The 143,416-nt window shown below is 43.2% G+C and overlaps 2 protein-coding genes across 8 annotated transcripts; both read left to right on the plus strand.

Moving 5' to 3' along the window:
• Positions 1-22,571: 22,571 nt before the first annotated feature.
• On the plus strand, positions 22,572-48,194 carry LOC105019408 (kinesin-1 heavy chain). Its single transcript, XM_010885570.4, has 25 exons — positions 22,572-23,127; positions 30,406-30,493; positions 31,192-31,265; positions 31,388-31,492; positions 31,687-31,735; positions 32,114-32,169; positions 32,463-32,550; positions 33,187-33,311; positions 34,588-34,692; positions 36,648-36,793; positions 37,295-37,443; positions 38,354-38,544; positions 39,113-39,181; positions 39,568-39,774; positions 40,154-40,297; positions 40,497-40,685; positions 40,914-41,031; positions 41,615-41,670; positions 41,914-42,023; positions 42,187-42,288; positions 42,459-42,591; positions 43,400-43,504; positions 45,082-45,298; positions 45,466-45,595; positions 46,024-48,194. The coding sequence occupies exons 1-24, from the start codon at positions 23,002-23,004 to the stop codon at positions 45,582-45,584; spliced, it is 2,871 nt and encodes a 956-aa protein (XP_010883872.1). The 5' UTR covers positions 22,572-23,001; the 3' UTR covers positions 45,585-45,595; positions 46,024-48,194.
• Positions 48,195-50,753: 2,559 nt separating this feature from the next.
• Positions 50,754-102,592, plus strand: arhgap12b (Rho GTPase activating protein 12b). 7 transcript variants are annotated; one of them, XM_010885572.5, is made up of 19 exons: positions 50,754-51,024; positions 54,645-55,466; positions 88,462-88,734; positions 90,592-90,735; positions 91,006-91,086; positions 91,894-92,019; positions 93,073-93,141; positions 93,602-93,679; positions 94,401-94,462; positions 94,744-94,825; positions 95,410-95,538; positions 96,721-96,924; positions 97,170-97,272; positions 97,352-97,471; positions 98,381-98,479; positions 98,560-98,637; positions 98,776-98,910; positions 99,130-99,235; positions 100,413-102,592. In XM_010885572.5, exons 2-19 carry the CDS (start codon positions 54,726-54,728, stop codon positions 100,585-100,587), a joined length of 2,805 nt encoding a protein of 934 aa, XP_010883874.2. In that variant the 5' UTR covers positions 50,754-51,024; positions 54,645-54,725; the 3' UTR covers positions 100,588-102,592. The 7 variants fall into 7 exon arrangements, with proteins under 7 accessions (XP_010883874.2, XP_010883876.2, XP_010883875.2 ...); XM_010885574.4 differs by lacking the exon at positions 95,410-95,538 and having other exon boundaries at positions 50,755-51,024; XM_010885573.4 differs by lacking the exon at positions 93,073-93,141 and having other exon boundaries at positions 50,755-51,024.
• Positions 102,593-143,416: the final 40,824 nt, after the last annotated feature.

Consider the following 143,416-nt stretch of genomic DNA (forward strand, 5'->3'; position numbering starts at 1 on the left):
TTGTTTCTGACAAAGTGGCCTTGACAAATTGTGCTCTAGTGTAGTGACTCCTTGTGGTAGGTTGGGAGCGGAATAATGGTTGTTGACGAGTGAACGCAGTCTCCTCCTTCCTTCACATGTAATCATGGTTGTTGACCGGTGAATGTGGCCTCCTCCTTCCTGCTAACTGGACAAACAATCAGTGTAGTAAGAAGCAGAATGGCTTGGCAAGCTGTGCTTTGTTGTTTCAAATTTTTTATATTTCAAATTGACTCTACCAAGTCTTTCAGCAGTAGTATAAACTGAATAAAAATTGTATAACTTAATAATACAGTTTCCGGAATGCATTATAAAATGCTCCCCGGAGTGGAACTTTACTGTGTCATCTTTCATTACAAAAATACAAATGTAATATTGTTGGACATCTTTGAGTTATCATAAAGCTAATATTTGAAGGTATAAGGTATCTGCATTCTTCAGTAGGAGTTGGCTGATGCTTTTAGTAGAATATTATTTAAAGGAATAGAACCTGTATGTTATCTATTTCTTTGAATTCTGCTTCTCTTACAGCCAATCTGAATTGGAATTTCAATTAACACGTTGAATTTAATGACAGTTATTTACCCACACCAATCGTATCTATCACATCACTTCACACAGAAGTCCTAAAACATTATACACTACTCTGTTAATAACGCCTTTAATGGAAAAAGGCACTTCAGAATGAGTAGCAGAGTTAGTAGCTTCTGAATTCAGGTAGGGGTTGTGCCTCAAATTGCAGCCTATTCCCTATGTACGGCCTTTCTAATCACCAGAGCCTTCAGGACTCATGTAGAGAATAGCATGCCATTGGAGACGGACAGGTTTTCACATTCACACTACGTGTTCGTCCTGCTTTAAATGAGCTTGTTTATTGATAAAACATTACATTCACTAAAGTGAGAGGGAAGGAAATCCATCTTGGTCCTGATTGCTTTGCCTGGTACAATGCATAAATGTATAGCAAGCTGAGTGTTGTGTGAGAGGAATCCCAATGAGATGATTGTAGAGGACCGAATTCACATCCCTCAAATTCCAAATTACACACCTTTTATAATGTTGTATTTATTATATTCTATGTATCTTTCAAATTGTAACTGGACATTTTAAGGACCAATTTTCCTTCTGGGATTAATGACAATTATGTATTGCTATGATTATTTATCTACAAATCATTTAAAATAATTTGATTTGTTTTTGCCCAAAGAAAGACAAACGTTGCGAACATAAACAGTAACGGAAAATGTTTCTCCTTCCACTCTATGGTCAAACTGGTGTTTGAGCAGGCTACATTGGGTGTGTAGACCAGTGAAGTAGTGCTATGACCTTTCCATCTGCCCCGGGGGACAGGAAGAGGAGGGTCTTTTCCTGACAAAAGACTTGAAAAAAATGTCAGCCGCCAGACTTCTGTTGCTAGGCAGCGAGGCCTCACAGTGACAGCATGTCAACAATAAAAGACAAATGATTTAGAAAATGGACACAATAGAATAAGCGATGTATAGTCTTGTATGTGCGATTGCGTTACTTAGCATGTATTCAAAATAGCACCCTATTATGGTGCCTTATTCTTTCCCGGAGCCATACAAGCTCTAGGCAGGAATAGTGCATTACACAAGGAATAGGGTGTTATTTGGGAAGTAAACTTGATCCATCGTTGCTATAGACATCATCTCACGACAGCAGCCAATTGTCACATTGTCAAGGCACAGCCTTTAGTCTGTCTGTGACTCATCCATCCTGCAGTCGAAGCAATGTGATGGTGAGGATCAAAGACTAGGGACGCCATCCAAACGGCACCCTATACCCCATATAGTGCTGTATTATTTTGCCAGGACCCCTAAGATATGGGTGCCATTTTGGATGCAAACACTGGGCTAATTCGCATTGAAAAATGGAAAAGATAACACCTCCATAATCACACATTCAATTAGAAATGTGTTACTGTCATCATTGCAGGATTGTATTTAGCCTCTCTTGTGTGGCTAACACGGGTAGTGGTTCGTGAATAATTACATTCAAGAGTTATTATCTTTGCACTTATAAGTGCCATCCCAAATGGGAGTTTGATTGCTCTTTAATAGACTTGTTCTTGCCCCCTTCAGAACACGTTGCTCTTGACAATATTTTCATGATGATGTTGTCACCTTGACAATGATGTCATGCCCGCGGGGTTCCAAAAGGTTGATGAGGTAACGGTCAGGTGATGAGCAACTATGCCTATGCGTCCCTAATGGCATTCTGTCTCCTCAATAGTGTACTACATGTGAACAGGGCTCTTATGAAGAAATAGTACACAATGTAGTCTACATTTGGAAACTGGATTCCATTTGGGACGCAACCAGGGTCTGATCTGACTCGGTGGAGTCATGAATTGCCTGTGACAGAAAGACACTTTGAAGATGGTAAGAATATACGCATTACACAAATAGGTTGTATATTTTGTTCCGTAAACTAAGTTCTACAAGAGCATGCCCTCAGACAGCTGAAGCAGGAGAGCGGGAGAGTGAGAAAAAAGACGGAGAGATAGAGTTGGCAGGCAGGGAGGCAGGGATTCATACACACCTGTTTCCTAGTGATGGTTGGAGTGAGACACTGAGGGAGGGATGCAAGTGGAGAGACTGAGAGGACCCACAACAGAGTCACTGTTACTCTGCACCTGTCTCCTTCCCTCCTCCCTGCCCTTCCCTTCAATGCCCACAAAAGAGGGCCCCTCTCAGAACAGGCTTCAGTGGCTTTAATATGGCTTCAATGTCCTCTCCCTCTTTCTAACTCCTCTCTCGCTCTCTCCCTCTGCTGCATTTGATGCTCTGCTTCAGACAAAGAGCTTTTTACTGTTGAGTTTAAAGCCAAAAGCATCTCTCTATCTGCCAGGTAGGCTACTTCCTCCCACCAGTGGTTTTTGAGGTTGTCTGTCTCTTCCTTCACAAAATGGCACCTGCATATGGTCATTATCTAGCATCTCTAGGAACCCAACCAGCTCAACTGGTCTACTGGACCTGATATCTACTTCCCTTTCCCTTAAAAAGACAACAGCACTTTGAGAGAGACACAGTTGTGGAGGGATGTTATTTCTAGGAAATCCACTTTAAATTCTGTTCTTGGGAAATCAATGACGGCTAAAAGAAAAGACAGGACATTTTCAGAAAGCAATTTTCTACAAGGACTTATGTTATCCCCGTCAATGGTCAATCGATGGTACCTCATCTTGAAATACCGCGTGCAGTTTGAACATAATAATTATCATGATTGCGTTGGTTCATCTCTTGCCTTTACTTCTCTCTTTTTTTTTTCTATTTGCCTGCATGGACTAGTGTGGTGGAAGTGCTCTTGTCATAACAAGACAAAGATTTAATTAGAAAGAAGCCACATGATCCATCACTGTAAGAGACAGAAGAATGGTGGGATACCTGTCAAGGGAAATAATCTAAACTCCCCCAAACATGGTGTCAGCCACCATTTATGATTATATTGGCCACAATACAGCCTTGTTCAAATATAGTATTTGTAATTTCATTGCACATACTTTTTTTTGCCTTTACCATACATGCTAGTTGTATTGTAATTGTCAATCTCTGGTCCTTCTCTAGGACCTTTTGCTGCAGGATTGTGCTAACTGGCCATTCCATAGGTCCGTAACATCCACCAATGTTGAGCCAAGATATGTCGCCCCTTCCGCTGCTTTTTGGAGGTGTCACCTGGAACCTGGTCAGCATAAATAACAGAATCTGGTTGAACCTTTCAGTGGTCCCATTTTCCATAGGATGGTAGCTGTTGAGCAACATCCTATTATCATCGTTTTGGCTCCTTCATAATTACAAAGTATGAGCCCAGGTCCATTTGCTATTGGATAAGGGACTGTTCTTTTCTAGGATCATGGCTGCCATACCTGTTGTGATGATGTTTCTACTGATCCCCAACAGTCTTCGTGTGCTCCTAACACACTCTGCCTCCTAACACGCTCTGCTATTTAAAGACTTACTCATAAATACTTATTCTGCTGACCACAACAATGTGAACGGTTGGGACATGTTTACTGTTTACTGTTTTCTTGTGCCTCAGGTCAAGTTCAAATGACCTGGCCTCTGCTGGAAGGATCAGAAATAGGTCAGAAGTGGAGCCAGCTGTTTGTCTCTTTGGTATTCTGTACCATAAAACGATCTGATTCGCTATTCAGCACACTACTTTTGACCTATAACACCAAGTAGGGTATAGTTTGGAAGCTGTTACATGGTTCTGTGAAGGAGGTTGATCGTGGCACCTGGCACCATGCAGGGAAGAGAGAACCATTAGCACACATATATCCGGAGCTACACTGGCCATCAGGTCTCTAGTCCTCCAAAGGTCATAGAAACGTGGACATGCATACATTTTTTAGGTTACATTGTTGCATTGTCGCTTGTACCAATAGATGTTTTACAAGATATAATCAACCTTAAAGGATTGTGAAAATCGGTGTTCACTTTTCCACTGAACTGAAAGCAGTTTGATACTGTTGCCAGTAAGCAATGAATAGCTTTAAATGAATAGGCAGCTTATGTAAAAAAATACGAATGCCGCCGGTCTGAGAGATTTACCCAGAATCACTTCTGTGACACAAAGGGCGTGTGTGTGTGTGTTCGTGTTCGTGTTTATGTGTGTGTTACAGCCCCACAATTTGGAACAGGAGCTGAGGATTGTTTATGCCCCTTGTAGCCTACAGCTGTGTTACAAAACCATTGTGCACTTTACGCACCAATCCTTCTATTACGTTACTTCCCTAGATTCCATTCAGTAGCCTCTTGCTTCCAGGCCTACATCATGACAAACCGCCATAAGAAATAAAGGTGTAACAAAACCATTTGACAGTTCTATTAGCTGTTTATTCTTGATTCGTGTTAGGGGGCGTACACTTGTGTGTTCTAATTCACGATTGCCTGTCTGTTTCACCACTGTTTGATGGCATGATTGTTTGTGTACACATCCAAATGTGTGTATGTTATGCAAATGGGCACATACAAACAAGCTGTCTGTGTGCATCTAATGATCACTGTGCTGTGTGCGGTTAATGATGTGTGACTAGGATTGCCTACAGTCCTGGGGGAGAATCCCTCCTCTGACACACACACACACGCGCGCACCCACACAACACGTACCGCCAGCTGGTGCATCTCACACTCACCTAATCCCTCCTCAATGTGTCCCCACTCCAAATCGCATTTAGCTGACTTCCTATCCATTATGTTTGGTGGGCTGCTAACTCAACTCTTTATTCTCCCACTACGCTACTCTGTTCATTGACTATTTGCTCTTTGCTGTGTAGCCTTTGCGTTGATCTCAGAGGGCGCGCTGTTCCCCAAATAGTGCACTATCTTTGGTATGGGTCCTTATGAGAAGTAGTTCACTACAGGGAATGCGGTGCCCTTTGGGACACTGCCATTGTTTAAGCAGGCTGTTTGACACACGTTAATTGAGCTGATTCAGTTCCCTGGTCAAATGTGATCCCCTGATGTCAACAAACCGCTGATGCCCGACCACAAGGGCAGTAGTCCAACATAGGTAATAGTCTACCATGTCCCATATTAAAGGTTTTCATGGGAAGCTTTAGTGGGCCCCATTGCAATTATTATTCCACGCAATTATTTGGGGTGTTGGTAGCGCTTTGAGTGAGGGTGGGCTACCTGAAACCAGACTGGCCTTCTGGTACCAAACAACATAGGGATGTTAGAGGCGGGATGACTGGTTGGAAGGTCTAGTTATGTTTAGTTTAGGTGTTTGGCGCCCCCTAGGAGGAAGTTAAACTTCTCTATTCAGCCAGGTTTTTGAAACAAGTTATTGATGAAGGTATTAAATGTCTGTTTAATAAATAACGTGCACTTTTTTAAGCATTTATGGAAAACAACTATCTCCACTGCCTTCACAGTGCTTGTTTAATCCATTTTTACCACTGAGTAAGATGTGTTTTAATTGTTTTAACAATGCCCTAAGAAACCACTTAGTACTAATCTGGAGCTACCTTATGCTAAGGGTGCTAAAGTAGACTTGGGGACCAACGTTGATCAGTCTCTGGCTGTTGACCAACATTTGGAAGTTCAGTCTCTAGACCTGGGGTGGCAATAAATTGACCAGTGGTGACTCCGACAGCCTTTTACCAGATTAAACCTGGTTATCCAGTTTAGAACAAGAGACTGACACATTCTCAACATGGTTCTTTATTAAAACCCCTTAACGACATAACCTCATAACAAAAAGGTAAATAACTGAATGCTTGAAGAGGTTACACTTCGGTTCTTAGTTGCAGCCAAAGTAGATATGAGGATAGACTACATGCATAGCAGTAAGTTTATGCATGGGTTGAGTCCCATTCCAACCTTCACAGTCCCATTCATTGTACAGTCTCATTTTGCATAGACACTCAATAACAATAACAAATACTGAGATGATTTCTGGATTAGCCATCCTGATATTGAGTGTTCATCAGATAGTGTTTGTTGACTGAAATGTTAACTTCATTGGTGACACCTCAATGTGGGAAATATTTTGTGAACTAATCCGAGAGGCTCTCTTCCAGAATATGTAGAAAGATTGGTTTGTGCGTCTTGAGTCGTGTGTCCCATATTACATTGGCACTGTTATCATAATATTCACATCAAAGCTTGTTTAGAAACGAGTGGAGTTATATTTAACCAGTCTTCTGGATCAAAGTGGGTTACTCCTTTTGTGTGCCGCAGCTTTTGGGATTATGTGTGAATAGATAACAAGGAAATCTGAAATGGAGAATAACCACTTTTATTTTTTTTAAGTTTCCCTTTTCAAAATAAGTATTGTGCGATAGTGGTGTGAATTTTAAACTTATATTGTGTTTTTGCATCAGAACAAGAAAACGAACCAATGTAATTCGGCGCATGTGTCTCTTTTTGTCACTGTAAAGAATGATTTGTTACTTTTTCACTAAGAACTTAAAGCCATAGGGCACTGTGGTGGGGAGCATGTAGCTGGGGAGGGAGACGAAACGGGCACTGTGGTGGGGAGCATGTAGCTGGGGAGGGAGACGAACGGGCACTGTGGTGGGGAGCATGTAGCTGGGGAGGGAGACGAAACGGGCACTGTGGTGGGGAGCATGTAGCTTGGGAGGGAGACGAAACGGGCACTGTGAAGAAAGTGGTAATAGCGGACACGACAAATCCCATTTTATTCCGGTCTAAATCAGTGGGAGTTTTTCATTGGTACAATGTACAGTATGCCTTCCTTTCCGGTTGCCTAAGAACAAATTCTTACGACCTTCAAATTACCTCTTGAATCAATGTGACGTAACAGTTTGTGTGGAGTGGGGGTGGCGGGGGTAGTTAATCCATACCGTCTTCATCGGTCTCTTTCTTTCTCGCTCTCTATATATATTTAGCTGTAAGTATATGTGCTATATATATATTTTTGCTCTAACTTTCCCATCATTCACAGGAGCCGTTTGAACTCTGGCCTGTGGCCCCAGATGACCCTTAATTGGTGCTTGTCTCTTTGTGTCTTATTCATCACTCTGAGAGGGAATGTATGTGTGGTTGAGTGTAATATAAATGCTCATTAGCGGATCCAGTCTCAACATCACCCTAGGTGCGGCCGCTCTGTGTGTCTGTGGCTCAGAGACAGTGATTAAGGAAAGAGAAGAGGCCCCGGTGGGATAGTTTGCTATGTGCTGGGCCAGAAGCCATACCACACATAAATACATCACAAATGCGTAAATACACACACACAGAACATCCTCTTTATCTTCATCAAAAAGCACACCTAGGGTCCCACTTTTGTCATTGCATTACTTCGTCCCTACTCCAGTCATAAATGACGGTGACAGTGTGGCATAAACATCTCTCAGTAAATTGGCTGGTAATTACTGTACTAGCCAATTTTCCCAGGCAGAGAGATGGTTTACAGATGGATTCAGATGGCCCCAATCAAAATATATAGGCATATAAAACACAAAAACAAACAAACAATAGAAGTCATTTTCTCAGAACCTGATTTCAATGTCTAAAAATGTTGTATAATACATATTGTATTATATTATGCCTTGGTATTGCTGATAATATTGTCAGTAGACCAGAGCCTTAATAAGTCCAGTGTAAGACAATCTTTCTTTTTCAAAACCTCAATGAACTTTCTGATTGCCTGCTAGTAGCTAATATAGTACTAGGCAGATTTAGACATGAACACAATGTATGGGTCAGGGCCATGCTGTTACAGTGTTACAGTAAGAGTTACGCTGGATTTAAAGATTTTCCTTTGTAGTGTAGTATTCTGTTCCAGAATCTTGAAGCTATAGCTCTATCTGCCATCTAGTGGCCAGAAGCATTAACTGTGCAAATGAAGAGTGAATTACAAAAATGAATTACTTTTTCTGACACAATAAAAAAAATGATATATTGTTGGTTATGCTTAATACTCTGTGTTTTTTTTCAGGCTTCTTCAATCAACAGTTTATAAAAACAATTTTTTTTCATGTTCATATAAAGTGATTAGTTTCAGAATGAGCAACTGATCAGGTTTCTATCATTTGAGACGTGAGAAGATTGCAATGTGTTTTTTAGTATTCCGATAGACATCACTCTCAGACAGTCACAGTGGGGTAGATTCGCTTCTGTCGGTCTTGCTGCAGTTTGTCTGTCTGTGTCATGATGCCCTTTGCAGGTCAAGTAATTAACCTACAACATAATGAAGCAACAGTGGCATTTCAAGAACACAGCCAGCGTTACCATAGTAACTTTATATGAATTCAATGGCTGCTGACGCTGTATGTGGTGTCCACATATTAAAATTTTCTGTGCGTGTGGGCGGTGGCTTGTCCTTTGTTAGTGTACCAAACTAAAAATACCTGCATCAAAATGATGGGCATGCACAATGCTTTAACCTTGTAGATGACTTTGGTGGTAAGTGTTTTGATTAAAGATGTGCTCTCCTCCATGAACACATTGTACATATTGCCATACATGTCTTTTGCCTCAAATAAAACTCAATCCCACCTCATGAATTTAATTTGTCTTAAAACACTAGGAATAATGTAACTTTTTTTGCACACAGCCAGAACACTATTACTTGTCTTTAAGAAGAGATTTAGCCTTTTTTTTCTTTCTTTCTACAGTAAAAACCCAGGTTGCAACCATTGTTACAAATAACGTGTTAATTTCCCAAGAGCTCCTGAGAAGAATAGAGAACACTTGGGGGTGGTGGTCTCATTATAGTGACACCATTGTGGGACACCTGCCTCCTCACCTTTGTCAGTGAATGGTACATTTCCCTTGTGGGTAATGCTATCTGACCTGCTCACTGCTCTACAACTCTAAAGGGGCTGACAAAGAGGCCTAACAACATTCTCTATAGTGCAATACTTTTAACCTAGAATAATGTGCAGTTCTGGGTTGCAGACCAAGTTTCTGTTGTCTGTATAGACCCACAACATGTTAACATTTGGTGGGCTTGCTGAATCAGAGTGAAACATGGAATAGACCAAGACCAAATATCGCAAATGTTTAGAAAATACAGTGTAGCCTATTCTGTGAAACTGTAAAACCAGAATGACTCACTACTTACACAGCTACTCCTCGTTGCCCTTTAAAACATTTAAATACCATCGTTTATGCTATGGATAGCTCATTTAAATAACATGACTAACTGTCTACCATACCGATGAGGGGTGAATGACGTGAACAGGTTTAGGGAAATTAATTTGAAGTCAACCTTCACTTGTGTAATTACTACACAAATGTGTGATACGTGAACGTAAGCTATTGTTTATGTTGATAGAATAGACGTCACATTGAAATGCAGAATACAAACTTCTTCAATCGAAAAATAAAATGTACGTGTTCAACACGTGAATCGATCCATTATAGTAGTAGAATGCAGCAGGGGTTTAAAGTTGAGAAGTTATGCAGTCATAACTCTAGCCCGTGCAGGGGCTTGATTGCATTTTTAAATCGCGGCACAAACTGCAAGCTTTCATCACAGCAGCGCTAAAATCTGACGACCCTACCCTCGTTACAAATACACGTTTTAAAAAAAGATTTATGGTGGGAATAATTTACTTTAGTTTTTGAATGGGAGTCATTTTAAGTAACGAATAATAACTAATACGCAATAAACAGTAGTTTGCTTTTATGTCTAATATAGCCTACTTTTGTGTGGTGTATGAAAAAGAGGGGTGCTGATTCTCAGGCAATTGATGAACTGCAGCGCTATCCAAGGTGCTGAATCTCCGCTAAAGCCAAGCTTGTCTTTTGTACTGGAAACCGCCTGTAGTTTCCTCTCACAAAATCTCCACAATAAGGCGGATAAAAGCGATAACCTCCGAAAGGATAAGAAGCTGCACCTTTCAGTCAAAGGTAAAGGGATGTAAATTAATGTAAATAACTTAAACGAATGTAAATTTCACTGCAGTTTATAAGTTCATAGGCCTAGTAGCATGCTATTACAGTGAGGCCCAATATAATTAGGTAACATCAAGGAAATTGTATGTTGAGAAAACCTCCATCTACATTTTGTCATAATGTGAGATTTTGTTCATTGTTTTTTAAATAACTTTAAGAACATTGTATTGTATTTATTTGAAACACTGCATACTCAATACTAAAATGGCTGTGTAGCATGACAGCATGTTGCACAGATTGACTATATGAATGACAATGCAGTGCGTTTTTGTATAAAGGCAGTGTAATGACCAAGTGTCTGTGTGCAGCCAGTGTAATGATAGTGTGTGTTTACGTACTGCCAGTGTAATACCAGTGTGTGTTTCTGTACTGCCATTGTAATGACAGTGTGTATTTGAGAAGCCAGTGTAATGACAGTGTGTGTTTGTGTGTGGGCAGTGTACTGACTGTGTGTTTGTGTTAGTTATCATTATCATTTTAGTTTGCATAATTAAGACCAGTGGGACTGTAACACTAATTGGCTGCTGCAGAGGCTTCCCATAATTAAGAGTCTGTTCTGTTGGGAGATGGACTGGAAGGCATTCTCTCATATAGACAGGCAGAATATGTGTGTGAGGGTGGGTTTTGTTGCAAGATGGTCTAAACCATGTTTGGGTACCTTAAAAGAAAATTCTCAAGCTGAGTTGAGTCTGTTTTTAGCTACTGTTCTAGATTAATGCGAAATCCATTGATTTTGTTACAAGATAAAAACACAACAGACTATCCCAAGATCCAAAATACAGAATGAAAAACAATAACAAGACTACAAGCTGTAGGGAGTGTTAAAATATCATAGTCTCTAGGCAATAAACAGCTGAAAGTCTACTTCCATAAAAACAAGACGTTAAGTGGTTTGAAATCAAGCTCCAGGTTTGAAATAATATTAATTGTGATTTAGATTTAGAACTAAAATGTGTTGCTGTGTTCTTAGACTTGTCAGGCCTTTGGATACTGTGGGCCATACTGTACTAGTAAAGAAACGTAAAGGCATCTGGTTAGGTGGTCCTGCTCTGCAGTGGCTGGTGAACTACCTTACAAATCGTATCCAGTGTGTTAAAGCAGATGGCTGTCCGTCAGATGCCTTAGAGATGGAGGCAAGTGTTCCATAACGTTTGATTTGTCGTTCATTACGGCCCATTGCCAAATTGTAACCCATTACTTTCAAGGATTTGGATTTATTTATGTGTTAATTTCCTCTGCACGGGACTATTGAAACTCTTTGTATATGGGAGTCTGTCAGTCTTCTTTGTCTCGCTTTCAGCTTGTACAAAATGCAGCTGCTGGACTTTTAACTAGTACAAAAAGGAAAGAGAGCGTCAATCCTGTATTGGCTTCTCTCCACTGGCTACCTGTTAAACATAGGACTGATTTTAAGGTTCCTTTATTTATTTATAATGTGCTACATGGATCAGCACCATTCTATATTTCTGACCTCCTTATCCACCACTCCTCCTCAAGGACCCTTCAACCAGTTGCTTTTGTGTGCTCCTTGGTCCCGATTAAAGTTTAAAGGAGACCATGCCAATTTCTGTTGCTGCTCTAAAGTTGTGGAATAGCCTACCTTTAGTTATGAGGTCTTCCACTAGTTGCAACATTTTAAATATCCCACCTTAAGACCTGTCTTTTTCCTTTAACATTTGAGTCTGCAAATGGGTCGGGAGTTGTGTTTATGTCTGTCATGTCTTATGAAAATATGTATAGTTAGCTATATGTTTTATGTATGGTTTTCCTTTTGCTGTCCGAGACACTTGATTGAACAGCGCTTTGGTTGACACTTGTTGTATTTGAATGTGCTTTATACATACATTTGAAATGTAATTATTTACATCAATGTAGACTAGCATTTTGATTATATTGTTCTTTAGTAGAGTGGCTGCAATTTGTTAAGTTGTTGCCATCTTGGAAGGAAATTCCATAGAGTTCAAACTTAAACATATCCGGGAGTTTAGGTGGAGTTTAGGTGGAGTTTAGGTGAAACTTTTTCCAATCGTGTTGAGAAGTCACATGAAGACGCATCACTGTGAGCTCGAGTGCTGTTGGCTGGTTATCACTGACTTTGCGTCGTCTTAAACACTGATATATTCGTCCATTTTGGGAAAGTTGCCACTTTATCTCTGTCATTTTATAATAAGATTAAAAACTAAACACCAGTTGCAATCACACTCCAGCTTGTTATTATTGGTTCCTAAAATGAGAACAAAAATATGTTACTTAGCCTATCGTCTTGGAATTCACTCTAGTGTAGTTTGAAACCTCTCCTTCTGTCATCTTGGTTGGGACAGATCTGTCTTGGAAAAGAGATTTATCTCAATGAGACAACCGTTTTTTTATTTATTTAAATAAAGTTTAAATAAATAAAAAAAGGTAAGTTTAAAAATGTAGTTTTCGTTAACTCTTTTCAAATAACTCAAATTGTCTCTACAAAATAAGCAGACAAAGTATTTTAAGCAAACTTTTTTTAATTAATCAGATGTTTTGGTTTTATTCAACTGCTAGCCAGAGAAATATGTATATGAATACACATTTTTTTTTTTAACAGCTTTTCTAGATGCAATGGTGCCTTGTTTAAATAAAGTGCTAGGGAGCCTATCTGTTAGGCCACTCCTGTGCCTAAGTGAAGGACTCATCCTTACCACAAGGAGGCAATGTTTGATATGTTGATGAGGAAAGAATGAATTAACATTTTTATGTAGAACAAGTCCTTACATTGGAGGAACACTTATTTCATCCTTCAACAGTGGAGAACAAAAACATCTGCCATGTGATGGTTCCAGTTTATACCCAATCCAAGAACAGACACCTGACAAACCCTTCTCCTTCCTAAAGTGTTACAGACCTTATCCAATGTGAAATCTCTCATTCTAATGTAGAGCTAAAGACAAGACATGATATTAATCCCAAATGGCAATTTATTCCCTATATAGAGCACTACTTTTGCCCATATGTCATTGGGCTCTGGTCAAAGAGTGCTGGTCAAGAGTAATGCACTATATTTGGAATCGGGGGCCATTTGGGACAAGCCCTCTACATGAACCATCTGTTCTGTTGGGCCATTGTCCAAAAGCCTTTTCAACATTGGCCCAGCCTGGCTGGCTGGCACACACACCGCACATGTCAGATGAGAGGGATGCTAATCTAGTCTCCAGATAACAACTGGCACAATGGAACTTTCCTTGGACACTCTTTTGCTTCCTAAACAGTAACATGCACCTGGGGAAGGTTGTCTTTAGGCACCCTAACAATTTAGAAAGTTTACTGCGCAAACATGGGAGTTTACATCAATCAATCAATCAAATGTATTTATAAAGCCCTTTTTACATCAGCAATTGTCACAAAGTGCTTTTACAAAATATCCAGCCTTAAACCCCAAGAAGCAAACAACAGTAGTTTTGAATTTCAGTGGCTAGAAAAAACTCCCTAAGAAGGCCGAAATATTGTAAGAAACCTAGAGAGGACCCAGGCTCAGAGAGGTGACCAGTCCTCTTCTGGCTGTGCCGGGTGAGATATTAAGAGTTCAAATTGTAATAATTAATAAATGCATGTGGGATAAGTCCAGAGTCTATTTAAACTTAGTCCAGGTCGGAAGGTATAGTCCAAGGTTATTATAGTTTAGCATTTTTTATTCGTTTTTATTTTTATTTCGTTTTGACTTTTTGTTTTCAAATTCAGTTTAGTTCTAATTCGTTTTTAAAGTGGGTTTGCTTGTTTAGTTTTAGTTTAGTTTTTATTAGTTAGTGTTAGTTTTAGTCTTTTTTTGTAATATGGGCTATTTGTCAGGGGCAAGATTCAAAAAGGTCAGAAAAAGTATTGTGTAATAATAACAAACATCATACAATTTATTATATTAAATATGGTTCACGCCTTCACAAAATATACACATTTAACACCCTAGAGGCCTACCAAATTTACACCCCATGGAAATTCCTTTAACGTTAACGTTACCTCTTACAAAATTCCCACGCCGTACCAAAAATCTAACGTTACACATCTTCTAAACAGAATTCACACTACAAATACCACAGCTGTACAATTTTCACACCCTATTCTAAATTTATACAATAACCTTCTGCCTACTCATCTGGATTGAAGCAGCAAACATTCAGTGTAAAAGTAAAAATGACATAACATTATTTAATATTTTAATCACAGCTTATAGTGTTTTGACATCAACAACCCAAGCGCATTTTACCTCAAACTTGCGACTAGTTAACTTTCTAAAGAAGGCGCAATCGCTTCTCGGATAGACATTAACACACTGACAAAATTATATTCAGAATTTAAAATATTTTTATACCACTTTTTAATGTGTGATTGTGTAAAGGTTCACCAGATACCAACCTTTCGCGAACTTGCTTCAACGTCAAACACTCGTTCTCATGGAGACGCGGTGTGCACGGAGGGGAGGGGTGTGTGTGTGCGTGTGTGTGTGTGTGTGTATGTATGTGTGTGTGTGCATAGGCGCCGATACCGTGGGTGCACCGGGGCTCGAGCACCCACGGAAAATAGCGAGCACCCACGGAAAATAGCGAGCACCCACGAAAATACCGAGCACGAGCACCCACGTGTGCCAGACCGCCAGTCCGTCAGTAGGCTACATTCATTTAAAATTAAACTTGCCGTTGGTTATATGTAAAGCGTCTTTCACACTGTGATTGGTTATGTCGATGTTAGTGACAGCGACATAACCAGTCGCCTGCTCCGGGTGCTCCCTATCCACCAATCACAGCGTTTCTCAGATGAAAAAATGCCACTATCAAAAACTCGTAGCAGAAATTAGGGAGAAACTCCCAGAAACTATATATGTCATTTTTTTAATCGATATTTAGATAATAGCGCAAAACATTAATTTCCCACGAACTGATCGCGGTTAGGCCTACGTGTCAGTTAAACTTTTCATCTCCAATCCTGTATTTGTGATAAGTGGTACATTTTGAAAGATCTACTTTACGGCTTTATTAATAAGTAAATGAATAGGTGTGCGTAGTGCGTTTATATATGTATATATGGCGTGCGCCTATGAGCACCCACGGAGGAAAACATAAATCGGCGCCTATGTGTGTGTGTGTGTGTGTGTGAGTGACAGAGAGACGGAGGGAGAGCAGGGAAAGGAAACACAGCTGAGCGAATACTCTGCGTGTTTTAAATAGCGTTAAAAAAGGAAAGACATTGACAAAGACGAAAACTAAGAACATTTACTCTATAATTTTATTTTATTTTTGTCAACCACAAATTACAGTTTTTGGTTAGTTATCGTTTTTTTGTAATGCCTTGTTTTTATTTTTATTTCAGTTAATGACAATGTTTTTTCCCACCTAGTTTTCGTTTTTTCGTTCGTTTTCGTTAACGATTATAACCTTGGTATAGTCTTGATCTGCAATACAACCAGGAGGACTTTGGACAGGGACAGCAACGGGTCTTTCAAGTCAGGTGTTCCTCAGGTGTGGGCCAGGACCTCATGTCCACCTAAGTTTAAAACAGCAGGAGACAGGGAAAATTTAGAAAATGCATTCCTTATATCTACAAGGATAGATAGTGGAGAAGGAGAACTGACCCTACTCCCCCAGCACAATAATATAGCAGCGTAAGTCCTTGGGGCTGAGACAGGGGGGTCCGGTGACACAGTGGCCCTAACAGGCAGGAAATCAATCCACCCACATTGCCACGCATCAACCAAAGGGACACCCACCAACCGCAAACACCCTGAATGAGGGCCGAGGATTGCTAGCAGAGTACAGCCCAATTGCACAAGTGCGCAACAGAGAGACAACAACAAGCCAGTGACTCAGCCCCGAATGGCACTGGAGGGAGGGCATCCCAGTGGCGACGAGAGCCCACCTGGCAAGACAGCAAGAGTGGACAGTAACAAGACTGTCTGGTCACCTTCACGCCTCTGGGCCAGACTACACTTAATCATAGACCATGCTGTACAGATGAGTCTTTAGTAGACACTTGAAAGTTTGCAATGAGTTTGCATTTCTAACCTTAATTGGCAAGTCATTCCACAGTAGTGGAACTCTATGAGAGAAGGCCCTGCCTCCATCTGTTTGTTTAGAAATTCTAGGTACAATTAAAAGGCCTGCATCTTGCGATCTAAGGTTACATGTAGGTATGTATGGCTGGATCATTTCAACGAGGTAAGTAGGAGTAAGTCCATGTATTGATTTATAAGTTAACAATTAAACCTTAAAATAAGCCCTAACCCTAACAGGCAGACAGTGTAAAGAGGCTAGTACTGGAGTAATGTGTTCAATTTTTTTTGTTCTAGTTAGGATTCTAGCAGCCATGTGCAGCACTAATTGAAGTTTATTTATTGATTTGTCAGGGTAACCAGAAAGAAGAGCATTGCAGTAATCTAATCTAGAAGTAACAAAAGCAGTTTTTGATAGAAAGTTTCAGATTTTTGCAATGTTTTGAAGATGAAAATAAGCAAGTCTTGAGACATATTTTATATTTAAAATAAAAAGAGAGGTCAGGGTCATCAAAGGAGAGGTCAGGGTCAAGGGTAACACCGATGTTTCTTACAGTTTTTTGGGATACGACCATGCAGCCGTTGAGGTTCACAGTTAGATCTGCCAACAGATCCTAAAATGAGCATTTCTGTTTTTCTTGAGTTTAAAAGCAAGACGTTCTCTGTCATCCACTTCCTAATATCTGAAACACATGCTTCCAAAGTAGGGGCTTCTCCATGCTTCATTGAAATATATAACTGTATGTTATCAAAGTTTAGATCCTCGATTTGATCGTTAGCGGATTTGAGCGAGATTGTTGAGCGAGATTGTAAGAATATCAAGAAATCTATTTGTGGTCCGAGAATTTAGAGTACAGCTTTTGAAACTCATTGTTTACGGAGTCAATCATGGCTTCAAAGGCTTTTTGAAGAGGGTCATTGGACTTTTCCATATGGATATTGAAAAAGGTGAATACTATTTGTCATGACTACAAGGTTAGACAAGAATTCTGGTAATTTACTAAGGAACATTGTGTATGGCCCAGGGGCCTGTAAATAGTAGCTATGTAAAATGATTTATCAGCCTGGTTAACTTTCATGAGTAAAACTTCAAAAGAATTAAAACCAGTGATATGTTTGAGAGTAAATTTATATTTACTGTCATAAATATTAGCAACACCCCCTCCTTTTCGGGATGCACGAGGGATATGATCACTAGTATAACCTGGAGGAGAGTCCTCATTTAGGGCAGTGAATTCATCAGGCTTTAGCCACGTTTTACACAAGCCAATAAAATCTAGTTTATGCAACTACCTTTGGAGCAAGGGATCTAACATTTAGGAGTCCCATTTTGAGATGCGAGGTGATAGTTATTTTTATTTGTGACCGAGGTGGAGGAAGGTTGTTAGCACAACCTTAACTTTTCTCAGCCTGGAACGAGTCACAGTGGCAAAAGGTAAAACTGTAGTAACTACTCTGGCTATGCTATCGACAGACTCCACTATGCTAGCAGGCTGGCTAACAGCCTGCAGCCTGACCTGCACCCTATCTCATGGTGAGGCTATAGGAGTGAAACTCCTGTCAATGTTCCTAGATAAAAGAAAAGCACCACTCTAGCTAGGATGTAGTCTGTCGCTCTTCAGTAGATCAGGCCTGGCCATATTTCTGGGAGAGTCCCAAAAAAAGAGCCAGTTATCTACAAACTACCTCCTGCGACGGGCAGAACTCCGTTTTCAGCCAGCGATTGAGTTGCGCAAGTCTGCTGTAGAGCTCGTCATTACCCTTAGCTGGGAGGGGGCCAGAGATAATTACTCGATGGCGACACATCTTTCTAGCTATAGTTCATATGCTATGTTCTGCTTCGTAACCTCTGACTGTTTCATCCTAATGTCGTTGGTGCCAACGTGAATAACAATATCCCTGTACTCTCTATACTTGCCATTTTAGACTTCGCTAGCACCAGCCCCAGATTTGCAGCTATGTCGGTGGCTCTGCAAACCATTCTATTACAGTGTACGATTGCCGGCTGATTCTTTAGTCTAATACTGCGGGTAATGGAATCGCTGAGGACTAAAGTTTTCAATGTTTCAGGGTCACCGGTAGAAAATGCCTGTCGATCATTCCCCTCCAAAGACTTCTCGGGCCTTGACTCCGACTCCAGTGGGGAAAACCTGTTGAAAATCTCATTCGGCTCTAGCAGCGACTCAGATTTAACTGGTCGACGACATTTCTTCCCAGTAACCAAAAGAGTTCTTGTCCGGCTGCAGGAGCTGTGCCGGGGGGCTAACAACACAGTTGTTTCTTCCTGGTGGCACAGACGCATTTTTTTTCCAATTCTACACTAACATAATCCTTGTCTGACATTTGCATCTGAAGCCTCTAACTCTGCTATCTTTACCTGAAGTTCTCCTCCGTGTTGTAGCTACAACAATTACAGTGATAAGGTATAGTAATGGTACTAAGCTTCGGGTGTTCAGGGGTGAGTACTTCCGTTTATTATGTCCAAATAGAGTCCCGGTGTAGAAAAGTTGTGTAAAAGGTCAACAGATAAAAATGCATGGCTTGATGTATAGAATTTATTTTTGGCATTCTTCCATAACTTTCAAAGAGAAGGTGAAATGCCAGGTTTGAGTGTAAGCTGTCTGACAAAATATTCAAACTATTCACAGTATTCAAAACAAAACGTGAATTCATACTTTTACATTAACATGTGTAGCTACTAGACAAATATAACAACTGAGTGTCACTTCATGGTCAAAATCGCATCAGACACAGTGGGGAGAACAAGTATTTGATACACTGCCGATTTTGCAGGTTTTCCTACTTACAAAGCACGTAGAGGTCTGTCATTTCTATCATAGGTACACTTCAGTTGTGAGAGACGGAATCTAAAACAAAAATCCAGAGAATCACATGATGATTTTTACATAATTAATTTGAATTTTATTGCATAACATAAGTATTTGATCACCTACCAACCAGTAAGAATTCCGGCTCTCACAGACCTGTTAGTTTTTCTTTAAGAAGCATTCCTGTTCTCCACTCATTAACTGTATTAACTGCACCTATTTGAACTCGTTACCTGTATAAAAGACACCTGTCCACACACTCAATCAAACAGAGTCCAACCTCTCACCAGAGACCAGAGACCAGAGACCAGAGACCAGAGACCAGGGACCAGGGACCAGGGACCAGGGACCAGGGACCAGGGACCAGGGACCAGGGACCAGGGACCAGGGACCAGGGACCAGGGACCAGTGTAAGGATATCAGGGATAAAATAGTAGACCTGCACAAGGCTGGGATGGGCTACAGGACAATAGGCAAGAAGCATGGTGAGAAGGCAACAACTGTTGGCGCAATTATTAGAAAATGGAAGAAGTTCAAGATGACGGTCAATCTCACCTCGTGGGGGATCAATGATAATGAGGAAGGTGAGGGATCAGCCCAGAACTAAACGGCAGGACCTGGTCAATGACCTAAAGAGAGCTGGGACCACAGTCTCAAAGAAAACCATTAGTAACATACTACGCCATCACGGATTAAAATCCTGCAGCGTACGCAAGATCCCTCTGCTCAAGCCAGCGCATGTCCAGGCCCGTCTGAAGTTTGCCAATGACCATCTGGATGATCCAGAGGAGGAATGGGAGAAGGTCATGTGGTCTAAACTCCACTAGCCGTTTTTGGAGGAAGAAGGTTGAGTAAAACCCCAAGAACACCATCCCAACCGTGAAGCATGGAGGTGGAAACATCATTCTTTGGCGATGCTTTTCTGCAAAGTGGACAGGACGACTGCACCGTATTGAGGGGAGGATTGATGGGGCCATGTATCGCAAGATCTTGGCCAACAACCTCCTTCCCTCAGTAAGAGCATTGAAGATGGGTCATGGCTGGGTCTTCCAGCATGACAACGACCCGAAACACACAGCCAGGGTAATTAAGGAGTGGCTCTGTAAGAAGCATCTCAAGGTCCTGGAGTTGCCTAGCCAGTCTCCAGACCTGAACCCAATAGAAAATCTTTGGAGGGAGTTGAAAGTCTGTATTGCCCACCAACAGCCCCGAAACCTGAAGGATCTGGAGATGGTCTGTATGGAGGAGTGGGCCAAAATCCCTGCTGCAGTGTGCGCAAACCTGGTCAAGAACTACAGGAAACGTATGATCTCTGTAATTGCAAACAAAGGTTTCTGTACCAAATATTAAGTTCTGCTTTTCTGATGTATCAAATACTTATGTCATGCAATAAAATGCTAATTAATTACTTCATACAATGTGATTTTCTGGATTTTTGTTTTAGATTCCGTCACTCACAGTTGAAGAGTACCTATGATAAAAAATTATAGACTTCTACATGCTTTGTAAGTGGGAAACACTGCCGATTTTGCAGGTTATCAAATACTTGTTCTCCCCACTGTAGCAATATCTGTATTTGGATAGAAATGGAGGTGCACTTGGACCTTCAACCACTGTCATTCCTGCTTGTGATGATGAGGAATCCCTGCTTTGCCCCTTCCAATCATTTTGGTGATTGTACAAATTGTGTGTTGTAAAATAAATAAGCAGTACATTCAAGCATTGCACAGTATATAATGAAATAAATAATACCAGTTGCCTATAATAACAGGTTTCAAACAGTCCAAGGCAATATATGTTATGTGATAGCGTTGGATCAGTTAGTGTCACAATTCTAGCTCCATTGCTTTTTAGCAGTGGATCTCTCTAATATACAGATGTCACTTAGCATTAACACAATCAAACTTTACACTACGCAGTATTTGATTAAAACAAACTTTTAAGAATAATTTTCTTACCAGCTGCTGAAGCTGAAAAAATTATTTACTCTTCTTAAAAAGACACATTAACATTGGGATTGTATCCAATGTTTTGACAATATTGATAAAGCTTTCAGAAGAGAAAAGTGATGGTTTGTTGGTCTTTTCTGGCTGAAAGGGGCTTCTGCATTTGGTTTTGTACAAACCTAAATTCTATATGATTTAATGCCTGTTTTCATTGAAGTGTGTTTAATAAAAAATATTTAAATCCACGTCTTTAACTCTGCTATAACTGTCCAGTACTGGTGGTGAGACAAAATGGTTGGGAATGGATTTCTGCATTGTTATTAGGTATTCATCAGCAAGATCATGAAAAAGAGGGACTTGCAGCAGCAGCAATAGCCTTTACAAACACTGGGCAAACAACCACCAGTGTATCCATACTTGGTGCTTTGGTTCATTGATTTCTCATGTCTGTGGTTGTTTCACTGATTTCTGATTCAATTATGGATGCATCCCAAATGGCACCTTATATGGTTCCAATTTTTTTGTGACTTGCACAAATGTTAAAAGTAGTTCACTATATAGGAAAAAGGGTGCAATTTAGGACAGAGACACAGACTGTCTTCAGAAGCGTCTGTTGCCACACATGCTTCCTATTCCTTGTTTCAATTTCCAGTTGGTTGCCATGGACTACAGCAGGAGCAGCAGGGACACAATGTGGGGCCCTGAGATAAGGTGCCTGTACCTCATTCACACCCTGCCCCTCTCCGACAACAGGAGCCCAACCAGAGGCAGTTAGCATGGTGCCACACAAATACACACACACACACACACACTGAGTTAATAGAATGGTTGTCATAAAATGGCTTGCTCTGTTAAGTGCTTTGTCAATGCCCACATCAATATTTATGAAATCTCTGAAAAATGGGGTGATGTCACAGGTTTTAGAGGTTTAATTAAAAATAATATTTGCACACCAAATAGGTAAAATAGCTTACTCTGATTTTATATCCTTCCTCTGTGGATTGCAGTTTGGCTCAGATGTTTGGCCACCTAAAGAACATGGAACTGTCTCCTATATGATAACATCTTAGGACAATGTTGTCAGATTTGAGTAGATTTCATGCAAATAAAATACTACTGGTTGGTAGGTGATTTGTTATAGTTCTTGACAAAATCCACATTAGTCATGTAAATGAATGCATTTTGTTGTAAGTTTGATTGTTTTTTAACTCCATTTGGCACTCAACCGGATCTTAACTAAACCTCCCTGGATTGTAGTTCTGTATCTTGTGCTTATTTCACGTTCCCTTGCTCACACGTTGCATGCATCAACCAATTGTTGCCGTCCACGTCATCGACTGGTTCATCTCCTGACATACTGTTGTGTTATAAGATAGGGTTGGCTGGCGCTTAAAATAAAAGAGAATTTTAAAATACCTATCCGGGCGATTTACGATCTTCCAGACGTCAGAAACGACTAAGCAAAGGAACGTGCCTTTAAACTGCAGATGTGACGTCAGACAGAGGGGTCCCTCCCGAGTCTGGACTCTCTGAGCTGCAAGTCCAGTACCGTACAGCTGGGGCGTCAACGTGACTTTCATCATTTGAATGAATGTTTTTTTTAAATGTATTTTTTATTTCTGATGAATAGTCGACGTTCTAAGGAAGGAAGAGACTGACCAAACTCAATCAGCATTCAGGGGTGCGGCCTCTGTGCCTCCTTCAGAGGGCGATTGGGTGCTCCTCCTGTGTTAACTTAGCACAGCAAGCTAACTAGCTAGCTAGCTAAGTTACTCTTGACTGTTGTCTCCATCCAGCAAGCTGCGGCGAAGATGGCGGACCCGGCGGAATGCACCATCAAAGTGATGTGCCGTTTTAGGCCGTTGAATAATTCAGAAGTGGCAAGAGGAGATAAATATATACCGAAGTTTACAGGGGAGGATCAAGTGTCTATCTCGGTAAGTTAGTGATCAAACACGGCAAGCCGTTGGCCTACAAAAGAGCCCCCTATGTAATGCTAGCTAGGCTAGCTAAGCTTAGTATTAACCCTAGTGCCAACTACCATGTAAAGCCACACTAACCAAGGACACTTTCTTGCACTCACTCTAATACTGCTATTCTAAAAACTTAGTCAGGCGTATTTATACTACTGATAAACTGTCATATTCAAATCCAATAATCCCCAACATTTGACTACACAATAACACCTATCCACTACAGTTTATATCGGAGGCTAATTTGAACCATTACTGTGTTTACAGTACAGTATTACTATGCCAAGATACCCGGCCTAGCTTACGTACAGTGGTACTCTTATTAATTGACATGGGCACAAAGGGTTGGTGGCAGAGGCTTTTGCACCCTATTTAGTATGTTCACCCCTTGTTCCGGAGAAGCTGTCTAACTGAGAATTTATATTTTACCAGCTTTGATCACTGTTTTGACTAGCAGTGTAGTAGTATTACTGTAGATAACTAGCTAGCTAGCTACATAGCTAGGAATAGCCACGTCGCATTCACCATCCTCACTCATTGACAGTTTTAACGATTTGGGCGTTAGTTTACTACGGTATTAATTGGGGAACTGTTTGCTCTCTGTGACAAACAGTGCCTGGATGCAAGTTATTTGTCGTATGTATGTGGTCATTCACGTTAACACGAATGGCTTTGTTCTATAAAAATTCATAATTGGGGTGTAAAATGAGCCAGTCAGGTTGTCACCAAGGCTGCAACAACTAATCGAAAAACAAATCGATACTGTCAATAATAGAAAAGTTGGCACTGCAGAGACGTTAGAACGAAAAAAATAACATTGCAAGATGGAGGTGAGCACCGCAGCATCCTAGTCGAAAAAAAGTCTGATTTTCATATTGCTCCGTATTATGCTGGCATCATGAGGTAAGTCTCGTGTTGAAATGAGTAATTTTCTCAAATGCACCTATGTTTACGTCACGGACGCGGTTCCTCTTGTAAAGCGGGTGGGCTACTTCTGCGCGTGGTGTTTGTTTACTGACGAGCTGCGCATTCTCCTATCTAAACTGAAAACGTTCTTTGAAGAACTTATAGGGGTTCCTCAACATTTTCATTGTGAAGAACTCCTATAAATCTTTCAATGAACCCCTTTTAAAATGTAAAAAACGTTTGCAAATGTTTAACAGTTCTTCAATAATTCCCCAATTCTCTGTGGATGCAGATTTCCCTAGACACTAGCAGCAGTCTTGTCAGCTGTACCATTTAAAAAGCCAAGGGTGTGGTATCTTGCCATGCTGACAGGATAAATGAGCATGTTTGTTATTTCCTGGTTATAGGGAAAACATTTAGCCCCAAGCATAACATATGATTCACATTGCATTTTTTGTTTCATCTTCAGTCATTTATCTGGCATTATCTAAACTAGGAAAATACTTTTTTTCCTGGCGTCTCATAACCTGCTTAACAGTGGAACACCTCATGATTGCCTTTGAATCTGCATGCCGTGTCCTACATTGTTTTATCAACAGCTGTGTACTTCATGGTGAGTCCTATGGCATTCCTATGAGACAGACCGAGAGACGGACTAATGTAGTCATTGACACATTCTCTTTTCTAGTCTTGCTGGGAACAGATGGCTGTATGAGGGGTGTGGTATTTTTATGGGGGAGGGATATCATATTTTGAGTATGCAGTGAGGACTGGACAAAACTTTTGTCCAGAGAGGCAGAGGATACAACATGCTCTGACCTTTTTTGCGTCTGGTGGTATGAATCCAGACATTTTTGCACATGTCACAAACAAGGGGTCTGATTAGGCAAGCTCTTTTGGCCACATGTCAATCAAATGCAAGACTCAGACATGCAGTCTATGTGTCAGTTTGTTCATTTTCACCTTGTCAAAGTCAGGTTACTGGTTTTCAGAGAGTATTAGTTTTTTAGAGAGTATTTTCCTAGGAGTATTGCGATGACAAAATGACACCTTGCTGTAACATATTACCGTTTGCTGTTTTTGTGAGGATAACATTGTTTGCATCAATCCGCTAGTTAGCAAGTATCAACATTGGCCTCTAAACTCAGATGTACATTTCCTGTGTGACCAGAAAACACCTTTCCCTAATTTGGCTTGGCAAAAAAATTCTAAAGTAAAATACAGTTAATGCTTGCTGTTTATTTTTTCCAACCCATTTTGTACTTAGTTTTTCCTCTCATCCCAATTTTGTGATGTCTGATTCACAATTATGGTCTTGTGGCAACAACTCCACGGCTTGTGTGGGAGACCGAAAAATCTAAATACATTTAGTTGAGGGCACCTCAGGCCACGATTTTCAGATTCTTATCATGCTTCTCATTCGACCAGGACCTTTTCATTTGTGGGTAGGGAACTTTTGACCCTTTTGACCTTATCAGTTTGGTTTTTAGGAGGAGATGAGAGGATGTGACACATTTAAGGAAATATAATGGAGATTCTCAGAAGGACAGAGGAAAGAAGCATTTGATAGGTGTTAATGTTTGGATTGTCCCTAAGTAAGAGACCAACTGGTCCAAACAAATCAGGTTTCCCTAATACCCATGGCCTGTTCAGAAGAAAAAACCTGTAGCTTTCTGAGCAGGTTTGTTGGGTGGGTGAGAGATTTGCTAAGGCTGGGCAATATAGCTGTTAAAGGCCTATCTAGATATTTGTCAAGCTTTCACCCATTCATGAAATTGCAATAAAAAATAGCCTATAATTTTGTATAAGCCTTTATTCTATATATATATATATATATTTTTTTTTTTTACAGTTGTCGTTATATTTACACATAACTACTTCAGTGTCAGTTATTTTATTTTGATTAAACTCTTTGAAGCATGGGCAGATTTTTGCAGTGAGGTAATCCACTTTAAGAACATGCTTAATTAACCATATCATTCTAACTTCTGTGAAAATGATTGAAATCAAATAAATAATTAAATCCAGAGTTTGATTATTTGTTGCATGTTAAACAAATGATGTGAAAACGGAAATCATATTCAAACAAAGAATTCAATTACTAAAGATCAATGCCTGTCCAGGGCTTGTAATAACATGCTATTACAGCGTTCATATTTCATCACCACTGTCAATCGAGGACGGTCACTATATTATCATTTGGATTTCATTACTGTCACCTGTGATTTATAAAGACATAAAGAAGACTATGTTCATACAGCAATCAGTAAGCCTAATTCTTGCTGTATGCTAGAGCTCTAAGTGCCCCATGGTCGTTTGTTGAGAATGCAGGTAATGGGTCGTCTTCTCTGTGTAGGGCCTTGTGGTCGTTTTGTTTGGCCATTCTCATCCCAGGTCGCGATGCAGTCACTCAGGACTCTTATCAACGGTTCGGCCGTAGGGTTTGGAGAGGGTAGCGTGTAAGACCTATCTGATCATCTAACCGAATAGAGCCACTCTTGCACCCACTTGAAAATATTGACAGTGTTGAAAGTCCATGACAAATCCTCTGCTGTTTAAAAGCGGAGAAACTGAAAACCGCTGACTGTCTCCTGTTTTTCTGTTGATGTGGATCAGGGCGTGTTCCCTTCCTCGCTTCCTAAAGTCAACAGTCCTCTCCTTTGTTTTGCTGACGTCGCTGTCTGGGCACCACGATGCCCGTTTTGCTTTAACTCCTCCTCCTCGACTGAGTCATCGTTGTTGGTCATCTGGCCTACAACCGTGGTGTTGTTGGCAAACTTGACTATGGAGTTGGTGTTGTGGCAAGCCATACGTTTCTGGATGAACAGAGACTAAAGCTGTGTGCTGAGGACACGCTCCTTGGGGCTCAAGTACCCAAACGGCGTGAGGTCTGCCCACTGAAAGTCCAGTATCCAATTGCTCTACGTACCTTTTCACAGCACTGAAGGTTTTAATTCATTTCATTAAATATATTAAATGATCTATACCCCACCATTTGCATTTTAATGCATTGAAATGGTACATGTTTAACTTTCTCACCGCTCAAAATACTTGCCCACTTCAAGAAATGTTCACTGGTACCTAGTTATAGAAATCTTGCACGTTAAAAAGTAAAAGAATTTCGTAAGATATTTTTAATTAGCTCATTTGTGTGTTATTTATTATACTTTCACATGGTTTTGAATTCTAAGCATCTGCTTACCATTTCTTCGTGTGCTTTGTCCTGTCCCTCTCCTGTCCCTCTCGATTTAGATGTAATCCTCACATTGGTTTTTGTCTGCTTTCTCTCTCGGTTTGGTCATTGCATTTTAGTTGCCTTAGTTGTGTGCTTTTATGACGGATAGGGCACAGACCTCCTTGGTCAGCGATGTTTGATATGTGACCGATTTGTAACAAGGAAAATGTTTTTTATAAAACAAACAATAAAACCCAATAGTTCTGGAGGTGGTCAGCTTAGTTATAATAAAGTCTAATGCTGTATACATGCTGTAATCTAAACACACTGTCTAAGTTGTTCTTTGTCATTTCTGCAGAGTGTTTTGGTGTTATTATCATGATGAAATAAGTTCAGTTGTCCTCCTAAACCTTTGTTTGTATGTCCAGCTACTGCTGCAAAAGTTGCCCATGGCAACCTAAAACCCAAATATGGCGTCTCGTATCGGTGCATGGTTTTGTAGACTGACCTTGATGTGCACAGAGGTTGAGTGTGTGTGTGTAGCTTGCTTATTACCTGCAATTCAAGCTGTTACTAACAGTCTGTGTTGGGCAGTTTTACAACCGTACTCCTCTGCACTGGGGTTAACAGACTGCCCTTCAGAGATGCTGGTCCACAGAGACCAATAGGCCAGTTTGTCTTCCATTGTCACACTGACAGTGTGGGATGGTAATCAGTGATACAGCCCACAGTCTAAGGTGTTGCCTGGCTGCAGGTTTCTGAACAGAGATAATGGCTCAAAACTGCACTGTATTTCTTACATAGTGCCCTTGTTTTGGCTAGAGCCGGGCAAGTAGTGCAATTTGGGACGCAGACATAGAAGCCTGAGTCAGTTTGATGAATAAGTCGTTTCCTCCATGAAAATGAGCCTGGCATTTGGTTTTGCGCAGCTATGCTGTAGCTCCTCGGTGTAACTGCTGGGCGTTTTGTTCCACCGCTTTGTTCTGTGGAATGACACGGTTTACTGCTAGCCCATTGTGTTCCGTTCAATGTAAATGTGATTCCCAAACGGCATAGTGATCGTTCAGTACGAGACCCATCCGTGTTGGTGTCAAGGCAGCTGAAGGATAGATGAGCGCGTCAGTTTTGGAAGTGATCAGTTATGCGCACAGAGGCACTGCAGTGCAAAACGAGGCCCGCGTCCAGTTTATCCACCCTTCTCCTTAGATTGAGGTATTCACAGCCTATTGCCAGGAGCCAGGAAGCAGGGTAAATTATTTAGATCTCTGCTCCAACACCATCACTCATAGACGGAGAGATACGTATGAATGTCGGGAACACGCCACCGTCTTTGCACCAATGAATAACCCTTCATGCAGTCGTACAGCCTGTGAACCCCAAAAGGACAGCTTCCGTAGGCTTTCATTTTATATATCTATGGAATATACCTAGGCTCTGTATTCTGGTTCTGCACTTTAGGTTCTGTATGCTGGTTTTGTTTTGTCTATACCATAAGGTATCATTTGGCCCCAGACAATGTTAATTGAAATGTATTTTTTTAAAGTAGGCCCAACTCAATAAAAACCTTGTCAAAAATGTTTAGACCTGGCCCATGGAGTGGTAAAGGTAAACATTATGCCCTGGTAACAACACACTAAGCTCTACCTGATGTAAGCTGGACTGATTGATATTGGCTGCTGCTGTCAAATGAATAGCCTGAAGTGCCCTGCTGATTTGTGGCCACTCGGTAAGTAAGGCCTTTACTTGATCCAGAGAGGTTCCTGTCTCTGGCCATTATACGTCATACAGAGAAGGCCAGGGCTAATATCCCAAATGGCATTGTCAGTATAAAAAAAATAGTACACTTCATTAGAGATGGCTTTTGGTCCGTAGCCTAAAGTCCATTAGTGGACATCAGCCTAATTATGAATTGCTTTGTTGGTATTGTTTGTATTGAGTGGATCTGAGGCTGTGTACCTTAGTTCTTCTTTCGAATGGTAAATGGCTCCTCTGTTTTTTATGTTTATTTAATTTGATCATTACACAATGGCCAAGTCTTTTAATCCAGGTCACGTGTATACTATATTGACCTGGCTATACAATATGCATATTCTATGAATTGCGTTTGCGTACTTCCTTGAAAATGACACCATCCCCGGTATTTAGACAAGGGCCTGTTTTGTAACACTGGGATTGTTTTGCTGAGTCTGGTATTCCAGCATTGACTGTGCCTAAGGTATTATGACCTTAGATAATACCAAGGTGTTTTTGAGTACTGTGTTCAACCCAGTGTCCACAAACGGTCTTTGTTGAAGTTTGTGGGACTTACAAAACACAGATCAGCAGCTGTCCAGGGAAGATTCTACATCCGAATCACATCCATAACCTATGGCTAGAGCTGACAACAGTAGTTTGTGGTGGACTGAAGAGTTGTAGAGCAGCAAGCAATGAGCTAAAAGCATTTTTTGGCAGATACCCTGACAAAAGGCTGTGAAACCAAACTGTCTTGGTGGCCATAATTTTCTTTGATTTTCAAACTGAAGAAATTGTCCACCCATTTCTACACTGGGCCCTGTTAATTCACGCTGACATTATGAATCCCAGGAGCATTAACATTAGCTAAGTGGCGTGTAACATTATATTTCGTTCACCCAGCTCTGGGGTGCTCCGTTGATATGTCATACAACCCCGCACTATTTAAACAAACGTGAAACCAAAGCACTTGCTCTTGTTGCCCATGTCACCATCCCGGCTTCGTAATGTCAGCTTGCAGAAACATCCGAGCCTAAAACCATTGAAAGCCCAGTTCTGGTGAAGCTCCTGTCAGTGATGTGGTCTGGTGTCCTTCTCTCCCACTTCCTGGAGCAATGCTGCTGTCCAGAATACGCTGGGGGGATTTGCTAAAATTGTTGTATTCCGTGTGACTGAACTCATTAGTCAGGCCAATATCATGGTGGTTGCTAATTGAGGCAACAAATAAGAATTTTGAACAATATTTTTTTTTCTTCGTGTCACCTCAGTGACTTGTCATCTCCGGCTCTGTAGTGGTAAACTCAGTACATTACATTGGAACCGGTATATGTTTGGATTTTCTTACTGTTATTCTTGCTATGTTTGTTAGAGGGTTGACATAATAGGAAGTGTTTGTTGATATTTACAGTATTTTCCCTCCTGTCCTGCAGGGTAAACCGTTCATGTTTGACCGGGTTTTTGGGTCCAATACGACACAGGAGCAGATGTACAAAGCCTCTGCTCAAATGATTGTTAAAGGTAAGGAATGATGGGTGGATACAGTGAGTCAAGGTGTCTTACCTGCTATGCTCTTCTGCCAATGAAAACCTTAAATCACTCCGATGAAATTTCCCTAGTGGTTCTAAACCAAATAACGCCAAATAAATTCCTGCGTATCAAGCGCAGCACCTCGGCCTCCATATTTACAGCCCGAACGTTCTCATTAATTCAGAGAAATTTTAGTGCTCCAGAGTTTAAATAAATCGCCATAGGAATGATGATCTTGATATCATTATACCAGGTAGACATACATTGTTACTTTTTAATAAATATTTAATTGAAGATTTTTGGGAAAGCTTTTTTGCCTTCATGGTTGGTATTAACAAGCACTCATATAGGTACATTCCCGCATTGCTTCAAGTTGAATGGTGTTACAAAACAAACCAGTCTCTGTTGTCATTTAGGACTGTTTAGTGCTGTCACTATATACTACATAAAATATATCACAATAGTTCATATTTTCATGTTTATGCCATGCGCTTAAGTCCTTAAGTACATTTCAGTAATTTCAGTAAATCATCAGAATTCTGATATTCGGACATTGAAACTATGCAGAATGTCGTCTTATTGTGCATGGCCATCTAATGGAGGAAGAAAATAAATGCATTTAGGAGGTTGTAGTTTATATGCATAGTCATGGCTTAATAAGTTATCCATTTATTGTCATCTACACACAGATGTACTTGAAGGCTACAATGGGACTATATTTGCCTTTGGGCAGACATCATCTGGAAAAACGCACACTATGGAGGTGAGAAAGATACCGGCTATTTAATGAGTTTGGTGCAATGCTTTCAACCTGCGGCTGGGCTCCGTCCCTTGTCATTCACCCCAACGCTGCTTTCAACGGCGACCTGTATCTGTCCTCTTTAGGGCAGCCTCCATGACCCGGATAATATGGGAATCATCCCCAGAATAGTCCAGGACATCTTCAACTACATCTACTCCATGGACGAGAACCTGGAGTTCCATATTAAGGTTTGGACCAGTTAAACCACACATCTGGCCTAAAGTGATTCTGTTGCCAAATAAAAATGGTTTCTATACTCATGAAGGAGGACATTGTCTGTCTGGCCTTCACCGAGGCTACCTAGCCAGCTATTCCACATCAGCTAACTAATCTTAACTGAAAAGCGGCAGAAATGTTTTAATCAGAGGCATCTTTGTTGCAGGTTTCTTATTTTGAGATTTACCTGGACAGGATCAAGGATCTATTGGATGGTACGTGCTGAAAACTGCAGCACATCAGGCCTCCCCGGTTATTGCATATGACATAGTTCCCAAATGACATCCTGTCCTTTATAGTCCTCTACCTTTGACCAGGTCCGTTAGGATCCACTGTAGGGAAAAGTGTGCTATTTGGGATGCTGAACTAGTATTTTGAGCCATTATTCCACTTCAACATATACTCAAACTGAATCATTACTGTTTAGATAGGGAATGTGTTACCTCCATCATTTACATGAACAGTACAATTTTAATAGCTGATTTGTGGTACTTGCTTGGGGACATTTCCCAGTTACTGTGGTGATTTAACATCAGTAGATCATGTAATAACTACAGCAACATCTGTTTTCTTGCTTTATTCCTCTCTCTCAGTAACCAAGAACAACCTGTCTGTACATGAAGATAAAAACCGGGTTCCCTATGTCAAGGTAAGGCCTGTGGTTATTGACGGTAAAGAGACCCAAACGCGCCTTGAACTGTCCCATGGATCCACGATCGTTTGGATGAGCGGTTAGACGGCGACAATAATGGATTGCCCGTTAGATCGATCGGAAAACGTTTAACTTGTATTATGAGAATGGTCCTCTTACTGGTTGAATTTCCTGATTATCCCACAGACCTTGACGTCTGTTCTGTGTTTATAAGGGGTTGTTTGTCTGTCTGTGAGTGCCGAGCTCTGTCCAATGAAACAGTGGTTGCTTGGTTCTCTGTGTTTCCTCAGGGGTGTACCGAACGCTTTGTGTGCAGCCCTGAGGAGGTCATGGATACTATTGACGAGGGCAAAGCCAACCGACACGTGGCCGTCACAAGTGAGTCAGTCCCACGCTCCCAATTTAGTCCCTCCAGCTTCTCATGGGGTTCATCATCCTCCCACAACCTGGTCCCCCCCGGATCCGCCAAGGCCCTCTCACACACCCGACTCGGGCTTCCTGAGTCCCGTCCTATGTCCTTTGAAGTGCACTACTACTGACCTGGCTCCATGGGGTATATATAGGCAAGATGGGCCATATGGGTCTGGTCAGAAGTACTGATAGCCTCAAAGTGCGGTTGAAATGAACAGTGGTTCTTTCCTACGATTGTGGATCTAACATTGTTGCGTTAAAGCTGCAAAATATTATCACCCCAGACTCTGTTTCCTTCAGGACACTTTGGTATCGAGGGAATAAGACGAGGCAGTGTATTGGACTGGGTCATATCTGTGAAATCAGTCTAAACCTCATTGGTCCAATTAAGAAAATAAACAGTACTTGTTGATGATAAAAAAAAAATCCCATTTAAAGGGCACAATTATGCTTTTTTTGGGAATCTCTAATGCCGTTTTGGGACATGATTCCCCAGACATTACCCATTGTAGAACCATTGTGCGATGGCTTGGGAAACACGTCACAAGTTCTTCTCTGTCTATTCCACTTCTCACATACTGTTAACTTGTTGGTCTTTTCCAGACATGAACGAGCACAGTTCGAGAAGTCACAGTATCTTCCAGATCAATGTAAAACAGGAGAACACAGCGACCGAGCAGAAACTCAGTGGGAAGCTCTACCTCGTCGATCTGGCCGGTAGCGAGAAAGTATGTCTCAGTCATCCATTTCTCATCTTCCTCCATGTCAGCACTTTCGGCAGCTTTTTTGCATGGGTTTTGCAAGTGTGTTACATGAACTCCTTCCAGCCAGTGTATACAGTAATCCTATGTATGACAGAGAGAGAGTTCTACTGCACATTTCTGGAAAAAGGAAGAACGTCGAGACACGTCTCTCTGCCTCTGTCTAGCCTTCCTGCTTCTTGCTTATCTCCGTGTTGGTGCTCAAATCATTGTACTTCAATGTATATTAGCGGGCAGTTATTAATTTGGACATTTGGTCACAATTAAATAGGTAACCTACCTCACTACAGAGAGAGACTTGTCTTGTGCAGAGGGTGTACTTCTAACTGCCTGTGGCTATAGTAACAGGAGATAGAGGTCAGGCTTCAGGGACGTCCTCACTCGGACAAGGCTACTTACTTTTACCACCTTCTTCAATGGCCTTGAGTCTTATGCTGATCTGTGTTTAAGCTTTACAGCTCCTATTGTTACTACAACAACACCAGTAATCCGTTGATTAGTAATCTGATAATCCACAGGATGCCTCGAAACTGAAGCCATTAACTTGCTTTGTCTTCCTTTTTAATAATCCTGTTTTCTTATATCTTGTTTTCAGTGTATGTTTTGATCTCATGGATAGCCTTTGCTGAGACTTTAGTACTCTTTTCTAGCGTTGTCTGCCTTAGGCAGATATGGGCTGTTTACAATATTGCAACCTGACGTTTTCCCCTTAGCCTTTTTTTTTGTGCACTACAAAATAACAAAAATATTTGCCAGATTTTGTGCACTGAATCAGCAAATTCAGTAAAATGTGATTTGGGACACATTTTGTTTAGCTTAGTGTTTTTTGATTATGTACAGTGATCATGTGATGCAATCTTGTCATAAGGGCTTGTGGGTTAGATTTTGATATTTTAATCTTATCATATGGGCTTGTGGGTTAGATTTTGATCTTTTAATCTTGTCATATGGGCTTGTGGGTTAGATTTGGATCTTTTAATCTTGTCATATGTGCTTGTGGGTTAGATTTGGATCTTTTATTCTTGTCATATGGGCTTGTGGGTTTGATATGGATCTTTTAATCTTGTCATAAGGGCTTGTGGGTTAGATATGGATCTTTTAATCTTGTCATAAGGGCTTGTGGGTTAGGTTTGGATCTTTTATTTTTGTCATATGGGCTTGTGGGTTAGGTTTGGATCTTTTATTCTTGTCATATGGGCTTGTGGCTTAGATTTTGATCTTTTAAAATTGTGTCTCTATCTAGGTGGGTAAAACTGGAGCGGAGGGTGCAGTGCTGGAAGAAGCTAAAAACATCAACAAGTCCCTGTCTGCTTTGGGCAATGTAATCTCTGCTCTAGCTGAAGGCTCGGTGAGAAAACGGAAGACTCCACCCTTTTTCCTCATGGCTGAGAACAATATCTGCATCCCAAACCTATTCTAAGTGCACTTCTTAACTCAAAGCTAGTGCACTATATAGTGCCATTTGGAACATACAGTGGGGGGAACAAGTATTTGATACACTGCCGAATTTGCAGGTTTTCCCACTTACAAAGCATGTAGAGGTCTGTAATTTTTAACATAGGTACTCTTCAACTGTGAGTGACGGAATCTAAAAATCTAGAAAATCACATTGTATGATTTTTAAGTAATTAATTAGCATTTTATTGCATGACATAAGTATTTGATACATCAGAAAAGCAGAACTTAATATTTGGTACAGAAACCTTTGTTTGCAATTACAGAGATCAAACGTTTCCTGTAGTTCTTGACCAGGTTTGAACACTGCAGCAGGGATTTTGGCCCTGGCTGTGTGTTTCGGGTCGTTGTCATGCTGGAAGACCCTGCGACGACCCATCTTCAATGCTCTTACTAAGGTTGTTGGCCAAGATCTTGCGATACATGGCCCCATCCATCCTCCCCTCAATACGGTGCTGTCGTCCTGTCCCCTTTGCAGAAAAGCATCCTCAAAGAATGATGTTTCCACCTCCATGCTTCACGGTTGGGATGGTGTTCTTGGGGTTGTACTCCTCCTTCTTCTTCCTCCAAACATGGCGAGTGGAGTTTAGACCAAAAAGCTCTATCTTTGTCTCATCAGACCACATGACCTTCTCCCATTCCTCCTCTGGATCATCCAGATGGTCATTGGCAAACTTCAGACAGGCCTGGACATGTGCTGGCTTGAGCAGGGGGACCTTGCATGCACTGCAGGATTTTAATCCATGACGGCGTAGTGTGTTACTAATGGTTTTCTTTGAGACTGTGGTCCCAGCTCTCTTTAGGTCATTGACCAGGTCCTGCCGTGTAGTTCTGGGCTGATCCCTCACCTTCCTCATGATCATTGATGCCCCAAGATGTGAGATCTTGCATGGAGCCCCAGACCGAGGGAGATTGACCATCATCTTGAATTTCTTCCATTTTCTAATAATTGCGCCAACAGTTGTTGCCTTCTCACCAAGCTGTTTGCCTATTGTCCTGTAACCTATACCAGCCTTGTGCAGGTCTACAATTTTATCCCTTATGTCCCTACACAGCTCTCTGGTCTTGGCCATTGTGGAGAAGTTGGAGTCTGTTTGATTGAGTGTGTGGACAGGTGTCTTTTATACAGGTAACAAGTTCAAACAGGTGCAGTTAATACAGGTAATGAGTGGAGAACAGGAGGGCTTCTTAATGAAAAACTAACAGGTCTGTGAGAACCGGAATTCTTACTGGTTGGTAGGTGATCAAATACTTAAAATGCAAATTAATGTGATTTTCTGGATTTTTGTTTTAGATTCCGTCTTTCACCGTTGAAGTGTAACTATGATAAAAATGATAGTCCTCTGCATGCTTTGTAAGTAGGAAACACTGCCGATTTTGCAGGTTTTCAAATACTTGTTCTCCCCACTGTAGATATCAAGTCAACAAACCGTTGTTCTAGAGCAGTGTTTCAAATCTCTAACGTATGGGGAGCCGAAGGACTGGTACTCCTAGTCTGCCTAATGTCCCTGGTCTAGAACCGTTCTGTCCCTGAGCAGAGGGCTAGAATTAAACACAGTTGTACTCTGGGTCCCAAGGCCTGAGTGGAGGTTTAGGACATTTAGAAATGGGAAATCGATGGGAAATCATCAAAATAAAAAGTATAGTTTTTTTCCTTGTTAGGAATGTGCCAAGCACAAAATCCCAAGGTTTTTTGTGCATGTTTAATTAATTTAACACTGCTCCAAATCGTTGTTATTGTCGGTACAGACTTTGGCACCCACACGATCTGACCGGATCTGAGAACAGTCTCAGGGTAACAAGTGTTTTAAATGGAAACGCTGAGTCACCCTTTCCTCCTCCCTCCAGACCTACGTCCCCTACAGAGACAGTAAGATGACTCGTATCCTGCAGGACTCTCTAGGGGGGAACTGTAGGACCACCATGGTCATCTGCTGCTCCCCCTCCTCCTACAACGAGGCTGAGACCAAGTCCACCCTGATGTTCGGACAGAGGTACGTACTACATACTGACAACCCCCCCCCCCCCCGTCGCTTTGACAGCCCGCACCGTAGACACGGTTCCTAAATTGCTTCCCCAACCATGTTCTGGAGCAACCAAGGCGTGTACTGCATTGGTACACACCCGCCATTCCAGGACTACGGAATTTTCAGCTGTTGAAATGATGAACAACTGCCCCGGTTTCAGCAGAAAGAAGAATGCCGGAGCTGGAGAAATGAAACCACTCTGGAGTACATAGGCAGAGCTACGAATGCTATGTCACGGATACATTACATGCTATACTGGTGGTGTTGAGCCGATCCATTTAACATGCCTATACACTCAGTGGCCAGTTTAGCAGTTATATCCCACGTTCAACCCAAAAAACCTTTTGATATTTGTAAGGGTGTGTGGTCCATCATGGGGGAACAGTTACTTATGAGTTCAGAAATGTATGTTATCTACTTAGGATTGGCCCTGAATGGAGTTGCGTGCGTATGTGTGTGTGTCCTCAGAGCAAAGACCATTAAGAACACAGTGTGTCTGAATGTGGAGCTGACAGCAGAACAGTGGAAGAAGAAGTATGAAAGAGAGAAGTCAAAGAACACCACCCTGAGGAGCACCATCACATGGTTGGAGAATGAACTCAACCGCTGGAGAAATGGTGAGAGTTTGCATTTGATTGAGAAATGGGCCTTTGTCTTGATAATAAACCGGTTCACATTTTAAATGCATCAGCTTAGGTAAAAAAACTGTCCCTCCAGTACAGCTTCATAGACTCGTAGAAACTCGTAGAAAGTTCTAGCAGCTTGTGGTGGACCAACACCTTACTGAGACTCTATGTTGGTTTTTCCTTTCATTTGTCAGCCGTCTTGACAAAACCTCTTAGACCTATTGCCATCTTGATCCAAAATGAAGGTCACTTTGGAATTGATAAACCAAGTGATAGTATTTTTTCTACATGCGACAGAGCATGATATGACATGACGTTAATTGCTTAATTGTATCATGCAGTGCACCTGTTTGGAATCATCTGCATTCGTTATGTTCCTCCACTCATTTATTCAGGTCTTTTCCTTTTATGTGTCACCTGTCTGTACATAATGACTTATGCAAGTGTGCTATGTACAAAGAATTTGCAACCTAAAGCATTTGGAGCAAACTGTTTTACTGTGTGCACCAACTGAGGGAATCTTCTTGTCACATAAAATAACACAATTATTGGTCTCTTAAGCTAATACCACACAGCCATTGAGGATGGATACCGAATTAGAAATGATTCATTTTGGACCGGGGCCACATGCATGTGTAGAAAGTGCTAATTGGCTCACTCTCGGCCTGTTAAAAGCTCAGCTCATCTGGACATTTCGTCCTTGACAACGGATTAACACTTTCTGGACAGGGGCACTCGGCCAACCGACGTTCCCTGTAAGAGCGCTTCAGAAATGACAGAAAACAGATAAAACCAGAGTCACTGTTCCGCCACAGCCTTAATTAACCTCTTCTGTCTGTGACTATCTCTTTCCATTCCCCCTGTTCACCCCCCCCCCTCCCCTCTTTGCTGCCCCCTGCAGGTGAGAGTGTGCCTGTGGATGAGCAGTTTGACAAGGAGAAGGCCAACGCGGAGGTCCAGGCTCTGGACAACTTGGTGAACAATGACAAGATCGCCCCCTCGCCCAGCGTCCCCGGGGTCAAACTGACCGACGCGGAGAAGGAGAAGTGCGAGGCTGAGCTGGCCAAACTCTACAAGCAGCTGGACGATAAGGTGAGTAGGGCAACGTCCCGGGTCTGCCTTCCACGTAAAGATCACGCTGCATGCTATTTAGAACACGCCGTTATGTATGGAGTAAGAGCATCGACATGCTAGACCCACCCACACTGAGAATGTGTCATCTGATTTCTTCTGGGGCAAGTCCCCTTATCTCGTTATCAGCAGATCATCGGCTGGTGTCAAATGCGCATGGATCTGAGAATACCGCGCTTCCTGAGTAATGTGCAGCAAATTATACTTAAAGAAAAAAAACATGAGTGACAATCCAGCCATTAAGGCATACTATAAAACATTTTAGCATTGACAATTTGGAAAGCGAAATAGCTGGCAACATGGCTGTACTGACACTCACTGTATGACAGGAGGTCTTGTTCTGTGATCATCTCCATCTGTGGTGCTGCTCGTCGTAACACTGACCTTTTAAAATAGGTTTCTGTTTGCTTTTTTTTCTCTTGACAAGAACAGTTTGATCTAAGAACGGTATCCTCCTCTTTCTCTCCTCTTTTTGCCCCTTCTCTTCGCTCTTTCCTCTCCTTTATCTCCTCTTGTCTCTCTCCACCAGGATGATGAGATCAACCAGCAGAGCCAGCTGGCAGAGAAACTGAAGCAGCAGATGCTGGACCAGGAGGAGGTGAGCCCCCCCACTCCCACATGCTCCACCCACCAGCCGTGCCTCCGCTGTCCCCCCCTGCCGGTCCCTCTGCCAGACCCCTCTGTTCAGTCGGCCATCAGTCTGTCTCTACAGCCAAGGCTCCGCAGGGTTAAAGAGGGAGCACTTAGCCTTCTGCTCAGCCATGGGGGAATCAAACACTGTCTTAATTTAGGCTTGGTTTTCATCCCGTCATATGCACAGAATTAGTAATGACATTGGCCCGTTCAGGAACAAGGCAGCATGGTGTAAAGCAACAGAAAGCGTACATGCTTTTCGTTATTAGACGAGATGGGGTCGTGCCTCCCTCCTAATTGTTTCTGAATGTTTTTGTCTGTGTTGAACGTAACCCTATGTCCGGTCTCCAGCTGCTGGCCTCCTCACGCCGCGACCACGACAACCTGCAGGTGGAGCTGAACCGCCTGCAGTCGGAGAATGAGGCTTCCAAGGAGGAGGTGAAGGAGGTTCTGCAGGCATTGGAGGAGCTAGCGGTTAACTATGACCAGAAAAGTCAGGAGGTGGAGGACAAGACCAAGGAGTTTGAGGCTCTCAGCGAGGAGCTCAACCAGAAATCGGTAAGTAGAGTGGTTATTCACAATCTGAACTTAGTTTTACTTCAGCATTATCTAGCTGCGGATATTTATTGAATTGAACCCATTCACAGACCGACCTCATCTTGTTTAATCACTTGGTTTATCAATTCCAACAACATCTGGAAGGACTGCTGCTTTTCTTTGATCACTGAAGAGTTAATTGACTGTCGGTGATTGGTTGCAGCACGCTCAGCAGTAGCTGCAGGTCGGCATTAAATATAAAGAATTAAAACCAGAGGTTTCCTGGCCATCCAGGTCTGGCATTGAACTGCGTTTGTGTGCTCTTAACTCTGAAAGTGATCACACTGCGTCATTAACAGAGTTTGGGTAATTGACCTGTCCTGTGTTTCGTGGTCCTCAGAGTATCCTGGTGTCCATCGATTCTGAGCTGCAGAAGCTAAAGGAGATGACCAACCACCAGAAGAAGAGGGTCACCGAGATGATGTCATCGCTGCTCAAGGACCTGGCGGAGATCGGCATCGCCGTGGGCAGCAACGACATCAAGGTACGCATCGAATGCACCCTCTGGCTTTTTCTCCTCACTACTTTGCCTGTCCAGATGAATAGGACTGCGCATCCTCCGCATATATTACAGACACTATAGCAACAGACCACGTCCGGACTTAAGTCCATCCCACGTCCCCTCCATGTCTTTTGACTCCGCCGTCTCCTCTCTCCCCCTTCTCCCCACGACCCCCCTCCAGCAACACGAGGGCAGTGGTCTGATCGACGAGGAGTTCACGGTGGCTCGCCTGTACATCAGCAAGATGAAGTCTGAGGTGAAGACCATGGTGAAGCGCAGCAAGCAGCTGGAGAGCAGCCAGGCGGACAGCAACCAGAAGCTGGACGAGAACGAGAAGGAACTGGCCGCCTGTCAACTGCTCATCTCCCAGGTGAGCTTTGTCATCACCCAGGCGTCTCCCATGGTCGGCCGTGTCACCTGAGGGTTTGGGAGCGTGGGATTCATAGTGGCTGTCACTCAGATTCACTTTGCTTGGGGGTCGGTTGCATTTATATTCAGCCAATAAAGAGCAATGGGTAAGAAGCTGTTTACTTTCACCGAGTTGAAATGGAATGGGCCTCCAACCCCGGTTGCTCTGTTTTGCCCCCCCCCCCCCCAGCATGAGGCTAAGATCAAGTCCCTGACGGAGTACCTACAGAACGTGGAGCAGAAGAAGAGACAGCTGGAGGAGAACGTTGACTCTCTGAATGAGGAACTGGTCAAGATCAGCGCCCACGGTGACTATGAAACGCTAACTCATTCTGTGTGGAATCAGGAATGTCTCCATTCTTCGCTAGGGGGGCCTGTCCACCACAATCTACGCATTCAGAATTTACATGTTCTTTTCAATACCTTTTTTTATTTACAAAACCAAGGATACATTTTATTCATGTTCATTAAAATAATTTATTTTGGGGACATTTGGAAGAATGTATTTTTGGTGTTTATTTTGGAGATAACACTTGAAAAACACTTTATTCTATACTATTTAATAGATTGTCTCAGATTCCCCCAGGATACATTTAATGTTATTAAAATAATATTTGAGAATGTTTTAAAATAATAGGCTACATTATTTACAACCCTTTAATGCACAGTTCATGAATATCATATATTTGAACCCATATCTATCCTTACATACAACACTTATTTACATATATAAAAAAAATTCCTCCTTTAAGTAAGCTTTTGAATGTCTAAACCTGTTAACAAAGCATGTGACCAATAACATTGGTTTGATACAGTATTTGGTTGAATAATGTAGCCCCATCTAGTGGTTAATAGGTTACTGACAATCATCTCCTGTTTATCTCCTCACAGAGAAAGTCCAGGCTATGGAGAAAGAGAATGAGGTCCAAACTGCCACGGAGGTCAAGGTATGGCCCATGCTGAATTTCTTCATAACGGGCTGTTCTTTCACTTCACAACAGATTATTCATATCTACAATTTTTTGCATTAATCCATTCTGTGTATAAGAAGATCCCCTATTGTATGAATGGCTCTCATAAATGTCATATAAAGCTGATGCTAAGTAAGTTGCTTTAGATAGAAATGTGCTAAAAAGTCCATATTAGTTGTTGTTGGTAGTCAAGTTGTAATATGTTTGGTTGGGAATCAGGAGGCAGTAGAGCAGCAGATCCAGTCTCACCGCGAGGCCCATCAGAAACAGATCAGCAGCCTGAGAGATGAACTGGACAACAAGGAGAAACTCATTACTGAGCTGCAGGAGTAAGGGAACGACCGTACACACACACACACACACACACCTTGAGCTCTGTCCAACACAAAGATGACACTTGAAATAATCTGTGGTTTTTACAGGGATTAGTTGTTTTCTGTCTCACGATCGGTCTGTCTTTGATTTATTCCAATAATGATTGGTCTGTTCCAGTCTGAACCAGAAGATCATGCTGGAACAGGAGCGTCTGAGGGTGGAGCACGAGAAGCTCAAGTCCACCGACCAGGAGAAGAGCCGCAAGCTGCACGAGCTGACGTAAGTGACCGATCACCCAGAGACCATGGCGTACCCACACACACACTATTCACGCATCGTTTGTCAGTAGCGGATTGGCCTGGATATGGGAATGGACAATGACAAATGTTCCCAACCTTATGAACCCCGTTGAAGAGGCAGTGGAGAAATGAGGCTTGTGTGTTTTCCAGCGTGATGCAGGACAGGAGGGAGCAGGCCAGGCAGGACCTCAAGGGACTGGAGGAGACCGTAGCCAAGGAGCTCCAGACCCTCCACAACCTCAGGAAGCTGTTTGTTCAGGACCTGGCCACCCGAGTCAAGAAAGTAGGACACATTGACTTACCGGTTTACAGTCACATTATACACCCCCTGCCCCCCCCCCCCCATTAACATTTTACAAGACAGAGAAGGAGCCCTATCAAACAGTCGATCGTGAGTTCCCCTGCATAATGCCCAACGTTTCCCTAATGTTCCCAGAGGGCCGGTACCATCGTCACCTGAACCAGGATGGCCTGGTCCACATCGTGTTCCTTCCTCTACCCCCCATCCCCCCACCCACCACGACCTGACGTGTCCCACTAGTGTTGCCCTGTTGAATGTTTCATGAAACCCCCTTGGCCGACAACCGAGAGGCTCCGCTAACTAGGTCATCCTGTAGTCGTCCTCTTCAAAGGCAGACATGTAAATGAGATACATTGGGTGGGTTTGTTCCAAACGGGGACCCTGTTCTCGTTGTAGTGCACTTCTTTTGACCCAGGCCTGTGGGGCATAGGGTCCATAGTAGCCCACTACGTAGGGAATAGGGTGTCATTCGGGATGAATATGCATTGATGCTGTGATTCAGATCCTCTGTGACTACAATGAATCACAGAACTCCAGGCTCTTGCCGGCTCATGGAGGAGATGAAGAGGATGGGTCCCTGAGTCAGAAATTAGATCAGTTCTGAGCTTGGGGTGTTTGTGTCACAATTCCATGTTAAATTATACAGCAAAAGCCACAATATGGACCTGCATCTCTGGACATTTTAAACTCAAATATTTCTCATGTGTTTTCATTTCATTATTGATGATGAAGAAACCGATTGAACGAGAACGTGCTGTGAAAGTGATGTAATAAAGTATGTTTTCCACAGAGCGCAGAGATGGACTCTGATGACACGGGGGGCAGTGCTGCTCAGAAACAGAAGATTTCCTTTCTCGAGAACAACCTGGAACAGCTTACAAAGGTCCACAAACAGGTAAAAAAAAAAAAAGAAATATCGACGCCATACTGCTTGAATTTAAAAGGCCGAATGTCAGTCTGTTTTACAGTCATTTCACAGATTGTCTTAACCCTTGTGCCCTACTCAAATTTACTACCCTCTGGACACCTTCGTGGACAAAAATGTGCACATACAATAAACTGATATAAAATATTTATACATAAATATTTTTTCCTGCTTTTTTCCCCATATATCTCTTAAACAACTTAATTTTCAGGATTTTAACCCTTTAAATGACAGTTTGATTGTTTGAATTACCTCATTATTTATTAAAAAATCATTAAAAGGTTTATGGAATACAGTACAAATTTCAATTATCACTACTTAATTCTTCAAATTGAAATGCTTACATTACCGAATGCATGGTTTTATACTGTAATGGCAGTGAGATTTTTTTTTATTTTTTTTTATGGAAGTCAATGGGACATTTTTGTCCACGAAGGTGTCAAGAGGGTGCAAAATTCATAAACATTTATGTATGAAAGACATGAAAGAGTTAAAGATATTGGATTTCAAAAATGTAAATAAAAATAAGAATTCTGCCTAAAAATCATGCCCCTAGCTGTAACACAGACAAAATGATCACCAAATCAACAAAACAAAATTGACAAAAATGCCCAAAGGGGACCTAAGGGTCTCTCTTTATTGAAATGGATTTGTACATTATATATTTGTCCTATCTGACTTGCCATATCTGAATTTCTTTCTGAAATAATGTATTTAATTAAAACCAAATGTCAGATTTTATGAGGTCTTCCAGGGCAGGGCAGGTTCCTCCGCTTGTCAGAAGGTGTACTATAGAAAGCAGGTGCAGACAATGTAATTAGACTGAGTAGAATGTACTTTCACATAATTTTTTCGGTGATTCAATAAAGGGTTCTATGCCAGTTCATAGATGCGGTGAAGAGCTCACTGGAACACAGTAGATTAAGGATGTATTGATTTATATTGATTTATGATTTTGATATGTTTGGTTGTTTTTGTTGCTTACATTTAGAAAAGGTCATTTTTAGGTTGAGAACATAATTGCAAATGGCTGCACGCCATTCAGATCAGGTGGTAGCATAGCTAGCAAAAAACAAGTCTCAGTGGTTGTACTAAAAGTAATGTTTTAACTGCAATGTGTATTGTTGAGGATGACATTAATTTATATTAGGGTTGACATCCATACAAGTATCTTACCAATATTTATAGTCTGAAAAAAACAAAAATTATAGCTTAAATGGAAGCTAATTATGCTGGAGCTTTCCCCACATGCCATGACATTACCATTGTAACAGTATAGTTCCATTATCCTCTTAAACGCATCTGTTCACTAGAAGAATGACCCTTTTATTGTAATAGGAGGCTGTTTACAGACATGCTATACGAAGCCAAGGTACAAGGGATAGGCTATATATTTTCCCAAATGTTCTTTAGACACAGAAGTTATGCCAAGGACCACTGTAATCTGGCTGAAGGAAATAATGAAGGAATTAGAGAGTGAACGGGGTATGAATAGATTTGAGTTTAGCTTATATACTTGGTTACATTCTCGTTCTCCCTCCCTCCAGTTGGTGCGTGATAATGCAGACCTGCGCTGTGAGCTTCCTAAACTGGAGAAGCGCCTGCGTGCCACGGCCGAGCGGGTCAAGGCCCTGGAGTCGGCCCTGAAGGAGGCCAAAGAGAACGCTGCGCGCGACCGCAAACGCTACCAGCTTGAGGTGGACCGCATCAAAGAGGCCGTTCGGGCCAAGAACATGGCCAGACGGGGCCACTCTGCTCAGATCGGTGAGGAAAGAGGGGGAAATGTGTGAAGACGTTCTTATACATACCGATTAAGGAATACAAAATGTCCCTGACCGTTTTTGCCCAATCTTACTGGTACATAATGATGCTGTGTTTCTTTGACCTGTGAACCTTCCTGACCTTGGCCGTGCTGCTCTCCCTCTCCCCAGCCAAACCAATCCGACCTGGCCAGCCCCCTGTGGCGTCCCCTACCCATCCCAACGTCAACCGGACGGGGCTCTTCAACAACCAGCCCACCGCCATCAGAGGAGGAGGGGCCAAGCAATGACGGGCCAGGAAGTGAGTGGGAGCTCTTTTGTTACGAGTCAGGTCGCAGTCTGACAGATGTCTCGGCGCACCGGGCCTCGTTCAAGAACACGTGTTTATAAATGTTGAGGGAGCTTCCGAATGGTTCTGTGGTAAGGTCACTGCCTTGCAACACATTGTGGCCAGGAACTCAGTCTGATCGCTGCGTACAGACAATGTCTGGGAGCCCAGGGTGGCACAAAGTGACTCACTGTGTGGGAGGTCAGATGAGGCAAGACCAGTAGTGAGAGGGGCTTTTTAGAGAGAGAATGACCTAAAAAAACAACTCTGCTTTTATTGAACATATTCAAGGGTTTTGTGCCTTCTGAAAGCAGTTTTATTGTGATTTAGGGTGTCATGTTTGCAGCTAAGGTTGGCTGCCTTTGATCTTTTCATTTTGTCATCTGTCTGCTTTTCTCCAGCTGCTGAGAGAGACGATCGCGGTCAGACCAAGGAAGAAACATCCATCCACAGGAGCTGGCATTCCATTACACAGAACTGTCATGTCACATGGGACAATTCTTCCAGTATCAATGTTTATACATACATGTATGAATATATATATATAAGAAATAGACATGGGCTGTACAGTTCTATTTCCTGATCTTTTTTGTTTTCATGTATGACAAAGAATTGGTTTCCAAAAAAATCACAACAAGAACCAACAAAAGAAAAAGAACGAGTGCAATCTTGGCATCTGGCTAAATTAACAAGATCATGCAACTAATAACATGTAGCTCTTCCGTTTGGATCTTTTGCACAACTTTTATTCCTTTAATGCCCTAAAAGAAGTTTAGTCTGCACTGTGCCAAGTTGAATGTATGTCATGGCTGGTTCTCAGAACAAGACTAAACATTACATAAAAAGTTCTGAAGATCTGCTGAGAAGCAGCATATCCTGATGTATGTACTGTATAACATCAAAGTATCCCTTTAGTCTCTATATCGATAAAGCTTACTTTAAAGTTTAAAGCAAGCTGTTAAAACAGGCACAACTGTCCACTATTGTACAGTTAGAATGAGCACTGAACTGTTGTCTTTTCTCTTTGACGTTTCGTTTTTGTCAGGGCAAAAAGCAAATCTTCAGGACCGTACACCAGTGACTAATATAAACATAGTCCTAAATGGCACCCTATATCCTTTATAGTGCACTAAATAAGGTACAGGGTGCTATTTGAGAAGCAGACAGTTGGGTAGATTAACAGCAGACATGCTAAAAGAGCATGAGTTTTGATGTCACATATTAGAACATGAAGCTGCTTCAGTGTCACACCTTCCCAAGATATCCAGTCAATACTAATGTACTGTATGATGAAATGATAGTAATTGAACTGTGTTCCAAATGTGTGTATATCAATGTCAGCATATGCCGTTTGGTAAAATGAAGAAATGCGTCACTAATCTTGTCCTACTGATCCGGTTGGATGACTGGATAGATTACTTTTCGGACCACAGAACGAGTTTTATAGGTGATTTTCCGGTCATATGTATCCTGATGAATTTGTCAAGTTTATATGTTTTTGTAACTAAGCCAGCGATCCCTTCTCACCATTTACCATAAAAATGCAGAAGTCATCCCTCTTATCTGAGTTCACACAAATGTCCAGACACCACAATGGAAATGGGATGACTTTGTTTGCCAGTAGTTGGTGTGGATTTGTCATTGAGCCGGTAATTTTAATGAAATGTTCAGCCCCTCAGCCCAACCCCCTAACTTAAGACCAATCATGAGTTTAAATGTTCAGCCCCTCAGCCCTACATCCTAACTTAAGACCAATCATGAGTTTAAATGTTCAGCCCCTCAGCCCTACCCCCTAACTTAAGACCAATCATGAGGTTAATTGTTTCTTGATGTGTTCACGTTTTGATTGTGCCTCTTGCCTGTGCATAGTGGTGTGGTTTGGGCATACATTGTAGTGATGTTCAGTTTCCTCCCTTATTTAACTTTTTTGTTTTTCATCTTTGTGTCCAAATCTGTTGGTTGGGGAATCGTTTGGGGGAAGAGGTACATTTAGATGTGTGGCTGTACTCTGGCGTCCATAATAGCTGATTCACCATTCTATGGAACCTCGTCTCCTAATTCAGCGTTACTAGGGTGTGTCTAGTGAACAAGATTACATTGCGGTTTGCTAATGCAGATATGGTAATGGAGTTTGTCTTTTTGTAGTCACCAGTCTTCATTATAACACCATCCTCTCCATGCTATAGGTTATAGACACCAAGTTATTTATTGCTGTGCTGGCTGTAGACAGTATATGAACTTCAGACTGTTTTTGTTTTTTACTTCCTAAATTATTTTTTGTTTTCATTTTGTTGACTTTGTATTCTCCATCTCTATCTGAAAATGAATTTATCTGAAGATGTTATTGTCCTTCCTCATACTCTGTAAAACTCTGAAGCATCTGCAAATCAATGACTGCCGGTTGTGTTATAGCCCAATGCTGTAGAGGCAACCTATCTGTAGTGAATGAGTGCAATATGGATCACTTATTGATACTGATCAGATATTGTGAAGAACATACACCAGGATTAAGGGAGGGAGTAGGACCTGCATTTAAAATGAAGTAAAACAAACTAAAATGAACAAAACAGTTTCCAGACTATTTGTTTGTCATTTCTCATTATGATGATGATCTTTGAAGTTAGAATTTGACTTAAGCACTTTTCCAAAGGCCCTGGACATTTTGTTTTAAAGAGTTAATTAATAATTAAATATATATTTTTTGCCATCAATCTACACACAACACCCCACAATGACAAGACTAAAAACGTGTATTTAGTAATTTGTGCCAATTTATTAAAAGTCCAAAATATCTACATAAGTATTCAGACTTTCTGCCATGACACTGCAAATTGAACTCTGATGCATCATGTGTCCTTCGATCAGCATAGAAACGTCCCTAGAATTTGATGGGGGTCAACCTATGGCAAATGAAATTGATGGGACATGATTTAGAAACTCACACAAACTATCTATATAAGGTCCCCCACTTCAGAGTGGAGGTCACAGACAAGCCAAAAAGACCAAGGAACCCCCTGTAGACTTTGGAAATGGAATTGTGATGAGGCATAGGTCTGGGAAAGGTTATGAAACAAATCTTAAAACATTGAAAGCCCAACAGTGTTCTCCATCGTTGTAAAATGGAAGACTTTTTGAACCACCAAGACTTCCTAGAGCTGGCCAGTCTAACTTGGTAATTGCATCCCTCCATCAGTCAGAGTGAAAGGCATATGGCATGCCGCCTGAAGAATTCGAGAGCATGAGCGAATAGATAATCTGGTCTGATGAGACAAAATCTAGTTACTAGACCTGAATGCCAAGTGGTGTGTGTGGTGAAAACAAGGTACCGCTCAAGAATTGGCTAATACCATCCCTTCGGCGAAGCATTGTGTTGCGAGCAACAGGATATGGAGATTGTTCTCAGAGGAAATGTCTGAGTGACTAGGATAGGATTGATGGATGACCACAATGAAATACCAAGAGGTTTTGATCTAGAGGGCACAGCACCTCAGACTGGGATGGAGATTAATCTTTCAGCACAAAGACCATAAGTACACAACCAACACCTTGGGAAAATCCTCTGAATTTCTTTGAGTGGCCCACAAAAGCCGGGACCTAAACCCAATTGAAAATCTCGGGGGTGACCAGATGATTGCAGTTCTACAATGCTCCCCATTCAATCTGACAGAGCATGGAATAATATGAGAAACTGCCCAAATTCAGTGGTGCCTAAATATTTATGTGAATTATATATTATTTTTTATAAATCTGCATAAACTCAAAAACTGTATTTTATCAATTATTAATTAAGTCACAAACAACAAAACATGGAGAGATTGAAGGAGCCTGAATACTTTCCAAAGTCACTGAATATTGAATTATACAAGTTCTGGTCTTAAAGGAAATATCTGCACATTTACTGCAAAAAACAAAACAAAGCATCACTGATTTTCCATCTTTAGGTTTTAAACTAAGGTCATCATACTCAAATTATTGTCTCTGTCTATGTGTGTCTGTTTTATAACCAAAGGGAACTCAAAAAATTGCAAGGTAGTGAATACTATTTTCCTCAAGGACTTTCTGTAGTCTTGGTGCATAAATTGAGAAGCCAGCTGGAGAGGAAAACCAACAACTCAAGGAGGCCAGGGGAAGTGAATAACCCGTTTTGTGGGTTGAGCTTTAAGTCGCCCCACAAAACGTTATGGTTTCACTGAGAAAGCATATGATCTAAATTCGTATCATATTGAATGATTATTTTTGGGGGGGATGAAACACTGGTTTCTCATGGCAATGATTGCCAAGCCCTACAGCAGTCTACCTGCATTAACAGCCTTCTGGTGCACTAGCTCATTCACACCAGCAGAGTGAGCACAGTCCGTGGGAATCTGATTAAATGTCTGAGTATCAGCGAGGTGCTCTGATGTTTGCGGCACTCAGAGAACCCATCATAAAAGACCTCTTAAAAAGTAAGAATAATTTGGCAAATCCTAAATCCCCATAATCTATTATTCAATCACTAGATAATTCTGGGACAGGCTGCTTTTGAAATTTCTGTTGGCTCGAGGTAGTAACAGATGGTGACTAAAATCGTAATGATAAATTATTCAATGATCTGAGCATTTTCTTTACCAAAGTCAGACTTGACGATTGCCGAGTATTTTATTTTCATATTTTAATTGTTTCACTCTTGTGACTAAAATATATCTAACTGATAAACACGATTCACCCTCATGGAAGGTAGCCAAGACTGAAACCAAGAGCCAAGTGCAAAATTAAGAACTGTAAGAGAATAACGTAAATAATATTTTACTGTGACTTTATATATAAAAGAATACATAACACAGCTAATTACCAGTTGTAAATACTTAGTTCTATCTATAGCCTACATTAGAATGTTCTGTAATTATTGAAATCCCCGTGATACCAACATGTCACTTAAAAGAACCTGTTCTTGAAAAATTATTATTTAACAACTAGCGCTCGTGTGGGCACATATTTGCATGAGAAAAACGAACAACGGTCAAGTTCAACATTTATAAATCACACCACTTTGCTGGAAATGTGGCGCAGCCTAAGTATTTTTAGTGCGCACGCCCCTTTGATAACAAGGGCCCAGGTACGCATTGTCAGTGGTGATAATGTGGACCGCGAGAGGGCATACCAGGAGCAAGCTACCGTCCGTCATAATTCGCGAGCCGGCGGGGTGGGAGGGAGAATAGACCAACCCTGCGCTCACTAGCGATAGCTCCACAACGCCTGCATAAAGAGGCGGGGGATTGTGAATGCTGAAGAGCATACGCAGCTTAGTCTTTTCGAGTCGCAGAGCTATTATCTTGGAGCATTTTAGGGCATTGATAAAGTTCCACGGACCAAACGTCGTTTACTAGCCTATTCTTTGGAAGAAAGAAGATACCGTTCACAAGGTGTGTACTGATCATATCCGTTATTTTTCGTAGGAAGACCGAGGCTGGTTACTTCTAGAGTTAGGCGACTTTGTTGCAATTGCATTGTCGCATTGCTGGCTACTTTTGATTATTCTTCCTCGAATGCCTTGACAGGGGCATGCATTTGACCTACTGTTATTTATGCTGAACTAACTGGCAACTGTGTATATACGTGTGTTGTGGATATTTAAATGTATTGGTCGCGGGGGGATATCGTGGTGTTGATCATGCCTGGATGTGTACTGGTTGGTTTTGGCGAGGTTGCATTCGGATGCATAGATCAGTGTTTCGCAAATCTAGAGGGAACCCCTGACGTTTCACGATTTTGTTGTAGCTTCGAACTAGCTCATCAAGGGGTTGATGATTGTTTGACAAGTTGAAGCAGGTGTGCCGGATCTAGAATCGATGGATTCAATGGAATAGCTGGAGGACCCCGGGAGGAGAGATTTGAGAACTACTGGCATACGTATCGTATTGTGGGCATTATAGGCACATTACTCTTAACAGGTCTACCTTATAGTTTTTCCCTCATGTCCAAAATGTTTCATAGGGGTCCTTTTCCCTCATTTCACAGCACCAATGGCCAGAATTGAGGGATTTCGAAAAACCTTTTTGTCTAGTCGGAGTCTTTTGTTGAAATTGAATATGGATTAAACTCCTTTGTTGTCTTTCAACAGTTTTGAGACTCCTTTGGCCGAGACACCCTGCCCCCCATCCTAGACATGCCCCTCTTAAGGGCAGCAAACCCCTAGGCGTCCCATAGCCGCTCAGAAATGATCAGGTTTTTGTCTTGACAGGCTTCTAAAATGTTAGTTCCAAGCTGCTATCAAATGATAACATATGAACAGCAGCTACAGAGATGTTGTGGGCTTGCGTGCAGCCTTTGACAGTTGTTAAGAATAGAACCACTGGGATAAAGGCACTCAGAACCTCACCGTGTTTTGGTGCTCGGCAGTCGCAGATGTGGGAAAATACAGCATCTTCACGCTTATTAAATATTTATAATGCTTCACTGTCATTAGACCTTATGACAGTCAGTCTGCGTTGCTTGTTTCTAATAATACTTATTGTTTTATAAAGCAACCTTCGGCAATGTATTCAGTCTGTAGCTGGATAGTTGACGTTAATAAGCACATGCTTTTGGGCTTGTCATGGCGGATTACTCTACAGGTAAACTGAACATTAATATTAGCATAACCCATGTCTTAAAGGCGTGCTTCGCAATTTACGCCATTGCCTGGTATTTTATAAGGTTATTTAACAGGTGAGACATTCCAAAGCTGATCTATACCACTGCCATTTTGAAAAGCATTCTAATTTTCTGCCACATAGATTTGTCTCAATAACAGAGCAACTAGTTGGCTGGGTGCTTATTTCGTGAGGGCTGACTGCACTTTGTTCTTCTGGCTGCACACACACATGCAGTAGAGAAGAGATTTTAAATGTGTCCCAAATGGCACCCTTCTCTCCATGCCTAAATAGTGCACTACTTTTGATCATGGCTGAAGAATAGGGTGCCAGGTTAGAAAATAGGGAGCATTTGGGATGCAAGCTGTGTTGGAATTCCTTCCCTGCTTCCCTGCCAGCATGCCAATGAGATGACAGGTAACTTGTCAGTCAGAGACAGGGGTCTTTGACTCAAGCTGTCAGTCATAGTCTTCTTAGAAATCGGCCGTATATTACAGTTAGAATGGGAAAATTCATGTGTTGGATTCCAAAAGAGCAGTTGAAGTCATTTTAAGGCTCCATCACCTCTTGTTACATTTGACCTGCTTTGGGTTAGATTAAGCCCTCTCATATAGGATAGCAGTGCTTAACAGAATTCAGGTATCCAGGAAAATGTGTACGTTTGCAATTCTTCATTATAACTATAGAATCCATCTTGAGCATATTCATGTTCTAAAGGCCTTTAGAGATAAGAACACAGCATTTGTGTAGGCTAACCTAACCCTCTGGAAAGAAGGCTGAGGATAAGTGCATCTGACACAAGGTCTTCTTAAGGATACAAATCAAGAAGCCACTAGACTCAACAGATGGTACTATCTGGAGAATAGGGCACACCGCAGCATTCTGCTCAGTGTTTTCACGTTCATATCGTAGTGTCCCTGTGGCCGTGTTTAGATATTTTTGTCCAACACTAGTTTGTCCTAACAGGAAGTTCTCCGGTCTCAAATCATACATTATCAGCAGTGCTCAAGATGTTTTAAACATTTAGGCATACATGAACCCACACCACTGAGGCATGACCAGGTATTTTTGTTTTTTTGCAGAAGTCAAACAGAAAGGGGTAGTTCAGAAAAAAGCTCCTGGTTGGCAGTCAATGCTTCTATTGTTTGTTGTGATGCCCCATACTATGCGCTTTAAAAAGTGACAGAAAAATTTGGTTACAAAGCAAACGGCAAAGGGCAAGGCTTGTCTTTAAGCCTGTGAGGGAGTGATGGGTGTCGGGGGTATGCGGCACCACTCGCGTTATCTAATCACAGCCACTGCCAATCTCCCCTCTTTAGACTGTGTCTGGACTGTATATCCCGGGATGTGTTTGTTACTCCTCTTTATACATGTTGGGCTTATTTACATTACGACAGAGAATAATACGCTAGATAGACTTATCTTAGTTTGCATAATCATTTCCATAGCGTTTTAATTTACACCAGGGTGTTCAAGATGTACCATACAGGTTTGGGGGCGTCAGTTGAGGGTACCATTTAGCGATATGGCAGCGCGCTACAGAAGCTTGATACGGTTCCGACACTATTAACACTTAACACCGGCAAACCCCCGGGGGGGGCTTGATGTAAAATGTGGCTCACGCTACCTCGGAAGGTGGCGTCCTGAACTGTCTATCAACGGGTTTACACAACTAAATAATCTAGCGTCTTGTGTCGTCTTCAGTATGTCTTGGGAAATGTGTGGTAACGTAAATAGAACACTAGTCGTGCTGGGCGAAGTGTGAAGTGAAGAGGGGAAGCTCTGTTGCCGTGCGTGACACAAGATAATGTGACAAACACAAACGCACGTGCACATGCTATCTATCCATGGGATGCTCTAGATCACTGACATTCCATACCCTCTGGAGGAAGAGCTAGTCGTAGCTGACAGTTCCTTCATGTCAGACGGAGAGGACAGAAGACACCCGGCTGTCTCTAGAGCCAGTGAAGTGTGACTACAGTAACGCATTTCATCATGTGAATAACCAAAACTATTGTCTAGCCTAAGAGCTCTACCTGTGCTTATGCTTATAGGTGTGTGTCGGTTTTCCTGTGAGTTTGGGACTCCTTAGTGGATTTCCTGCCAAGTCATATCTGTAACAGCACTGTTCAGTCTCTGGTCATCCTGGGCTTAAACGTTGCTTTGGAAATAAAGGATTGGCCCATGAGATGATTCTCTCTTAGTGACGTGTCTGGAAATAGCCTTTGTCGTCACACTACGGTGTTCTGTAAGGGAGTAATACGGTGGGATTGAAAGGAAGGTGTGGGAGTTTGCTAAATGCTGTTACCGTGGCGTTTGTCCTTCTTGCTCCGGTCACTGGTATGTGTCTGACATTTAAAATACTAATTGTTCTCCCCCCCCCCCCCCCGTTCCCTCTCTTCCCCCTGCAGACCAGCGGAGCCCTGTGAGAGATGTGAATTCCCACCAACAGAGGTCAGGGGTCAACCAGGTCAGCGAGGATCCACGCCATCATGGCTGACAGAGAGGGGCGTTGCGGCGCTGGGTTTGATCTGCCCACGGTCGCCCCGGGCCGCGTGTACGTGGAGGTGGAGTACGACTATGAGTACAAGGCCAAGGACAAGGTGATCTCCATCAGACAGGGGGAGTGCTACATGCTGGTCAAGAAGACCAACGAGGACTGGTGGCAGGTACGGAGGGAGGAGGGGTTGAAAGCCTTCTACGTCCCGGCGCAGTACGTCAGGGAGGTGCGCCGGGCCCTCATGCCCCCTCAGAAGCCTCTGATGTCAGGCGGGATGGTCCGGGTGAAGCCTACGGTTTTGGATATTTGTAGTGTGTCCAGTGAGAACCTCAACAACCGCCCGCCTCAGGAGATGTCTAGTTTCGGGCGCCCGTCGCCCTCCTCCACACCCTCCCCTTCCCCCGGGCACATCACCCCACCCGCTCAGCCCAAGGACGCCAACCAGAACCCAGGCAGCCCACGGCATAGCAAGCCCCCCGGCGTAGCCGAGCTGGTTCTCCTACACAACAACAACAACCATCACCATAGCAACAACTCCACGTTACCACGGATGCGGGCTGACTCCCCGCCCCCCAGAGCCCCTATCAACCGCCATACTGACCACCAAGGGGGTCCAGACTTAGACCGGACCCCCTCCTCTTCTGGGGAGTCCCCTGGCGAGGGATTCGAGAAGCTCCGGAATGACTCTGAGTCTGGAGACGACCTGAGTAGCAGCTCGACTGAGCACATGCAGGTAGGAGACAGTGGGAGGCTGTTCTGGGAACTGACACACCCCTTAATACTACAGTGTGTTCTCCATCCACCATTCTGTTCTCTCTTTCATAATTTCCCCTTGCTCGTCCAATAGACCCTAAGGATCATAATGTCTTCTCACATCCACTTACTCACCGTGGCTGGTCAAGTAATTGTTGTCTTTCCCTTTTTGGCAAATTTAAAATGTCTGCAAGTCATGGCTCCAAATTGAGAGGTATTTCTAACAGTTGTCCATCCAGTCTTGCCTGAATCAGGTACATCATATTGGTTGTTATTCTAAATGCAGTGATCCTTCAGTTAGCTAGCTACTGTAGTAACAGGATTTTATCACAGTGAAATATATTTTTTAAGCTTCCCCATTCTGACATCAGTCAGTGCAGTACTGGGAAAGCCCAGCTTTGCTGTACGCTCAGCTCTCCCAAAACATTGTTATCAAATAGCGATTGGTTCAAGGGTCCACAAGACATGCTGGGGAAGGTGTTTTAGAAGATGATTGGTTGTTAGACTAAGCTGATTAAGACAGTGCCTGTTGAGTTTTTCGCCTCTGTGAAGGCCAATTTAAGATTGCTCCTTCTGTCTCACTCTCTTTTGTCTCCCTCCTGTCAGATTAGATGTTGAGTGATGGATTGTCTCTTCAGTTGCCTCCTGTGGAGCTGGCTTCGTTCAGTTGGGATCTCTGCTTTATTCCACCCCATTACCTTGAATTCTTTTTGCCTCATTCGTCAGATTTGACAAGAGCAGCAACAGTTGGCTGCAGGTGCCTATTATACTTCCCCCACAGCACATCCACTACCCTAGGAGCTAGTGAATCTGTGGTACACTACAGATGGTCCGACACAATTAATACTTAACACCGGCAAAGCCCCTGGGGGGGGGGCTCGATGGAAAATGTGGCTCACGCTACCTCGGAAGGTGGCGTCCAGAGCTGTCTATCAATGGGTTTACACAACTAAATAATCTAGCGTCTTGTGTCGTCTTCAGTATGTCTTGGGAATTGTGTGGTAACGTAAATGGAACACTAGTCGTGCTGGGCGAAGTGTGAAGTGAAGAGGGGAAGCTCTGTTGCCGTGCGCGACACAAGATAATGTGACAAACACAAACGCACATGCACATGCTATCTATCCATGGGATGCTCTAGATCAGTGTCTCCTAACCTTTTTCAGTTACTGTACCCCCAAAATGTTTTTGCACTGCTTTCAGTGCCCCTGAAGTACCCCCTCATATTAATTTCACTAGTAAGTCTATGGTGTCATGAGGGTTTTCAAGTACCCCCTGTGGAGAGGCCAAGTACCCCCAGGGGTCCTAGTACCCCTGGTTGGGAACCACTGCTCTAGATCACTGACATTCCATACCCTCTGGAGGAAGAGCTAGTCGTAGCTGACAGTTCCTTCATGTCAGACGGAGAGGACGGAAGACACCCGGCTGTCTCTAGAGCCAGTGAAGTGTGACTACAGTAACGAATTTCATCATGTGAATAACCGAAACTATTGTCTAACCTAAGAGCTCTACCTGTGCTTCTGCTTATAGGTAAGTGTGTGTTGGTTTTCCTGTGAGTTTGGAACTCCTTAGTGGATTTCCTGCCAAGTCATATGTAACGGCACTGTTCAGTCTCTGGTCATCCTGGGCTTAAACTTTGCTTTGGAAATAAAGAATTGGCCCATGAGATGATTCTCTCTTAGTGACGTGTCTGGAAATAGCCTTTGTCGTCACACTACGGTGTTCTGTAAGGGAGTAATACGGTGGGATTGAAAGGAAGGTGTGGGAGTTTGCTAAAGGCTGTTACCGTTGCGTTCTACCGTTCCCCCAGGTTTCTGTTGTGTATTGTTTACTTACTCATTTTGCTCTGGGTTCCTTCAACAATTTTGAAAGTTTGGGGTAAGACGTATAGTCTAAAACCATTCCGCTTTAGGCAATTGTAATCTGTTTTCCAATCAGATGTTTAATTGATGAAAACTCAGCAGATTGTCGGCCCAGGTCCATCTTGCTCCAAAGCCTTCTACTGCCCGGGGATTTTGCTTCCTCTCACAGTGGGGAGTGGAAATGATGGCCTGATGCTTGAGATTTGTACATCCGTTGGGCAGTCTGTCTCTCTGTCCATCTGTGATCCACTACACCTCCTTCTGCCTCCCGTATCTCTCCTACTAATCCCATGTGTTCAGGAGACATCTGCATCCCTGTCTGTAGGTGTGTATTAAAGAACCTCTGGGTGAAATGACCGCAGGATTCACTCCTGTGAATGACTTGTTGCTCTACAGGATCACGAGGGGGGGCGGGGGGGGGGGGGTAGGTGGGGTTATTATAATTTTTTTCCTCCCAATTCTGGCTTAGGGTAGATAGTTTGGGCGGCTGGCTCTTTGTCAGAAGGAGGCAGGAGGCGGCTGAGGAACAAAGAGAGCGAGTTGAATAGATTAGAAACTAGGTCATATCAGCTGAGGAGTGTGTGTGGGGGTGTGTGTGTGATTTTGTGTGTGTGTGTGTGGGGGGGGGGGGGGGGGTGTGTACCCATGTACATGACAGACATTTGTTTGGATTGGAAGGGAGGGAGAAAGGAACCAATGGCAGATTGCAGTCTGTGGATCACAGACCTCAGTGAAAATTAGAAAGTGATGGAGATAATAATGAAATCCCATCCAGCTGCATGCTAAATTATGGCCGCCGTCTAATTCCCCAGAATTAATTTCATGCTTGTCAAATTTGTGACCATTCGGATTTGGCCCTGTCATTTACATGTTACATTTGCATCCGAGGGTCCTGGTTACATTTTGTCTAACCGACTGTGTCGGCCACGTTGTTGGCCCAGACTACCACAGGTCGGCTCGGCCCAGTGAACCGCGGGGCTCAGTCGCTGTCTGGTCAAAGGAAACTTGCTCCGTTTCACTTCATGTTTCTTTTTTTTATAGTTTTGGCCAATTGCCATCCAGGTGATGGGCCCTGCTTTACCACCAAGCAATGAAATGACACTTCCATTTCCTGTGTCCTGTGCACCTATACCTGAGCACTTTCAGGGACAATTTGAGCTGTGACAGTGACTCACTACTTTTTTCTTCTTACTACCCGTCCCCTCTTCCCCACAACCCTCCTCTTGGCTTTACCCCGGTCGTGCCATGGTAGAGCCAATCGGGGGATGTGTGGGGATTTGTCAGTCACAAACCTATGGTCCGGTGCCAGCTGGTCTCCCTAGCCTCTTAATGAATTTGATCTGATCAGTGAACGATGATAAAGCCTACGTCCTCTCTCTGTGGAGCCTAATGCCCTGATACACAGGACTCTGTCTGCCTGGTAGCTGTAGACTGGGGTGGCCCACATTTCTCTGACTGAGTCACAGCTTGGGTTCCACGAATTCGTTGGCAATGTCACCTCTAGAACCCGCTTAGACCCCCCCTCCCCCGCTTTAACAGACCCCTCTCCCCACCCCACTCACGGCTCTAAAAGCACTGCTCCTACGCTCTTAGAGGATTGGCTAAATAAACCTCTTTGCTCACTTCTCAAGGCCATGGCTTGGCATTCATACGGACTGGTATTTCACTTCTTAAAAGGACCCTGTGTGGGCCAGCCTGTGAGGGTTTCCAAGCTTTACCATTTAATGAAGCTGGTTGTTGTTCCACTTATGCTTTGTAGGATTTATTTGCTGTGTTGTTTTACTGCCCCTTGTTCGTCATGTGTTGCACATTGGAGTACATGAACATGAGAGATCCCTTCCTGTTGGCTTTTCTCTGGATCCATGGTGGTAGTGATGTTTTCTCTGTTTCACTCCCCAAGCATCTCCTGTGGCATCTTGATTGGATATCCAATACGCAACGTGTTTGTGTCCGTGACTATGACCTCTGATTCTGGGCGTGGGACTTAACTGACACACACAAACACCACTATACTAGATGCTCAATTTTAAACGAGGTGGTTTCGATACCGAAAGGAGAATGGCGAAAAGCTGCATCGTATGAGACCATAAACCGCGGAAAACGAATAGTTTGACTGCTGTAATATCACAGAAAACCGGTTCATAATGCCAGTAACGCATCTGGGTGGTTTGTGATCTACGTATTGGTATCCAGGCACTCTGCGGGGTGTCATTCCTACGAACAGCTCTTAGCGGCGGTATATTGGACATGCACCACGCCGCCTCGTGCCTGACCACTTAAATATAGAAGCCAAGCCCAGACCCCTGCCACGTGCACCACCGTGGGAATGGGAAGGAACGGCGGGGTATTAAAGGAACCGTAATAAGAAGCGCGTCCACCACCCCTGAAAATAAACCACGTATCGCATGTCCCAATGGAAAGAGACACCCCCTCTATCCTGTCCACCGTGTATCCCCAACTCCTGGCCTTCACCTACCCCAAATAGCCTGTATGACATAACTTGAAACTGTATACAGGAGTCAATCTGTGGAACGGGAACAGCTGATCCAAGCTGACCTAACATGGGATCAATGAATTCCCCCGTCCGCCTTCATGTATGTGGTGCTCGCCCCCCGCGCGTCCCCGATTGGCAACCCTGTAGCCCTTTGTAGCGCACTCCGTTCTTGACGAAATTGTGCAAGAGGAAGCAAAGCATCACACGTTGTGGATGTGTTACCAACTAACGTGGCCCACACATTTGGTGCCTGCTATGGTGTACACCACAGACACACTGTGGTGACTCTTTCAGATTTAGTTAAGCCTGTTTTCTTCCCTCCTCAAAAATCTTCTGCCTAGTTGTGCTTATTAGCCGTTTCCCTGGCGCTGGCTCTAAAGGAGGCCCCTGCTTGTTTTCTAAGGCATGCCTATCATTCCTGCCACTGTAGACACACAAGTGCAAGCACAGACAGACTGAAGCGCCACAATTAAGTTTATGGGGAATTCAATGAAGCCCTGCTTATCTCTCTGAAGGGAAGCAGCAGAGCTTGCTTTGATCCAATATTTAACCTAGGCAGATTGCACATCAAAGTCTAGAACTCACTTTCTCTTGCCCTCTCTGTCTCTCTCTCTGTCTTTCTCTCCCTCTCTCTCTCTCTGTCTTTCTCTCTCTCTCTCTGTCTGTCTTTCTCTCCCTCTCTCTCTCTCTCTCTGTCTTTCTCTCCCTCTCTTTCTCACTGATGAGTAATGGTGTTGATGGAAGTTAGTCTAAACAGGTTCTGCTGTCTGTGAAGGACATGATGTTAGTTATGGAAAACACTCCGGTTGGTGTTTACCGTTGGTAGCTGACCAGTTTAAACTAACTTTATCCATTTCCATAAGTCTTTGCCTCTGTTCTGATTGAAACAAGTGGTCTACTGTGCCCCGGCAAATCCCTTGACAAGGTAGTGGTGGAACGGACAATTTCCCTCTTTCATTAGTCAGCCTGTCTCCCAGGTCGTGAAACGGTGACACTGATGCCTCTGGCATGGCTGTGGGGCATTTGTTAGCCTACCAAAAATCGGCCGCCACGAATTCTTCTCACTTGTTATCACTGCCCCCAACGCTCCCTCGCTCGCTTATTTGGTCGGTCACTCTTCTGTCGTTTACACTCTCTCCCTCGTCTGGCTGGATGGCTTTATCTCTCTCTATTGCTCTCTCCCTCTTTCTCTCTGCCTCTCATTGCCTCGGTGTTTTTCAGCGCGGACTAACTGAATGTATGACTGGGACAGCATGTACCCAGAGGACACGGTAAGTCCGATGACCGGGGAATAAGTAAACAAGATTCTTCTCTGTGTGACTGTGGTGGCCTTTCGATCCTTCCTCAGCAACACACCTGCCTTTTAAATGTGAATGTGAGACTAGAATGTGAGAATTGGACAACGTTCCAAAGTCAAATTTGATGCTGGGTCTTGGCTGTGGTAGCCCTGCTGATATCCTGCTTGCTACTTGTTTGTTTTTTGTTGTTGTTCTGAGATGACAATAGATTTTCACTCCACAGTGCTGATTGAATGCTACAGGTGATTTTTGAGCCTGTGTTCACTGTTTAGGGAAGGTGTGAGAGATTGACACATGCCTTTGGCGGTGAATCTCTGTCACTTAATGTGATTGGATGCTCTCGGTCCAGACTCTGTCTGGACTCGTTAGGACCAGCTGATCGTCGTTTCTCAGAGGCCTGTTAAACTGGATCATTGGACGGGCTACTGGTATACTCAATAATACCCAGAGACTCTGTGTTAACGTGCTAGAGGTTTCAACAAGCTGGTTGGGAGTGAAAGGACCAATCATAAAAATCTCTGTGGTGATAGACACTTATACACAAAGTAATATGCATCTTTTGATGAGGCCACTGACAAAACCGCTTGGTAGCATGGGTGTTTACTGTTTCCTTGCATTACAGCAGAATGTACCTGGAGGCACCAGAGAAAGCAAGCGCTCAACAGGAACACGCCGTCTGCCAGTCCCCACAGAGACGGCCTTTGTGATTCTCTGTCTGTCTCTTTCTCTTCCTGTCTCTTTATCTGTTGACTCTAGAACATCGGACTACAACTCGCAAGGTTGCAGTTAAAGAAGCGTACTTCAGGTTTCCAAATTACCTTCTTGTCTGGTTTTTAATATCTGGCATTTAAACCCTGCCATGCCCATCCCATCATTAGGAATACATCTCTGCCCGGGGCATGAATAATGTGAATAATATCTGGTGATTAACCGTAGGATGTGTATCCCAACCGGCACCCTGTTCCATACATAGTGCACTTCTTTGAACCAGATCCCCCCCTGGAGCTCTACATTTGGGACACATTCCTATTACATGTAAAGTCATCTTCCTTCTTAATCCGCTTGTATCTGTTCATCTGTCTCAGGAGTACGTCTCCTGTAGGAGGAACTCTACATAATTCATTTTTAATGTCTTAGCTCTGAAATCCAGCTTAGTCCAGCAAGAGAGCGCGTTCCTGACATCCATTGGATATTAACAAAGGGAAATGGCATCCGTTTGTGTTTCATGATCTGTTTTTAAGTGAAAATAATGTGTCCCGTCTTAGTTTCTCTTTTTAGATCAGATCTATTTTTCACAGGGTGGTTTTTGCCAGATGGTTGTGTCGGCAATATTTAAATGCTCTCCCATACAATAGAATTGTTTGGTTTTTTTTCGAGGTTGGCATGCTGTATGTAGGTGGGTTGTTGCGTGGGCACCGAAGTGAGGCCGTCGAGGGCACATTGTCTCTGTCATCTACCAGTGCATATGCTAATTATTGTGAACGGCTGCCAAGGAGACGAGTCGTTATCAAACCTATCACATAGCCGAGAGAGCGGGCGGCCGCAAGATAAGGGTAATGTATTGTTTTGATGTGGATGATGAGTCTGGATGTACCCAGGCATGGAGATGGCAGTTGATCGGATACAGTACGTTCCAAACTGTGACTGAAGATGTGGTTTCTAGGTCTCTGTCAACATTGGTGACCATCTGGGTGCATTGTGGGGCCAGACTATGTGGCAGGTATTAGGGCGTAGTTGACATTCAACACAACTGCTGTATTTCAACGTACTCATTTATGGTATTGTACACATTTAAAAATCCACATGCAAATGTATTCACATATTTTCCGAGTTATGTGCAATATGCTCAGAATGCCAAACATGGGCATAAGAAAGGTTGGAAATGTTTTCTGCACTTCAACACCCTTTTAACCCCCGCCTTCCCTATGGACACAGAGTCTTCAGTCTAACTTACGATTTGCCTGAAAACAGGCTGTAGGAATGGTGCTTGCTTGTTTTACGCCTGTTACATTTATGACTGCCACATTTGTTCGTGGGATCTTCTGCTCTCTGTTTGTGGTCTGGCTGGCCCTGTGATAGTCCGGGCAGCTCTCTGCTCTGCTGGTGATGTGAATGGACCTTCCAGAGAGACTCAGGCTTTTGTTCTGAGAACTTTCCACAACAAGCCTAACGTAGCTGAAGAGAGAGACGCTGCACGGCATGAACAAAAGGTTCAGAGAGGGTCGCTGTGGAATGTTCCATCGCCTTCTGCGTGTTCTGTGTACACACACACACTTTTAAACAGCTCCTAGCTAGCTCAACAAACCCAGATTTAGGCTAACAATTATACCGCATTGAAATGGATAGTGAATGGGCCTGGGGACACCTTGGGGAGGCCGAAAAACCAGTGCGCTTCATTCAGCACCCCTCTGTCCCTTTGGGAATGCCCAGTCAATAAACCCTGGGGAACCTTCGCAGTAACTCAAGAAGTTTAAGCAGTTTGTTTCTCCCTTTAATCTATCCTGAATGGCACCGCCTTGTCCTGTGAAGTGCACTGCGTTTGACACGCACCGTTAGCCAAATGCACGGTACAGCAAGGCCCGTGTGGTTGCATCCTTCCCTCATACCTCTGGCTGTTTGACCACCTTGTAGCTGCAGAGATTGTGTTGGGTACTACCCCGTTAGAAAGATTTAAACAGAATAAGTCAAAAGGGTCAGACCAACATTCTGCGCGTACATTGCAAGTAATAGTAGGATTCTATGTATCTGTGTATGCTCTAGAAGCACTTTGTGTGTTGATTAACTCTTACTGTTGTGAAATTAGCTTAGCTGTGTGTGTGTGTGTGTGTGTGTGTGTGTGTGTGTGTGTGTGTGTGTGTGTGTGTGTGTGTGTGTGTGTGTGTGTGTGTGTGTGTGTGTGTGTGTGTGTGTGTGTGTGTGTGTGTGTGTGTGTGTGTGTGTGTGTGTGTGTGTGTGTGTGTGTGTGTGTGTGTGTGTGTGTGTGTGTGTGTGTGTGTGTGGTGTTAGGTCTACCAGATTGTCCATATAGACTTGACAGGCTGTTCAGACTTAACAGATGTAGCACTATTTAAAGGGTAGGGGTTGACAGTTCTTTGAGTATCAGAGGGTGTCATAATGGCAGAATAACAGATTCCGAGAGGCGTGGGTGTTAGGTCTTACTGAACTCATGGGGACTAAATGTCTCAATGAGTATAATAAAACCAGAAAAAATTGGCCTCATTGGGACCTTTTGCCGGTCCCGTGAGGCAAAAGTCAATTTCCGGGTCATGGTTTAGGGTCAAACTTACAATTGATTTTATAGTTAGAATTGGGGTTTCTTTTAAGGTCCAGGCGTTGTTGGTTAAGTGTGTGTGTGTCGACAGAAATCCAGCTGAGACCACACGCTCAACCCACTAACAGAGCCAACTTCTAGACAGCAACTTCGAGTCACAATTTCAAAAAGCCACTCATTCATCTCTAATTAAAATTTCTATGCACAAGCTAGCATTGTAGAAATTATTAGACACACATCAGTAAGATGAAATATAATATTTTGTTAGGGATGTGTTCTCCCTCAAACTAAATTATCATACTCATTAATTAATAGCATGATTAAAACAGTATTGCCTCAGTCTCTCACTGTTCCCATAAGCTGTTTCTATTTCCTTGTTGTCTTTCGGTCTCTCACTTTCTCTCACTGTTCCCATTGGCCCATGGTTCTCAGACCACTCCTGGAGAGCCCCAGCCATCTCGTAATTTGGTTGTGGCCTCGAACAGGCTCACCTGAATGCGGTATACGAGCCTGAGAAACCACTACGAAGGGGATTCAGTTGTGCTTTCTCCAAAATAAATGTCATACATGGATCGGCTCAGGGGCTCCCGGAGAGGTTTGAAAACCGCTGCCAAAGTCTGTTGCTGCTCTAGGTTTCCTCCAGTTCTCAATCTCTCTTGTTTTCTTTCCCGCTGATATTTTATCTTTAATAACATTGTCCCTCTCAGCCTTAAAAAAAATATGTGAAGGAAGATGTGGTTGTTGTTCGGGCATCTGATCCTCGATGTTTTATTAGGCTGAATCTACTCAGGATTAGGCTGCTGTCCTCACTGTTGTCTCTGTTTCACTGATTGATTCTAGCTGCTCTTCATAAGAGCAGTTATTTGTCGTAGCGTGCGTGCGTGTTCGGGGGGCTTTATGGGTTTGTTTGTGTGGATTATTGCTGGTCAGACTATCGAGAAGTGCTGTAATCTACTGTCTAGTGTCCCGGGAGGTTAGGGTCAAGATGGGATACTCAGTCAGTCACTGGAGCACAGGACCGTCTGCTGCTATATGCCAATCTGAGTACGTAGACCGACGGACGGACCGATAGGTTAATAGCGTGTTTTCCCCTATACACCACTTCTCTTTAAGTTCCCTGCTTCCCCATTAGTTTACCGACACGTTCATATTCAGACAATGTCCGTGTCCCCTTTCAGCCCTATCAAAGTAGTGCGCTGAACAGGAAACGGGCTTCCATTTGGGATTCCCCCTCCCGCTTTGTGTTTCTGAATCACTCCTCCTCACCGTCTCTGTATCCTCAGATCACTTATGAAGGAGACGATACAGCTCTTCATTCACCTCTTCTCCGAAGCCCCCGGCAGTACGGGCGCCAGACCGCTTGCCTGTCTGGAAATTTTTGTTTTTTGTCGGCGTGCGATTGGGCCCTGGAGTCTCCTGGCTTTACATTTGTTCCCGACTTCCGTGTATTTATTGAATGACTTCACTGACGTGAATGACTTAACTCACAGCGCTGTTGGTTATTCTCCTTCTCTCGGCTCTTCACTCAAACCCCTGATGTTGATTGAAAGTCAGAGTCTTTCTTTTGGCCCCAGGGGTTGATGAGTGGAGGTCGCCAGACACGGGACAGAATCCCTCATGGTTACTAACACTAAGAAGCTTGTCGTCGGGTGCCCAGTGAAGCCCACGTCGTCTTTAGAGTTCCTATTTATGTGAACGCGGGGACGCTGAAACCATGACTACATTTGAATGAGGGACGAGTTTGTAAAGGAAACAGTGTGCTCTCTGTTTATGGCCTGTTTAGTATATTTAGCCTGTTCTTGTATGTGTTTGTCAAAGGGTGAAGGACAAGTATCTAAGTTACGCATGTCCTGGGGTGCGAAGGAGCTGCTGAAAATATCCAGAATAGAATAGACTTGTTAAATGGGCTTGGGTTGGGTGATCTTAATTCCACATTTGTGTGAGTTGTTGCGGGTGTCTCTGTGTGGGTGTGAAGCCATTCCTCTTCACGTAGGCAGCACAGGACAAGTCACTGTACCAGATGTCGTTAGCATTCTTTCCAGCTGGCTCTGCCATCCCTACAGTGGAGAAACAGTGGAACTCCAACACAGGTCCCAGACCAGACATACCTCAAGTTACTGTCACTGCAACTCTGAACACCTCCCCTCTACACTGGTTCAGTGTGACAGGTTGCTGGGTTGCCTAGTTCCTCCCCAGCAGAGGAAACAAGTCTATATCCCAAACAGCATCCTTTCCCCTATATAGTGCACTGCTTCTGACCAGAGCCCAATGGTTACTGGATAGGAACAAGTGTGCCTTTTGGGACAAGGCCCCGATGGACTGGTTCCTAGTGCATTCTGGGACGGTACTTGGCCTGGAGAGATGAGTCTGTCTGTACGTGCCTAAGCGTCCAGGCCGGCACAGACAAAAGAAGCCATTCTAGCTGATGTGGCAGGACCATGCCCGCCTGGGCAGTGGAAATTCAATTGGTCTATACAGAAAGGCTCTCTGTTGATCAATTATCCGTCCAGGAGCGCTCTCAGAGGTCGCTTGGAGGACGAGAGAGAGGTTAGGAGAAGTGTCAGGGAAAAGTGTCATGGAAATGCCACAAGGTTTTTGGGTCAGACCAAGCCAAAAAATAATAATCTTTAATGTATTTGTCCCCACAAGTATAGGAAAATGTATTCCTGGCTCTACCCAGATATCTAAAATGTGATTATTTGGTCATGTCTTCCCTCACATTGGAAAAGGAGTGAGTGTTAGTGTTCCCATCTGGCCGTGGCAACACCCTAGGATGACCGGACCACACTGGGCCCGGCCCTGTGAGGACAACAGAACAATGTCCTCACAGCGACGGCTTCTTCCAGAACGTGTGTCCACCTGTGGAGGGAGGGAGGTCGGGCCAGTGGGATGAGTGGATGACTTAAGGCTCGGATGAGCAGGACAATGCCCCTCTCTGTCACACACAGCCTCCCTGAGTCATGGTAGGGGATGAGCAAGCTGATGACGGTTGGTGGTTCTGGCGATGGTTTTCAACACGACCGCAAGGCCTGCACGGTCGCTGAAGCTGCCTCGTTTCATGCGGCTTCATGTTTCAGTCAAGAATCCATTATTAACGGAGCATCCATCAGTTCTGGTTGGTGTCAGTCCAATCAGGGACACTTCCAGGGTAATATGTTTATCAGAGATTGCAAGATGGAATTGCATTGTGTGGTAATTTTTTTTGTTTAGATTGTAGAAATGTGATTTTTTTTTTTTAAGAACAAAAAAAAACTACACCAAGATTGTCTTGTGTCCTGGATTCATGCCGGGTCCATCCCTCCACTGTGACAACTGCATTTTCTGTGTGTAAAAGGATAGAGCAGAATGACTCTGTTGGCTCCACAGGGGGCATCTTCTCTGTCTGCCTGAGCCAAAAACCGATGAGTAGCTTTAGCCCTGGTCTGCTGCTCTGCTGTCTGTCTGTTCCATCTATCCATGCTTTTCTCTATCCTCCCTCACTTCTCTCTGTGCCCAAAAATCTCTCTCCCCACACTTTCCTAGTCACAGACATCAGGGGTTATCTGGTCTAATTGTCATCGCCCCAACTTGTCAATGTTAAAACATAACCTGTACCATCCGTTGTGTTGCCAGTTTGTCCTGCTAAGCTGTCTGGTAGTATGGTCATGTGAGTGTTTAACTATTAAAGTGAAAGGACAGTCTTTTAAGGTCCTTGGTGTATCTGTCTTGAGATTACATTTGAAATCTCACTTAGCAGTGTAAAGCTTCCTCTGCCATTCCCCTAATCGAAACCTTGCATTTTTTTTGTTGTCAACAGCAGTCTACTTCTTTGTTTTTGGTCTACCGCTAGTGTCTGCTACATATGCTAAATATCCAGGAAATGACAGTAAATGGCTTTAACCAGACTCTTGCTTCTACCCTAGACACCAGATGCTGTATCACTTCCTCAGTGTGTTTCTTTGGTGGAAAAGATTTGCCACATTGGCGGTCTGTGGTGTCGTTTCACCGGATGTTTTGTCTTTCGAGGTGTCCCTGTCAGTTGACATTCAAAGCAGCCCAGATCCCATCCCACTTAATACTGTCAACTTAATGGTAGCTGATCGCCACCCGTCTTGTTTGGACCCAGGCCTTACTGCCCACCTATCAGTTTACCATCTCCACGGTCTGTCAGTGGATGAGCCCCGGAAGGGAAATCCAGATACTGAGCCCCTTAAGGCCGACTCAGTGGGGATGAAGTCACAGAGGGCTAACTCCAAGTAGACCTGTGAATAATTCAGTCGGTTTGGTGGGGATGTCGGCCAGCACGCTCGTACGGAGGGATCCCATAGCACTATGCAGAGGCTGGGAGGAACTCCTGTAGAGTGTCAGGGTCTAAATTTGCCACATCAACCTCGCAAAGGCACCAGGCTGCTGGTTATCTGGGGCACCGCTCACTGGAAGAGGATCTTTCAAATATAGAACATCACCACATACACGCACACATACACTTCACTCAGTCTGTGATGTGTCATCCTCTCAGGTATGTTCTGTCATGAAATTGGTTGGATTAAACTACCGTTTTCTCAATGTTAGATTTTTCAGTTAATCTGGTTCGCCTCTGTAAGTACTCTACTCTGTTTGGCAATGGCCGTGGTGTGCGTGCGTGCGTGTAGCTGCTATGCTCTTCAAAGGTAATGACTTGTCTGTTTACGCAGTGCGGAGCTGAGGGGGAAGAGAGGGAGGTATTGTCCATTGTCCAACCCCATCAAAGAAAGCCACCCAGAAACCACACCGATACTGTACAATGCACCCAGTTACATTACTGCCTAGAGACTATGAATCTTTTATTTATTTTTTTGCATGTTTTAACTGGATGAATGTAGGTCTTCTCACACGTGACGTTGACCACTATTGACGGATCCTCGGACCAAGGCTGCTTCAGACTGTCAACATTTAGGTGTGGTGACGGAAAGACAAACCCTCTCTGGTGGTCTTTAATAAGACCAACCCTGCCTGAAGCAGACAGTTATTATAACTTCTTCGCAGCTCAGTATTCATGTCAATAGGTTTGATGTAGGTTATTCATGAAGTCATAAAATATGTCACTAAAAGAACATTTAAACTTTTCAGTCCCACACTCCCAAAGGTTGGCTGCTGGTTTGGTATATTCTGATATACTACATACCTCTCCTTTTGTACATGGAAATAAGTTTAAAGGGTCATGTCTAACAGGGTGTTCAATGTACACACCACTTCAGATCCTAACAAATATTCCAACGATGGGCTGCGATGGTAGCTGAAAGTTTAGATGTCAACTTTGTGAGTGGACTTTCTTCCAGTTGACCGTACAGACTGTCTGTGTTCGATGAGCTCAAGTCCATTAGTAGATACTAACAGTGAATGTAATCTGTCATCCCGGGTCACAGTATGTTGGTCTTTTCTTCTGGACAGATTTAAACGGGTGTCAAACCTTGCAACATGCTTTTGTTTTCCAGGTTTGTGCGCAGCTGGCAGTAGTATTACACAAATTCCATTGCTAATCTTGATAAGCTTCTCTCACATTTAAACCACTGAGGGCATCAGAGCAATTTGGTGATTGTTGTTTCTGAATGTTATTTGTCAGAAAGGGATGAAAATTACTGAAATGAGAGGTTTTTGTGATGGCTGTTTTTAATGATTGTGAATGTGTGTTTTTAGGCACCTTTTTGAGAGAGTTTTTTGTTTATGAAATATGAATTGTTTTAGCCCAGCAATGTTAGCAGAATAAATGACCATACCCTGAAGTAAATACTTTTTATATTGGAGTATACTGATGTAGTGATTTCACAATGTTGTTGTGAGCCAGTGCACAAACGTCTGACTAGAGCGTGTGAACCACTAACTTTTACCACCCAGGGGTCATAACCCCTAACCTTTCTGACCTGTTGGCTGACCCCTGGCACAGCCACCCGTTATGATACTCCCCTCTTTGTCTCCCTCTCGCACCTCTCTCGCTTTCTTCTCTCCTCTCTGTTTCTTACATAACCCCTGTGGCGACTGAGGTCATTCCGCTAATGAGAGCTCCTATTTAAAGAGAACACCGTGGCTGTAAATAGTTCTTTAAGATCCTTTAATCGGCGGCTGACAGAGGCCCATTCAGTGTCTGGAACAGTGCAACAAGCAACCCGGGCCGGGACGAAAGCACCATTACTGGACCAAACTAAAGCTGCTTCCTTGGACGTAGACCCAAAACAAGCCGGACCTGTATCTGTAACCATGTTCTCCTATGTCAAGAACCCGCACTATATTGTGAGTACTTGCCATAATACCACTCATCTATACCTCTATGCAACGTACACATCTCTGATCTGGCAGAACGTCTGGTGGATGGGAATGTAAGCTAATCGCTTGGTTACTCTTGCGGTGGTGGGTGGACTTTGGCCTTGTTTAATATTTGTAAGCAGTCTGTACGCATACAGGGCTAGCCATTGCATGCGTGTCAGGGTGGTGTTGCGCAAGAAACGGGCGACGGATGCGTGTGTCCCTCGTTGGATCCGATTGGATCCGTGTTGTCTTGTTCTGGGAAGGCTGTGACTGGCACGGAACGACGTGGCTTTGTCACGGAAACCAGACCTGGGCTATCTGAGGTGAGTCTCACGACAGGCAGCCGTTGTCATCTGTGTAGCCGGTGAGCCTTCTTAACTGATAGACTTGTGATTCTTAACTCTGAGCCTGGGGACCCACAGTACTGCTGGTTTTCTCCTCTACCCATTAGTTAATCAAACTCGCCTGATCTCCCGGGTCTGAAACTCCCCTTAATTACAAGGATGGAACCGGCTGTACTCCAGGTCTGTCGTTGAGAGCCCCTGTTCTGAAAGATTTGGTGAATACAAAGATTAGGAGGCGAATGATGTTCACTTTGCCTGAGGGCACGAAGCGCTTCACCCTCCAGTTTTTGCACTGACATCTAGATTTTGTCAGTGGGCTGAGTTGTTGTCTGATGTGATGTGACTAGACGCCTCAAGCCGTGTGTGTGTATTGTGAGGTCGGGTAATTCAGGAGACTGTCTTGAATAGGTGCATGTATTTGCTTTCCATTCATATTCACGCCGGAGTGTGGACCCCACCCCAAGTAGTCCCCATTTCTCTCCTCCACACTGACCCACCTGCCGTTCAAATGCAATAAGATCAGAGGGCCTATATTTCTGTGTCAATACATCTCCATACAGAAGACGAGCTTGGTTTGCCCCCTGGTCCTCACAGCCATCAATAAAAGCTAGCAGTACATCCACCACGGCTCGTAATGCTGACCCACCCCATTCACCTCAAGGGTGACTGAATGGAGGCGTGACACTTTGCCTCCTTTAAGAAACCTCCCTGGCTCCATCTCTCCTCTCTTGTCACGGTCAGCTGTTACTCCAGGGCCTGCTGGTTAGGGCTGAATGGCCATTGTGTCCCCAGTACCACGAGTTGTTGTTCTCCGGACGGTAGTTGATGTACCACACAATCAATAGACCTCTGCCCTGTTGCCACAATAGCACTGTTCCCTCACTGCCCCCGTCCCCCTATAGTGTTTGCTGCCAGCCAGTTCCACACTCCCCGGGCACATTATTTTGGGAATTATACCCCCCCCCCCCCCCCGATCTATCAGACTGCCGTTGTTCAGCAGCAGCCAGTAGTCCCACTACCAGAGTAGTTTTTGTCTGCCTACACCGCAGACCGTTGCTCTACATTGTACAGTAATCAAGAGGTTGAGTTTACCATCAGCGATTCACCACACTGGCGGTAGAAACCATTTTGGGAACTGGATCTCTCTGATCTGAAACCACATCTGACTGTCATAGACTTCCACCTCATTGTATACATGCTCTCCTCAGAGAGGGGACGGCAAGGCTTCTGCCTCAACCGAGACAACGGTCGTGAACAGGAAGTTATGGACGAGAGAAAGCCTAGACACAATATTGCGCTGCACCTGTGCAGATCTCCTAACACAATGTCTTTGAGCTTTGAGGCATGCATATAATCAAGATATGCAACAAAATAAACCAGTTCAACCAAAGTGCTATTTCACATCCTGCTGTGGTGGAAACGCATAGATATAAATTAAATCAGAATGTATGCACATGATATATGGCTCTTGGCCTGTGTGTAATGGATATCATGTTATCACTAAAGTGTTTACTTTTAATCCAATGGATTGTTGTTTGGCTCAGTTGAAGCATGGAACACTGTCTGAATGTCATGGGCAGGGCCGGCTCCAGGCATAAGTGACGTAATCAGTCGCTTGGGGGCCCCCGACCGTTAGGGGGGAGAGGGGCACCCAAATCAGATTTTGCTTTGGGCCCCCAAAAAACTAGAGCCGGCACTAGTAAAGGGCGTCTTTTGGGTTCATGGATGATTACATGATTTGACGTCCAGAGGTTCAGACATCCGAACAGAGAATGGTGAGAAGCATCTCTGAATCTTCCCCCTCATTCCTGACAAAAACCTGGTGCATTGTAGGGGCCTGGGGGATTTATCACTGTTGACAATGGCAAACATCTGAATGAAAGATATTAACATGGATACCTTCGTAGCCTGACAAGAATTAACCAATTTTGCCTCCAATATTCAGTAGAACCTATTCTACATTTGCAGTTGCCAATGGAATTTAGAATGTTCTTAACGAGCATAAGAAACCAGTAGCAGATTACTGTTCATGAATATTAATTGTTCACAATGTTTGTATAAAAAGGTGGCTATTAGCATTTCAAAACACCCCTAATTAATGGTCAACAACATCCTGTAAGGCCCATGGCAAGTATGCAGTTCCATAGTATGCCAAACAATGGAGAGGTGTAGGTCTTACTCAGTCAGATGTTAAATGCAAGTTGTTTTATTTGGCTAGCTCAGTTGTGTCTGAGTGAATGAATCTCTCACTTTGCAGGCAATTGGTCTTGAGCATGGTTTAGGTACCGATTTTGTCTTTACACATGATTGATAAATTAGCCCTCTGAATCATAAGTGTCATATACCAAGATAATACTTAATACATGTTATTGAATCAGAACAAGGCTTTTGTCATGGGCTGATAGCTGTTTTTTATGAGTTGATAACAAATGGAAACATTTTGATTGTGGAATGATATTCTTCCTGTAATTAACCACTGTGACAAATAACCTATGATCCATGTTTGGATATGCTGGCCTATAATCAGAATCAGTTTCAACCTAATATTTCCTTTGTGCTTGTACATCTTCGGCAGTGAGATTCCTTTCAATACCATCATGTCAATTTTACCCAATGGTCCTGTTTTCATGTGTCTTTTTTGCATACATCAGAAGGTAAATGTCAATCACAAACTGCTCACAACATCGAAATGGTTGGAATTTTGTAACCTTTTTAAAAAGATTTTGGAATACTACAGATTGTACCTGGCACTTTCACATATTTAATCTGTGTAAGCTTTTTTTTTTCTTTTTTCTCAATCCAAATAAAATGTTGAATGTCTACTTGTCGGTATCTAATTTCACACACAACCAATTCCACGAGGTGAAGCTAGACAATTTGCTGCTGCTGATTGACTGTGATCTTCACGTACGTTAGGATCAATATATACTTTTCAAGGACTTTTTGATAACTCATAAGAATTGTTGCTTTTTTTAAATGTAAAAAAAAAAAACGAATCTCTTTTCTGCCTCCCTGAACTCAACTCTGCATGTTTGAGTTTCTATACCAGTGACATAAGAGCCCATACACCTGTTTCACGTTCCCCAAAGGCAACCCCAGAACTACGATCCTCCACTCCTACAAGGAATGTGCATAATGTCCAAGTCGTGACTCACTAACCCTTTTTTTAAGCAAATGATGTTTGTCTTTCAAAGGTGGGAAGCGGAAAGGGATTGTTCTTGAAATACACAACAATGTTCTTTGTTTCCTTAACACTTATGTTGACCAGGATACTGGCAGAGACCATTAGAAACTGTCCCTCAGCCTGCCTCACTCTTCTCTCGTTCCCCTTCCGTCCTCTCGCGCTGTGGCTCCGCATAAATCTAGATGACCACCAGAAAATGGTTGATGATATTATTACCAAAACTATAACATGGTCAGGTGCCAGCCACATATCTCCACTAAGAGCAGTCCAGCTACTTTCAAACTGTGCCTTCATACTGTGCATCAACAATGATCCTCAATTCCCTGGTTACAGCGCCTTTGGAAAAGTATTCAGTATTCTCTGCATGTTGTTGTGTTGTAGACTTAATTTTCATATTTATATATGTTCATATTAAGCTCTGTCATATTGGGTTGGGAGTGTCTGTGAACTCCAGTCGTCCGGCCTCCCAGCAGGTTTTCAATGGGGTTCAAGTCTGGGTTTTGTTTGAGCCCCCCAAGCACATTCAGACTTGTCACAAAGACACTCCAGGGTTGTTGTCGTATTGAAAGATGAATCTTCGCATCCCCATATCATGATTACTTCATGAATCTTTCAGACATTTCCTATGCCTTTGTTTTTTACAGCCTTCCCCAGATCTATGATTCAACCCAATTTTGGAGGTCTACAGAGAATTCCTTAAACATCATGGCTTGGTTTTTTGCTCTGACATGCAATGTGAATACTTATGTACATAAGAAATGTCTGATTTATTTTCCATTAATTGGCACTCCTTTCTGAACTTGTTTTCATCTTGTCATTATGGGGTATTGTGAGTAGTTTGTGTGGGGTGAACGCACCACCCCTACAGCCAGCGCCCCAGGAAGAACCACATGGGTTGCAAAATGGGCCCTATGAACGCAGCCCAGCTGCTTTCCTAGAACGCAATCTGCCACGCCTTGAAGAGGCACACCTGCTCCCCAATCCGGCCTCATCAGGAGAAAGATAAAAGGGCCCCCAGGAAAGCAGCTCTGGGCAGCAGGAGTGCAAAAGCGGGAGCACAGAAGATCAGGGATGCCTTACCCTGCTGTTTCAGTTTGGGTTATGTTTCTTCTGGCACAGTCTGTTAATAGATGCCCTCCAGCACTCTGGCACTGTGTCCGATGTTGACGTAAATTGGCTAGGGTCCCCTGGGGAATGGGAAGCATCATTCGCAGGGATTTCCTAGTCTCATCGCACTTATGTGACTCCGTCATGTGGCTGGGGCATCTGTAAACCTAATCCGGGTCTTCTAGTTTGTAAATAATTACACATTCACCCATAAGATTTCCTCATTGGAAGAGCCGTGTGGACGAAAGCAGCATAGCTTGGTGTGAATGTCTATGAGAAAGGCTTGCTGCGATCTTCAGCTCTCCCGACTCCATGCAGAGTTGTAGCCATAGGGTTGTTGCAATGAGATGTGTGAAAATAAGTTATTTACTGCTACAGCCCATAGGTACTTATTGAAGTGTGTTTCCTCTGATTTATATGAACATCAGTGATTTTTTTGAATGTCGCAGTTCAACAATGGAGGTATTCTGTGGCGGTATTATGGTGTTCAGTCATGGTTGTATTTTCCAAATCCTCTGGAGTAGAATTCTTGGATTTAATCTCCTCTGTAATGATTTTAAAGACAACCCAGATCCTGGGCCAGTACTCCTACTCCGAAGCGCTCTGTGACTGCAGGCCCAGATACCTTTACATAAACCATTGCTCCAAACCTGCGTCTCTGCCCCACCCCTTCACTGCAGCCGCAGATTGGCCTGGCTGAAACGATGTAATTAGCCTGAACCAATCACAGCCAGGGCATTAAGGGCGGATTAACCATTAGCTGGTGGCTTTACTGTCAGCTGTCTGACTACCCTGGCTGCGAAGAAGGCTTGTAATTCCAGCTGAAGTCTTTCCACGTGTTAAAGTGGGGGGGGGGGGGGGGATGTATAGACAGTCCAGTTGACTGTCCAGTTCTCTCACTACCATTTGGCCTACAGGAGGGAGTTCCTCATCGTTAGTCTCTTCCATCTTGTTTTGGGTGTTGGGCAGGCTAAACTGCAGAGCTATGCCATAAGGACTGTACGAGGGAGAGGAAGTAGTGCGATGCCTTTAAGCTACTTGTAGTACAACTGTTAAAAGAAGCCTAGGTCACCATGCAGGAATTACAATACCACTACTAAATGGTTTTGGCAGCTATTAATCAGCCTATGTCCCCTTCTGGCACCCTTTTTAACCTGTCCTTAATCTATCATATCTTTGTTATGGCCCGGTAAGTATGTCTGTCTGTCTGGTCCTTATGGAGAAGGGGCTGTGGAGGGGGGTGTTGACAGACAGCCAGGCTTTGATCCAAAGGCAGTGTGGGTCCTAGACAACAGTGGTGCCCTACACAGAATGAGGACGGACCCTTTTGGGATGCGACCCCAGACCGAGAGGACCCAGGTGACATCTGTCTGGAAACACACACACACACACAGATATATACAAACATTCCTTCTGACTGCAGACATTCCTCTACTGTTTTGATGTAGTTGGCTTTCACAGCTGACACTGTAATTCTAAAATCCTAACCAAATATAAACCCATCCATTTTAGTGTGTATAAACTAGCATGGATGTGTTGTCTCAGATATGAATGCAATGCTGTCCCATCTTGCTCTAGTTAAGCCTTTCCCTTTACACACACACACACACACACACACACACACACACTGCCCTCAATAGGAGCCCAGTAACAGGCACTGGTTTGGTTTTTGGAAGGCACTGTTGTTTCCAGTGCACCGTTCTGCTAGAACAGAATGTATGGATTTTGGCTCCAGGCATCCAGAGCAATGTTCTTCATGTCTTAGTCCCATACGTCTCCTGGTAACAGGCATGGTTTGAACTTTTGAACTTGGCTGTACTGGAGTGTGCCCCTCAAATACATCCTATTACCTCTACTTCCCTAGTGTTGCTGTGGCTACTTAGGCAGTAAGGAACCATTTAGGACAAATCCTTGTTCTCTCCTGGCAGTAGTTACCCAGTGGTGTTCTGGGGGCCTTTGTGTATTTATTCAGACAGACGGTGATGACATTTCCCTTCTAGGACGATGACCGGCTCTTGTCTAAAAGGTTAATTGGCTTCTTCAATGTCAGGACATGAGACTAGCTGGACTCAATGATCTGTGAAATGAGCTGAAATGAAAGACGTTAGCCCGACCCTGGAGTTATGCACACTATTTTTCACTCTCCAATGGGTTTCTCAGAAGGTACCCTTTTGAAATTCTACCAACCCGGGAACATTGGATAAAATAGTTCTCTCTTATATTTCTCTCTCTGTGACTCCTGGAAGAGGTGCACGGTTTGTATTTATTATATGCCGACAGTTTTCTGTCTCAAGCCTCCTACAGGTGAGTTGACCGAAGTGCAGATCTAAATCTGTTGCGCTAAGGGGATGGCGTAGTGGGCTTGCACTGTTGCTATGGGATCGGGGGGGGGCTTTTCATGTGAAGTATCACAGATGTAACAACGACAGGGACTGAGTGAATGTGGTCTGACACCCAGTGAGGTGGAAATGTAGGTTAATCTGGTCATATGGGCCCCAGACCCTCCCTCTGTCTGTGTCCAGTAGCGTAGGACGAGGGACATAAGCTCCATGGCGGATGGAGGGGTATTGGGGAGGGGGTGCGAGAGGTGATGGAAGAGGGGAGGGGGAACGAATGAGTAAGCGCGGGAGCAGAGATGGCGAGAGGATGGATGTGCAATCAGCAGGGGGAAGATTGGATCAATGTGTAAAGGGGGAGGAGTGGTAAAACGAGAAGGAGGGATGACGTGGCGACCTATGCCATCAATCAGACCTCGCTCTACTCCTCGTCCACCTGGTTTACTGCTATTTGTGCGTGCGCAGTGCGTGACCGTCGTCATGGCCCCAGAGCCAAGGTCAGCGCCCTCCGTTCAACCTGCTCCCCGCAAGACGAAACTGGCAGGTGTCCGTTATGCATAGCGGCCACCAAGACGCGCAGAAACATGCAGAGCTGACCCCAGATCAGCGGTCCCGCCGGGACCCACTGACTTCCGGGACTCGCTGATTATCCACTACGGGTTACGGCGCGGTGCACACTTCAGAACCACAAGGTCCATTCATGCAGTTGGAATACTGGAATGGAATGGGCTCGCTCTCCTGTTTGTGTGCGTCTGTGTTTGTCCAGTCCACTTCTGTCCCTGTGAGTAGAGATTTATAGGGGGTGACTGGAGCGTTATGTTGGGGGTGTGGGGTGGTGATGGTGTGGATGGGTGATGTGCAACAGAGAGGAAGGAATGCTCCCGGGGGGTGTCACCATGCGTACAGCCTGCCAGGGAGTGGCCCCGCCCCTTCCGCTAACCCTGCTCTGCTCAGCCTGAGGGGGACACCTAGTGGTCAGAGGTGATTATGGGGGTGGGGTTTTGCAGTCGCACGGCTATCTGGCCCTACCCTGACCTGCACGAAACGTCCGCGAGATTGATGACTTTGTTCATTTTACAGCGTCGGCTATGGGTTACTGCTGAGGAGAGGGTTTGGAACGGCCCCATAGCACACGGTTGCTGCAGTGGAGACGGAGAGTGTCTGTCTGGATAGGGAGTGTCTGTTGAATAACAAATGTCAAGGGAGATGAGAGGAATGAAGATTCCTGTCGTGTTCACGCTTATTGTCCATTGGACTTTATTAGGCAGGTATCTCCCCTATCTTCATACAACTTAGTCGTTGCAAGGTAATTCCCTCAACCTTTGACGGGCAACAGCCCAAATGGCCCCCCCTATTCACTCCGTTGTGCACTACTTTGATCAAAGCTAGTGCACTGCAGAGCGCATGGTGCCAGTTGGGAAACAGAGGCAGTCTGCTTAGCTACAGGGCTGCATAATGCATTCTAATCTGGCTTGCTGGGCTGTTAGTGTTACTCAGGCTGACTGGAAAGCTCATCTATCAGGGTCTGGGCCCGGCACGCCGACAAGCCAAGGCCACTCTACATTCAACAGCACAACACTCCCACAGTGAGCGCTCCCTGTCTCCCAGCTGTCTCCCAGCGATCACATTTGACACGTCGGTAATTTGGCAGACAGGAGCAATTAGGGATAAGTGCCTTGCTCAAAACACAACGGCGGATTTCTCTTTGCCTTGGCGTCCTGGGTATTCAAACCAGTTGCCGCAGGCATGAGTCTGAGGCGGACCGCGCCTCTTAGGTCCCTCTTGGTGGTTTCCTTACTGCCAAAACCCCCTTTATTATCCAGACAGAACAGTGACACTTGACCTGGCTACCTAAAGTGGTTCACAAGGACATTTCCACCCGGAGTTTGACTGATTTGTGGTAGTGTTCATCAGTTTAGTTATGTCACTAGGGGGCATGATGTTACTCTATACAGCAGGGACTGAGCGGTTACCTTGCAGCTGTCTGCAGACTTTTCCTCTACCTGACCGCTATCTCTGAGAAGTATCTGTAATGTCGAAGAGTTGTGGCTGAATGGCTGACTGGGCAATCGAAGCTCTATGGGCAGTGATGAGGATTTTTATCCCCCCCTGCACAGGTTTCTAAGACCCTGTTATGAATATAAGGGAGCAGCAAATGGTATCTATGCGAATCAGACTGCTTGTTCAACTTTTACACAGTTTTGCTGTGGGTACGTTGTGACCCAAAGTCAGGGCATAGAGTTCCTGTTCAACTTTATACACACACACAGGCATGGTCATGCACATAGGTACACAGACAGACAACCCACCCCCACTGTCTGTCTGTGTGTGACAGAGGAAACCCTGGGGGGAAGAACTCTCGCTGCCACTTCCTGGTGTGTGTGCTCAAGCAATTGTGTGTCTGGTGATAGATCCTATTTCCTTTAGCTCACTGACACTGTCGGTATCTCAAGTTACTCTCTCCCTTTGGGACGGACTGATGCAGACTGGATAGATATCGGAGCAGCGCTAGATAGAGAGACCGCGAGAGAGGGGCTGTCCCCGGGTCGCAGTGTTTTGGGGATATCAAACGCTGCATCCCGTCAGCCATGAGCCGCTTCAGATTGTTTCGAAGTTTCAGCAGGACGGAGGAGGAGGATGACGACGTGTTTGACTGCAGCTCGGGATATAAGGTGACGGACGGAACTTCTGAAGCCCTTATGGCTGAAACACTCAGCAATGTTTCATTTATTCATGTGACATTTTTGCGGGGATAAAAAGCTCTTGTTTTCAAAAGTTTGCAAAATAATTCAGATTTTCTGAAAAGAGTCCTGTCAAGTCTTGAAATGCACTGTGTACTTGATATCATACTCTGCTTTAAAAAAAATGTAATGGTATATTATGTTGAATAACTGTTTTCAAGACTACTTTGGGCAGAGGTATATTTGCAACTTTGTATGAGGAAACATCCAGGTGCTAAAACCTGACTAAACTTTCTGCAACTTGAACTGCGTAGCAATCCCATTTAGTAAATGAGGCCACCTATTTTCTGTTTGCCGTCATTGTATGCATTTTTCTGCCCCCTCTTTGTAGCACAAGTAAAATAGGAGAACTCTTCTCAACACAGTGAAGTCCTTAAAATGCAAAAAAATACTCTTTGAGGAGGTTTGTTTTGTACTGTTCAGTACATTTCTGGTTTCCTTTCAAGCTACCTCAAGATACCTCCTTCACTAAAATGCCACACTTTGTAGTGCCGGTAACTTTGATGTTAACTTTAATTGTGTACTTAATTTCAGTTTTGGCCTTATTTTACAATTGCCCTTATTACAGGGAATGCCTATACTACATTTAATTCTCAGTTCCCCTGTTGAGTATAGCATGTGGCTGCACAGTTTGAATTTAAGTTAAGATATAGTGGATTGTATCATTTAGATTTTTAGAGTTAACTTTTTCTTGCTTTGTGAAGTTTGATTTGGAATGGATTTCTGTTATTTTTTGTGATAGATCTACCCAAAATGTTCTTCATTTTCTGAACATAAATATTTGTTAATAATAAAAAAGGAATACTTAAAATAGTTCCAAAAGTATTAATCCCCCATTGGTTTAGGCAAACTAAATTAAGGTATGAGTCAGTTTTGGCTTTCTAAATCGGTAGTAGTTACATGGGCTCACTATGTATATGGTAACATAATAGGGCTTTACATTTATTGACCAGCCCTCCCTCAGTAAAGTATTGCATTTTAAGCAGAGATTAAACTTGTAATGACTTACACTCTGAACTAAATGAATGGCTTGAAAATAATACAATAAAACAGAATAAAATGTTTCCAAAATGTGTCCTATATGCAGTGTGGCAGGTTGTGGCAAGTAGCTGCCTCCCTATTTTAAAGCATGGTAGTGGCAGCATCATGGTATGGGTATGCTTGACATCTGTAAAGACTGAGTTACCTACCAAGAACACAGTGGATGTGTGGTAAAGTTAAAGTTTTAAATCTGTATTAAATCAAACGGAACACAAAACTATGAAAAGTAAAACTGTGTCGAATTTTTATGTAGTTCTATTTGTGCTTTAGTGCTTACTTCTATATGTGCTTTAGTGCTCTATGCATGCAAAGCTAAAGAGACTGTAAATCTCTTTATTTCCTCACACAAAAAGTTAAGTACATTTTTCTATTTGTAAGTCATGTTCTCTACGAGTAAAACGCAGACATTTCAGATGGAGAGCCTTTCTCAGTTTCTCTCGACTCACCGCTGGTCAAGTCTTTTACTAAAGCCATGGTTGCATCGCTGGAGAACGATCGACAGACAATGGGGTGTCTTCTGATGCCAAACTCTCTCCGTTCCAGCACAGCACTACAGGATATTGAATAATTATTTTGGAGTATATTCGTGTTATTCCATGCCCGGCAGGAAGCCCCATCTGTTTCCATGCTTGTGAGTGTCTGTCTGGCTGTGCTTTCCTCTTGCATTCCTCACCTGAACTGCTCTGCTTGTCTTGTCTTCAGTAGAAAGAATCTCCATGCCAACATTTGCTATTGAGTTCTTTGTGATGAAATTATGAATAGAACTGTGCGTCCCACTGCTGGCTTGCCTCTGAAGCTGAACAGGGATGGTCCCAGTCGGTCCCTGGATGTGAAACCAGATGCTGCTGTAAGTGGTGATTGAAGGCCAGTTAGGTGCACTCTTCCATCTGTTCTAAAGATTAAATCCAAGTTTCCCAGGGCAGTGGATGGGGCATTGCCCTGGGATGCAATCTTTTGGATGGGACTTTTCTTGTCTATATTTTGTCTATTGATCCACTCCATGGGAGATGTCATGAGAAGTTACGCTGTTGTCCTGGCTTTGCCATAGATTTTATTTAAGTTATACACTACCGTTCAAATGTTTGGGGTTACTTAGACATTTCTAGGCAGAGTTCATCCTCTGTCTGTGTTATTATGCCCATCTTAATCTTTTCTTTTTATTGGCCAGTCTGAGATATGGCTTTTTCTTTTCAACCTTCCTAGGTCAGTATCCCGGAGTCTCCTCTTCACTGTTTTCGTTGAGACTGGTGTTTTGTGGGTACTGTTGAATGAAGTAGCCAGTTGAGAACTTGCGAGGCATCGGTTTCTCAAACTAGACACTCTAATGTATTTGTCTTCATGCTCTGTTGTGCACCGGGGCCTCCCACACCTCTTTCTATTCTGGTTAGTGCCAGTTTGCGCAGTTCTGTGAAGGGAGTAGTACCAACCCACTATCTTCATTTTTTGCGTGCAGTTGAGACGGGATCTCCCATGAATAATTAAACCTATTTCACGTCAGCATCATCGAAGCTCGGATTTCCTGAAGATTAACGATTCGTTTAAAAGCCAAAGATAAACTTTTTTCTTGAAAGAACGTCAAAGGGTAAAGAGAGAACTTATATTTCGAATTTATTCACCATAATTATAAATGGGAGGAGATTACGTCTCAACTTCACGCAAAAAAGGACTTTGGCGTATGCATAGCATGAAATTGTGAAGTGTGAACCCGTGTTATATGTACGCAAAAGGAAGATAGTGGGTTGGTAGTACACAACGTTGCATGAGATCTTCTGTTTCTTGGCATTTTCTCGCATGGAATAGCCTTCATTTCTCAGAACAAGACTAGACTAGTGAGTGTCAGAGGAAAGTTGTTTGTTTCTGGCCATTTTGAGCCTGTAATCAAACCCAGACTTGCTGATGCTCCAGATACTCAACTAGTCTGAAGAAGGCTAGTTATATTGCTTCTTTAATAAGCACAACCGTTTTCAGCTGTGCTAACAAGTGCAAAAGGGTTTTCTAATGATTAATTAGTATTTTCTAAATATTAACTTGGATTAGCGCAAACAACGTACCATTGGAACACAGGACTGATGGTTGCTGATAATGGGCCTCTACGCCTATGTGGATATTCCATAAGAAATCACAGTACAGTAGTTATTTACAACCTTAATAATGTCTACACAATTTCCGATCAATTTGATGTTATTTTAATGGACACTGTGTTTTTCTTTCGAAAACAAGGACATTTCTAAGTGACTTCAAACTTTTCAATGGTAGTGTACTGTATATTTTCAGGCTTTTTTTGCTTTCACTGAACCAGGTCTCCACCTGATCTCTTTCAGTTGGGGAGAGGCCTGGTTCTAACTACATTGGACTGTATTTAGGTTATGATTGTTTAAATTGTTGGCTGGTTTTATTTGTATTTGTTTTCATTGTATAGTCACAACTATACATTAACGGCAGCTCAAGTATTTAAAATACTTCCAGTATCTGTATGAAGCTGTTTGTGTAGATAGGCCTTTTTCTCTTGACATGAATCCGTGAGCTCTGTGAATGCTGGACCACATCTTAATCCATGGTCTTTTGACCCTGGGCTTTCATCAGAGTGCAGTCCTTCCAATTTGAACTTCCAGGTCACTATCGAATCACACCGAAACCAAAATATTTTTCCGTAGTAGTACATTTTGATTCTCAGAAGTCATGGAAATTCTATCTGTGTTGTTGTAAAGGCTAGACAGAGTGGCATGTGAAACTGTCAACTGAGCCAACTTTTAGTTTCCTCCTTACTTTAAATGTACTAGCTTTCCTTTTTGCACATTTCCTCAAAATACAAGGTTTCCAGCACTTTTATGAACATTCTAGCTTCTGTTTGTCTCGACATTATCATGACCTGGAGCTCGCCAGAAAGCCTCTTTGTGTCTAATGTTTACGGTCTGAAGTCCAAAGTAGTTTTTAGAGCTGTTGTACTCTGGAGTGCAAATGGAATTTCAGTAAACACAGCAGTGTTATTTTAAAATTCCACATCAGACCTTTCTGTATAACCTGCTGGCTGCGATGTTTGTCTATCTTATTCTCTCCATTGTCAGTGAATAACAAGGGTCTAAAGATTGACGGTTTATATCAATGCAGATGAAACTTACGTTCTAGTGTTCTGCCTTATCTGCTGAAACACTTCCTCTTTTCATAACCCCCATTTCCTCATGCCACGTTCCTCAAAACCATCTGCATTCTCTTCTATGACAGAACTTTCTCATAATTGGAGCCGTTTATTGACACAAAATATAGCTAATCATGAGGCTTAATAATGAAAAGTTTGGAGTCTTGTTGTAATGCACGCAACCTTGAATCTTGTTGGAATGTACTGTATTTTGAACGATTCAAATTTCCCAGTTTGTTAATTTCTCAACAAAATAGACTGGATAGCTTGACTCCAGAAAAAGTAGGTTGGGTAGATTTGATCTAATGCATATTGTTGTGACACTGCACTTAAAATAGTTGGACATCGTTTTTTTAGGGTGGGGGGTGTTTTGCAATGTCCGTCCATCGTTATTGCCAAAGCTACCCATCCTCTTTCTCCTTCCTATGTTACTGCGCCACCACTATCACAGTATGTGGTAGGAAAGTACCCATTCAGTTTCTTGGCCTTTCTGATTTATAATGCTTGTTCCTAAGCTCAGGACCCTGGGACTTTACACCTCCCTTTGCAATTGGATCCTGGACTTCTTTACGGGCAGACCCCGGGTGGTGAGAATGGACAACCTCACCTCCACTGCACTGACCCTGAGCAAGGGAGCCCACCAGGGCTGCATACTCAGTCCCTTTCTGTACTCTCTGTTCACCCATGATTGCATGGCCACACAGCTCCAACATCACCCTTAAGTTTGTGGATGACACAACCATCCTGGGTCTCATCTCCAACAATGAGGAGACTGCTTGCAGAGAGGTACAGTTAGGATGGGATATAAATGGACACGTACACAGGTTTTAAATTTATTCAGGTTACAGTTAAATGATGAATATGGGCTTAAAGTGCAGTCTCTCAGCTTTAATTTGAGGGTATTTACATCCAAATTGGAGGAAAAGTTTACAAATTACTGCTCTTCAATATGTAGCCCCCTCTTTTTCAAGGGACCAAAAGTAATTGGACAATTGACTCAAAAGCTGTTTCATGGACAGGTGTGGGCTATTCCTTCATTCTTTTTTTAATCAATTAAGCAGGTAAAAGGTCTGGAGTTGATTCCAGGTGTGGCCTTCGCATTTGGAAGCTGTCGCTGTGAACCAACAACATGAGGTCCAAGGAGCTCTCAATGCACGTGAAACAGGCCATCCTTAGGCTGCAAAACAAAATCCTTCAGAGAGAGAGCAGAAACATTAGGGGTGTCCAAATCAACAGTTTGGTACATTCTGAGAAAGAAAACACTAGTGAGCTCTGCAACACAAAAAGGCCTGGAGTCCACAAAAGACCACAGTGGTGGATGATAGTAGGATCCTTTCCATGGTAAAGAATAATCCCTTCATAACATCCAGCCAAGTGAGGAATACTCTCCAGGAGGTAGGCATATCATTATCCAAGTCTAACATGAAGAGAAGACCTCACAAGAGCAAATGCAGAGTGTTCACCACAAGGTGCAAACCATTCATAAGACTCTAGAATAGAAAGGCCAGATTTGACTTTGCCAAGAAACATCTAAAAAAAAACTAGCCCAGTTCTGGAACAGTATTCTTTGGACAGAAGAACCTAAGATCAACCTATATCAGAATGATGGGATGAAAAGTATGGTGAAGGCTTGGAATGGCTCATGATCCAAAGCATACCACATCATCTGTAACACTGTAGAGGCAGTGTGATGGTATTAAAGCAGAAAGTTTGCACTTCAGTTGCATCTTTGTTGTCATTTCAAATCCATTATGGTGGCGTACCAAGCCAAAATTATAAAAATTGTCAGTTTCCAAATATTTCCTGACCTCACTGTAAAGAATCAGTGACGGGGGGTTAGTTAATGTGGAGAGCCTTTGAAATCAAATTCCTTGGTGTGTTTGTCAAAGATGACCTCACTTCGTCCAGGCAAGTGGAAACTTTCACCAACTTCTACAGGTCCACCAGTGAGAGCATCCTCTCAGGCTGCATTACTGCCTGGTACGGCAGCTGCTCCGCTGCAGATCGCTAGTCCCACCAGAGGGTGGGGAAGTCCACAGAGCACATCATCGGCTGCCATCTCCCGCCCCATGCAAGGCATCTACCATACATGATGCATTAGGAATGCACAGAACATCATCAAAGACTACCGCTGCCCAGGCTATGGTCTGTTCACACTGCTGCCATCTGGTAGACGCTACCGGAGCATTGCGGTACACTCTTCCAGACAGTTTTTTCCTTCAGGTCATAAGGCTCTGCAATCAGCATCACTGATCTATGATCATACTGATCACACACTTTTCTGATGTATTTCCATTCAATGTACATTAGAATACTCTTTTTTGAATGTAACATTCATAGGCATATTACATTCATTATATTTTTACTATTCAAAACTTTTACCCATTGTTCAAATTTACCTTTCTACACTCTTTAAAATTGCTGCTAGTTTACATTATGTATATTATTGCTGTATTATTGCTTTACACATTTCTTAATTCTTACTACGTAAATGTCGTGTGCCTTGTCCAAAGAACTTCATTTTTCAGAATGATGCTGTGTTATTTGGTGCATTTGATAAATGACTGTTACTCCATAGTTAAGTCCATGTTAACCTTTTTTCCCCGTCTACTTCTTTGTCACTGATATAAAGTGTCCCTTTGCCCTCCTCTTGTAGTCCTCCCAAAATAAGATGCACTGTGCCATCTTAAGGACCAAAATCATGAATGATGTTACAAATTGAGCTTTTTACAAAAACTCAGCAGTGTATCTGTAACCCCTCAGTGCATGAACATTCCATATCACTGTTATTGTGACCAAAATTATCACGGTTATTGTTTTTATCACGGTATTGTTAAAATGTGTTGGAAATGTTCAAAAAGTGCTGATACACCCACTGAAGTAATTTCACAGAGTTTTATATTGAAGACCAACAAACAAATACAATTTGCAGCACTATGCGCTTTGTGTGCATAAGCATTAAAATACTAACATTAACATTAAAGATGGCACCATGTTGCCATGAGTGGTAAGTTTTCCTAATGCAGGTTTTAATTAACCTGACCTTACGTAAGCAAATAATGTGCATATGAATGCACCACAAGTAAAGCAATGTGCACGTAAGATCAATAAAACCATATGTGAACAAATCCAATGTGCAGGTGCTGAAATAAAATAACACAACACAATATGTGAACAAATCAAATAAACAGTGCTGACTGTATGTCTGTTCTCTCCTTCATAAAGAAATAAGGTGCTTCTGGCCTAACATCCTGTATGTATGCATCTTTGTTAACTCGAGGTTAAAATTTAAGAATGTCTGTATATTTACTTTGTCTGGTTTAACTTACCTTGCATTCTCTATAAAGTAGTGGGTGGGGGTCACAATGACTTTTCGAACTGATAAAAAAAAAAAAAAAAAAAAATATATATATATATATTAATTTATATATTTATTTATATATATATTTATATATATATATATATTTATATTTATTTATATATATATATTTATATATATATATGTTTGCATGTTCTGCAGATAGGGTGACCGTCTTCAATTAAGCTTCACTCAGCACTCTTGTAAAACCCAAAATACGACCACTCTTCAGATTTGTTCCTCTGAAGTATCTCCTGAGTGCTGTCACTGGCTTCTGCCATGTTTTCACCAGCAAAACCCACGTTGCATGCTACGCCTGCATCAGACTGTTGCTATCTTTGGTTGATGCAGTATTTACCATGAGTTTTTCAAACCGCGATAATCAAACACATTTTAATTTGAGACAGTAATTTCTGACCGTCTGGAATTTTTCAGTGGTTTATCGTGAAACTGGTAACTGTTTCATCCCTAATGCATACCATTTAACTGTTATTGTTTTTCCCAAGAGACTAATCTCTCTGCTTCTCAATCTCTCTCCCATCCAGACTACGTCTCCAACGGGGCAGGGCCGGCCAGAGTCCCCCGTCTATACCAACCTCCAGGAGCTAAAGGTCTCCCAGTCCAACCCGCCTCCCCTCCCCACTCTCTCCCCACTGCACATCATCGGGGACTGGGAGACCCATAAGGACCTCACCGGCAGGCACTTCTACTTCAACCGGGCCAGCGGAGAGCGCACGTGGAAGCCGCCCCGCGCTCGTGATGCCAGCAGCAGTACCAGTAGTAGTCGTGGAGACCCCCACTGCATGGGGGAAATGGAGGTAGGTGCAAAAGAGAGGCGTATTCTATCGTTCTAATAACATGTAGGAGGCATTAACACAAGGAATGCGGACTCCTCCAAAACGATTGGCACCTTTGATAATGATGGGCAGATCTAAGAAATGTTTTGTTTTCCAGCGTGAATTATTAGTTAATAAATTTAATTGAATCGACCAGAATATAAATTCTTATTTTAATTTTAAACTATTATTGGCGTCATTGTTTTAGGTAGTATGCACCGATACTTTTCTTGGCCGATACCAATATTCATATAACACAATAGGGCAACATCAATGCTGATGTTTTGTCTCTCTGTACCTGTACATTTATAACAATCATCCGATACCGATTTACATATAAGTACTTTGTGCCCCCTTCCCTTGCAATGGTACTGGGACTGCGCCTTTTCCTATGATGTTTTTAGATATTGCCCTGTTCCAATGCAAGTTCCGAAAGCGTTGAGCAAACTCCAAGAGCTTATGCTTGTTGGTTGCTCTCAGTAAAGGCTATTTCTTATTTTTTCCCGAAGAGAACATTCCGAAGAGACTATTGTCATGAATGTAGATACTTCGTGTTTGGACAGGTCCGGCTCCAGGATGAAATGACTGTAGGGGCATTTTTAATAAATGAGGGGACATCCAATTCATATTCCATTTGCAGTGGTTATGGGGAAACAACTTGGGGGGCACTGATTCTATCTGGAGGGACAATGCTCGGATTTGCCACTCCCCCCACCGTGGAGCCGGGCCTGTGTTTGGAGACTTGGTGACTCCAAGATGTAGCACAGATCATTAACACTCCAACAGTGACCCGTGGATTCTTCTTTGGCTTCTGAATCATCATCCTCGCCGTGGCCTATTTCAGACTGTTGATTAGTATGTGGTGTTTTTAGCTCTACCTATTGTACCCATTACTTACTTAAGGTCCCATATTGTTTATCATAAAATACATATTAGTGCCAAATGAGGAAGTGGAACACAGGCATGTTGACCCCTGCCAGACGTACCTGTGTTATCTGACTCGTAATGAATCTACTACTACTCAGTTCAGGTGTTACTGGTAAAATGTCAGGTCTGGTAACTGTTGAGGCCCAGTCCAGCTCTTATTATAGCCCTCCCTCGCTGCTCTCTGTGACGCTGTTACTGTAAATGAAACCAGGTCAGCACTGAACGAGGTTTCAGGCCAATGAGGCTGTACTACTATATATAAGTGCCACTTCGAGCCTGTGATTTATCCGATGTAACACCACAGCTGCCTGAAACACAGGCGGTGTCCGTGGTCCGAATGGGCACTAAATTGGGAATCGGGTGCCATTTGGGATGCTACACTGAATGACAGTTGTCTGCCTATTACAGTACTACCGTGGGAATCCTGAAGGGTCTTTACAGCCAGAGAGAGGACTGGTTGTTTGAAATTGACCATAAAGTTGGTGTTGTGGTAACTGGGATCAACAAAACAAGTTGATGTGTTGATTTTCTGTCACGATAGTCAAAATAAAAACCTAAGTCTGTTAAAGTGTGTCCTAAGTTTAGGGTTCGTGTGGTATTAGTGATACAACACTGACTCCATGAGGTGTTTGTGTGTATTGCAACTAGAAAATATTCTGTTAAAAAAATACTAATTTCCAAAGTTAATCACTGTCTTTTCCTCAGAATTGATACCTTTAGGGTGTTTGTTTGCATAAATGCATAATTTTCAATAAATTGTTGTGTTATGGGTACGTGGACCATTCCCATCCACTACATCGGTATCGGTTCAACCAGAGTCGTTGAGATATCAGTCCACATACTCTGGAAAATACTGAAACTTTCCCAGAATTACATTCTCTTTTTCTCTTCCCTCCTGCCATCCCTCTGCAGCGGTTGTCTTCTGAGGAGAACTGTCACAGCAGCACCTACTCCAGTCAGTCAGACAGTCAGTACGGATCGCCCCCTAGGGGCTGGTCCGAGGAACTGGACGAATACGGCCACACCCTCTACGTCTGTGAGCATACTCATGAGAAGGTACTGGGGCATTGCTCTGTAAGTCCTGTGATTGAACGGGGTTATCCATGACAGAATTAGCATGATCCAATTACATCACCCCAGGGCGACAGACTTAATTGGGATCGTGGTGGCCTGTTGATTTTTCTTACTTACGTCCAATTTTATTATTCAAATTATTTTGTTCAACCTTCTAGTTGGCTAAAATAAAATAAAAATTAAACGGTCATTGCTAACCTATTGTTCTGTTATGATAATGTCTAGCGCTGACCGGTATTTCTTTGTTTTTAGTGGATAAAGCATGTGGATGAGCAAGGCAGGCCTTACTACTACAGCGCTGATGGCTCGAGGTCCGAATGGGAACTACCCAAAGTAAGTAAAAAATGTTTTGTATAATCATGAGGGGAAATACTTCGTTTTCTAAATGTTAACTACTACTGCCAACAGAGAAGAGGCGAAGTAAAGCGGTCCACTCCGGACAAAATCTGCGCGCTGGAAAATACAGCGATAAGCATAGCACCCGCCTTTTCGAGACACCTCCCACTGAAAGGTCGGGGCTAACACAATCTCGTCATATTCCGCACCTCTGCCGGCGGGTGTCACGTGTACTGTCACCTTAGTCTATTTCCTCCCCGGTGATCTGGTCATCTGTCAGTCCACCTTAACCTTAAGCACCCTAATGTGCCTGACACTGACTATTAGTGGCTTGTTATTCTTCCGTAATCTGGTTGGTTAAGAGGAGATCAGCGGTAGAGAACAGGCATTAGCTCTCATTTGGCTGGTCAACCGGCGGGCTGAGGGAGACAGACATACCAAACATGCACACCGCCGAGACCCATGTGCAGGCTGTGCTGGCGTCCATTAGCAGCCCTGCTGGGAGACAGTGGTGGGGGGCTCCTCTCTGAAAGGGCTCCTACTGATGGGTGACTGATGATACGCTGGGCCGCCAGACGAGAGGTGTGGAGAGGAGCACGCCCTTCTGCGACCTTCACTCTGTTGTCATTTAGTCCTCGAAACGTAACAAGTTAAACTCTTAACTTTTTTTTTCTCTCTCTTTCTCCGATCCTTTCCCACTGCTTCTCTTCTGTCTTTCTCCCCCTTTCCTCGCTGGCCTTTTCGTTGTCTCCTTCTCCCCCACTCGGTCACACCTTCCCTCCCCCCTTCCCTCCCTCTCCTCAGTACGCCATTTCTTCTCCTCAGCCAGGTGATCCTCCCAAGAGTCGCAGCCTGGAGCGGAAGCTGCCGGATCCGATCGTCCTGACCAAGTGGAGACACAGTACCTACGTACTGGACCTCAACGAAAAGGTAACAACCCGTGCGCTTTACACTAGAGCACGGTCCGCTTATTCCTATTGAAGAAAAAAATAAATAACTGTGAGATGATGTGTCATGTCTAAAAATGAGTATCTTTTCCATTGTATGGTTTTATGATTTGAGAAGATGAGCTCAACGGGAAAGAAAGCCTGTCCGTTAGGTAGCCTGTCAGAGCTGTTCCGTCTATCTGACTATAGAGTAACATGTAAAGTAACATAGGCAGCCCTGATATTTTGTCAACATTGCAGATTGAAACGTAGTCATCTATAGGTGTAATACATTGTTGTTAAGCATTACAACAGGTGTTGTATTACATTAAAAATAAGTTAATGTAATCATCTGTCCTAATATTGGCACTAACTTCATACAGTGGGCCTTTTGGTTGCAATATCCCTGGTTTTCTACCTGTTTTGTTTCTTTCTCATGTCTCTAAATCTTGTGCATTTCGGCTATGCCACAAATGTTAAAACTTGTATGAACTGAGGGGTTTGAATTCTGAATGCTGATTGGCTGAAACCATGGCCTACGTTTTATGAACCTATAGGTCAAAATGTTTGTTTTTTCATAGGGCATACATAGCTGAAGACCTGGTAAAATATGAGCCCAGAAAAGTAATTTAGCCAGTGCCAGCAAAAATGTAGTTCTCCTTTATGTCCCTAAAGTGCATATCTAAGAGAACTTGATTTTTTTTGCTGGCAACAGTAGTGAATATAAAGTGAAACTTGATCACCTCCTGTGTTGCTCAACAGTGGATTGTCGGGTCACTTGGCTCCAGTGACCTTTGTAAACATACTCAAAAGCATGCTGACCAGTTGTTTGTCTGGACAGCGTGTGGTCAAAACACATCCTCCATGACTTGCATGGGTCTCATGAATAGCCTGTCTCTAATGGTAACTCTGTCCGGGTGTTGAGGATAAGAGTCCCACAGAATAATCCACTGCTTTCTAAGCGTTCTCCATGGAAGTCGTTACTGGTAAGTAAATCGGGTGTATTTCTGGTTTGTGATGGAAATATTTGACCCAGGTCTATGTGGTTCTGTTTCAGTTCTCTTTCAAAAAACTCAGGCGCTTTGGCTCTGGCCATCAGCTGGGGAGAGCTTTTTACCGTGGTAAAGTTAGTATCCCCTGCTCACGCCTCCTTTCTCCCCCGCCTCATGATCACATTCCTCGAGATGAAATCAGAAATCAGTGCATCATAGTTATTTAGCAAAATCTTCATATTTAACTGAATATAAGTTGTTAAAGATGTGTTGTTCTGTTGGTATATGAGATTAACCGATTCATCGTTGACAAGATGACCACCTTTCAATAGCCCAGTTGTGGTGTGTCTTACGTTCAGACACACTGGCCATTCGACTCCACATGTGGCCAACAGTGAATCACACTAACTACCAAGGAAGATTTCTGCTGCAGATTCTTACTCTTCTCTTCCTCCCTAACTAATAATAAACTAACCACAATCCTGATGATCCTCTTCATACTTTTGTCTTCTTCATAGTGTCCGTCTTCATCCTAATCATCATCATCAATCATGTTAACCTTGTTATTTTATATTACTGTCTGTGTCATTGTAGGCGTGTGGCCTTACGTCACCCAGGCTGAGCTCCCCTGACTCTGACTCCTGTCCCTCATCTCCCAAGCTCCCCTCAACCGTTAGTATTCCCTGGTGTTCCCTCTATGTCATCAGTTCCCTGTTAGCGTTGCCTTTCCCCAGCGAACTTCAGCCCATGTGTCTGTCAGCGTTTCCTGCATGTCCACATTTTCCCTTCTGCTTCTGTCCATTCTAGTCTACGTCCATCCTACTGTCCAGTAGTCCTCAACTTGAGTTGACGTTGAGGAATTCTCTTCCTTTCACCTTGTTGGGTGTCAGCCATGCAAGTGGTTTGTCACAGCACCCTCTGCTGGTGGTAAATGGAACCATGTCTGTCTCGGCGCCACACCCCTTCACTGGCCTGTTTCCTCTAGCTTTTATTGGGTGTGAATATGTTTGTTATTGTGTGTCTGTGTGGTACATCCGCACCTGGTTGTTAAGTCTGAACTGCATTATTTTTGTATTTTTTTGTCACTGTCCCCTGGCTTATAGACTTCTGTATGTTTGTTTTTGAGATCCACATTATTGACCTGAATTTACATTTGTGCATGGTGTTAGAATTGGGATTATTTTGGAGTTTGTTTTATTGGATAGGCTTAAGGTTATGTGTTACAGCTAGATTAAGTCAAGGCTTGAGGTTAGGGTTAAGTTGAGGCCTAGGTTATAGGAATAATTGATCTCAGGTCCCAACAAGGATAGAAGGAGCTGGGTGTCAGGGTGGGTTTGTGTGCGCGTGAACCTTCTTGGTCTAACTTTTATGTCTTCTGTCTGTCTTGTCACAGCCCTCTGAGAAGTGTGGAGTCCTCAATGTCACCAAAATCACTGAGAATGGCAAGAAAGTTAGGTAAGCTTTTTGGGAGAAAATACTTCAGAGGTAATGTAGAAAACATTTAAACACAATTTGAGACATCCAAAAATCTGTTAGTTTAGATACCTTTATATTACCAGGTCAACTGACTAAGAAAAAGCATTCTTCCAGTTCAAGTCACTTAGCAGATGCTTTTATCCTGAGCAACTTTCCTTGAGTGCATGCATTCTGTGGGAACCAAACCCGTAACCTTACCAAGATAAATCCATGGACACTGCTGCTTGACAAATGGTTGTGTTCTGATGTGGTTCCAACAGGAAGAACTGGACGTCATCATGGACCGTACTGCAGGGCTCGTCGTTGCTTTTCGCTAAAGGCCAGGGGGGTGGCACCAGCTGGGTACGTACCCCATCCGCTGCCTAGCTAGAAACCATCTGGGTGAAAGAATGCAGCGGAGTCTGTACCGTTGTCAGAAGTCCTTCTGTTTTTCATTACATTCTGTATATTTAGTTGGGTTTTACTTCATGGTTAGAGTCCTAGTTTGGATGTGCACTGTCAATGAAATTTCAAACAGACTTTCTGTTGATAACCAACTTCTTGCTAAGGATAGGGTTAGAATTGGGGTAGGCGTTAAGGTTAGGGTAAAGGTTAGGGTTAGAAGATATTTTACTGAAAGTCGGTAGATAATCTCTAAAGAAATGCTTTTTGGACTCCCCAAATGAGGTATTACTAAAAGTAAAGTATTTCCTGTTGTTCAGATGAGAAGGTCCTAAGGCGTTGCAACTACCTGACTGGCTGTCTCTTTCCATTCAGTAGCAATGTGTGTCATTCCTCTTCCAGTTCGCTCTTTAGTTTCCCTTGTCACTTCTTCGTTCATTCGTCTGTGACCCTTCACTCATTTTCCACCCCCTCCTTCCTCCCCTCTGCTCTCCTTCCTTCTCTCCCCTCTGCTCTTCTTCCTCCCTCGTCTCCTCATCATAAAGTCGTACTACCGTAGTGGCTCCATTCCTGAGCTGCTGCTCACCCTTCTGGCCAACTGGAAGCGTACAATCAAGCCCCGCCCAGCTGTCTCCTGTGGACATTCTGTCCATGGGCGTGCCCAGGCCGCCACTGTATGTGTCCTCTGTCCCACTGCCTGTCTTTAGTTTGTCCCCCTGCCTGTCCGTGACACTCACACTGTCATGCCAACCGCCTGCGGCTCATATGCTAACCTGATGGGTGACGGGGGGAGGGAGGGAACTTTGTGTTTGAGGCATGCGTTTCATCCGGACACCATTCATTTTGAGTTGATGAATTGAAGATCAAATCGTCTTGATTATTTGTCCCAGTTTGTCTGAGAGTGGATACCTGGGAAAACTAAGTTGCCGGAATAGAGAACAAACTGAGTTTCTGTTGACCACAAAATATAAATATAAAAAATGAAGGAGCTGTTGCCTAGATAATGTGTTGTTGCAAACAGTAATGCCTTAATGGTCCAAAGCAGTCAAAATCATGTTTAAGTAGGTTGACAAAATTATTATTATTTAATTTTCATACTTCGATATAGTTTGATCCTAATTTCTTATTCCTCCCATGTGAGAAACAATGTGCCGTCACAGAGAACTCTCTGCTTAAAACACTAAAGGTAATTGATAATAACCAACATTGAAGGAATTGTTCTGCAGGGGTGTGTGGTTTAACATAGCTCGGTAATTTGTCCTCTGGTGCCAAATCAGACTGCAGCCTGTGAACAAATATCACTAGACGTTCTCACTAATCTTCTAAGGCAAATATACTTGCTCATTTGACGCACATTTGATCACAATATTCATTTGTACATTGTTTAATTTGCTTGGTAATCTCATGTTACTGCATCCAGCGTTTTCCAAGAACTGTCAGTCAAGATGAGCACCCTGCCCAGTCTTTCTTAGACTTCTGTGTGGTCTGACGTGAGAGAGAACATTATTATATTGCATGCCAACTGTTTGTTACTCAAACTGAAATGTACATGGGATTTCTAAGGACTGCTTTAGCAACTAAAATAAGTTGCAGGTCCCATAATGTGGTACTAATTGTCCAGCTGGGCTCAGTGGTGTGAATCATCTGTTTTTCTTCACGCTAACACAACAGCACTTAATAACTAGGAATGACTATATAACAACATGGTAACACAGTATAACAGTGCTTTGGTTGTTATTCATCAAACTTAAAATAACTGTGTGAAGCATACTCAAAGAATTTGCCGCTCTTATTAAACTTGAATGGGTGAACCGTCTCATCTGATGTTATCTGAATATTGTTTTATATTGTTGTAGAAGTTCGGGGGTAACCAGTCGAAGCCAGAGTTTACAGTCGACCTCAGAGGAGGTTCTGTGGATTGGGCGTCCAAGGATAAATCCAGCAAAAAACATGTTATTGAGCTGAAGACCCGTCAGGGCACAGAGTTGCTGATCCAATCAGAGATTGACAGCGTCATCAATGACTGGTACCGAGCCCTGACAGACACCATCAGTACACACGTAAGGACCACACTTCTGTAAAGTATGCCTGTTACACTTCCCAACCTCAAAGGTATCCCTGTTACACTGCCCAGCCTCTGCGAAGCATACCTGTTACACTACCAAACACCTCTGAGAAGTATCCCTGTTACGCTACCAAACACCTCTGAAATGTATCCCTGTTACACTACCACACTATTTGTAATAATTTGATTCAGTATCACCGAGCTGGTCCAGGAGTAACTAGTCATGATGTGTGTGGACAGGCATGGGAGTCCGACGAGGCCATAGAGGAGGACATGCCTGAGTCCCCCGGGGCTGAGAAACAGGATAAGGAGAAGGACCACAGAGACTCCAAGAAAACCAGAGGTACGTAGATGAAATGCATCTATCCAAGTGTAGTCTCCAAAGGTCCCCTTTATAGTCACGTTTCTTCGTTTGGTTCCAGCCATGAAGACGTCTGTCAGCATGGACTCCTCTGACCAGAAGAAGACCAGGGTGAAGCTGAAGAAATTCCTGACCCGCCGGCCAACATACCAGGCGGTCAGAGACAAGGGCTACATTAAAGGTACAGAAGACCCTACTGTCAGCCCAGGACCAGGTACCCCTCCCTGGGAGAGCTTACACGCAGCAACAATAAAGCTCTGTTAAATGTGTCAAACTAATTAAATGCCTTTGGCCGAGATTAACACGCAGCACTCCTCCAAGGGGCCGATAGTGGGGGTGTTCTTAATGAATTTTAATTCAAGTTAAGACAGGCGTTGTTAAGAACAAGTTATTTGACGCTAATAATGGCTCATAAACAATGCACATAACACTGTCATCCAGTTCATGCCGGTATGATAAAAGTTTACTTCATAAGAAAATGCATCGAAAATAATTATAGCAACAGTTTGAAACACAATTCTCAAGCAAACAAACATCACGACTAGACACATTTTTCTTCAAGCAAAGCCTCCGGCACTGCTTTATATTAATTCAAAGGCACAAGGCTGTCAAGCCTGAGCTACTTTTTCTGCTTATTTCCCTTCAGAGAATGTAGTTTCATCCGGTTTAGAAGCTATTATTTACAATGAAGTTATTTTGCGGACTTAATCCAGCTTATCCCCAGGGACATACGGTACAGTTTTCATACAGGCTCCCAGTGGGTATCAAAGCTCCAACCACGCCACACTCCACCGACTGAGCTACAATGGACATGGCATATCCTGATGTCCTCTATAGACACAGTTCAAAACAGACATGTTGTAACCTCCGATAAAAATATATCAGAGCATTTTAACCAATACAAAATGATCCAGACCTCCGGAGGGCGCATAACGATGTTTTTGTATTCCTGGCTACCCGAGATGAGCCCAAACATAACGACACGACCGGAACAAAGCCAAAGCCAGGTCGCAGGGCCTCAGTTCCCACGTGGGTATGTTGACATTCAATAGCTCCGTCTCACTTTGTTTCTGTGTGCGTTGCTTCACAGACCAGGTGTTTGGTTGCAGTCTGAGCAGCCTGTGTCAGCGGGAGAACACCTCCGTTCCCAACTTTGTCACCATGTGCATCGACCACGTGGAAAACACCGGTACGACCCCTTCCTTAATTCACCGTGCGCGCGCGCTCTCTGTGACCCTCCGTCTCTAAATCCTCGCCTCTCTTCTGCAGGTCTGAGTATAGATGGCATATATCGAGTGAGTGGGAACCTAGCCGTGATACAGAAGCTGCGTTTTGCCATCAATCACGGTAGGGGCCTCAAGTAGTATTTGTTTTCTTCAGGAAAACAAAAGACTGAGGACTGACTAGTTAACGGGACCAGTGGATTGATTGATACTAAAGGTGTGTGTTCGTGTGTGTTCGTGTGTGTTCGTGTGTGTGTTCCAGATGAGAAGGTACAGCTGGATGATAGTAAGTGGGAGGACATCCATGTCACAACGGGAGCCCTGAAGATGTTCTTCAGAGAACTTCCTGAACCCCTCTTCACCTATGACTCCTTCAACGACTTCATCAACGCCATTAGTATGTAGTTACTGTACTGAGACACTGTTTCCAATGTTCAATTAGGAATACATTTTTGCTTAAAGAACCCCACACTTTTGCAGAAGGAGCAACTGGTCTGGGTGATTCCAAATATGCTTTTTACAACGTGTCCACAAGATGGCGATATTATCTTTTGAATTTGCAATCCGTTACTGGGGATCGTGTCTATTCTCATGTTTACTTTTTCCTTTGCCCCAGAATGCTCAGACTATAAGCAGCGAGTAAATGTGATTAAAGACTTAATCAAGCAGTTGCCAAAACCAAATCACGACACAATGCAATGCCTCTTCAAGCATCTCAGAAGGTAAGCTCCAAGCATCCTGCCTTTCCTATGTCTTCTGATGGGTGACAAGACACAACCCAGGCTTCATTGTGAAAGTCTGTTTAATAACATGATTTGACTTTAACTGCAATTATTTACTTTGGGAGTGAAGAAAATGAAGAAGGTAACATATTCCCCCATGTATTTGATGGGTAAAAGAACATCAGTTTCAGCACAGTCTTGTTCATGACAGTATAGGTTATAATTATTCACCACATTTTGTCACAACTGCTTATTGTTACTGTTCTATTATCAGCACTAACCGGACTACATTACCATCTCATAGTTTCTTTGCCTACAGTATTGTTGAAACCCAAGGAACCTTTTCTTGTTTTAAGAATGACATTTGAATGGTAAAGGTCTCAGATATTAAGGAGGTTTGTTGTTTTGTTTAGGATTCTACTTGTTGTCTTACTTGTTTTGGTAAGGCCATGACCAGGTGGGTTTTTTGGTGTGTTGTTGCTTTTGGGTACAGGGTGTAATTCTCAATAAGGCAGAATGTCTTGTTCTCTTGTTATTGGTCATTCTATCTGTGATTATTGTTTTCTGGTTATGTTGTTTGTGGCTGGGAATGCTTTTTTTTTTTTTTTTTCGTGTGAAAAGAAAAGAAAAAAAAAAATCAAAATATGAAAGTCAAGAATGACATTTGCCTAAGCTCAATTTGCATTTATATAGACCTGTGTTTGCTGTAATGCAATACCTTTAGATCTGCTCTTTCCTCTATACATTTGATTGTAACATTTTCTATATGGGATTCATTTTCTGAATCTTTTAGTCCTGAATTGTACCCTATTCCATTGTACACCACTATTTATCCGAGCCAAGGATAAAACTAAAGCACTGCATTCAGAAGTGCCAAATCAGCTGCCATTTGGGAAGCGGTCAATGTATATACAAAGCAAGGAGATTTAATTGGGTTTTCCAATGAATAATGTTCTTTTGTGTAGCAACGTTTCTATTCAAGGATTTTGATTTCCATTTAAAAGTGATGTTACCTGAAGTTGTTTATTATCTTGGTATGGAATAAATAAAAACACAGCTTCCTGGTTCAAAGAGGTATCCAACATTTACTTGAATGTTGGAACGAATAAGTGTTTTTTCCCTAAACAACAGACCCATCTCAGACCATCCTTGTCCTCTGCTTCCTCTTTCCATCCAGGGTGATTGACCATGGCGAGGCCAACCGCATGACGACCCAGAGTGTAGCAATAGTCTTCGGCCCCACCCTGCTTAGGCCTGAGACGGAGACAGGAAACATTGCCGTTCACATGGTCTACCAGAACCAGATTGTGGAACTAATCTTACTGGAGTATGAGAAAATCTTTGGGAGGTAGAAAAGAAACCCCTTAGGGAAAACACCTGAGGAGAAACCTGTGGAAGATGAGAGGATGGGATGGATCCTGGTCGCACTGACCCAAAACCGCTTACTTTGGTGAATGAAACTATGCTGCTTTGGGCCGAGCAATTTGTAGAAAAGCAGAGAAAAAAGTAATTATTGTTCATTTCATAAGATAAAGGAAGCTAGCGCGCGACTTTGCACTTAACATTTTGAGAGAGCTGAGTGTGATGTAAATAAATGCATATTTAATTCACTTCGGTTGCCATGCCTGCAGCCAGTAGCAGGGCTGAGCCCACGTTTCAAGAAGAGGATGTTGATTGGTCGGTTGCTGAGACTGCTGGATCTAGGACAGAGTCGTCATTGCCGCGACCGCAGACCGTGTGAAGTGCATAGATGGGTCTCCCTTCATGTGTGACGTAAACCAGTGGGTTGAAATATTCAGGGTAAACTGGAATACATACACTGGAATCATTCGGCCAGTATTTTGTACATACGACATACAAGAGCTTTGTGTATGACACTTTCATTGATCTTTGGACTGGAGTGGAACCGCGGAAGAGGATTGTGGGACACCGTGATGTGGCGTCAAAGATACTGTCGGATTGACTTCCTGCTACCTGGGAGGACGTTGCACGTTAGCAGGCCGTGGTCCTCCGTTTCTCAAGTCAATGGAAGCCTGTATCTCATTAACATGTGGTTATAATACAGACCAAGCTCGGTGGTGTTTATAAGGACTACTCTCATTGCATTGTGCTTGAATAATAATACGTTGAACCTGTAAACTGGATATTCTCTGTATTGTGGAACGTTGAGTTTTGACTTGACCTCTAACTTCTGGGTTGTATTATGGACATTTCAAAGCCTCGGTGGCATGACCACAGAATCAGTATTAAATATGTTGGGCTCTGAGGGGAGCCGTTGATCAACTGGGTGGGACTGCGTCATCATGGAAACCTGATTCCCCCGTGATGGCTTCTGGGAACAGCATTGGCACCAGCAAGTCTAAAGTTGTGTATTATAGGGAATCTGCCCCATCCTACCTCTCATGCCAGAGCCCAGGTCCATCCTACCTCTCTCACCCATGCTTGTGTTCAGAATGGGTAATCCAGAACCGCTAGGTATTAATATGAACAACTCCAAACCGTGCGTCCCAGCTGGCACCCAGTTCAGTTCATACAGGTGACTGTGTCATTTGGGACGCACATTGAGATACTCCGTAATGTGTACAGATCCAGAACAGACCGTGTGTGTTATTGTCCTGTTTAATGTCCTCTGCTCGTGGAAGGCCTTCGTCTGTAAAGTGGACATGTTGTAAATCAAGTTGTTGTTGTTTGTCAGTGAAAGGCCACGCCCCCTTTCCCCTCCTTTCTTCCCTTTGTCCGTGTTGTCCTGGAGCTACTGGTAAAAGGAAAGCGGGACGGAGATGCTGGAGAATAGCAGCAGGTCCTAACATTACTATTTCGAATCAGTACTGGTTCCCGTCTGAATAAAACCTGTTTCCCAATTAGCGTACTAAACATTGAATTGGTTGGCGTCTGGGGCCCAAGCATCTGTTCCCGCTTCCTAAAAGCTCTCCTTACCCAAGCTAATATTAAGAGGACTGGGGCTGGAGAGAAAATGGTCCTGGAAAATAACAGAACATTTAAGTTTATTATGTGAAGGAAGGGATAGTACAATGCAGAAGAAGCACCTCGGTGCATATTATGTCCAGCACCCTACAGTTAAGAGTAACTGTTCAAATTCCCTTTATAGTAATTGAAGTGTGTGCTTTGATGGTGAACGGTTGGTTCAACAAATGAAATATCATCATGAATTTGTCAACAAGAAAATATCACTGATTTTGTCGACATGGGTACATATTGATTGTTATAAAAGAGGGAGTGGTTTTGATGCCGATGATGCCACATGGTCATCTGCACATTTTCATTGTACTTTTGAAACTAACTGCTGTTTGACATTGCTATGTCTAATAAAAAAAAGAATTAAAAAGCTAAATGAGACGGTCGGGTGTTTTTCACTTTCTGTTGACGTCAAGGTTGAGGCAAAAGACATGTAACTGGCTACTGAACAGTCATACTGTACTGTTATGTCTCTGCTTCTCTATCTGTATAAAGGCTAAATAAATCAATTACAGATAATTGGGCCAGAACTGAACTCTGTTACACACTGGGGTATTGAGAGGTTAAATGAAGTAGGTGATCTTTCCATGTTACCTCTGTGAGTCTGCTTTTTAAGCCTTTTGTAAGGTGTCCCAATCAACAATTGTCTTTATTCTACAGTGAACATATTTGTTAGGACTACTTGACCCAAGAATAACTTAACCAAGATTCACAAATCCCCAACTGCAAAGAAACATTACACATTAAATAGCCTATAAAGGCACCATATTCCCTATTTAGTTTGCCACATTTTAGATTAAGTATACAGTGGGGAGAACAAGTATTTGATACACTGCTGATTTTGCAGGTTTTCCTACTTACAAAGCATGTAGAAGTCTGTAATTTTTTATCATAGGTACACTTCAGTTGTGAGAGACTGACTCTAAAAAATCCAGAAAATCACATTGTATGATTTTTAAATAATTAATTTGTATTTAATTGCATGATATAAGTATTTGATCACCTACCAACCAGTAAGAATTCCGGCTCTCACAGACCTGTTAGTTTTTCTTTAAGAAGCCCTCCTGTTCTCCACTCCTTACCTGTATTAACTGCACCTGTTGGAACTCGTTACCTGTATAAAAGACACCTGTCCACACACTCAATCAAACAGACTCCAACCTCTCCACAATGGCCAAGACCAGAGAGCTGTGTAAGGACATCAGGGATAAAATTGTAGAACTGCACAAGGCTGGGATGGGCTACAGGACAATAGGCAAGCAGCTTGGTGAGAAGGCAACAACTGTTGGCACAATTATTAGAAAATGGAAGAAGTTCAAGATGGTTCCATGCAAGATCTCACATTGTGGGGCATCAATGATCATGAGGAAGGTGAGGGATCAGCCCAGAACTACACGGCAGGACCTGGTCAATGACCTGAATAGAGCTGGGACAACAGTCTCAAAGAAAATCATTAGTAACACACTACGCCATCATGGATTAAAATCCTGCAGCGCACGCAAGGTCCCCCTGTGTTTGGAGGAAGAAGGATGAGTACAACCCCAAGAACACCATCCCAACCGTGAAGCATGGAGGTGGAAACATCATTCTTTGGGGATGCTTTTCTGCAAAGGGGACAGGATGACTGCATCGTATTGAGGGGAGGATGGATGGGGCCATGTATCGCGAGATCTTGGCCAACAACCTCCTTCCCTCTGTAAGAGCATTGAAGATGGGTCGTGGCTGGGTCTTCCAGCATGACAATGACCCGAAACACACAGCCAGGGCAACTAAGGAGTGGCTCCGAAAGAAGCATCTCAAGGTCCTGGAGTGGCATAGCCAGTCTCCAGACCTGAACCCAATAGAAAATCTTTGGAGGGAGCTGAAAGTCCGTATTGCCCAGCAACAGCCCCGAAACCTGAAGGACCTGGAGAAGGTCTGTATGGAGGAGTGGGCCAAAATCCCTGCTGCAGTGTGTGCAAACCTGGTCAAGAACTACAGGAAACGTATGATCTCTGTAATTGCAAACAAAGGTTTCTGTACCAAATATTAAGTTCTGCTTTTCTGATGTATCAAATACTAATGTCATGCAATAAAATGCAAATTAATTACTTAAAAACCATATAATGTGATTTTCTGGATTCTTGTTTTAGATTCCGTCAATCACAGTTGAAGAGTACCTATAATAAAATGTAAGTTTACTTTTGCCTCTGCAGTCATTGTCTTTCAATGTCATTACTTGTGTCAAACTTGCCTCAAATCCTCAAGTCTGTTCTTGACATTTAATTAGATAAATGCACTTATGCCAGATTGTATTTCCAGTTCGGCAGCATTTTGGGATTCCAGTGGACAAGAAAGGTGTGGATAAAACATGAATTTTATGTTGCCACTACTTGACAAAAGTAGCATATTGGCTGCTAACACCTCAAACATGTTGACACATCTACGCCAACATCACCCGAGTATCAATATCCCCAGGGTAACACTGTCTCACAAAAAAACAACACACAAAACAACAATTTGTCTCCCCAATGCATTCAAGCAGCCCTCAGCATCAGTTTAATCAGGCTAAACAAATTACAAGAGCAATGGGTTTGTGTGTGTATATCGGCAGATATGCGCTTGTACACTGTGGTTGCTATAACTTCTACATGCTTTGTAAATAGGAAACAATGCCGATTTTTCAGGTTATCAAAGGCTTGTTCTCTCCACTGTATAAAATGTAAGTTTACTTTTGCCTCTGCAGTCATTGTCTTTCAATGTCATTACTTGTGTCAAACCTGCCTCAAATCCTCAAGTCTGTACTTGACATTTAATTAGATAAATGCACTTATGCCAGATTAGATTTAAAAAGTACAAGTCCTAGTAAAAAGTGAAGCTGCCACTGCTGAAATACTCTGTTTAGCAATTTATCTTCCCCTGTCTGCCTGTCTGTCTGCCTGCCTGTCTGTGTGATTGCAGCGAGCCAGCTCAGCTCACTTATCCTAATGAGATGCTGACTTTGCGGTGTCACAGGTTGTTTCAGAATTCTTTGTGGCCAACAGAAATTAATGTTAACTAATGTATTGTGTCATCTCAGTTTGGTTCATGTAAACAATCAATGTTTTTAAACCTTTTTACAGGAACGGATGCTGCCGTGATTGCATATCATTCTGAATGATGAGAGAATAACGAAAAGTGAGCAATCTAGAGATGTATATCCTCCCCTTTTAATTGCAATAGCCGTAGGCAAGGGTGTAGGCTTGTCGCATATGGTGGGGGGCCGGCCGAGCCAGGGTGCAAGATGTCAGAAGTACTCACTTCTGATTATGATAACTGAATAGAAACTCAAGATTTAAAAAAAGAAAAATGTATACCCACCCCCCACCATGGGACCCCTAACGACCACGGGCCCTGGATGCAACCATACCTCCTGCACCCCCCCATAGTTACGCACATGAGTCAGGGTCAATGGGTCCCGGGATTGTCACTCGTTTCCGGGGGGTTGAAATGACCTGCCTGTAATATTTGCGCCCCCATCGTGCCCCACACACCCCTGGTGTGAGGTCAGCATGTCTTGGGGTAAGATCTTTTTTTGCTTTTCCAATGTTTTTCCTCACAGTGTCTTGTGATTATTTGGTAGTATGTACGTATGGTGGCAACACAATGGCTGAGTATAATGAAGTGTTCAGAACCATATTATATTCTCCCAATCACAGGAAAGGTTTGTTGGCGGCGCGGTATCCTAGGGCCTAGAACATCTAATCAGTTGACTGACAGGTTGGTAGATCAAATCCCAGAATCGATAAATCTAACCTGGACCAACACTGTTGACCCGCTGCTGACAATAAGAATGTATCCTTAGTTACCTGGTGAAATAACGGTAAAAAATATGCCTTAAACATGACAAATCACCTGATCTACCATTCCTTTCTGTCAGGCAATAAATAACCTGAAACAACCAAAACAAATAGAAAGTCCATCCAACAAAAGGGATTTTTTTTTTATTATTACTTAAGGGGGGGGGGGATGTTTAATGTCACAAGCCCCACTATGGTACTTTATGCATTCTGCAATTACCTTATGTAAATTCTGGACTGGAATAATGTGGCTGCCTGCTATTTAAAATGCATAGAATTTCCGTGGAAAATGATCCACTCCCTGCCGCTTGAACCTCGTTAATAATGGCGACAAGCCGGATGACATTTGGAATACTTACACGCTTACTTAGCATTCCCATGCATGCAAACACTTCATATGGTACTCCGCTTCCTACCTCTTTCTCCCTCGGCCCGCACTGTGACAGCCCATTTGCAAAAGGGATAACTTTGAATTAAGTACTCTAGCAAATGAGTTATTTCTTCAAGTGAATGAGTTTTTTTTTTCTCCAAAAGACATTAGACTAGTAAGTGCTCACTCAATCTTTTGATGGTGCGGACTGTTGTGTGGGGGAATAGACAGGAGGGTGTACTGCAGGCTGCGTTCCTTTCAATCGGTGTGCTCTTGTTCAGGGTATGGCCACAATACGCATGTTTGTGACTGGTGGTATAGTCTTTATTAGCAGGCCCTGATTGGATAACGGCCGTCGGTATAGGGCACCGCTACCCTTTAGCAGGCACAACGGCGAAGAGATCTCAAAGAAGTCATGTTGTCTCCTCTGTCATGCGCTAACACAATGTCTGTCCGAGAATACACTCCCATGTTCCTTTCAAGATCTTTACTTTTAACCTGGGATGAAAAGCCTGAGGGGAAGTGCACTGACTCTCATAATCAGCAATGAAATAGGGTTCAGATCTACCTGCTTTGAGCTCCCGGACAAGATCATTATCCAGGCTATTTCTATAGATTGGCATGTCAGCAAAACAGGAGCTCTATTAAGATCTAAGCATACTAGAACATCCCCCTCCAGAGATAAGTTAGTGTTACTCATGGCCGGTGATAAACAGAGGAACGCTAAAATCCATTTCAACAAAAAATTACCAACATGTCGACTGCCACACTAGAGTTGACACCAACCTCGATCACTTTTACTCCACCCATAGAAATGGATTCAGTTGAGTTTTTACCAAAAAGTTATATTTTGGTTTCATCTGATCATATGACATTCTCCCAATCCTCTTCTGGACCATCCAAATGCTCTCTAGCAAACGTCAGACGGGCCTGCACATGTACTGGCTTAAGCAGGGGGACACGTCTCGCACTGCAGGATTTGAGTCCCTGGCAGCGTAGTGTGTTACTGATCGCCGCAACAGTAGCCTTTGTTACTTTGGTCCCAGCTCTCTGCAGGTCATTCACTAGGTCTCCCCGTGTGGTTCTGGGATTTTTGCTCACCGTTCTTGTGATCATTTTGACCCCACGGGGTGAGATCTTGCATGGAGCCCCGGATCGAGGGAGATTATCAGTGGTCTTGTATGTCTTCCATTTTCTTATAATTGTTCCCACAGTTGATTTCTTCACACCAAGCTGCTTACCTATTGCATATTCAGGCTTCCCAGCCTGGTGCAGGTCTACAATTTTGTTTCTGGTGTCCTTTGACAGCTCTTTGTTCTTGGCCATATTAGAGTTTGGCGTGTGACAGTTTGAGCTTATGGACAGGTGTCTTTTATACTGATAACAAGTTCAAACAGGTGCCATTAATACAGGTAACAAGTGGAGGACAGAGGAGCCTCTTAAAGAAGTTGTTACAGGTCTGTGAGAGCCAGAAATCTTGCTTGTTAGTAGGTGACCAAATACTTATTTTAAAGAGGAATTTACCAATAAATTCATAAGAAATCCTACAATGTGATTTTCTGGATATTTTTCCCTCATTTTATCTCTCATTTTTGAAGTGTACCTATGATGAAAATTACAGGCCTCTCTCACCTTTTTAAATGGGAGAACTTGCACAATTGGTGGCTGACTAAATACTTTTTTGCCCCACTGTATGTTGGTCAAATACACGTGAAACATACTTCACACATCACAATAAACCTACCATTAAAATTATAGACTGATCATTTCTTTGTCAGTGGGCAAACGTACAAAATCAGCAGGGGATCAAATAACCGAAATGACCCGGTTCACTAAAACCCAAACCCAAGGTACTCCTTGTAAAAGAGCCGAGTGACTGCTATTGCAAAGCGCTAGACAAATACTGTGAATTGACTTGCTGTACGAGTCACATCAGTGTGGTGAGCGACCACTGATGCTGGTGATACCCAGCCCACCTCGAAAGGTGAAATCCAATTGAAAGGTGGGGCCAACGCAGGACACTGTGTAAGTCCCATCTGCCACGTCTTCAGAGACCAACAGAAGGTCTACGATTCTCCCCGCCACTCGCCTTCCCTCCCTCCCTTCCTCTCCCCCTCTCCCCCTCTCTCTCCTAGCACCCCCAGACCAGAGCTAATGTTACACAAATGGATGCATGCCTGGCCTGTGCCACATGGATCCCAGTAACTGTCATCCTAACTGGGGCTGGGAGGATAAGGTCGGAGTCAGCCTTAACTGCCCTCTTCGCCGTTATATATCGTTCTGTTAAGGCAGTTAACTTGTCAAATAAAATATCCTCGGAGTCGGTATGAAAATGGTGATTTTATGCTCTTGTCAAACAAATGTCATGGAATTTGGACGGTCGACCTTTATGAAGCATGCCATCTGTCGTTCCTGAAATTCTTAATTTTATAAGTATAAATCAGACTGAATATTTCCTCAAGCCAGGGAACAGGAAGAGGGATGAAGACAATTTGCTTTTGAGCACAGCGATACATTATGCTAATGAATGCCTTTCAGTCACTGTCTGAAAAAAAGGGTGAATATTAAAGGCCTGGTGCTCAAGATTTTGTTGTTTTCTGCATATTTTCACTGGATGATCAGAATAATAAATAGTAAAAATGACCCAAAATTGTCACAAAGGTCTGATTGTAGATTAATGACTGATATCCTGAGTAAAGGATTACGCAAATGATTACAGAGGACGCCCCTTTTGTGACAAAAAAATCCCAAGATGCAAATCTGCTCTATTCCATAGGCTCCAGCCTGGCCCCAACAATGTTAAGCTTGGCTGAGGCCCCTTGTGGGTGAGGGTTCTGCACCATCCTATCGGCTAATTTAAATATACATATGTGAACATGGGCCAGGGTCACCTCATTTAAATAAATGACCAATAAATACTAAAGGCTATAACGGTAAACGTTTGTAACTTTATGGTTCACATGTGGACCTAATTTAAAACATTTCTCCCAGACCGCGTAAGCGGAGCTGGCCTAAAAGAGTGAATGTCTCTTACTGAGTCCGTCACTGACTGACTGAGTGACTGACTACCCCTTGTGAAATAGCGTAGTGGTTAGAGACGCGGGCTCTAGAACAACAGGCCCGGGTTCGCTTCCCGTAACAATCTGAACCCATTAGAGGTTCAGGACAGAAAAAACTTTACGTAGCTACGTAATAGGAAGCCTAAAATAAAACGGTTCTGGTGGATATTAGGATTTGTTCAGGATAGACAAACACTTCACGATTCTCTCGTCTATTCACTTGACAAAAAAGTCAGTTATCATTAGTGATGGCCATTCGAGGCTTCATTACCGTTCTTCTAGCAGCAGGACATTATGCCAGCAGTGCTAACTCAGATTTTTTTAAAGCCATCATTGAACTTTGTAAGTTAATATAGTTAACAATCTTGTCTGTACATTTTATGTTTAATGTCCGTTCCAATGTTTATTCTTGTCTGTTCTTTTCACATTTTAATTATGAATTTTATTGTGATAAAGAAAATCTGAGTGCTGCCAGCATAATATCCTGCTGCTCAAATAACGCTAATGAAGCCTTGAATGGCCATCACTAGTTATCGTCACCTATATTGATAGATACTGTATCTATGTCATTCACAAATGGCTAATTAGCTGTTGAAATAGCTAGTGGCAAAAGAGGATTTGTTTAGGATAGACAAAAACATTGCTGGCTACAACCTTGAGTAGATACATTATGGGAAGCCTAAAATGAAACTGTTTACTATATTGCGACTATTTCTGCTGGATTTTAGAATTATGTCTCAGGATTTGTTCGGGATAGACAAACACTACACTCATCTTTTAACTTGACAAAAAAGTCAGTTATCGTCACCTATATTGATACAGTAGTTATTGTATCAATGTCATTCACAAATGTCTAATAAGCTGTTAAAACGGCCAGTGGCAAAAGTCATACAGTTCATAGAAACTATTTGTGGTGGAGGTGAACTTAATAAGAAACATTTAACGTTTAACGCTAGTTAATGGTGTCTAACAAAATATTCAAACTTGGTGGTATTGATAAACCAACATTGCAGAATTCACCAGCACCATGATATTCAGTGGGGAGAACAAGTATTTGAAACACTGCTGATTTTGCAGGTTTTCCTACTTACAAAGGATGTAGAGGTCTGTCATTTATTTATCATAGGTACACTTTAACTGTGAGAGACGGAATCTAGATGACGGTCAATCTCTTTCGGTCTGGGGCTCCATGCAAGATCTCACCTCGTGGGGCATCAATGATCATGAGGAAGGTGAGGGATCATTCCAGAACTACATGACAGGACCTGGTCAAAGACCTGAAGAGAGATGGGACCACAGTCTCAAAGAAAACCATTAGTAACACACTACGCCGTCATGGATTAAAATCCTGCAGCGCATGCAAGGTCCCCCTGCTCAAGCCAGTGCATATCCAGGCCTGTCTGAAGTTTGCCAATGACCATCTGGATGATCCAGAGGAGGAATGGGAGAAGGTCATGTGGTCTGATGAGACAAAAATAGAGGTTTTTGGTCTAAACTCCACTCGCTGTGTTTGGAGAAAGAAGAAGGATGAGTACAACCCCAAGAACACCATCCCAACCGTGAAGCATGGAGGTGGAAAACATTCTTTGGGGATGCTTTTCTGCAAAGGGGACAGGATGACTGCACCGTATTGAGGGGAGGATGGATGGGACCATGTATCGCGAGATCTTGGCCAACAACCTCCTTCCCTCAGTAAGAGCATTGAAGATGGGTCGTGGCTGGGTCTTCCAGCATGACAACGACCCGAAACACACAGCCATGGCAATTAAGGAGTGGCTCCGTAAGAAGCATCTCAAGGTCCTGGTGTGGCCAGTCTCCAGACCTGAACCCAATAGAAAATCTTTGGAGGGAGCTGAAAGTCCGTATTGCCCAGCAACAGCCCCGAAACCTGAAGGACCTGGAGAAGGTCTGTATGGAGGAGTGTCCCAAAATCCCTGCTGCAGTGTGTGCAAACCTGGTCAAGAACTACAGGAAACGTACAATCTCTGTAATTGCAAACAAAGGTTTCTGTACCAAATATTAAGTTCTGCTTTTCTGATGTATCAAATACTTATGTCATGCAATAAAATGCAAATTAATTACTTAAAAGTCATATAATGTGATTTTCTGGATTCTTGTTTTAGATTCCGTCAATCACAGTTGAAGAGTACCTATGATAAAAATTACAGACTTCTACATGCTTTGTAAATAGGAAAACCTGCAAAATCGGCAGTGTATCTCCCCACTGTATAAAATGTAAGTTTAATTTTGCCTCTGCAGTCATTGTCTTTCAATGTCATTACTTGTGTCAAACTTGCCTCAAATCCTCAAGTCTGTACTTGACATTTAATTAGATAAATGCACTTATGCCAGATTGTATTTCCAGTTCGGCAGCATTTTGGGAATCCAGTGGACAAGAAAGGTGTGGATAAAACATGAATTTTATGTTGCCACTACTTGACAAAAGTAGCATATTGGCTGCTAACACCTCAAACATGTTGACACATCTACGCCAACATCACCCGAGTATCAATATCCCCAGGGTAACACTGTCTCACAAAAAAACAACACACAAAACAACATTTTGTCTCCCCAATGCATTCAAGCAGCCCTCAGCATCAGTTTAATCAGGCTAAACAAATTACAAGAGCAATGGGTTTGTGTGTGTATATCGGCAGATATGCGCTTGTACACTGTGGTTGCTATAAGATTGTAATACAACTTTTGTGCCATGTTTATATATTGCACTTCATTTTACTTTAGATTGTGCTCTCATCAGGCATTATATATTCTTCCTGGATTGGTGTTGCATCTTTTGCAAAGTAATGATACATTTGTGATAGATTGTGATAATGATTTAGTGATAATGCTGCATTTTTGTGCTGTACCGCAATGCATACCGTGGGTTAGGCATATCGCTTCACCCAAATGTGTATAGGAGTGTTTACTGATAAAGTGGGTTCAAATGCATGTAAAGTTCAGACTAACAGTTCTCTTTTCTAGGGACTACAGACTGACCCAGAAAAACCCCTCTCTGTCCTGACACTGACAGGCCACCTGCATAAGGAACGGAATAAAAAAAAAGAAAACGGAGGTGACATCAATAATAAATGGTTCATAATGGACTTGTTCACATTACCTGCCCGCAGCCCCACACCTCATCCCCTCCATTACCTGAGAGACCAGAGGATGTTCTAGCTTCACAAGAGGCCAGACAGAAAAACACCAGCAGCATATGGTGCACTTCAACCACTCATGGTGGGTCTCGCTGGGTTTCCCCTGGCCCAAATCACACCCTATTCCCTGTTTAGTGCATTACTTTTGATGTGACCTGTTGGGAATAGGCTGTCATTTTGGACACAGCCTGGGGTGGTTGCCTTGCTGTGGTCTGCTAGTCATGAATTATAAAAATGAGCTAATTGTTTTCTCATTTGGAAATTCAGAAGGCTGTGGCCTTTTATTCTCTCCCGTTTTTAACAGCGTCTGCGCTGTGGTTTGGTTTCAAACAGGCACATTATTCAACGGGACCTAACGGTGCCTCATTCTGACAAGTTGTCTAAATCAGAGGTGGTCTCAGTATTTATCAAAACAGAGCAGGAGCCAAGAGTAAAAGCGGACCTGAAGTATCAGATCCTATATTAGTGCATACAGAATGTTGTTAAGAGGAGGGAGACCAACCGAAATGGACATCAAACAGAAGGTGGTTCTGATCACAGGAGGTTGACAAGACACACACACACACACACTTCCTACACCACTCCCCCCTAAAAGACTGAATTATATGGGTTTCACTTTCAGCCGAGTGTGTTGTTATTAGAGCTGTTGATTGCAGTTAAAACAGCGCTGTACCTTTCAATTTAGCCTATGACATCACAGAGCCTAACACTTCCCTTGGTGGTGAAAGACAAGGCTTGCTTGTTACGATTTTAGAACCTTTTGAACAGTGAAGGCAAAATTGGATGCTAGCCTAGTTTCTTTGGAGTGCAATACAGTTGTGTAATAGGGAATAGGGTAAAATTCAGGACCCTTTGGAACCTAGCGACTCATACCCACTTCCTCAAACTCCAACATGTACTGTACATACCCCTACCACCCATACATCATGTTTTTTAAATAAATGTTTCTTTTAGGAAATGTAGTAATTTAAACATGTGTTCCTCATTATTTCTATACACTTTCTACTTGGTATTATTGGTTATTATGTTTTTGAAGGAGACTGGACAGTCCCTCTCCTTATTTATTTTTACAAGGTCAGTATGAATCAGGGGAGACTGGTGAAGTGTAGACACAGCGGTGAAGGGTGGAGTCAGGTATTGAACTCTGTTCCCTGGCGGGGAGTTGTTAAATAGTAAGCCAAGAGGATTACCACTGAACCACGGCCCTGCCCGTTATTACTTTCTTTACTTGGACACCCTTATAGCCCAGACGCCTCCCACTGATGCCCCTCCCTCGTAGCTAAATACCTCGTACTGATGCCCCTCCCCCATAGGTAAATACCTCTCGCTGATGCTCTTCCCCCATAGCTAAATACCTCTCGGTGATGCCCCTCCCCCATAGCTAAATACCTCTCACTGATGCCCCTTCCCTATAACGAAAACACCTCGCACTAATGTATCTCCCATTATAGTCTAGACACTTCCCATGGATGCCCTGCTCCATTGCTAAAAACCTTCCCCTAATGCCTCTCCCACTATAGCGTAGACACCTCCCGTTGATGCCCCGCCCCAAAGCAAAACCCATCCATTAATGCCCCTCCCACTATTGTCTAAACACCTCCCACTGATGCCCCTTCCCCATAGGTAAACACCTGACACAGGTGATGGCCCTTCACAGACGTTTCGCATATGCTTTCGACTAATGGCATGTCAGCAGCTATTGAGTACTGTGTGTGTCTGAGAAACATGTGAGAGGACAGAACAAAACGTATCTGAGATGAGCATGGAGGAAATCTGGCCATTTCAGATAGATGGTGTTCTGATTCATTTTTACATCCTCTTATTAAATCTGGTTACATATTCATACACACAGACGCACACGCATGAACACTAGCAAAGTCCTTTTAACTAATAGCACGTGGATTCCCCTGATGGTGTCAGTGGCTCGGTGTGTCAGTACTAATTAGGCCATACTGAGGAGCTTTCCTTTAACACTATTGTGTGTGGGAGAAGAAAGTAGGCTAACAATTAATACACAGACCCTTGGCCATGATTCATACACAGCCAGTTACCACAAACAAACCCCAAAAAAACCTGATGAGCTCAAAGTTCAAATGGGTTCAGATAGGTAGGGCGTTGGATGTGGCTGCTATGTTTTTTCATGTTCTAGTGCAGGGGTGTTCATCTCTTACTGTATGAGGTCCACAGCCTGATGTTTTTTCTGTTCTACCTTATCAATAATTGCACGCACCTGATGTCTAAGGCCAAGTGTCCCCGATTAGAGGGTTGATTCCTCAATGTTCCAGATTTGAGTTTGAGGGTTCTGTTGAATCAGTATGGTGGCTTTCGCCCAGGTAAGCTCAATTCTGGATGTTTTCCACACGATGTCTGACTGACGCCCTCGCCTTCATACAGCAGACAAAGCACGATCGGAATATATCCCCCCCCCCCCCCCCCCCCAAAAAAAAAAAGTACTCCAATAACAAATTCACCTGGCAACGTACTTCAGTCTACCCTGATCTCTGTGTCCCTCCTTGGTACGAAATCAAGCCGATATTGATTCCAGCAGATGCAGAAGCACTCGTTCTCAATTCCCCTTGCATCCTGCTAACTTCTCTCTCCCTCTCTACTTTCTCACCCTCTTCTCCCTCTCTCTCGCTCTAAGCCACAGGTAGGCTCTTTTCCTCTGAGACTGCGCTGCGCTTCTTGCCCTGCCAGCTCTCTCATAAGCTCATTGCGCGTTGCCTCGCTGCCAACGTCTTACTTAATTAGCTCGCACATTTTTATGGGCATAAATTGTTTTTGCATCACTGCCAGGGAAATACGTAGGCAAAGTGGGTCGATCATATATTATGTTGATCCTCCTTGGTTCCAGTAAAACCTATACATTACATTTGAATTTGTCGAAAGGCAGCGCACGAGGATGAAGTATGTTGGGGTATTTGAGCTAGAGCACCCACACATCCTACGGGTACCTCGAGTTTTCATTAAATGTAGAACTACTGTATGCTTTGTGCATTCATAATCTGCCGCCACTTTCCTGGGCTAGATAAATTCACAGGTTTACTGGGGCGAAAGCACTTGGGCCCAAGCGGGTGTAAAAAGGCAGAAAAATTATACTACAACGGTCACAATTTCGGCAGCACACCATCCAAACAAAACAGCTTGTTGCGTTGTGACGATATAATGCATAACATGGTCTACCTCTAGATGGGTTTTGGAATAAATGTTATGGGTACAGCAATGGCCAGCCAGTCCAGATTTGAATGGAAACTGTCAACTATAGGGTTACATTTCTATTTGGTTTGGTTGGTCAGTTTTTTCTCCATAATTTGAACAATTTACAGAATTGAAAGCAAATGCCTAATGCTGAAATGACTAATCTGTCTTGAGAACTAACTTTTTCCCCTCTCGACCACTCATAATGAGCAAGCAGTAGTGTTTATGTAAGAAGCTGGTCTTGAGAAATACTATGTATTTGGAAAGTTTATTTACGATGTATTTTCATATTTGATGGAACCAGTGGTGAAAGAGGAAATAGTATGTATTCAGTGCCAGTTTATTAGGCACAGCCATCTAGTACCAGGTTAAACATTCCACCAGAGCAGTCGAAACGTGTAAGGCCATTCTAAAATGGTGTCAGGATCGTTCCAAAGGAATGTGGTTTCATGCTGACATAATGGCATCACACAGTTCTTGCAGATTGGATGACTTACATTCATGCCGTTTACAGCCCATTCCATCTCATCCCAATGGTGCTCTATTGGACTGAGGTCCAGGGACTTCCCAGCCTTCAGGAAACTGAACTCACAGTCATGTTCTTGGAACTAGTCTGGGACAAAATGATGTGCTTTTTGAAATGGGATATTAACCTGCAGGAAGTATCCATATGACAAACGGTATATTGTAGACATAAAGAGAAGCACCTGGTTAGGAATAATATTAATATAGTATGTGGATTTACTTTTGTTTATTTCATTGCTTTGTAACCACGTATGTCAGTTGTGAACTAACTCTAATTTTTTATGACAATCTGTCTGGAGGTATACAGTACATGAAAAAAATATGAAATGACCCTATATACAGCAAGGCACATATACAGATAGGTGTTACGCATGCAGGTACCCTGTATGTGCGTTTGTGTTTTTCCCCTCCTGCCATTTTCCCAGGTGTCCTATATGTTCCTGATTGAGCTCATTGGTGTTTCCCACCTGGCAGTCATGAGTGCATCGCCTGACTGCTGTGGTGGACCAATCAGTGGACACCCTTCCTAATTGTACCACCTGTTCCTTTTTCCATTACCCAATCACATCACACATCCCTGGTTTAAAAACCCAGTCAGTTGGTTCTCCCAGGGAGACTCTTTACATCACATGGACAGTCACTCTTGAGATACACACCCTTTTTGATAGACAGACACTTTGTTCATTCATACATCACTTAGTTTAGCACATACATCTCACTTTGTCATGCTTCATGTGAGTATGTATTGCTGTGGTGTTTTGTTTGGTGTTGTCTAGTCAATTGTTTGCTGTTTAGTCCTTGTTCAACCTGTGTTTTTCTTTGTCCCAGGGAAAAGTGTTTTTTTTAGCAAGTCACCCTTGGGCATACACAACCCGTAGGAAAACGTTGTCTAAAAACACTAGTTAGAACTGAGCGGACTACCCAATGTATTTTTGTATTGGTTAGTAGTCAGCTAAGCGGTTCTTGAGGCAGGCAAGTTCAGTTTAGGTGTGTTTGGAATACATTATTTAATTTCTTGGGTAAATAAAAACATTAAATTAAAGTACACAGTATTAATTTAAATAAATAACATACGTATTGTGTCACTGTCCAAATACGTCTGGACATTCAATATCAGGTTGTTGCACTGTTTTGGTCATTTGTGTGATACAGTTGTACATTTGTTTGGTCATTTGTTCTGTAAAAATATTCTCCTAATGTTTTATGTCTTAGCTTTATTATTAAGGGACTATAACAGTAAGCCCAAGGCATATGATTTCTATTTCCAACCCTGCCACTGTCACATGAAATCACCCACCTGGTTTTTATATCTACCCTTCCTCATTCTCATTTTGACTGGAAGGTTCCTAAATTGAATGCTCCACAAATCTTTTACGATGGCAACTAATAAGTAAATGCTATGAAATGTCTTGACTACGGCAGTAAGTCATCACTCCAAAAGGGCCTGGGTTAAGGTTTGTCTGTGAGTGATAAAGAACTTTATGGTCACAACAAACTTTTTTCATAAAATCCTCCTGACAAACCATCTTTCATTATCAGTCTACTGCAATGCCTTCACATCACCACTAGGGGGTAGTAAAGGACACAGTTTATCCAGCTTCTCTTTTCAATCGACCCAGATCCTGGTTCTTCAGTGCCTGCTTCAGGCTGTGGTGTTGTTTATTCTCCTCGGATTAAGTTCCTCAAACCTCAGTCCTACTCCTCCACTGAGACAGAGAATGTATCCTGAATGACACCCCTTTTCCTATATAGTGCACTACTTTTGACAAGTAGGCCAAGGGTCCCAGGTTAAAATGAGCACACTAAATATAGAACAGAGTGCCATTTAAGACAGAGAGACCTGGCAGCAGTGTTTTCCAGCGCAAGCTAAATCCCTTCTGATGTTGCTTGGTGGATACGCAGCACACCCCCTCGCTGCTCTTTGGTTCAGTTCCTCTGGCTCTCCATGCATTTACATGTAAGTTATCCATATTGATGCCAGGCGATTCATGTGGTGCCAACCTCTAAGGCTTCACAGCGTAGCACGTCCTGTTTCTGCTCACCCACTAACTCCCTCCAGGTAACTCTGCTTAGAGCCTGGGACTCAGGCTTGAATCCCAAATGACATCCTATTCCCTCCATAAGGCTCTGGTCAAAGTGCGTTATAGAGCCCCGGTCAAAATAAGTGTACTGTATGGGGAATAGCATGCTATTTGTGACTGAGACTCCATGGTCTGCCTTGTATCCCGGGGTGGAGGGGTGGGTTTGTGAGGTCCCACTGACACCCTTCTGAGGTACAGCCCCAGCCTGTGGTAATTGATTTGTCAAACTAGTGCCATCTGGCATGTCACAGAGAGGGATGGGGCTCAAGATCTTCTCCTTCCAGGGAGAGAGATGCCAGGCCATTATGAGGGAACAGGAGAGCGGGGCTAGTTTACACTAAACACACACACAGAGGACACATGCGCTGCATTTGGCTATTACCAGCTCGCTCTCCCATAGCTGCTGTTAGTGGATATTGTGCTATGAGATCCCCCAGTAAATGCCCATTCTGGGAGCTGTCGTATAGGATACCAGCTCCTATCAAGATCCCCATAGTACTCCTAACCGCCCCCTCCTTCCTGGGACTGTGACATCATTGGGAGGCTGTCATACGGTGGTCTGTGACATGGAGAGGGGACCAAGAGAGCGTCCAAATTGAAACAAAGGAAACCCTGAACCCTCAACTGGCACTTCAGGGTCAGAGGTTAGGACTGGTCTTGAGGCTGTGACAGGAGCCACTTGGCCTAATGACAAGAGAGAGGGGAGAGAGAGACACTGGGACCCAGACCTACGCCTAAGGTGTATCCATGGACTGGACTTGCTCGCAGGCTAAACAACACATAGCTCTAAATTCAGCCATGCCTCTGCTATCAGCTAGGAGAGTGGGAGGACGACCGAAACTCAAGATAATGTCACGGTCTGAAACTACAGGTGCCACTTCAGGGCATAGCTGACACGCTCTGAAAAATTAGCAAAATTCTTTCATATCTAATTGGATAATAAGCGTGTAAGGGAGGGACGGGAAATATGTCAGGGAGTATGGCAGGTCTCCATAGCAGCAAGGCAGCCCTCACCCATCCCCCTCCCAGAGGAGCTCACACAGGCCAGGGTTAGAGGTCACAGTCCATGGCGAGAGGGAGAAGACTGGGAGGCAAACGAGGAGACAAAATGTTCTTGTAAGATGGCCCTCAGAAAAGTATTATGTTTCAAATCCACTTGGACAGTTCTCTCCTTGGTGATAATCCTGAGTGATAACGGTTCTGCGAAATTCTGTCCCGACTAGGAACCCCACCTGTCGAACTGAACTAATTGATTTCCTAAATTCAACACACCTGGTCTGAATAAGCAACATGAAGTGCCGGTGGCCCTCCAGGACCAGTGTTGTCTCACCGTGTTATAGAAATGCACGCAGTGTGCGCAATAACCGCAGCTTTTAAAGAATGCTGAGAAATGTGTCATGTTGTTTTGTCACCACTAGAGGTCTCTGGGTTGCTGTCTGTCCATCCATCTGTCTGTCTGCTGGGTACAGTGTAGCATGTGATCTGTCTTCAAAGACCACTAAAAGCTTCTTCTGCATTCAGTCGAAAGGATGGGGATTTCAGTATGGGACGGGTACACATGAACACAGCTGAATGGAGAGTAGAAAGATTACTGGAAGCATGTGAAATGGTTCAATCCTGGATACTGTAGCTATGTTTTGTTTTTGCATTACTGTCTCTCAGGCTTTAGTTGGGCCATTGTTTCCAAGCTCCGTTAAAAAACAGGTGCTGAGTCTCACCAGTTGTTCTTGGTCTTAGCAGGACTTTGGGGTTTTGAAAGGGGAGCCAGGCCAACACCTGTCCACATCTCTCACTGCTTTCATGGGATACCACAACCTAGCCTTTAAGGAGAAAAACACATTTTGTACTCAGGACTGTATCTAAAAAACACACACGTGAACGTTTCAGAATGTATGCAAATAATCATCCATTTAATACCCTTGTTAACAGTCTTTCACGGTGACTGTGAGGCATTGGCTCATACGGGGTACCTTGTGGAGAGTGCAGAGGAGATGAGGCGTTTGGTTTACCTCAGGGCACAGCTGTGCACGGCTGTCGAGAGGGTCTGATGTCATGTTTAATGGATGTCCGTGGGGATGTGGAGGGGGGAAACGGTGGGGACGAGGAGGAGACGAAACCAGATCCCTGGCCACCTCGGCCTTGCAGCCCAGAGAGGACGACAGCGTGCGACCAACTGCTGCGTGTATTGTAGAGATATGACTTCTCAGCTGGAGAGTGAAAGGTGGACTGAGAGAAGGGGGGAGGGGCTGACAAATATGGTGAATTAATATTGCTTGATATTTATTGGCTGGCGGAATGTGCCATCCACTCCCTTCTTTATGGCACTGTGGTGGATTACACTGCTGTTAGAACAGCTGAATGATGTCATATTGGAGTGAAGGATTTCTCTCTACTTCCAGTTCGTGTTCTCTTCTTTCAGGGCTCACCACATGTACTTAGTTTTTTTAGTTTTCTTTAAGATATACTGTATTGTCAGGCGTTTTATGCTTTATTGGATAAAGGCCGTGGGAGTTTTTGCAGAAAAAAAGTGTGCTGGATTCTAGCTTGATCACCCAAAGCTGTGGACTTGACAAATATTTTTGTAGAACCCAATCAAATGTACCGTGTGCTAAAAATGATATTCGTAGGCTACTGAATATACAATATCTATGGGGCTATGGTGGTTACTTTGTAAATGTTGTCTGTCCAAAATTATTATCAGTAACTTTTGGATTACCAAAAATGATGGCTATTGGATGTTTTCTTGATAGGGATTGGGTTTGTACTTGATTTTGTCAAACTCATTTGGTATCCAAGAGTCAGATGATCATTGTTTATGAAGGTTTGAGTCCGTTTCACTAACCGATGCTAACCAGCTTTTTCGCAATTGATCTATTACATTGACTACCAGGTTAGCTATTGCTTACACTAGTTAGCTATTTTGCTAATACAAGAATACATCTTATTTCCTGTTTGCTCTCTTCCAGAGTCCTCAACTCTCTCTTTAAGAGTTGATAGGAGATTAGGATTTTTTGGCTTGCCTTTAGCAATCATGGGTCCACACAAAACTTCAAACATGACATAACACAGAATCGACATTTAGTCAAACAACTGATTAGGTCTTTTCTAGTCCATCGACCATGTTCTATCGGTCTCATTGACAGTACCTCAAAGTATTCAAGGTCACCCTCTAGTGTTGACTCTGAAAACTGCTGTGCCCTCGCCACTATCCACCAGATAGTGGCTTCCAAGTTAGCAGGATGTATAAACTTTAGATTCAAAAATCATCATTAAGCTTGAAGCTAGCTTACTCATTACTCCCTGTATTGAGAAATGGATGAGTTGCCACACAGTCACAAAAATCTAATTCCTGTTCCAAATATTAGCTTTGTTTTATTTTGCTGGGTGTGCAGGGAATACGTTAGCTAGGTAGTAGACTACATAGGTAGCTAGCTACAGGTGTATCAATTTTTTTTTGAATATTATGGAAAAGCTCTTTTTCCCCCCCATAATTCAAATCGATCAAAAAGTGACACCTTACACATAAAGTGAAACATTAAGCCTTTTTTTGTTTCAATCATGATGATGACAGCATACTCCTCATGAAAATAAAAAATCCACTATCTCAAAATATTAGAATTAAAAACATTACAATACAGAAATGTCGACCTGAGAAGAGCTCTATTAAGCTAATTAACTCAAAAAGATAAATCATCAAATTTTTTCCACTTTTAATGTGACCTATAATGTGGACAATTCAATTGAAAAACAAACTGAAATCTTCGAGGGGGAAAAATGAAAAATAAAAACCTTACAATAACCTGGTTGCATAAGTGTGCACACCCTCTATCTGGGGATGTGGCTGTGTTCAGAATTAACCAATCACATTCAAACTCATGTTAAATAGAAGTCATTACACACCTGCCATAATTTAAAGTGACTCTGATTAATCACAAATAAAGTTCAGCTGTTCTAGTAGGATTTTCCTGACATTTTCTTAGTTGTATCTCAGAGCAAAAGTCATGGTCCGCAGATAGCTTCCAAAGCATCAGTGGGATCTCATTGTTGAAAGATATCAGTCAGGTGAATCATTTCCAAAGCACTAGATATACCATGGAACACAGTGAAGAAAGTCATCATCAAGTGGAGAAAATATGGCACCACATAGACATTGCCAAGAACTGGACGTCCCTCCAAAATTTATGAAAAGACTAGAAGAAAACTGGTCAGGGAGGCTTCCAAGAGGCCTACAGCAACATTAAAGGAACTGCAGGAATTTCTGGCAAATACTGGCTGTGTGCTACATGTGACAACAATCTCCTGTATTCTTCATATGAATGGGCTATGGGGTAAGGTGGCAAGACAGAAGCCTTTTCCTACAAAGAAAAACATCCAAGCCCGGGTGAAGTTTGCAAAAACAAACATCAATTCCCCCAAAAGCACGTGGGAAAATGTCTGATGAAACCAAATGTGAACTTTTTGGCCATAATTCCAAAAGGTATGGTTGGTGCAAAAACAACACTGCACATCACCCAAAGAACACCATACCTACAGTGAAGCATGGTGGTGGCAGCATCATGCTTTGGGGCTGTTTTTCCTTAGCTGGAACCAGGTCCTTAGTCAGGGTGGAGGGAATTATGAACAGTTCCAAATAACAGGCAATTTTGGCACAAAACCTTCAGGCATCCGTTAAAAAGCTGAAGATGAAGTTCACCTTTCAACACGACAACAACCCAAAGCACACATCCAAATTCACAAAAGCATGGCTTCACCAGAAGAAGATTAATGATTTGGAATGGCCCAGCCAGAGCCCAGACCTGAATCTAACTGAACATCTGTGGGGTGATCTGAAGAGGGCTGTGCACAGGAGATGTCCTCCCAATCTGACAGATTTGGAGCGCTTTTACACAGAAGAGTGGGCGAATATTGCCATGTCAAGATGTGCCATACTAATAGACTCCTTCCCAAAAAGAGTGCTGTAATAAAATCAAAAAGGTGCTTCAACAAAGTATTACACACTTATGCAACCAGGATATTGTGAGTTTTTTATTTTTCTCCCTCAAAGATTTCAGTTTGTTTTTCAATTGAATTATTCACGTTATAGGTCGCATTAAAGTTGGAAAAAGTTCTGACATGATTTATCTTTGCCTCATTATATTACATCACAAGAACCTGGCCTTTTAACAGGTGTGTGTAGACTTTTTATATCCACTGTTAGTATATTAATTTATGCACTCAATACTTGGTCGGGGCTCCTTTTGCAGGAATTACTGCGTCAGTGTGGCGTGGCATGGAGGCAATCAGCCTGTGGCACTGCTATGTTATGGAAGCCCAGGTTGCTTTGATAGTGGCCTTTGGCTCTGTGTTGTTGGGTCTGGTGTATCTCATTTTCCTCTTGACAATACTCCATAGATTCTCTATCGGGTTCAGGTCAGGCGAGTTGGCTGGCCAATTAAGCACAGTAATACCATGGGCAGAAAACCAGTTACCAGCAGATGGACGCAAAGTGCTCTAAAATATTCTGGTAGACGGCTGCATTGACTCTGGACTTGATAAAACACAGTGGACCAACATCAGCAGATGACATGGCACACCAAATCATCACTGACTGTGGAAACTTCACACTGGACTTCAAGCAACTTGGATTCTGTGCCTCTCCACTCTTCCTCCAGACTCTGGGACCTTGATTTCCTAATGAAATGCAACATTTAATTTCATCTGACAGAAGGACTTTGGACCACTGAGCATCAGTCCAGTTTTGTTTCTCCTTCGCCCAGGTAAGACACTTCTGACGTAGACTCTAGTTCAGGAGTGGCTTGACACTAGGAATGCAACACTTGTAGTCCATTTCCTGGACACGTCTGTGCATGGAGGCTCTTGATGCACTGACTCCAACCTCAGTCCACTCCCTGTGAAGCTTCCCCAAGTTCTTGAATTGGCTTTGCTTGACAATCCTCTCAAGGCTGCAGTCATCCCTGTTGCTTTCCTACCACACCTTTCCCTTCCAGTCAACTCTGCGAACAGCCAGCCCTATCAGCAATGACCTTGTCAATCAATCAATCAAACACATTTATTTATAAAGCCCTTTTTACAACAGCAGTTGTCACAAAGTGATTTTACAGAAACCCCCTGGCCTGAAACCCCAAGGAGCAAACAACAGTAGTGTTGAATTTCAGTGGCTAGGAAAAACTCCCTAAGAAGGCCGAATTTTAGGAAGAAACCTAGAGAGGACCCAGGCTCAGAGGGGTGACCAGTCCTCTTCTGGCTGTGCCGGGTGAGATATTAAGAGTCCAATTGGAATAATTAATAAATGTATCTGGGCTAAATCCAGAGTCTATTTAAATTTAGACTAGGTCAGAAGTATGACCAGATGGACAAGGACAGGGACAGCAATGGCCCCCCAATCCAGGGACTCCGCAGGTGTGGACCAGGACCTCATCTCCTCCTAAAGTTTAAAACTGGAAGAGACTGGAAAAATTCAGAAAGTGCATTCCTCATATCAACAACGATGTATAGTGGAGAAGGAGAACTTAGTGGGGAAGGAGAACAGACCCTATCCCCCAGCACAATAGTATAGCAGCGTAAGACCTTGGAACTGAGACGGGGCGGGGGTCTGGCGACACTGTGGCCCTACCCGGGGGAGGCCCCAGACAGGGCCCAACAGGCAGGAAATCAATCCACCCACATTGCCAGGCATCAACCAAAGGGACACCCACCAACCTTCTGTGGCTTACCCTCCTCAAGGAGTGTCTTCTTGAAAACTGTCAAGTCAGCAGTCTTCTCCATAATTGTGGTTGTGTGTACTGAAGGCTCAGGGAATAGATTTGGTTATTATAACTCTTCTCAGGTCGACATTTCTGTATTGTAAATTTTTTATTCTCAGATTTTTAGATACTGGATTTTTTATTTTCATAAGCTGTAAGCCGTAATCATCAGGATTTAAACAAAAAAAAAGGGATGAAATATTTCAAATAGCTAGCTACGAAAAGCCAACTTGCTGATTATTTTGAATGTTCACCATTTAGACAACAAGCCATTTGATTTGCTGTTTACCTACTAGTGTCTGCTGATCTGAATAGTCGCAACTCAGACTGATCTCCATCGTACGGTAATTAAAATGACGATAGTTATAGACCTATAAAGACGTGATCGTGTCCGTGTGTTCTCAATATGGGTTGATTCTGTCAGATGTACAGAACGTGCATAGTCATTTCATCAATTGTTTTTTAATCCCTCTGCTTTGGTAAATTTTTATGTGTTTATGACTTACTAGGAAATGTAATCGTTGCTATTCACAGTGGTAATGGTTGTATAACATTTCAAAACTATAGTACCAGCAAGCAACAGAAAATGACAAGTGAAACAAACAAGAAATTAAAGTACCACCCTCACTTTAGTTGTAGATGTTGGATTAAGTTACAACCCGCTCATTTCTTGAAGGGTGGTTAAAATAGCGAATTCATAGTTTTTAGTCACGTGATTGTTCTGACAGACTGGCGGGCAAAACGTTGTTAATAAATGTTAATACTGGGAATTCTGTGGCGTTTGTGCACAAGCCGGACAAATCTTCTACTTTAACAGCCCGTGTGTGTTTAGATCACCTCACAAAACATGAAAAACAAAGATATGTAAACAAACTGCAAGTCTTATAGGCACTTGTGACCACATATACAGCGACATCCCTGCCGGTGCTGCACTTTGGAGATTTGTAAGTGGATGGAAAGTCCATTCCCTTACAGCACACTGCTACCATAATGAAAGCGTACCAAAGTACACACAGCTATCTGTACATTAGATCAGGATGGGTCAATAATGCAGTTGTTTGGGTAGGTGAAGAAATTCTTAACAAAGCGAAGTTGAGTGCTAATTTACCTAAATTACTGTTGTTTCTATGGGTGGTCAGTGTAGCATAGTACAGCCAGTATAACACAGAATCTTATGACAAGTGTAACGGTAATAATATATACGTTTTCCCAATGGCAGGTAAACCATTCCTACTGTTTTAATGACCCACCACTGACAGCATGGGTGGATGTGGATAATTGGTGTGACTTTCTCCTGTATTAACTTTGTTATTAATTTAGCTAACGCATGTTCACCAAGAGAGGTTTAGCTAGCCTCACTAACTTTAGCTAGACCATTGGATTTTCTTGTACCGGTGCAGATGGAAACAGACCATGCCATATGTAGATATGATTGCAAATACTATATATATATATATATATGCGTTTAGCCCATCCAATGGAACTGCAACTATCTGGAATTTAGTATAATAAGTAGAACTAATAAAAGTTGTCAATGGTGGACAATGGAAGCAGGCTGTTTTGCCTGCCGAGTGGGCGTTCCCATCTGCAGTGACGACACGTGACAACTATCAACTGGCTGATTTAGAATTTTGTTCTGGAAGCTCCCGCCACTGGGTTAGACATTTTTTTAAATGTTGTTTTGTTGGCTGAGATGTTAAAGCAGCATCCTGTCTGAAGAATCACTGAAGATTGTATATACATCTGTGAATACATATCTGATGTAAGTTTTCCATTTGCATTATAGATGTACATTATAGCACGGAATTTATGGCAGAACATGATTTTTTAACATTTTACAGTACTTTTAAACTATGAAGTAGACTACTTAATTTAAGGACATATTGATTTTATTGTCCTTTTCTAATTTTTTGGTATCAACATTTTCTAATGACATTTTACTGAATATTAGCATTAATTATCGGCCATTGGCCACACTGATAAAAAATCTGTATGGGCATCGGCCCTAAAAAAATCTATATTGGTCGTTCTCTAATAGACATGCACAAAGACATAACTGAAAACTAGAAGAAGACAAGGATGCATCAACAACATTTTCTGGGTAATCATATTAGATTTCTCCCCAAACCAGGGAATAGATTACATTTGTACCTTTAACTATTGATTACAGTTAGTTCACTTACATGGAATCAGTTATTCCAAACCCTGCATATGGGTCATTCTATTGAAACACGCACATCTTTTTGAAATACAAGAGTGAAAGTAGCGCTTGATAATTGTGTTGAAGTGGTGGATGTGAGGGGAACAGAGGATGGGTTGAAAGCAGAACGGGCTGGGTGGAGGAGGTGGTGAGGAGAGAAATCAGGGAGCAGATGTACGTTTGGAAGGAGAGATGAGAGATGGAGAGGTCGGGGGAACAGGAGCCATTAGGAGATAAAAGGGGTGCGTTTCCCCTCCTGCTGTCCAATGGTCACCATGAAGGCCATAATACTCCCAATGGGCCAGCTGGGGTGGGTGTGGTTGTGTGTAACAAGGGCCTACTCTAGCCTTTCACCTTGAAGAAAACAAAAAATTAGTTCACTTGTCCGCTTAGAGAAAAATGTTAGCTTTAAATGTTGAACATTTCTATTCCTTTTCTTTGCATATGGCCATAATCTCTTTGCCATATTCTGAATTGTCAACACAGTTCGCAATGACTGTGCCCTTTTAATATACAGTTGTGCTCATAAGTTTGCATACACTGAAAGAAATTGAGAAATGTTGGCATTGATTTTGAAAATATGACTGATCATGCAAAAAAACTGCTTAAGGAAAGTGATCATATGAAGCCATTCATTATCACAGTTGTTTGGCTCCTTTTTAAATCTTAATGATAACAGAAATCACCCAAATGGCCCTGATCAAAAGTTTAAATACCCTTGAATGTTTGGCCTTGTTACAGACACACAAGGTGACACACACTGGTGAAAATGGCAATTAAAGGTGAATTTCCCACACCTGTGGCTTTTTAAATACCAATTAGTGTCTGTGTATAAATAGTCAATGAGTTTGTTAGCTCTCACGTGAAACACTGAGCAGGCTAGATACTGAGCCATGGGGAGCAGAAAATAAATGTCAAAAGACCTGCGTAACAAGGCAATGGAACTTTATAAAAATAGAAAAGGATATAAAAAGATATCCAAAGCCTTGCAAATGCCAGTCAGTACTGTTCAATCACTTATTAAAAAGGGGAAAATTCAGGGATCTCTTGATACCAACCCAAGGTCAGAAAGATTTCAGCCAAAACTGCCCGAATAATTGTTCGGGACACAAAGCCAAACCCACAGGTAACATCAGGAGAAATACAGGCTGCTCTGGAAAAATATGGTGTGGTTGTTTCAAGGAGCACAATACGACGATACTTGAACAAAAATGAGCTGCACGGTTGAGTTGCCAGAAAGAAGCCTTTACTGCGCCTGTGCCACAAAAAAGCCTGGTTACAATATGCCCGACAACACCTTGACACATCTGGCACGCTGCAATTTGGAGTGACGAGACCAAAAGAGCATTATGGTCACAACCATAAACGCTATGTTTGGAGAGGGGTCAACAAGGCCTATAGTGAACAGAATACCAACCCCACTGTGAAGCATAGTGGTGGCTCACTGATGTTTTGGGGGTGTGTACTTTAAATGCATGGGAATCTTGTGAAAATTGATGGCAAGATGAATGCAGCATGTTATCAGAAAATAGTGGCAGACAATTAGCATTTCTCTGCACAAAAAGCTGCGCATGGGACGCTCATGGACTTTCCTGCACGACAATGACCCTACGCACAAGGCAAGGTGGACCCTCCAGTGGTTACAGCAGAAAAAGGTAAAGGTTCTGGAGTTTCCATCACAGCCTCCTGACATTAATATCATGGAGCCACTCTGGGGAGATCTCAAACATGCGGTTCATGCAAGACGACCAAAGACTTTACATGGCCTGGAGGCATTTTGCCAAGACGAATGGGCAGCTATACCACCTGCAAGAATTTGGGACCTCATATAGACAACTATTATAAAAACTGTCATTGATGCTAAAGGGGGCAATACACAGTATCAAGAATTAGGGTTATGCAGACATTTCAGTAAAAAAAAAAATCTTGGTTGCCATGTTTTGTTTTATGATTGTGCCATTCTGTTATGACCTACAGTTGAAAGTGAATCCCATACGAAATAAAATACGTGTTTTGTCTGCTCACTAATTCTTTCTCCACAAATGGTACATATATTACCAATTCTCCAGGGGTATGCAAACTTTTGAGCACAACTGTATTGTATCTAATGGAGACTGACTTTGACATTGTCAAATTAGTCTCTCCTGTACGTTTGAGAGCATGTGCAGTCAGTGACTGCTTGGTATTTGGCCATGATTACTACTACTACTAGTTAAGATAGCTAACAAGATGAACTGCTACGTTGTCAGATAGTTGAAGTGGCTGAAACAACCAAAGAAAAACTGCTGATGCACAAGCACATTTCCAAAGGGCACCATTCTTACTTTTAAAGTTAGTTGAGAGTAGGGGAGACCGCTTATGTCTGTAGCCGGTGCTGGGGTGCATACAGAAGTGCTTGCATGTCTGTGCGTGTAGGCGTGTAAAGAGATGGAGAAGGAACCTGCACCTTTGTGTATGTGTTAGGCAGGAGAACCGAATTACAGGGGCAGAGCGTCTCCATCTGTGTGAATCAATGTCTGCTTTCCCACTTAATGGATGGACTCTGGTTCTCCTCCTTTGAAATGAGCACCCTCACATGTGCGCCTTTTTCCTTTCTCCCGCCGCCGTACGAAAACCTAAATATGGAAACTATGATTGGAAATTGTTTAGACAACCTGAAATGGTTTATCCTGAGGCTCAGCCTTTTCAAACAGAGCTCCCAGATCAAAGCGCAGGCAACATGAATCATACAGTATTTCTGTAAAGAAACGATGCCTATTCCTCCCCCTCTGACATACAGAGCCACAAACAAGAATGCAAAAAACGGAGAAGGAAACAGTACAACGTGATAAAGTTGAATATGAGGGAACGCCCGATCCCCAGTGAAAACTCTTGATCATAACAGAGGTCATTAGAGATGATGTTGCCCTATCTTTCTCCTCACTAGAGACCGATAGTACATCAGTGTACTTTCAGCAGCACTCCTAACCGCGCACCCCAAATGCCATGCTATTTCACATGAAGTGTGCTGCCAGTTGTGGACAAAGTAGTCCACTAGAAAGGGAATAGTGTGCAATTTGGCCTGTTCTGGCAATTGTTTTGGGGCCAACAGGACTCTGCGCCCTGGAAGACATTCCTCTCTCACGCCCCTTGCTCCCCTGCGGCCAGTGGCATCTATCAGTGGTATAGCTCCTTTGCTACAGCAGGGAACTGATTCAGATGCTTGATGGCCTGGTTAAGAGAACATTTCAATTGCATCACTCTTCTGTTTCTTTCCTCCTTATGTTCCCCAGAACAGTCACAGGAGAAATAGTCAATCAGATGGACAATTGCAGAAAATATCTTTGATCTTTTCATTCTGTATTAAAAGTACACCTCATGCGCTAGTTCAAAATAATACTATAGTCTGACCCTGTAATACTCAACCATCTTCGTCAAATATGTTTCCAAACTGTCTCTTCTGTGTTCTCTACATTTAAAAGCTTGCAGCATTTGCTATGCTGGACAACCAAGGTATCTATGATTTTTTCTTTTGTGGGGTGGGGGAATTCAACCTTAAGCATTTTAAGCTTTAAGACATCCAACATTTTTCCACCAGCACGGTCATGACACCTCTACCCTTGTTCTCTTTGGAGGGTACATATGGGCAGGAGGAGAGTGAAGAGGGTAAAAGAGACCGGGAGAGTAGAATAGAAACAGGGCAGACCTGTGATTTCTCTATCTACCAGTAAGTCTCTCTCTCACACTCTCTCTCCTCTCTCCTTTCAAAATCACTTTGATCACACCATTAACATCCCCCCAGAATCTTTTTGCCCTGTCCCTTCCTGCATCACCAAAACTTAAAGGGAGAGAAGAGGGGTAACGGAGTGGACTAACAAAACGGTGTGTCACTTAGACCTTCAATTATTAACCAGTACAAAAGAGCAGAATACGTGGCGAGGGATAGAGCTGGATCTTCACTTACTGTCACTGTAAACCTTAACCCCACCACATCCTCCTCACCTTCTCCACTCAGAAAGAAAGAAAATAATGTTCTCGAAGGCTTCTTTGGCTGTCCCTGTCAGCTAACCCTGTTTTTTTGGTTCCTGGGAGAAAATGTAGGAATAATGTGTAACCATAACAAGGGGATTTCTGAAGAATTCTTCTAAGATTTTGATTCCTCTGACCTGTCGGTGAGTCACAGACCAGACAAGCTGAATAACCACTCCCAGTTTGTTCTCCACCCTGGTCCTCCCATCTCCCTCCATTCTCCTTGCTCCTGCCTAGGAGTGTTCAGGTACCATTAAAAAAATTCAAATAATCATCCATACCGTAAACCCTATACCTACGCAAATTTTTCGGAGTGGCCTTGTTGTAATGGCGATGTTGACGACGGCGCTGTCTGCGATGATGTCATCGGTCATGACGTCAGCATTACGTACGGTCGGTGCGGTGTTCCGGCACACAGGGGTGATGTCAGTGTGTAATGTCATCATCAGTCAGGCATTACAGGGCACAGTGGGACTCATTATTTCCCTTATTAGACGTGTTGCGAAGCAGGGAAATATGACCAAAAACCTGACATCAAATTCACCTCAGCTTACACTCTACAGGCACCAAACATCAAAATGTTACTAAAGGGTTCTTTGGCTGTCCCTCAAGGAGAAAACCTATGTTCTTTGTACTGTCGTCGGGGAGAACTTGTTTGGGTTCCAAATAGAATGCTTTTGGGTTCCATATAGTACCCAGAAAACCTGTTGTTGGGTTTCATCTGGTACCCATGAAATTTTATATTGGTTCCATGCAGTACCCAGGAAACCGAGGAAACCTTATGTTTACGAGTGCTTATTTTGGACGCAGAAAGTGTCACTGCTCCAACTGAAACAGCTTGGATTTTAGCAGGCAACAAAGGAGTGTCCCTTACACTGTCTCCTCACGGCTAGCTTGTTGTTACTGCTGAGCCTTCAGGATCCATGACTAACTTGCATCGATCCTTGGCAGGTATGCAGACGCCCATAGACACACACACACACACACACACTGTTTCAAGTTTGTTCCAAATCATAGACAGGCTATCATCAATAGAATCACTGGGTAATGACATTTTCCGCGAGGGTGTGTTTGTGTCTGCGTGCACAAATGCAGCCAAGTCAGCCCCTTCCTCCCCTTGTGGTCCACAGCCGTTCCTCTGTGCTATGCCTCATTTGCTTCAAGGGGCTGATTAAATATTGAAAGTATGGAGTACATTCCCTGGGATCAGGTGTAACACACTGCTGTAATCTTAGATAACTGAGCGGCACTGTGCTGTGAAGAGCAGTAATTACACAGGAGTTAACCGTCTGAAAGAGAAAGGGTCCGCGGCACTCAGAGTGCTGTTTTACACCCACCTTTGTTCTTCTCTCACTCTCTCTCTCCCTCGCCCCTCCCTCTCACACACACACACACACACTTTGATACTACCAACCTTACTTTCCAGTTCTGCTCCGTTGTTTCCACCCTACATCTCCTTGCTTGGCTCTTCGTTAGCCATGGCAACTTAGCGGAGAGAATATGATTTTAAATCGATATGTAAATCACACTGTGCCATTGAATGCATTCAGATGCGGCGAGACAACGTTGAATTGTTTGCAGTATCTGGTTTGATAAGGTTTAGAGTGTGCTGTGTACTCTCCACAATGACACACACTTGTTGCCAGGTAAGCACGGGACAGAGGAGTAGGATGCACTAATCGTCCTCCTAAAAACCTCCATGGGGACAGATAATGAAGGGTAAGAGCAGACTGCTCGTAAAATACCTCTGTAAGTTTGACACTCCAGTGAGAATACTAGTGGGAGTCTTGTCCGTGTACGAGGGGTTTCTGCAAGACAACCTTTTAAAAATGTCTTACGTAGGAACTAAATGGATTACTTCTTACAAGGTAAAAACTTTTGCTTTAAGGACTTTTTAAAACCATGTCATATCTCAACCCTGCTTTTAAAGCACACAGCATCGTTTCTGTAGCTAATCTGACATAACCTGACCTCCTCCCAACCTGAATTCCCCTCCTGCGATGAGGACTCTACTTCCTCTCTGACAATGGTCTGGCTCTGGATTCAGTGTGGCATGATGACATGTCTTTGAGAGGATTTGGTTATCTCACAACATGGCCAAATACAACACAACATGGCGTCTTTAGAAACACAAAGAGGTGACATGCTATCTTAATTGAAGGCAAATGCCTGAGTTTAAGCTCCTATTACCCAGTGAGTTTAAACCCCAGAACAAAGCCTCCTGACTGAATGTATTAATGGTTTAACAACCCCTCCCTCAATTCTACAGCATCATGTTGGGAGTTTGTGAGAGGAATAACCTGCTGGATGAGTGCATGTTTCTGCTGGGTTCTTAAACCGACAGACCAGCAGACAGCACATTATGTAAGAGGTATCAGCTTCACGGTTTTCTTCTATGCATTTTCAGAAATGGAAGGTCACTTTCTAAATGCAAGCAGTTAAAGTTACTAGTTACTGTCCAAAATCTTAACCTGACTTTTAGAATACCAACAAACTTACTAGTTTGACATGTTTTGCTTTTTCTGCTGTAACATTTGAAATGTTGACTCGGGTCCCTTTATAAAGCCCTTTGTACACTAGCAGTTTACATAAAATGCGTATACAGACACCCACTTTGAAGAACCGTGGTTGGGAACTCTGAAAATTGTGGACATATACACACATTGTTTGCAGTGCCAACTCAGTCCCAGAATTTGATTACTTCCCATTACTTTTTAATTATTTCCCTTTAAGGGGACCACATGTCTCTGATGTGGTTTTGCTTAGTTGGAACAAAGTTAAATTTGCACTTTGTTTCAATGCTAAATTGAATGTCATTGATTAGTTTGAATTTAGAAGTAGCCATGAAGTCGGTATTTTGAATAGAACATTTTTTTTTGTGGTAAAGTAACTAATAACAGTAACTAAATAAATATATTAGATTACACACAATGTTTCTACCCAACCGTATAAGAATACTAGTGCTAGTATAAACTATTGAAAACCAACACAGTTTCTTTTGGCATTAATATCACTCCACAATAGTGTCCTTGTTTTTAAGCCCAGGGTATTTGTGAGTTTGTGGCATGTGATATATTAGAATAAACACTTCTGACATTTGCCACAACAGCAATGCAATAATGATACGTTTTTAGGTATCTTTATAACTAACTACCTAGCTAGCTTTGTCATGGAAAACATGAAAACAGAGCACTCCCAGCCAAACACGCGCACACAAACACGCTTGCATGCGCTCTCATACACAAACGCATTAGTACATATGGAAAATACTTAATTTCTTACACGTGTCTGGAGTAAGACCATGTTTCATGCAAGTTCAGCTCAGCTCAGCGCATCAGACACATCGTCTCAGACACAAATTGAGTGTTGTTTCATGATTTGGATAGAGATGATGAGACCACTTTGCTCAACACTGATGATGGAAGAGTTGGATGAGATCAGACTCTAGTTTAAAACCCAAGGGAACCCTGAATAATTTAAAAGTCGCTGCTATCAATACGTCAGTATCGTCGCTTCAAGTTCAATTATTTTCTTTTTCTTTTTAAATATAATGTGTAAACGCAGACTCAAGAATAGTGTCAGATATTGAAGTGAACAGGCAGTTAACTCAATCTCTGGTTGGGTGTGGCTGTGGGGGGTGTATTCAGACCCTCTGTCCTGCAGAAAATAAAATAAAAAAGATTAAAACTTGTTGCTTACTACCTCCTGGTGATAATCGTGGCCTGCGGCGATGTGTGATGGTACTTGTTTCAGGTGTATGTGTGTGTGTGTGTTGGGGGGGGTGGGGATCTCTAGCTGGAGATCCAAGGGCCTCTAGCTGGAGATCCAAGGGCCTCTAGCTGGAGAACATTATTTTTCACATTATCTCAGTACAATAGGTCATTTCCTGTGAGGCTGATCCTCGTGAAGCACTGAAAGGCCCGCCAAGCTCCAGGAAGCAGGCACAGAGTACGGAGAGAGATGGTGTCGCACGCACACACGCAGGCATGCAGACACCCACAAGTTGGCGTCGGAGAGGCCTAGTGTTGGGGTGATGGATTGGTATAGCCGGCAGTCAGGCGGGGGTTTTCTGTCCAGGCACCATGAGGTCTCCGACACAGGTTCTGATCTGATCACACAGGTTCTGATCTGATCACACAGGTTCTGATCTGATCTGCTTTGAAACAAATGAACTGCAGACGTTTCTGGAAGTGTTTGGAACCCATTCCTGTAACATCTTCATAACAGTGTTCCAGAACTTCTTACTGACCCAAAGCTTTATAACACAGGATCTACGTTATTCTTGGGTCACTGCGGTTGATCCTAACGTGCCAATCTCACCATTCACAACAGGCTAGTCTCAATCAGCCACCCAACCCCTTCCTGAATTGGCAGGGAGTTTATTACTAAATCATTGAGATTGCAGGTTGGTTTCTATTTGGCAAGCATGGTGGTAGTTTCGATAGTGGTTTCAGTGATTTCTCAAACCACACTGACTACACAGGATATTAATAACAACATGGTTACTGCATTAGAGAAGGTCAGATGAGGTAGCCCCACAGTAACACTTACCTCTTTCAAAGATAAAACATTTTCTGCAAACGTACCAATAAACACTTTACAAACACAGTAGAAGCTTTTGAAATACCTCTGCCTTAGTGAGTGGGCAGACTGACGGACCGACTTAGTATTGCGTAACAACGCTTGGCTCCTGTGTTGTATTATTAAAGCGTTTGGCTTTGATTATTAGGCAGATGAAACAGAGATGTTAATCTGTGATTTCCCACGGGAGGTTTGTTTGTGTGTGTTTTCCCCCGAGAGGTTAGCTAACTGTGCTTCTTAAAGCTAACATGTGTTTACAGGGAGGCCTTTATTAAAGCTGCAGTCTGGGATTCCAAAAAAACAACAAAGCATCCGATACAATTTAAAAACTCAACCACATCCCATACTGTAGCTTTGAACAGCATTGATGTCAATTTTACATAGACAGTTTTATTCCTTCCTACAGAACCAATGTGCCGTGTTTGTATATTACTTTAATCCGTACAGGTAGCTAGAACTTCAGATTCAAATTAGCTTTGGGTATACATTAAACTCCCCTTTTTGTTTTCTTCCTACCAACCCAATTTAGTGTAGGTGTATATTTATGTATTCATCAAAACAGTTAGTACTCCAATTTTATAATAGCTTCCGATCTGTTTTAGAGATGCTCACCCACCCGCTCTGTCTCGGGCACATGGCCAGTGAGACAGTACAACATCCCCCTGTGTCTAAACCTCCTGTTACAGTGAGGTGAGGTACACAGCAGTTAAAACCAGTCAGCCGTTAAATACCAAGTAGTTCCTCTCTCCTGCACCGCCTCTCTCTCCCCACCTCTCTCCGAATTTCTCCCTGTACATGCTTTCCCTCTGCTCTGCGGCATAACGTGCCATTGATTATGTTGATGGACATAAAATGCGTTGCCTAACTGTCAGGCCTGTGTAAGAAGCAGAACTTAGTATTAATAAAGGTCATAGGTCAACGTACTCTGCTCTTCAGCAGAATCCAGACTGGCAGAAAGGAAATAAGTTGGTTCCAAGCCACCATGGGAGCAGGTTTGGTGAATGATTTCCAGAGTGTCCACATGAAAAAGGCAGTTGATAGAGATTCACAGAGAACATGTCAAACACAACGGCAGATGCTCTGTCCAGGAGCCCACAGACCCACCTTGTGATGCTCGGTCCAGAAGACCACAGACCCACCTTGTGATGCTCGGTCCAGAAGACCACAGACCCTCCTTTGTGATGCTCTGTCCAGAAGACCACAGACCCACCTTGTGATGCTCTGTCTAGAAGACCACAAACCCACCTTGTGATGGTCTGTCTAGAAGACCACAAACCCACATTGTGATGGTCTGTCTATAAGACCACAGACCCAGTTTGATATGCTCTGCCCAGAAGACCACAGACCCTCCTTGAGATGCTCTGTCCAAAAGATCACAGACCCACCTTGTGATGGTCTGTCCAGAAGACCACAGACCCAGTTTGATATGATCTGTCCAGAAGACCACAGACCCACCTTGTGATGCTCTGTCCAGAAGACCACAGACCCAGGAGACCTCAGTGCTATATCTCTTTTACTGTCCCTCCCTCTCCACCATCCCCTCCCCTCAAGGGCTGTGCACTTTTCTGCTGCGCTGAGCAAATGAGCAGCAGTGAGCCTCCTGGCTTTATGCTCATCCCCTCATTCTCTCCCATTTCAATTTCTACTACATCACTGTACATTCATCACCTCCCTACGTTTCCCTCCCGATAGCAATGAAAATGAGGGGAATTCTTCCCGGACTATGACAGGAGGGCCACAGAATCCCCCTCGGGTGTTGGGGGGGGTGCAGCCAGGAGAGTTCGGGGAAAAGGGAGGACTGTGGGAAGAGGAGAGGACATCCTGGCCCGGAAAAAAATGTGACTCACCTAGCACTGCAGAGAAAAATGGATGAGTTTAATTGATTTTGACTGCTCAGGTCGGATCCAGGCCCCTCCCTGGGGAGAGATGATGCATGAATCCCAGTTAGAGCTCCACCGCACGTGGGACGGACAGACGAGGTCTGGGGTGGAGGTGCGGAGAATCACTCGTCCGTCATACGCGCATCCAAACACGTTCAAAGCACGTGCATGTAGCGGAAGCAGCTAGATATCGAGACCATAAATTCGCACGCAAATACAAAAGAAACATCTGGCTGGTAAAAGGCCTGTTTGATCCATTAGCATTAAGCTACCTGCAGTAGGCTTCGATTCTATTGTCTGTCTCTTAGGGAAATTGAAAGGGAATTGAAATTGTGACAGATTGAAACGGTGAGTGTAAATGGACGATACTGAAAGTCTCCTCCTCCACCTGTACCAGCTTTATCCCCGCTGTCGTTACTCACTTTGATATCACATCTCCGACTGTATGCAGAAGCTAATTAACCCATCAAGCCAGCCAGGAGAATATCCCGGCTTGTCTGTTTAATTGCAGGTGGAGGGTAAGCGAGACGAGTGGAAGACGGCTGTGTGAGGGACGCTACCGGCTCAGGGCTCCTCCATCAAAGTCACAAACGTAGGCATCCACCGCACACAACTGGGTTTTCCATAAGGCTGAGCAAAGGGACACGCCTCCTAGCTTACCTAGCATCTTAAAGCGGCCCTAAACACATTAGCTACTCGGAGGCAGCCAGGCCTGGTTAAACATCTACCAGCTAACTTTGTTAGTTTTGCGCCACAGCAGACGGAGTCCTGTATGTGCGAGTGTGTTTGTTGGTGCTTGTGTGGATGTATGTGTGCATGTCTCCGCACACGGTTGTGTGTCTATCCGTCCTCCTGCGGGCTTATTTCATTAACCTTATTTGCGAGATTGCTCAGTAAATGTAGGTTAGCACTCAGGCAGACATAATTCCCCAAAGGCAGTAGACATTAGCATCCTGTTATCTCTGTAGCTTCCCCGGAGCAGAGTGGGAGCATGGCGGACTCGTGAAACATGCTCCACGTCTCCTCTTCTTTTGTATTCAGCCGGACACATTGGTGGGCGAGGGAACGAAAACGGCTGCATATCTGGCCTGAAACGAGGTTGGCCAGCTTAGCAGGGGTGGGGCAGGTGAAAAGCAGAAATGTACTGAGCTCTCATGACTCAAGACACAGCCCTATCACCTCTGTCTCCCCTGTGTAGCCCTGTGTACAGCTGTGCTCCTGAGTTTGCATACCCTGGCAGAAATAGAGACATTTTGGCATTGATTTTGAAAATATGACTAATCATGCAAAAAAACAGTTATTTATTTAAGGATATTGGTCATATGAAGCCATTTATTATCACAAAGTTGTTTGGCCTTGTACCAGACACACAAGGTGACACACACAGGTGAAAATGGCAATTAAAGGTGAATTTTCCACACCTGTGGCTTTTTAAATAGAAATGAGTGTCTGTGTATAAACAGTCCATGTGTTTGTTAGCTCTCACATGGATGCACTGAGCAGGCTAGATCCTGAGCCATGGGGAGCAGAAATGTCAAAAGACCTGTGTAACAAGGTAATGGAACTTTATAAAGATGGAAAAGGATATTAAAGGATATCAAAATCCTTGCAAATGCCAGTCAGTAGTTGCCAGAAAGAAGCCTTTACTGCACCAATGGCATAAAAAAGCCTGTTTACAATATGCCCAACAACACCTTGACATGCCTCACAATTTCTTGCACACTGTAATTTGGAGGGACGAGACCAAAATAAAGCTTTATGGTCACAACCGTAAGTGCTATGTTTGGAGAGGGGTCAGCAAGGCCTATAGTGAACAGAATACCATCCCCACTGTGAAGCATGGTGGTGGCTCACTGGTGTTTTGGGGGTAAGTGAGCTCTAAAGGCACAGGGAATCTTGTGAAAATTGATGGCAAGATGAATGCAGCATGTTATCAGAAAATAGTGGCAGAAAATGTGCATTCTTCTACACGAAAGCTGCACATGGGACGCTCTTGGACTTTCCAGCATGACAATGACCCTAAGCACAAGGCCAGGCTGATCCTCCAATGGTTACACCACAAAAAGGTGAATCTAATCTAAGCTATGTATCAATGCGTATCCCTGTGTGCTCTATGTACCGTTGTCTAGCTCCATGTATCACTATGTTGCCCTATTTATCCCTGTGGAGCTCTATTTATCCCTGTGGAGCTCTGTATGTCCCTGGGTAGCTCTGTGTAGCTCTATATGTAGGTCTAGGTATCACGGTGTTGCCCTGTGTATCCCTGTGTAATCTCATAGTCTTGTGTGGCTCTCTGTATCCACATCTAGCTCATGTAGCCCTGTGTTGCTCTATGTAGCCCTATTGATATCCCTCTGGCCCTGTGTATCCCTGTTTAGATTTGTGCATTCCTGTATAGCGCTATGTATCCCCATGTAGTCTCCTATCCATGTATAGCCTCTATATCCCTGGCCTGTGAAGTGACAGGAAGACCAGAGCTCAGTGATATTGAGTTATGTGTCTATCTCTAAGGACCCTGAGCAGATGGTTGAAGGCCCTCTAGGGCGAATGATGCCTAAACTGATTGTGTGTGTGTGTGTGTGTGTGTGTGTGCGCGTGCGCGTGTGTGCGCGCGCAGGCGCTCTTGTGACCATCTGGACAGAGTTTTGGGAGCTTCCCTGGATTCCCATTGCGGTGACACAGAATAGGAAGTGTGCAAGAGTGTGTGCTCTCACTTAAACGTAAAATAATAACAACCTAACTGTTCACTCTCTACTGTACACCTAACCCATCCATGGGGGGATAATGTGAACAACTTACCGGACAGGGATAGAGTCATATTGTTTTTCTGTCAGATGGGTTTTCATGGAATCTCCATTTATCTTGTAGTGTACCCGGTCTGCTGTGCGCACAGAAGCGAAAGACCTGGTTCAGCCTTGAATCCTACCCCGTGGCTTTCCCTAAAGCCTTTGGTCACTATCAGAGTGAAGATTGTTTTTGGTCTGACTATTGGAGAACCCTTTGTAGTTATAGGTGTTCAGTTTAAATTGCACACACTCCGTATCTGCCATGTCAAACTACTCTTACTTGACACATTGTAGCTTTTAGTGCCCTACTGAACTTTATTCTAAATGGAATTCCAGTGTCCTTTCTCTCTCCCTCTCTTTCTCCAGCTGGCCTCCATTTAAAGACACTCCAGGTTCTGGTGAAACACCTTCAAACCCGGACTAAATCGTGGGAGTAAACTACCTGTCTGTCTCCAGAAAACCTTGCTCAACTGTGTTGATCACATCCTCCTGCTCTATCTATTCATCTCTTTCCGTCCCTTTGTCTCTCTCCAGTCCTCTCTCTATCTCTCCATCTCTGCCCCTCTCTCTCTCCATCTGTCGCTCTCTCCATCCATTCATTTATTATTGAACTGGTCTCATTAGCTGGCTGATGGTAGGGTGAGGAGAGGAAGACAGCTTGGAGACCTGAGAGGACCAAGAAGGGAGGAGAGGAGGAGGAAAACGTTGACCCATCACTTGGTTCCGCAGGCGTGTGATCGGTGTGTGTGAAACAAGGTGCACATCCAGGTAGGAAAGATCTACTGTGAGAAACCAAACACCATCTTTTCTTTGATATAATGTTTTGATACAATATGAGAGCTTGACCATAGCACGTCAGTCAGCAGCAGGCTGTGCCCTCTGTAGGGAAAAGGGATATATTCCCAGAGGGATGTACGCCAAAAGGTGGGTGTTTTTCACTCAGGTTTTACCCCTCCATTTACCTTGTTTTGGCCGGTCTGTGGTCAAGTTGTACTTCTAGCCTATAAAGGTGTCTCTCAGCTCCCCTTTAGGTGTTAGGCAAGGAGACTGGTACGTGGACTAGATGGGTGTTTTACACTGTCCGACCCCTACGCCGCTGGGTCCGCCCATCCAATCAGTGTCACCGCTCCAGCTAAGCTCTTTACTAGAGATGGAGACTGAGGAGGTAGAGGGGCTGGGTCATCCCGGTTGTAGTTTCAGATGTTTATACAGCACGCAGGACAATTAGGAACTGCCTCCTCAGCTGCATGGGGTTCATCTAACCACTGGAAAAAGTGCTACTGCATATGTAATGAAATACACATGCGACTGAATTGGGCCCTGAAGAGCCCCGACTTCTCTTTTCTGAGACATTGAGATTTTGCGAGAAAGGGCAGTCCCCAGTACCGTGTGTGGTGCCTCCATCTATCCGCCTGATCCGTTTGGAGTGGTTGACGGGGGGGGGGGGAGGTCTAGTCTCTGATCTCCCCCATGAGAGGCTGCTTTCCTGTAGAGGTAGGAGGCAGGAGGTAGTCAGTGACGGCTGTGGTGCATGTTCACTCTGATTAAAGGGAAATATGCATCAGACAGCATTATAGAGCTCCTCTTTTTTCCCCTGCTGTTCCCGCCACAGCACTGGAGTGGGCGTGATCCCATTCCCAGCCCCGACGCAGACCGAGGTGTTGTCTCAGGATTGCTGGAGTGGTTGCGAATGCGGACTCTTTGTGCCGTCTGTGTACGTCGGACCTTGCTCCGTTTTGCAATTTACGTTGGTGGGTTTGTCCTGAGCTCGAACCAAGGTCGTGTTCTTAACACAATTAGAGCAAAGGGCCCGCATTCCACACGGCGGTGACGAAAACACTACAGAAGTGGATCACACTTGTGGAGAGAGGAGACTAATATCCTTTTTTCATTAAAAGAACAAGGAAATATAACCCACTCTACAGCAATGGCTTGATTCAGTCTGCTTTGTGGGAATGTAAAGATATACATCGATTTAACTTTTAGAGGCTGCATACTGTTCAACCAGAAGGTAATTTATAAATTGCCCTGAACTTCCACAATACAAATGTAATTAAGCCCCACACTGGTTCCTGGAACTATGCAATTTGTTGCAATGGAAACAAAAGGAACCAGAATGTCCAAAAAATCCACCTAGTTTGGCTTTGATGTGGAGAAAGGCAATATTGTGAGGAGGAAACTCCCATATGTTAAATATTAATCCATTATGAGGAATATGGTTATTGTTTTGATTCCGCTCCATGCACAACATGCTATTCCTTTACCCAACCACAATATAAAGTCTTCTGGAAAATGGTTTCACAGTTTTGTGTAGCAAGAAGCCACAATATTCTTACAAGATGGTTTAGACACTGTGTATGTGTACCTTTGAAGGAAGTGGGGAGATTTAGGTCAAATACAGAGTAAGAGTGTTCACTGTATCTTAAGATAACTCCACTGCAGTGACATAATGGGAAAAGAAGTTGGTGGGATAACAGATCTGGTGGGATAAAACTCCTTGGGATTTCACTTCATTTTTCAGTAATTTGTGGTAAACAGTTGTGACAGAAAACATTTGTTTATGCGTTTACCCTCGGTAATACACGGCCTCTCCCCCGAAGAAACACTCCTTCAATCACAAGGAGATAGGAAGAGGTGAAGGTTTGAAGATGCCCTTTGTCAGGCAGATGGGAGGGGACTGACATGAAGGTACTGAGGTAAGGCATATGTAGGTGCTTGATAACCCCCTGGTAACCCCTGTTAACATGGTCCAGACGCACTCCTCCAGTCCAGCTCAGACCACGACCACACACACACGCACA

This window comes from Esox lucius, chromosome 21, assembly GCF_011004845.1.
Source record: "Esox lucius isolate fEsoLuc1 chromosome 21, fEsoLuc1.pri, whole genome shotgun sequence".
In the NCBI taxonomy this organism is placed as follows: domain Eukaryota; kingdom Metazoa; phylum Chordata; class Actinopteri; order Esociformes; family Esocidae; genus Esox; species Esox lucius.

Bases quoted from the DNA above. Each gene is read 5' to 3' on its own strand.
- LOC105019408 (XM_010885570.4), top strand. From the start codon at position 23,002: ATGGCGGACCCGGCGGAATGCACCATCAAAGTGATGTGCCGTTTTAGG. The intron at 34,693-36,647 runs GTGAGAAAACGG...TCCTCCCTCCAG, and splicing joins CTGCTCTAGCTGAAGGCTCG to ACCTACGTCCCCTACAGAGA. The intron at 37,444-38,353 runs GTGAGAGTTTGC...TGCCCCCTGCAG, and splicing joins ACTCAACCGCTGGAGAAATG to GTGAGAGTGTGCCTGTGGAT.
- arhgap12b (XM_010885572.5), top strand. From the start codon at position 54,726: ATGGCTGACAGAGAGGGGCGTTGCGGCGCTGGGTTTGATCTGCCCACG. The intron at 55,467-88,461 runs GTAGGAGACAGT...TCTCCCATCCAG, and splicing joins GCTCGACTGAGCACATGCAG to ACTACGTCTCCAACGGGGCA. The intron at 94,826-95,409 runs GTACGTACCCCA...CTCATCATAAAG, and splicing joins AGGGGGGTGGCACCAGCTGG to TCGTACTACCGTAGTGGCTC.